We start from the raw sequence: 144,179 nt of genomic DNA on the forward strand, positions 1-144,179 counted from the left end.
TTGGTGCACAAACACAAGCCACAGGAAGGCTACAAATTCTGACAAGTTAAATGTACGTCCCAAGAAGAGAAACGCATAAATAGAGATCATGTGTGCGCCATGTTCTATCAAAAACAGCAAAATAATATTTATTTTTTAGTTTGTGAAGTACTGCAGAATATCTAACGTCTGATTGATCCGTGACATTGAGATTGAAAGCTGACTCCTTGCAACTAAAATATTGTTTTTTTATCCGCATACTACGTACATTCTTCTTTTGTGGAGCACGGATTCCTTGTTTCATCAGAACCATGATATAAAATATTTTTCTCTATTCTATCGAGTACTCTCTCAATTCCATGAATCAAAGGCCCCGATAGATAAATGAGAAATCACTTGTGTCGATGAGTTGAAACTCAATCCATCATTGTAATATTGAATAAGGTAGTCCAACACCATAAAGTGCAGCATGTGATATTTCAAGAATAGTTTTGAACACAAAGTACAGCTAAAGATTTGATTCGTTAATTCCTTACCATAATACGAAAGAGTTAAGGAATTTTGGTACTTGATCAATCACATTAGATTTTACTTAAAAAAACCGCTAAGCATCGTTAGACTCGAAAGATGCCGCAACTATTATTCAAGGTCTTAAAGAGAATATCCATGTCAGTTGTTTCTTGGCCAGAATCCATGTATGGCCGTAGCCGTAATGTTCTTTTGATCAGAAAAAAATGATGCAACCAAGACCAAAAACCCTAAGTTTGGTTCCACAGATCAAGTTGCTGATTTCTAGGTATGAAAAAAATAAGAGCACAAACAGGAAACTCGCGCCACACAAAAAGGATTTATGTGGTTCGGTCTAACGAGACCTACTTAAGGTGTAAGGGACAATCTCCCTCTCTCTCATTGAGAGGAGACGGTGATTTGATCTTTCATTAATATTGCTCTCAATTACAAGTTTTCTAAAACATGCCCAACGATTTTTTTTTATATTTACACGAAGAAACCACCCCATAAACAAAGGCCTAGCCATGCTGGCTCTCTCCATGTGCCATACTTATAGTCTAACATCCTTTCTAAATGGGAAGCATTGTTAACCTAGACTCCTAAGGTGAGCATCATTATCTTTATCAACTTCTTTTGTATGCAAGTCTTGCATGCACATGACATTTCTATTCAATGTCCCTTGAGACGCAAGATTTATCCTGCAAAATCAAACACAGAAAGGTGTGCGAGTGCAAGTGCTCGATGTTCTCCTCAGTCGATCGACGCCCATGATGAGCCCAAGCCTTAAGTCGACGATAAGCAAGACCCTATACCACGTAAACCTTATGTGAAATTTGGGTATGCTAATAGCTATGAATCTCTCATCATTTTCATGGCAGTCTACCCCCTTATATAATGGAAGAAAGAGGCAGTTACGTGAATGTGATCTCTCTCCACATTCATGTAACTTCATAGCCACTAACTCCCCATTATGTGGCTCACTAAGTGGCTCGTTAATGGTGTCAAACCGGGTCACCCAATAAGTTGGACCCAGATTCGTTATGTTCAACATTCTTTTACTTGACCTATTGACACCAAAAGTGCACTAAATCGAAGTTTATACCATTATTTTGATTTAATTCTTCATGTGGGTTCACATGCTACCCTTTATCACAAGAATCAATCATATGAGTTATGGAGATGAACACTCCTCTATGAAATGTCATATTTCTATGTATTATACCATAATTCACCTTCAGTGCTTTAGCATGTTGAAATTACTTTTATTAATAGGTTGGTCTCTTACCTATTATATTGGTTCTTTAATATTATTATTTTGTTATTCTCTCTAACCCATATGAGAGATCCTTTATGCAAAATCAACAACACACAAAGTCATAGAGAATCAAATTCATATGCACAAATGTGATCATATAATGTATTGTCAAACATCAGAAAAAATAAAAAAGACTCATCTCCTTTGCATGTTTGGAATACAATCCCGGTACTAGCCCTTTAGTAAGAGGATTCACATTCATTTTCTTCATCTCAATTGTATCAATACATACCAGATGATTCTCAGTCCTTTCTTTAACAACAAAGTATTTTAACTCCATGTATCGACACAAGGTTGAGCTCTTGTTGTTATTTGAAAAAGACACGGCTGCTTCATTATCATAAAAATCTTTAGTGGTCTCTCAATAGAGTCCACAATATCAAGACTTATAATAAAGTTTCTTATCCAAATGGCTTGTGATGAAGTCTCGTATAGAGCAATAAATTTTACCTCCATGGTATAAGCAGCAATGGTAGACTGTTTTTACTTCTCCATGAGACAACACCACCCACTAGTAAGAAAATATATCAAGTAGTGAATTTTCTACTGTTAATACACCCTCCTAAGTCTGCATCAGAGTATCCAATGACCTCTAGGTGGTCAACTTTACTTTAGGTCAACATATAGTCTTTTCATTCCTTATAATGACCTTCTTCGCTACCTTCTAGTGTGCAATGCCTAAATTTAATTGATATCTACCAAGCATTTCCTCAGCAAACACTATATTAGCTCGAGTGCAGGTCTGCATGTACTATAAACTCCTAATTGTCAAAGCATATGGGACAGTTATCATTTGAGTCTTTGTAATATCATCCCGAGGACAATCTTTTAAGCTCAATTTATCTCTTTTCACTATGGGTGCCAAACTAAGAGAACAATCCTCCATCCCATATCTTTTAAGAACCTTAATGATATAGGATTTCTAAGATAGGCCAAGGACATCCTTAGTTCTATTACGACGAATCTCAATTGCAAGGACATAATTGGTCTCACCCATGTCCTTCATATCGAAATAGGAGGAGAGAAAATCTTTTGTTTTATGTAGTAGACTAAAATAATTAGTTGCAGGAAGAATATCGTCAACATATAAAACCAAAATTATGAACTTACTCCCACTAATCTTAATGTAAATGCATTGATCAATAATATTTTCAGTGAATCCAAAGTTCATAATTACCTGATTGAACTTTTTATACCACTGGTGGGAGGCCTGTTTAAGTCCATAAAATAACTTCTTCGATTTGCAAACTAAATTATTTGAGTGATCTATATTGAAACTAGAAGGTTGTTGCATGTATACCTTCTTATCCAGACCCATTCAGGAAAGCAATTTTCACATCAATCTGATGTAGCTCTAAATCAAAATAAACTACAAACGACATGATTATTCTCAACGATTCTTAGTTAAGACAAGAGAAAAAGTCTCATTACAATCAATGCCCTCTATCTGTGTGAAACCTTTTGTAACAAGCTCAGCTTTATACCTCTCCACATGACCTTTAGAGTTTGTTTTGGTCTTATAGATTCATTTACAACCAACAGGTTTGACTCCATCTGTAACGCCCCAAAATCCCAACTTGTAGAATCCTTAGATTTTTAGAGAATTTTTTTTTTTTTAAAACATTATACAAGCGAAAAAACCCATAAAGAAAATCAGTTGGAAAATTTGAGCGAGTTATAGGATGAACAACAAAAAGAAACATTTTATTCCACATTTAATTTACAAAATGAGACCAAGGATATATATACATCACTCATTTACAAAAGGGTCTCTCAAAAACCAAAAATAAGGATTTCTCAAAACAACTGTCAAGATCGCGTAAGTCCAAAATGTGGGTCCCAAGCCTCTGTCGTGAAATCGTTGCGATCGCACCCTAACAGCCATCACTTGTATCCCCATAAAACAGGGTAAGTACTCTTGCGAGTTGGTGAGATAATCAATCAAGATATACCATTCTTAGGAAAACGTAAGGCGTGATAGCAGTTATGACATGAATCAAAAGTAAACAGCAGAACTACGGCTAACACGATAGAATAGTTAACAATATGTAACCAAAGTAAAAGTGCATGTGAGCATATATATGTATAACATTCAACAGTGCAAAAACTAGCACAAATGACAATATAAAGCTACGTGGATCAAGATGAGACAGTTAGAAACATACATCTAAGGTAAAGCAACTTGATTCTTAGCCATAGAGTCCAACTCTTCTTTCATGGCTTTTATCCAGTGCAAAGATTGTTTGCTTTCAACACCTTCCATAAAAGTCAATGGGTCATCATCTATATCTATGAAATCATCAAGGTCCTGAAGGTATACCACATAATCAGGATGTATGACAGATTTTCTAACTCTTATGGATCTCTAAACAGGTTGTTCTTCTAGCTCAGATTGAACATGTTCATCCTGTTCGTGCTCTTCTGCATTGTCCACAATAGGTTCATTTTGGATTTGTGCATCAACAACCATATGATCAACCATATCATCATTAGAGATAACAATATGGTATCTCTCGATGTTTTTCTTAACAGGTGGTGGGACTGGATCCTGTATTTTCTAAAAACCAAGGTTTTAAAGTGCATTTAATCCTACTGAACCATTTTCAGCCTTATCTGTTTTAACAATCTGTGGTGAATAAGATGGGCAGTAAAACATGTATCCTTTTGATCTCTCTGGATAGTCAATGAAATATCTACTGGTTGTTCTTAGATCAAAGGCTTTAATGTAGGGGCTATAGAACTTAGCCTATTTAGGACATCCACATATGTACATATAAGACAATGATGGTTTCTTACATGTCCACAACTCGCAGAAAGTTTTAGGCACAGATTTTGTAGGAACCTTATTCAAAATATTCACAACAGTCCTTAAGGCTTTACCCCACAACTTCATGGGAAGTGTTGAGTAATTCAACAGGGTTCTGACCATTTCTTTAAGCGTACAATTTCTCCTTTCAGCTACACCATTCTGGTAGGCACTACCAGGCATAGTATATTGAGGCATAATGCTTTCCTCTTTAAGAAATCCTGCTAATGGTCCTTCCCTTTGCCTCAACTCAGTAAATCTACCATAATATTTGTCACCTCTATCAGACCTGACTATCTTAATAACTTTATCGATTTATTTTTCTACTTTCTTTCTTAAAATCTTTAAACATCTGAAAAACATATAATTTTTTATAAATCAAGTAGAGATATATATACCGAGAATAGTCATCAATAAAGATGACAAAATATTTTTCGCCTGTGTAATAGGGGTAAATGGTTCACATACATCCGTATGGACTATTTCCAATATCTCACTACTACGTTTAATACCCTCTTTATATGTGTTTGTATGCTTAGCCTTTATATAATCAATACACGGGTCATTATTAGTAAAATATAGAGATTTCAATATCACTTTATTTACAAGTCTCTTTATTCTCTTTTCAGAGATATGACCCAATATTTGATGCCAAAGCATGTAGGATTTATCATTAATTATGTTATGTTTATTCTCAACCAATGCGTATTCAAAAGTCAAAGACTCTTGAGTTTGGATCTTCACATCCAATTTATATAAACCATTATAAACTGATGCAGAACCAATTTCAATAAAATTTCTGTAAATGAACAATTTGAAATTTTCAAACTTAAGACAATATACAAATTTATCTAATCTTGAAATTGAAATTAAATTTCTGCTATATGATGAAACATAAAAGACATCATGAAGATCCAAATCTACGCCTATATTTAAAGTGATCCTGTAGGTCCCAACACCCTTCATATGAGAACGTATCTTGTTCCCTGAATAGATGCTCTTCTCATGCATTGATGGTTTCTTTTTATTTAGGAACGATTGTAGGTAGTTGGAAATATGAACAATAGCACCAAAGTCAATCCACCAGCTATTTTCAGAAATTTATAATAAATTACATTCATGAGAAAAAAATGACAAATTGTCTTTCTTTTTCAACTACTTCTTATACTTTATGCAATATGCCTTCTTATGTCTCTTCTTCTTGCAAAAGAAGCACTTTATGAGAGCACAATCAGATTTCTTGCCTTGGGATGACTTATCTCTTGCTGACTTCTTTCTAGCATTTTTTTAATGTATTCTTCTTTGGTCCTACCTTGGAGCTATGAGATGCCATATATGCACTTTGCACCTTCTCTCCTTTTAATCTCTCTTCCTCTTCAACATACTTAGACATAAGTTTATTGAATGTTCATTCATCATTATGTGTGTTGTAAGAGATTTTGAAAGGTCCGTACTCCAAGGGTAAGGATGCTAGAATTAAATGCATTAGAAAAGAATCAGAAATTGTCAGCTTTATGTCATTAAGCTGAGATGTTATATTTCTCATTTTTAAAATGTGCTGGTGAATATTCTCTTTTCTAGTATATTTCATAGATATAAGCTTTGACATCAGAGTGTTGGCTCTGGCCTTATTTGAACTCATGAATTGTGCTTCAATAGCACTAAAAAATTCTCATTGTCCTGCATTGTGGAATAACACTACGAATATTCTTAGTCACCTTAGATTGCAGAAGCAATAGGTTAAGCCTATTCAAGCGCTCCCACTTCTCAAAAGCACTCTTTTATTCAACAGTGCTTTGATCAGTCAGGGCAGCGGGTTCATCTATCCTTAGGGCCAAGTCTAAATCCATATACCCTAATATAAAAAGAACAGTTTCTTTTCAATCAATAAAATTAGATCCATCAAGAAAAGGTATAGAACATGAGTCATCTAAAATCACAGAACTAGAAACTATATGACAAAAGATGTGTATCAAAAGAAAGTATATATGAGACAAGCTTAATAGAAAAAGTAATAAATAAAAGGTCCTGAATATGCTTATTTCCGGACGAGTATAGGAGGCCATCAGAGTCATACTTTGGTAAGAGCTCTTACACGCGTACTCACTACGCTTACCGACTATAGTTGGTAAAACTGAGGCTCATGTGAAGCTAAACCATCAACATATGGTATCTTTGGATACACATGTGCAATGTATCTCAATACATTTGCTTCATTTTACCCTACCTAAATTTCAAACACGATAAAACTACCTTTGGGTCATTTATCATTTCATGAATCTAAGTACAACAATAATATTGGCTAAATCTATATGATAGTAAAAAAATTTTGACAATATATGTGTATTCAGTCACTTTGGTGACATGAATTCACTAAGTCATCTAGCTAACTATCCTTGATGCCAATGTTATATATTCATTTATGAATACATAATTACAAATAAATGCATGAACAATAACGAAATTCAAGCTTAAATGGGTAAAACTTTGGGTCCTTAAGCAGAAACCGGTCTGAAAGCACTTTGAACCGGTCTGAAATAACTCTGAATCGATCATCCAAGGGTCTGAACCGGTTCTGAACCTTATGAATCGGTGTCAAGTATGAACAAAAGTTCATAAAAACCCTATAACCGTTTGCCAAAATCCATGTATCTTCTTATATTTATGAAAACAGAGGCACTGCAAAACAGAAGGAAGGTGTACCTGAGGCTGCCATTGAAGAACTGGATGGCTGATGTTCGACGTTGGTGGCTGGAGCAGGATGAGCTTCGCTCTTCAGTTGGACTGCTGCCCTCCAATGAGCGCAGGCTCCTTCAGCAGTCGGTGAGCAGGATCCCTCTTCCCTCTTTAGTGGAAAAACTCAAAAAAGGGTAAATTACTCCCTTAACCCTTTTATGGTTTTTTCTCTGCATACGGGTTTCTCATTGACACCCGTTTATATAGCATATAGCAGAGGAATCGGTTAGCATAATCATTCCCTCCCTAATCTTTTGTATGTTTATCAGAAGGAATACAAAAGAGGAAAGTTGCCAAATTGTGGGTAACTGCCACGATGTGTGGCTTATCCCAACAATGAGAGGAAAGAGAGGGAAGAAAAGTGTGAGAGAGAAGGAGAGAGATTATCGATAGAGAGAGGGAGAGAGTTATAGAAAGAAATAGAGAGTTTAGGGCGTGTGAGGCTAGGGCCTCACATGAGATTTGGAAAGAGAGAGAGAGGTGCCACCTCCTTTCCTTTTTAGTGTTCTCTACTCAAAAGGTAAGTGGCATTCTCTTTTAACTTTCTTTCTTTTTATTTTTTTCTATTTTACTTTTTTTATTTAATCTCCTAACTACAGAGAGAAGGGGGGTCCATCCTCCCTTCTTAGGTTAGGTGGGTCCCACAAGGGGGGGGGGGAGACGACCAACACTTACCTTGTTCATTTGATTATTGTTTCTTAATTGTCATTTTCAGCGTTTAGGTAAGTATTTAAACCTAGTTTGTGTTTTAGGAATTTCTTTTAGTAGTTATTTAATTTAAGATTTAGATAATTTTTATCATGGTAGGTGGGTCCCACAAGGAGGCCGAGCCACCCTATTTTATTGTTATTTAATTCAAAAATTCTAATTAAATACTAACATCGCTTTCCTTTTTTGTTCAGGATTTAGGTTGGATCTGATTCCTTTGGTTTATGTACCAATCCATATCCAATCCCAGAATGAATTTTGGACCATCCTAATATCCACATCCAAATATCAAATCCAACCACTTTCTCTAATGGATTTCATATTTACTCGAGATCCAAATCCAAATTAATTTGGTTGGATTCAAAACCCAATTGAATTAAATTCTAAATTGTCTTTGAATTTTAATTTTTTGTGAAATTCAAATTCAAGTTTAAATTCCTTGAAACCTTTAAATTCATTCAAATTTACATTTTGAATTCTCATTTGTTTTTTTATTAAATTAAATAAGAATTAAAATTCAAAAATTGAAATAAAATCCCCTTTTATTTATTTAAAAACATTTACAGGCTCCCCCATCTCACGCTCTTTTCAGGCGTATGTCACCACCGCAGGCGGATATGCAGGATGCTCCTTTTCTCCAGTCTAAGATCCTTGAGGCAATCGGGGGTGTTTCATGCCTAAAATCCCTTGGTATAGACGGGTTCTCCCAGTAGACTTTTTTTTCTATGGTTTTTGGGAAGCAGTCAAGGCAGATTTGCAATTGATGTTCGTTGATTTCAATCACTATGCCAATCTGCTTAAGGTGTTTGGGTGATCAAAGACTATTCTTGTACCAAAAGTGGATAACATGCTAGATAATCTTCTTTTAGGCCCATTTCTATTTTGGGGGCTCCTTACTGCTCCATTTCAAAGGTATTGGCGAACAGGATGCAAGGTGTGTTATCTGCGCACAGCAGTGGGCTTTTATCAAAACCCTAAGTCATTGTTTTCGGTCTTTTCCCATGTCAAGATGTAGCCCGTGAAATGTGAATGCATCCCTAAACCTTGGACCAATGCTGTTAAAATGGATCTGAATGGGGCCCTTTCGTTGAAACTGTACCGGGCCGGGTCCTATTCGACCTAGAAAAAAACCTTTGGTAGCGGGGCCCACCGTACGCCAGTGGCAGTGCGTCCTTGCGGGAGTGTTGAAAGCGGAGTCCCACACGTGCGGAGACTCACCGGCCCCTGTCTCGTGGGAGCACATGGGGCTCCTCGTTTCCCGCGTAAAGTTGGTCGAAAATAACCCTCTACTTGTACTATATGACGCATGTATCCTCTTTCCCTTTACGGACGTGGATCCGGTAGCCCTTGCTATTTTGCCTTCGCTTCGACAGCAAGTTGATCGGGCGAGCCCAGTTGCACTTGTGTAATTGAGAACCCAAATGCAGGTCCGGTCTAAGATCAAACAAGATTAAGCATGATTGGCCCGGCTCCTGTTTCTGACACACCTACGAACTGGTCTGGTCAACAGTCATGTTCTCAATGGTTGGCCCGGGCTTGCCAAGACTCGAACCAAGGCCATCTCGGATGCTCTCCCAAGTCCCGATCCCTGAACCTTTAGGTCAAATTTCGCTACGGCACGTGGGACGACAAGCTGTGGGGCCCTCGGGCGCCGACTCCCTCGTAAGCCCGCTTTCTTCTGGAACGGAGGGAGAGAAAACGTATTTGGCATTCCAAGTCTGACGCGAACCACAAGGTATTTACCGTTTTGTCCCTACCATCTTTAATCAAAGCCCAACAACTGGCTGGTTTCCCTTTTTCTGTTGGTGGATAATCTAGTCCTGATCCCATCTACAAGAGCTTCCCTCATCATGTATGAAAGGAACCTCTTATCTTAAAATTCAAAAATTTGTATTGATGACTGATTTGACCACTATTGACTCTTCTTGTTTTGGAGTTGTATAATTTGGAGCTGAGGTATGGATTATCTATACATTGCTTTTTATGCAATATATGTTCATGTAATCTAAATGTTTGATGATTTGGGATTGAGTTACGGAGCCTTTCTGCAGTACTTGACTAAACTTCAATATGTTCATCTAGAGGAATGATATGCTTATGCACATATTGTTAAGCGTGCATGGTTATGATAGGCAGCTAAATTATTAAATAGAATAGGTATTTGTAATCATGCTCTCACCACGTAAGTTAGTCCAGAAAATGTAGACCGTACTTTGGATTCTTGTGTACTGTATTAGTGAGCTTGCTGCTAAACATGTCTGATTGGTACAGTTGTGTGCACTTCTAAAATTTATTGTTGTCAAGTCATTTGCCATGGTTATGAAGCAACATAATTTCTGTAGATATGTTCTCTAACCCTTTCTTGCTTCATGTGCTGTTATTTTTATGATAATCACAGAACAAGAAAAATATTTGAGTTCTCCCTCTCGCTCACTCTTATAAACATGGCTGCCATAATGGAGCGGGCTGATGAGAATCTTCTTCCATCTGTTTACAAAGAAGTCATTGTTGTTTTCAATGCTGGCCCTACTGATCTAGGATATCTCACATTCATACGTAACTTTGTACAGGCATTAGCATCTCCAGTTGCAGGTGTATTAGTCCTTCACTATGATCGCCCCACTGTTCTTGCGATGGGCACTTTATGTTGGGCTTTATCAACAGCTGCAGTAGCTTTGCGTTTTAACAAAGTATCTATTTTTTCTTGCACAAGTACACACACTAGCAGCCATGCTTCTGTACCTTTCTTTTATGAGCCACCTGTATTGCACCAGTCATACCTGTTTCAGAATCCATATGGCATAGCATATTTTATGATGTGGAACCTTTGAATGTAGGTTTTATCATCTTTTTGGGTGAGAAGGTAAAGATATGAAAAACGACTTGTAAGGACAACAAATCTAGTGACAGGTAAATCTTCCAAAGACCTAACATGGAATTAGATTGATATTTAGAATGAAAATCATCTTTACAGATAGAGATGTAAAGAAGTGTCAAAGTGCAGATCTACTGAGCTTGTTTTGCTCACATGTCAAGTGTATAGGTGAATGTGCTGTGTTCTGAATTGATATGCATTAACCAATTTTCTTATTGAGGATGTACATTGAAACCTGCACTTGAAGTTGTAGAAGGCTGCAATTGAATACAAATTATGGAATAAAGAGATTGATGAAATGTTATGTTGCTCTCTCTTCTCCCTGTTGCTCAACTATATTTTACATGACATTTGTGTGACTGACAAGAGCAAGAGTTACTACCTTTATTCATCTGAATTTCTTAACCAATACAATATGAATGTTTTTAATTTAAGATCCCCTTTATGCAACTCCACAAAGTACGCTACCACTGTCAAAATATTATAATTTCAGCAAAATTTAAGTCAAGAAAATGGCGAAATCTCATTTCATCAGTGTTACAGCAGTTGTCTGATAGTTTCTTTGGGGTGGTTTCATAAGACATTTAAAACTGAAACAAAGGGATATGTCCTAACAGCCAACTGGACTTCTTAGGATTCGTATACAAGTTCAAGTTTCTTTGAGCTAGTTAGAGTTGCATATTTTTCAGCTAAATAATATTTTTACTGGCAATGTTATAGTTATTTTGGAGTACACAGCTTCTCATGACATCCAACTCTTCACCACACACGATTTAATTGAAAAGGCAACTACAGCTTCCTCCTCCCTATGGCATGATTCATGGATAGCCATGAAAACTGTTGTGAAGGCGCAAACTTTTCAAGCAATAGTCATGCATGGCATTGTCGGTTCATTACCATGGACAGCAATGGTGTTCTTCACAATGTGGTTTGAGCTAATTGGTGAGTATTGTAATCTGTGTCAAAGAAGTTGATATAGTACTTGTGGATGTCAGTAGCTCCTAAAAGTTTAAAATATTTACACTACAAGAAAAATGTTAATTAGCGACGGAAATTTGCGAGAGATTTTTTCCGCCGCAAATTAGCGACGGATTAGCTAGAGAAAACTTTCTTCATGAATCCGTCGCTAAGTAGCGACGGATTAGCGATGAAAGTTTTCTCTAGCTAATTTGTCGCTAATTAGCGACGGATTAACGACAACAATTTTTTTGTCGCTAATTCTCAATACAAGAAAATTATTTTAGCGAGGGAATTTTTTTGTCGCTAATCCGTTGCTAATTAGCGACGGATTAGCAACGAAAAAATTCTCTCGCTAAATCCCTCGCTAATTTTCGATTTAAACCGAGCACGAAATTTTCCCTCTCCCCGTTCGAAATTTAAATCGATTGCGCTCGATTTAAACTGACTTCTTCGAAGAACGACGACGTCGGAGAGCGTGTTGGAGAGTGGAGGACGGCGATGTCGGAGGACGGTCAGCGATCGCTGGAGGACGTCAGCGCCGGTTCACGGAGGACGACGACGCCGGTTCACGGAGGACGGTGATGCTGGTTCACGGAGGATGACGGCGACGCCGGTTCACGGAAGATGACGGTGTCAGTTCACGGAGGACGGTTCACGAAGGACGGCGACGCCGGAGGACGGTCGGCGATCGCTGGAGGACGTCGGCGTCGGTTCACGGAGGACAACGACGCCGATTCACGGAGTACGACGACGTTGGTTCACGAAAGATGACGGCGACGCTGGTTCACGGAAGATGATGGTGTCAGTTCATGGAGGACGGCGCCGGAGAGCATCGGTTCACGGAGGACGGTTCACGAAGGACGGCGACGCCGGTTCACGGAGGACGACGACGCCGGTTCACGAAGGACGGCGATGCCGGAGAGCACCAGTTCACGGAGGACGATACAAGTCCAGCATCGAGGCAGAGCGATCATTCTGTGCAATGTCTGTCGGGTGCGGTATAAGTCTGGCTTATTGCTGTCGGAATACCGCCCGACAGGGATCATTTTTTTTTTTTAATTTAGCGATGGATTAGCGACGGATAATGTCCGTCGCAAATTAGCGATGGAATTAACGACAGATAGTTTTTCCACTAATTAGCGAGCAAAAATTCGCGATAGCCTCTATCCATCGCTAATCCGTCGCTAATCTATCGCTAAACAGTTTAGCGACGACTTAGCGATAGATTAACGATGGATATAAGTCGTCGCTAATCCACGATTTTCTTATAGTGTTACTGAATTTTAGTGGAAATAGGCAATTTATTAACTATGCTGCTAGAGTTGACTGATGCGATATCGGCTTTTTCAACAGATATAGTTTTTTCCAGAAACATAAAAATGCATGTTGCTTTTTTCAGAAGCATGATGTGCATGTTGGTGCATTCTGGAATGTGATGTGCAACCCCTGTTAAGCTAGATGCCATATTAGATTCCCAGAAACTTGATGTAACTGTTATTTTTTTGGCAATGAGAAAATACAATTTGGTTTCGTCATTGTTAATCATATGGTACACTGATGGACTCGAGCACTATTTGAGTATTGAGAAAGATATCTGTGATAGACTCTATGTAAAACCCAAGATTTTTCTCGATGATTAAAATGAATAAATGATGGAGTATTGATGTGATTATGACTATAATGGTACTTTCTTGATTTCTTGATCTTCTTAAAATTCGTGATATTCTTGATTTTTTTTTTAGTTTCTCGTTTTTTTTTTTTTTGACTAATTATAAATCTATGTCTCAAGTTATGAATGATATTTCAAGAATAATAATAAAAAATTATAAAGATTTTATGAGTTTAGATTGATTTGTATCTTAACTTCGGTTCTTGATCCAAAATCTTTATTTGGATCCAAGTTGGATATGAGGTGCAGTTTGGTTTAGATTCAATATAAAATATTATTTGGATCCAACAAATATGTTTTGGACCCTCATAGGAGACATCCAATGTAGATCTCCATTTAGATCCAAGAGTCCATATGGATTAAATTATTCTCTAGTTTTAAATTAAAAATAATAATTAAACAAAATAAAAAAAAGATAATTAAGACTTTTAATTTAAACATTTTTAAAGTAATAAATAAAGGAAACGTCCTACACCTCTAGAAGAGTCCACACAAGTTGGATGAGCTGGAGTTAGTTGTTGAAAAGTCAAACCTAATTATCTTACTAAAGTAAAATTAGAAAAAAAATCAATATAGTTAAAGAATTAGGAGTTTAGAAGTTAGGGTTTTATCTAGAATGGGCTTCTCTCTCCCTCCACACGATGTTGGAGAGGGAGGATCCAGATTAGATCAGCCTAGAGTTGAGAAGGGGATATAAATTCCCCTCTTTCACACGTCCCTCACATCTTTTGAGAAAAAAAATCTCTTCTCTCTTTCTTCTTCTTTTTCTCTTTTTTCCTCCTTTGTGTTTTTTTGTTCCTTTCTCCTCGAAAATGTTTAGGAGGTCTAGAGAAGACTTGTGCACCCATTAAACCTACACTTATCTCGTTGGTGGTGGTGATGTAGAAGTTGAATTATCCGATTATCTTTATTAAAAATGGCTAAAATAGAAAAGTGACTTGTATCCTAATGCCTTTATTTGATCGTTGGATGAACTGCATTGCTGATATTGCCCTCAAAAAATAAATGGTGAACAACCAATCATCTTACTGTGAAAATTAGATAGGTTCTATCTATGGTCATTAAAGGCCTCCTAAAAGGATCGACTAAATTCATTGAGTAAGAATTGCAAATGTTGGATGTTGTAGAGCTTTCAGAAAACCTGATGTAGCATGTCAGTTTTTCACTAAATTTAGAATTGCAAAGCTTCTGATGTGATTTCATGTGCTTAATAAAGTATGTGAGATAATATTTTGTTTAGAATATTATCATAATATGCAATGCATTATTTCGTTTATGTGGGAGGACAAGTAGATTTTAATCAATTTGCAAACAGGTAACTTGCATGTTATGTCCATGGTGTATGATATGTGAAGATGACTTCCAAAAAAGTTCAGTTTCTATAGTTTTTATTGTTGGGGATAAAATAGTGGACAAACATAGAACAGACGGATCGAGTCTTCCCCACAAGTGTGAATCGATGAAAACAACACAACAATGACAGTGAAAGAAAAATAAAACACCAACAACGGAAACGAAACAACACACAACGATTTACGTGGTTTCCTCTCAACTGAGGTACGCCCACGGTGACCAATAGGTGAGCAACTTCCACTATCTTCTTATAAAGATTACAAAGTGGCAAAAAAGTATAAGCTTTACAAACACACAAGGTGTACCGAAATAAACAAGAGGATATACCTAACTATGGAACAAAGAACGAATGATCTAAAGAACCAACTTGATGAAGTTATCCTGAAAGAAGTGTCACAACACTTCTAGCTTTGTTCTCATCGCACCCTTTTGGTGCCCTAAAAGTGTTTCTCACACCCTTTCTCTAATGTTTTGCCTTTTTCGCTTTCTCCCGCTGCTTTTGCTTCATGCATCTCTTAAATAGAGGATGAGACTTGTATTAAATGTGAAAGACTAAACATCTTGCATAACTTACGATGCGCCTGAAACGCCTTATCACAAATCGCTATCCAACGATAACCACAAATCGTCATCCGGCTGAAGCACATAACACTAACCACAAATCGCTATGCAGCTGAAGGCACTCACCACAAATCGTCATCAACAAATCGCTGAGCTTCAAACTCTAAACAACTGAATCGTCATTCAGCTGAGAGGACTTCTATAAATCGCTATCCAGCGAATATTCCAAATCATCCTCAAGAAGATCTGGTGTCGTGCTTGGAATTCTGAAGCGATACTGAATGTGCATCGAACTAATGGATCCCACAAAGGAAGGAAACCCAACAATTCTCCCCCTTCTCGACTTATATGGAAGCTTCTTTCATTCCTGCTAGGAATCGACACTTTTCATGCTTGTCCTTGGGCAATGACTTGGTCAGCATATCTAATGTATTGTCATCAGTATGCAGTTTTAATAGTTGCAGCAATTTTTTATTCAAGACATCTTGAATCCAATGGTATCGAACATCAATATGTTTCGATCTTGAATGAAATGAGGAATTCTTACTCAAATGAATAGCACTCTGGCTATCACAGTGAAGAACATATTCTTCGTGCTTCAAACCCAACTCTTGCAAGAATTTCTTTACCCACAACAATTCCTTACTAGCTTCTGTAATGGCGATGAACTCAACTTCTATAGTGGAGAGAGCTACATATTTCTGTAATTTCGATTGTCATGCAACTGCTCCCCCTGCAAAAGTAATCAAATACCCAGAAGTAGACTTTTTACTATCTACATCAGCAGTCATATCAGAATCTGTGAACCCTTCAAGAATAGGTTCACCCTTTCCAAAGCAGACTCATCTTCGAAGTGTCGTGAAGATACTTGAGAATCCATTTTACTGCTGCCCAATGTTCTTTTTTTGGATTTGACAGAAATCGACTAACAACTCCAACAACATGAGCTATGTCTAGTCGAGTACAGACCATAGCATACATCAACAAACCTACTGTTGAAGCGTAGAAAATTTTCTGCATCTCAATTCCTTCATCATTTGCAAGACATTGTCTTGAGCTAAGTTTGAAATGGCCTGCAAGTGGACAATTAACAGACTTTGCTTTGTCCATGTTGAACCTCTCAAGAACCTTTCTAATATACTTCTCTTGAGATAACCAGATCAGTTCATGTGATCTATCATGAACGATTCTCATCCCAAGAATCTGCTTTGTTGAACCTAAATCCTTCATGGCAAAGGTCTCACTTAGCTCCAACTTCAACTTGCTAATCTTGCTGATGTCTTGGCTCACAATCAACATATCATCCACATAAAGCAAGAGAATGATAAAAATTACCATCTGAAAATTTCTTCGCAAACACACAATGGTCTGTGAAGGTTCTTGAGTATCCATGCTCAGTCATAAAGGAATCGAATTTTTTATATCACTATCTTGGTGCTTGTTTCAATCCATACAAGCTCTTCTTCAGCTTGCAGACTAGGTGCTTTTTACCTTTGTTAATGAAGCCCTTAGGTTGCTCCATATAAATTTCGTCTTCTAAGTCACCATGCAGAAATACAGTCTTCACATCAAGCTGCTCAACTTTCAAATTCATGCTTGCAGCTATACCGAGCACAGTTTGGATGAAAGACATCTTCACAACTGGTGAGAAGATCTCATCAAAGTCAACTCTTTTCTTCTGAGCAAAACCTTTCACAACAAGACATGTCTTGTATCTAGGTTGAGAGTTGTTCCCATCAGTCTTCTGCTTGAAGACCCATTTGTTCTTTAACACCTTCTTCCCTTTAGATGTCTTTACTAGATCAAAAGTGTGATTCTCATGCAATAAATCTATTTCTTCTTTCATTGCCTTAAATCACTCAGACTTGTTTTCAGCTTTGTCTCGTTTACCCAAACCAAACCCAGATATCCAGGTATAGGCATTGGCCTGAATGTTATCTGGGTTGACCCAAACTAACCACAGTAACATGTAGTTTGGGTTTGGGCTATATTTTTGTCAGATAACTGACCTGACACATCTGACTAAGGTGTTTTCCTTTTTTATTTGAAAGGCAAGCTGGGGTTAGTCTGACCCCTCTCAACAGCCCCATGTGTTCGAGGGATTCGAACCAGGGCCTTCAACTTGGCAGCTTGGCACAGGACACATCTGACTAAGGTGTTTTCTTGTTTCTATATAAAAGAATCCTAAATACTCTCTAAATTATGTGAGCCATGTTTCGGATTCCATTTTCTTGACCCGACCTCATCCGAACTCCAACCAAAATTGTGCTTGGGTGGGTTTCAGTGCACCCTGATGGTTTAAATACTGGGTCCCTTGACAACCTTAGTTTTTTTTTTTAAAGGCAAGCTAGGTTAGGCAGACCCCCACCAATTATTATTCAATGTACCAATGGGTTTTAAACCTGCAACGTCCACCACAAGGAGATGTACACTGATAGCTCTTACCAACCACGAGGAGCCCCTGTTGGTCTTGACAGCCTTAGTTGGGAAGGAATAAGGATGAATGATATATTCAAGTCAAAGAACAATTCCACCTCTCAGGATGTAACGTAGGGATGGCAGTGGGGTGGGGCGGGGGACAAGGTCTCCACCCCCGCCCCACCTCAATATTTTATCCTCCACCCCCGGCGAGGAATGGATTTTATCCTCCATCCCCGCCTTCATCCCCGTTTCATGTCCTCCATCCCCGGTTCAAACAGGGTGAGGCGGGGCGGGGCGGGGATATTGCGGGGAAAAGTGGTCGGGGCGGGGCGGGGAAAAGTGCACGTCCATCCCCGCCTCCACCCCGGACGGGGATGGATTTTAACCTTCGTCCCCGCCTCCATCCCCGTTTCATACCCTTCATCCCCGGTCCAAACGGGGCGAGGCAGGGCGGGGCCCTGCTTTCCCCCGGTCCACTGCCATCCCTACTGTAATGGGACCACAATGCTGGTTTCTCTTCCCTATAAAAGAAAACGTCTCTCTTCTTTTTTTTTTGGTTTTTATGATGAGAAACCTTCGCCGAGGATAAGCTATGATCATCCTGCCTTACCTGGCCCACCTCTGAAGCTATAAAAGAAAATGTCAAAGATCAATACAAAACTATGCAAAATTGTGATGCGAATACAGCACATTTGAATCTAGGTTAAAATAGGCTGCAATGAAAAACCAGCAGTTAATGACTCGGTTTTCGATGAGGGTTCCTTCGTCACGAAAAAAAAAAAAGTATAAGGTCCCATGCTTTGAGTGGGGCTGGCTCGTTGAATTGCTCAAATTGCTTGCTTAAGAGACACCAGACTGTCACCTGTTGTCCATAGCGAGTCACCTTAGTTGCGAGCATGTTGACATTTAAACTATGATGGTACTGCTGCCATTACAACCCCACAAAATCTTAACTTGTAATTTTTCTGTTTTAGCTAAGCAAGGAAACACCTGGTTCTCATCAGCCACGATAAAAATAGAATGTAAACCCAGCCGGTCCTAGTGCAGACCTGCACCGATAAAAGATCTTAGGCTGTGTTTGTGTGCCACGGAAACAATGCACGAAGCACAAAGCTTTTTCTTCCGGCCCTTCCTGACAATGCAAAAAGCGGACTCTCTTTTCTCACAGAAAGACAACCCCAAAATCAACGGGAACCCCCTTTCAGCAGAATCAACAGCGGGGGCCGCTTTGTCCCCGCAGATTCAAACGCACCCCTTAGGCTTCGGCCTTGTGGCAAAGGACGCGTACCTAAAGTATGGAACTCGTGACCTCGTTCAACTTGTACATTTTTAAGCCGTTCCCATCTAGACAGGTTTACCGAACCCTTGGGGCTAAATCCGAAACTATATTTGCTTAATTAAGGTCATGATCTGGTTCAGATATTTCAGGCTGATTCCACCATACAGATGCATATTTTTGAAAAAAAAAAAAGATGAGGAATAATGACAGGGTAACCGAGAGTCGAACCTAAAAATCAATCCTCACTTTAGGTCTGTTTGCAAGGTGATGTTTGAGAAAATTTGAAGGAAATAAGGAAATGACATGGAAGGAACTCAAAAGAAATGGATACAGGAAAGAAAGCAAAAAGGGACGAATCCCGATCTAGCAATTATCACATGTTTATGAATGATATCCAGTCAAGGATTTGGAAGAATTGGGAGTAATGTGTTCATTTCCTATTTTCAGGATTCCACCAACTCCTTTGCCTCAAACAAGCAAACATGGGAATTGGAAACCTTCATTCTTTATAACTATACTGTGTTCCCTGATACTTGGTGATAAATTTTATTTAGCAGAAAGGGCCTCAGATATCTGGAGTGACAATTCGGATTTAGGCCTCATTTTTCAAACCCAAAATTTGGCCTCGTATACAAACACAGCAGAAGGTGGGAAAAAGAACACAACAAGGAATCAATGCTTGTGAATCAAACACAAGATCCAAATAAGAAGAGAAAAAAGAAATGCCATTGAGGAGCTGGATCTTCATTGGTTCTCCTGCTTCTGCTTCTGCTTCTGCTTCTTCTTCTTCTGAGGGGGAGCGAACCGTTGGCTGAAATCAGGGAAGTGGGCTCCACCTTCCCCCTCGAAATTGAAAGCGTAGCTCCGAGGGTCGTACCGAAACTGTGTGATCTTGGTTAGCCCGGAGTGAGCCCTTCCTCTGCCACTGAACTGCCTGGTGAAGGCCTTTCTCCACGTCATGAGGCCTTCCGAGCCCACCTTGGCCTTCTTCACCTGATTGCTTGACCACCACTCCGCTTCTTCGGTGCTATGATCTCCATGATGGTGCCGGTAGTGGAGGAGCGACTTCTCGACGACGCTGTATCTGTGGGAGCGGAAAGCGGACCACTCCAGACAAGAGACGCTAGATTGGTATTCTTCTTCTTTCACTACTTCCTCCTCTTCTATTTCTGGGGTTGCGCTGTAGAAGACTTGGCTTTGCGATCCTGCCATTTGTGATCGCATATCGCTGCAGAGGTCGGAGATGTAGATAAAAATGACGGTTGGTGGAACGGTGCCTAGAGAGAGAGAGAGGTCTAACGGGCATATATATCTTCCCTCAAAAAAAAAAAGGGCACATATATCGTGCTATGGTCTATTTTGGATCGTGGGATTACGACATGTATTGTTGGTTTTTCAAATGTTTAAAAAATCCTGGCTCCCAATATGCAAAAATTTTACACTTCCGAAATTTGTGCTTGTATTTTGTAAAAACATGGTTCAATGTATTCAATGCATAATTTCTAGCAGACAGACCTTGTTGAAAGTTTACATAAAGTCAAATTGATTTGATACAGCTTGCATTGGACGGTCATGGCACCATGATTATATATATATATAGAGAGAGAGAGAGATGAAAGCATGATAAATGAGTTTTTTTTCAGATTTTTTATTTTATTTATAAATTTTGACTATACAGATGTGATATATACGCTTGATTTTATGGGGATCAGCTGTTGGAACATTTAATTCCAACAAATGAGTACTTTTTCAAGGTTTTAAAAACCATGGCGCAAAATCGTTGTAAAATTTTGAGGCTTCAGATATCGATTTTTTCATTAAAAAAAAAAACATAATCTAGCTCCTCACCGAGGATGCCAAGTGCGGAGCTAGCCCTTGTGAGCAGACATTTCAACTGTTGAGCAACAGGGAGAAACCACCCTCAATATCATATATTTATTGGTATGAGCTAATTAGATGGCCGACTGAAGCTGCGTTTGTTGTAACAGTTGATTATTGGTATGCTCTCATCGTCTGTCTTGTGACATCTCCTCTCCATCCATTTGAACTGTCTTAATAAATTTTTTATTTATGAAAAGAAAGATGCAAAACCCCATAGGGGTTTGGTGTAGTGGAACGAGACATAGGCAGTCAATCAAATCTTATGATCGTCACCTTTTGTGCAACCCGAAGCGTGGTAACTTTCTTCCAGCAAGGGGGTAAGCCCATAGAGTTTTTACGTTGTCAGGACAGCGATAAGTATAGCAAGGAAATCCAATGCAGTTAAGTACAAGGTTGTTAAATGCGATGAGGGGAAGCGAGGCCCATGTTATGAAGCGAAGCGTAAGCCTTGAGGCGTTGAAGCCTAAGCTTCATGATCAAAATAATAAAATATATAATATTAATAAAATAACACTGGTAAATGGGTTTTTAATATAAATATACATATATGAGTTTGTTTGATGGTTGATTTAGTAAATATAAGGTTTTTGAAGGACTTGAAAAATAAATAGCTCCCAATTTTTTAAATTATAACCTTGAATTTGTTTCCATCAAAAACGGCCTAAACAAAAAAAAATCTTAGTGATGCATATAAATATTTTTTTCTTGGACATATCAAATGCATACATGCAATAGAACTATCATGAAACTATAGTTTTTCAGCAATGCACTTTTGCGCACATCTCTTACTTATATACAGGTATATGTAAATTTAAGTTAGTTATACTAATGCAAGATTTTTAGTGGTTTACCACCAGGCAATTAATCGGGAGCTATTAATGCTATTGAAACTTGCATCAAACATTTACCTGAAATCATAGTGAGGGCAATCCAAATAGTGTTATATTTGAAATTATTTTAGATAATTATGTATTCAAAGCAATTCCAGAACGCTTCAGGTACTGAGTGTGCGCCTCAGTACCTTGAGCGTGCGCCTCGCCTATGAGGCGTACGCTTCAAGTACTGAGGAGTATGCCTCTCACAACACTGGTTAAGTATATGATATTGAGGGTGGTTTCTCCGTTTAAATATCAAAAAAAAAAAAAAAGATGCAAAAATCTTTGTCAGCATCTGGTGATTGCCGTTGACTGAGGACTTGGAAATTATTTGGGCTTGTGAAATGCAACCGTAGCAAACAAAAGAATCACACCCTTCCAAAAAAAAAAGCAATCAAAAGGATCACACTCAAAAGTCTCCTTTGAAGGGGCATAATTTAGGCCTTTGATAGACATGTCTTTCTCTAAATAGCTATAATTGCGTCAAAAAACTCGTCGTCTTCATAGCTATAACCCTACAATGGCGTCCAAGTGAATTTTGGTCGCAGAGGCATTTTCACATTTTAGAAGTTATCCGGAGAGAAAAAGTCGGATGCCATGTAGAGCCCATGTGTTAAGCGGGGTCCTGTGCCAAGCTGAACGCCCAGGTTGAAATCCCTCCGCCGCATGGGGCTTAAGACATATCTGGTAGTGGTCTGCCTAACCCTAGCTTGCCTTTCAAACAAAAAAAGTAAAGTCCGATGCCCCCTCCCTTCACCTTTTTTCTATCCACTTTTTTGAGGAGATTAACTCCTCCAAAAGCGGAAAGAGTGGTGAAATACTTCCATGTTTGACACGTGTGCGGGTCCTCTCCTGTAAATGGGGTTAGTCCACGGCGTTTGTTACGCCTCACTCAAAGCATCTTTGCTTTGAAAGGGTTACTTTAATTTGGTGGGAAAGTTCTTTCCCATGGGGGGGGGGGGAGGAGGTATGAACCCTTTTTGACAGGAAAGCCGTGTTTTTTGCCCTTTCTAAAAAGATGCTCTATTTTCTATAAAAGAAAGTCTCTCTCTCATAACAAAGGGCATGAAACAGACCCCCTAAAATTTGTTTGACACCCTTGACACAAGGGTCTAGGACAACTTATAATATTATTTCTGATTTTTTTCATTCTTTAATGTTTTGCATATCATTTTTATATGTTTTAATTCTTAGATGTGCCAAAATTTTCTTGAGATTGTCGGGAGAACAGTTTTTAAATTTATCCCAAGATTTTCCTCATTGAGGTTTTCTCGACAATGAGGCTTGTGGTCCGACCCTTTGTGTCAGGTTTGACCAAAGAATATAAATGATTTCAGCTGCTTTTACATGCAAAAGTAAATTGAGCCTTTGTAACGGAAACAATCCAATTCAAAATATGTTTTGAGTCAGCAAGCCAATGAAACAATCCAATTCAAAATATGTTTTGAGTCAGCAAGCCATAATAAGCACATCTACACGGCCCAGTAAAAAAACACCTGAGACTATGGCTTTTTAAGATGGTCTAAATCAGACGAACACTATATATGTATGGAAACCTACAAAATGGGCACAAATGCTAAATGAAACATGCTAATGAATTTCCAGTTTTCTTTTTTTTTTGAAATTCTGACCCATAGTTGTGTTCAGCATGATTGATTTACCAAAAATTAACACTTAGATCATGCATTTTGGATGAAAATTTGGTATTTAAAGCCTACAAAATTTATGCAAATTGTAGGCCATTGATTTTTGAAACCCTATAAAAACCTATCCATGCATCAAAATTGAATGTTCCAAGAAGTGATTTAAATAAAAACAAGCACATAGATCACATATGGTCATAATGTCTAAAAAAACACAAAAAATTCAATAGCGTGTTTCGTGCCATTATATATATATATATATATATATATATATATATATATATATATATATAGTACTCGTGCTGTAAATTATGATCAATGATTATTCTATCAATGGACATCAATTTCAAAGATACCTTCTGAAGCATTTTTCAAATATAAGAGTTCAATATCTTCTCATGAATTAGTGAATTAGATAGGATGTTTTTGTGCAGAATAACAAAACAAATGTTACAGTGGATCAATCTTCATAAATTTCCATGTTATTGTAAAATACTCATACAAATTTGTAGGGTCGTTCATCTACTTGGCTAGTTAAACATGAGCTAGTTCATATATATCTTTGAGCTTTGATTACCAAGGAATAGAAGCTTTACAAATAATGTTTGAGGATTGGTACTCCATTGTTGTCATTTCATGCATATATCAGTTCTCATTGCCAACTTATCTTGGCATCTACTCAACTTTGTTTGGTAGCCAAGATGTGGTGGCTTGAATTACAGAAGAACTGTGAGAGCAAAGGAATGGACATAGATTTTACATGAGTCAAGATGAAAAAATTGGGTCGGGTTCATGGATCAACTACACCTCACTTTTAGCCGGAAAGATACCCAAACTCAATTAGATAACACTTTGTTAGGGCCTACTTCAAAATGGTCATTTAAGTCCATTCTAGACCTATATGAAGTCTCAAACCCAATTGAAGATGATTTGTATTTAAAATCTCTTCATAAATCCAAACCTTTCTTAGCGGATTCGCTTGAACCCACCTTAGTTCCCAAAGATCCAACTCTAGACCCACTTGATCTAATCCAAATTAACCTCCAACAAACCCTACCAATATCTAAATATATTCAAAATCCAAACCCTAATAACAAGATCCAAAAATGTCCTATATATATTTCGCAACTCAAACACATTTAAAACCTTGGAATTGCTCAAATTGGATCAGTATGGGCTCCCACAAGCAGTTATGGATGAGATTCTTTTAGAGTGGATTCAAATTTAATCTCAGTCATCTATTCCAGATTCATTTGACCTGTTTTACAGTGAAGGCATCTCGAGTGACATTGGTTGGTTTGGAAAGAATGTTCTTGGCTTCAGTATGTATGTTGAGGTAGATCCTGTTGGGTTCATTCAATTTATAGACCAACGTTGAGATACAATTTCATATTGTGGGTCCATAACCCACAAAATATAAAGGAATTGAAAAAAGAGCAGGCGAGATTCAAGCTTGAGGGCAAGTCTTCTCCAACCTGGATAGAATGATCAAGAAGCGAAGCAGAAGAACCAGGTCCATAAAAGATCCAGTTGGATCCATCTTTCACTTTTTTTATTTCCATCTTTCATTTTTTTATTTTTCTAGACTGTATTTTGGATATTGGATCTATATAAGATCCATATCTAATTAGGAAGTTAGTTAAGATAGGAAACTCATCTTAATTAGAGTTTATTTGTAATGCCTCAAAATTTTATCCAAATTTTTAAGAATTTTTTTTAAAGTATGCAGTGAAAATAATTGATTGAAGTTGAAAAAAACTTGGGGAATCACAGATCAGTGCATCTTGGATCAAGTTACTAAAAATAAAAATCACTCCATCAAGTTTTCAATAATTATTACATCACAGAGTTTCAAATTCAAATAAAATCATTAAATTAAATGTAGGTGGATCCCAGATCGGCAAAGAAGAGGCGAACACCATGACTTTGGTTCCAGTACCTCTCAACAACTCCCAATTCATTCACCCTAACCTGTAAATTGGTAATATTGGGGGTCAAAAACCACAAACCCTAGGAAATCTCTTCCCAAGGCACTCAAGTAATGTGATAGCACATAAGAGCATAATGGAGTTTTAAACAAGCCAGAAATACAATGGATATCAAGAGAACAATATTTAAACAAGGCATAGCATCAACATTCAAGTAAGCATTGACATAAGCAAAATGTAAAACTATGCAGTAATGATTATGTTTCACTTGATTAACCCCTTGTAGGTGCATGCATTTCGAATACATCGATACAGATGTGATCAATTGGAGGTCTATTATTTTTTAAGTGATTTAATACATCAATTGACTATTTGGATCAAATTCTAAAAGGGGTGGTACGATTTGAGGGCCAAACACCCAAGTATGCTCAATTACACAATTGATCAATATTATAGAGTTCGTATGTCACACATAAAAGAAATCACCAATGCTCGTGTGGCAGTGTGATGGTTCTGTGGAACCTCAAGCTCATTTTGAGTATTAGCATGATCCTGCAAATAATCATTGCAATGCAACACAGATAGTCATGCATTCAATAGTACAGGGTTTGTGAATGAGACTCGATTACTCCAACTAATTTTTGAAGTATTTGAACTAAACATCACAGTTCTCATATTATATATTTCGAAAAATAATTCATCCATTTGAGCATCAAACAGTAAATGAAACAAACTTTGCAAAAATACTTTTGCATTACTTAATTCACAAAATATAACTGTCAAAACTATCATTTTTTCACCTTTCTTTGTGTCAATGTCAAGAACCAATATTTCTAATATGCATGTACTTGAATGCACACATATTTGCCCATTAGCATTTACTTTCGACAAGTAAACCACCATTGTTTGCAATATTTTGGAACTTGTTATTTGAGATCGATAAACCTATATATATATATATAGAGAGAGAGAGAGTTATGCATATTGTGCATTTTTTAGCATTTCTATATGTGCACAAATATATATAATTCATTTTGAATATACATATATAATCTATATATTTTCTCCATTTCCACCATGTATATATTTTTCTCTTTTGAAGGAATTGCTACATTGTGGCTGTTGTCATGGTCTGACTACATCTGGGCAGCAGCGACTGCCACTCTGCCGAGCATAGCAGACTTAGTCTGTTGTGTTTAGTAGGGTTCGACATACTTCGAGTCCCTTGAACATAGGCAATCGGCTGAGCTCGAGCAGCCCCAATCGACCTGCCATTGTACGCCATTTTTTTTTTCCTTTAGATGGTAAACTGTGGTTAGGCAGACCCTACCAGTTATATAACTATATCATTGTGTTTTGAACCTGCAACGTCCCAATACAAGGTGACATGCACTTGAGATTGTTGCACATCTTCTAAAATTCACCTAATCCATATAGCTTGACAAATTGTTACGGAAGCTGCAATATATTCAACTTCAGATGATGATAATATTATAGAAGATTGTTTCTTTGAGCTCCATGATATAGCACCTGAATCGAGATTGAAAACATACCCGCTTGTGCTTTTCTTGTCGTGTACAAAACTAGCTCAATCAATGTCAATAAAACCAACTAAATTAAAAATAGGAACTAATTTATACTGATTTTATAGTTGTTGGTTATACAAATATAGCAAAGAATATGCTTGGCTGCTTCAAGATGATGCTTTGAAGGATCATGCATGAGTCTTGAGACCAAGCTAACAAAAAATATGATATCTAAATGGGATAGAGTTAAATACATTAACCCACCAACAATGCTTCTGAACAATCTTAGATATACACGTGTTGTTTCATCATTTGATGAAAACTTATTATTCGTGTTCATTGGAGTACAACTCTCCTTGCAATTTGACATATTGTGCCTTTTAAGAAGATCAAGTGAATATTTCTCTTGAGAGATGAAAATATCATCAACTATTTGATGAATTTGATGTCTAAGGAAGTAATGCGAGAGCCTCAGATCAATTATGTCAAAGTTTTATATCATACTGCTCTTGATTTTTTTAGTGAGAAGAATTGAAGAACTGGTGTAAATAATATCATCCACATAAACACAAACAATGAGAACATCATTTTCTTCACTTTAACAAAAATTATTTTGTTGAAAGTATGAACCAAGCCGCTCATGCCATGCTCTTAGTGCCTGCTTAAGAACATATAGAATCTTCAACTTGTAAACTTTCTTCACTTTTTCATCAACAACAAATCCTTGTGGTTGCAACATACACATCTTCTTCTAAAAACACATTTAAAAGACATACTTGACATCAAATTGAAAAACTTTTCATTTCATCTAAGCTGAGTCTAATGGATTCAATTTGAGCAACGGGAGAGCAAGTTTCAAAAAATTCTATACAAGGTTTTTGTGCATACCCCTTTATAACTAACTTTGTTTTGTATTTGTTCACACTTTTATTAGAGTCACACTTCTTCTTGTAGACCCATTTCACACCTATTGCATATTTTTCAGGTGGCAAGTTTATAAGCTCCCACATGTTATTCTTCTCAATGGCGATAATCTCTTCTCTTATTGACTCTTTTCACTCTTCTTTTCTACATGCTTCTTCATAACATGTAGGCTCTGCATCGATAAGAGCAAAATTACATGATTCATAAATTTCACGTAAGGATCATACCTTATGTGAAGAAGTGTTGTTGTCTGGGTCACTCAAATCACTAGATGATGTCCGTGAAGAGGAAGGAGATAAAACCCCACGGGATGACATATTTTCATTTGATGGAATAGACTTAAGTTCATCCTCCAAAAATGTTAAATGTTGACATGATTCTTCATTCCAATCCCAACAACTATTTTCATCAAAAACAATATCTCTTTGAGTAATCAACTTTTTAATAGTAGGATTAAAGAATTGATAACCCTTTGTTTCATTATTGTACCCAACAAATATGCATTTTTTACTTTTCTTATCTATTTTGGCATAATCATCAGAATGAATCAAAGCATAAGCAATATAACCAAAGATTCTCATAAAGCTTATATTAGGTTTTTGTTTCTACCAAGCTTCATATGGGGTCCTGTTGTGCACTGCCTTAGTTGGTGATATGTTTAGAAGATGAATTGATGTTGCCACTGCTTTAGCTTAAAAATTATTTGAGAGTCTCTTCTCACTTAGCATACTTCGAGCAATTTTTATAATTGTTTAATTTTTTTGCTCAATAACACCATGTTGCTTCGGTGTTTTTTTTACAGTCAATTGCCTGTGTATATCATTTTTCTTGCAAAAAAAACCAAACTCATCAAATAAAAATGTTTTACCTTGTTATCATTGCAAAATTTTACTTTTGTAAGTCAAACTAACATTTGAAAAAGATTTTGAAAATAACTCACCTCCGTTTTAAAATGCAGGATAATTCTGAAGAATGAGACTCGTCTGTCAGTACGAGGTTCAACCGTTTCAAGTACATTTACCAGGGGTAATTGAACCAAGGATCAAAAGTGTGCTTAGCTTTGCTCAACTTGTCTAAATTATGTTCCATTTCCTAAATGCACAAAGAATCAGGCATATGCTATGAATTTTCTGAAAATGCAGATTTGAAAAACATGATGTTTGCTTTGAATATTTGAAATACTTGAAAAATTCTTGGAAAATATAACACTTTAAAAATCATGAATCATGATTGGGAGAGAGTTTCTGAAGAAATGCAAGTGCTTTGTGAAAATTGATTTTTGAGGAATTTCAAATAACTTTGGAAAAACTTGATTTCTTTGAATTCAGACTTTGAAATTTAAGATATTATGACTTGGAAAATCGTGATTTGAAGTTGAGAAATACTTGAAATGTCACTTGAAAGCTCAGAGTTTTGAGAAAATCAATTTCTGAGTAAGACTTAGAAAAATTTAAGAAAATCAATTTCTCTGAATTAAAATTGGAATTTGAATTAAGAAAATGATACAAATTGAATAAATGGATATGGATTTGAAAGATATTTCTTTAAGAAATTGAGAAAATCCTTTCGAGTTTTGAAAAATGTAGTGCATTTTGAAGTTAGCCTATGAGTGTAGGCTGAATGTGGCTAATATGACGATCACAAATCTGGGTCTCATTCGTATTCTAACTATGGCCATAAATACGAATTCCACCGAGTTTGTCAACTCCCTAAGAGCTAGTGCACGTGCCATTCATATAGACTATGGTGGATTTGTAGAAATATGCATATGAATGACAAGTATAACAGTTATATATCAAAGTTCAAACTCTATGCAATACAAATCCTAATCTAAGCATAAATTGAAATTCTTATTCCAAAGTTTACATTTAATTTACATCACTAATTGTATTTAAATGAAAAAAATCAAAGAAAAGTAAAGTCTTCAATATCTCTGCAAAACTAAAAAATTTGTTAGTGAAAATATGTTGGTTTTTCTAGATTTATCTAGTAATATCTAGAAATTACTGGATTTTACTAGATAAAAGCCTTTTTTCATGATTCCCTGAGATAACATAATGAAATAGGAAATAAAATTAAAGAAATATGAAGATGAGATTTGAAAATTCAAAACTAGGGTTAAAATGACCAAAATAGCCCTGATAGCAAGACTATGGCCTTGAAACTAGGGTTTTTCATAAATATATTTTGTAAAAATGAGGTTTTGGAATTCAAATAAAAATAAATCAAACATAAGGTGATGTGGTATGATTTATAATAAGAAAATTCAAGTTAGGAATTTCAAAAATGAGGTCAAATGACCAAAATGCCCCTGATAGCAAGACTATGGCCTTGAAATCAGGGGTTTCAGAAAATATTTTGGTAAAAACTTTGGGTTTAGGATTTAAATAAAATCAAATAACAAGCAAATCAACCATGAAGTGTCCTAACATGATTCTAAACATGAAAAAAACCCTAAAAACATGAACTTATACACAAAAATTCAAAAATATAATGAAAAACATGATTTTGGCAGTGTTTCGGGATCCTACGAGCACCCTGTTTTGCAATTTAATCCATTCAAGCATCAAATGAGATCCAAAATTGAAAAAATCGACATGTATTGTAACCCTAAAATTAGATTGGAATCAGAAAAAGGTATTTTTGACATTATTCTAATTCAAAAATTACATTAAAACACTAAAATATGCTATTTTTACCTGCGAGCACATACCAGTTTCAGTTTCAGACCTGAATCAGGGGTCAATCTACCATGGAGATTCATAACATTTTACAGAGCCATAATAAACATAAAAACAAAGAATATCTTTTTTACAGATCGAAAAAATCATCTTTGATTAGGGAGATATCATTTCGGCAATCTGGACTTAAATTTAATGAATATAAAATTGATTAAACAGTCACTTCTAATTGCAAATACAAGAAAAAATAGCAGACTTCATAAAAAATTTCTGATATTTCAGTAGTGAATAGTAGACATATAAATAATGAACTTCTTTTTTTATAGATCATGAATCAGATCTACGATTAAGGGTCTATGATCAATACAAGTTGAATTAGGGTTTTAGTAAATCATAACGAGTTTTAAAACATGGATCTGACTTTCTGACAGAGGAAAAATATCAAACAGTAACAAAAGATTATTAAAATTTTACAATAAATATCTGACATTAACACAAAGCCACTGCAATTTATGGATCTCAAATTGGATATCGGATGAAAGAAATATCACATCTACAAGTTATACTTGAATTTGAACAACGATTTTAATCAACAAAAATTCTGATTCGACTTTATATTTTTCTAACAAAGTTCTTGAATCCCAAAACCTTTGATTGTTTTACAGGGACTCACTGACACATCTGTGGACTACATATAAAAAAATCAATAATTTCTAACAAAGATTTAAATGCAAAATAACATGCTTTTAATAAATCTAGAATCAAAACACTCAAAAACCTAATAAAGCATTAAAAACTATGATCTAAACATGGAAAATAACAAAAAAAACTCATAAACAGCGTAACAAAAATAAATTTAATATTGGAATTTATGAAATAAACATTAATACCATAAGAAAATAAAAAAATACAGGGAATCCATGGCTGAAATTGATTTTACCTTCGAAAACATGGATTTAACCCATTTAACCAGTAAATTTCATCTTTCGTTGGTTAAGAATGTAGAAAACAACAACTTGAATGATTCTAATGAATTAAAATTCTGAAAATCACCCTCCAATTGAGTTAGATCATCTTCTTGGGTCGATTTTGGAGTTCTTGGAAGAAATTCGTGGTTGAAATCCATGAACAAAGGGCGATAATTGTTAAATCCATGACAAAAAAACATAAAACATTTAATAAAAACATGAAAGAAAATATAAAAATCTTACCTTGGGTGGCTGTAGCTTCAATGGAAGAAGGAGAGGTGCTGGAGAGAGGAGAGAGACCACGAAAATTTGAGAGAGAAAAGAGCCTTTTTTGACCTCTTGAAGTCCCTCTTTTATAGGTTTTCAAAAAGTCACTTAATTAGGGTTAATTAAGAGGTTTTTCTTTTTTTTAGAACTCTTTCTAATAAATCCACTAAGGAGCAACGATTTTCCTAGAGGATTCTAACCTAACGATAACCCTAATTGACTCTTAATTAGACTCTAAAAAAATCCTAAAAAAAAAATCCAAATGTGGCGACACTTGGCGTTTTTCAGAAAACCCTAATTTAAAACTTTAAAATCTAGGTTAAAATCTAAAGTAAAAAAATATGACTTTTAAAATCAAGTTTGTACTCTTCTAGATTCCTAACCTAAGTAGGACATTCACTAACCCTAGTCTAACCCTGACTTTATCAAATATGGCGCCACCTCGAGTGGGCCCCACTTGAATTAAAAAAAGATGATTTTAAAACTTAAAAACAAACAGCTTTTCAAAAGAGTTTCAAAAGTAAACTTGGAATTGAAAGTTTTGAAATGGCACAGAGTCCTGACTGAGTCAGAACTCTTCCAGATATGGCGCCAACTGAGTGGGCCCCACATCAAAGTTTTGAAATTTTGAAATAAAGACTGAAAATAGCCCTGAAAAGGGGTTAAAATAAATAAATAAAATTCAAAGGCTTGAAAATAGAGTCCTAATTGAACTGGAACTTCAGGCTAGCGTTCTAAAATTTTAGGACTCTGAGATTTTAGGATTTTGAAGACCAGATGAAAAAGGTTTTTGAAAGATTTTATCAAACTGGTAAAATAAGTCAGAAAACGCAGTCAAAGTTAGAGTCCTAACTCAATAAGAACTCTGAAATAGAGTTCTGAATCAACCAGAACTTTGCAAAATGACCTAATTTTTGAAAAGCAAATAGAAAGGAATGAAAACAAAAGTAAAACAAACTTAATAATAGACTCCTGACTGGATTAGGACTCTGGGACAATGTCCTGATCGGACTGAAACTCTAGATTTTTTTTGGTATTTTCTAAAAAAATAGATGAAAGAACTTGTGAAAACAGTGAAAATAATGACAAGTATTGAAATCAAAACAGAGTTTTGATCCAACTGGGACTCTTGGGACAGAGTCTTAATTGAACTAGGACTCTTAGAATTTTGGATTTTCTGAGAAAACAAATGAGAGGATTTTGAAAAACAAGTGAAAACAAGATAAAATTGAAGTTCGGTTCAGAGTCCTGATCTGACTAGGACTCTGAAGAAGAGTCCTAATTCAACTAGAATTCTAAAAAATTTTGGTTTTCTAATAAACAAATGCTAAGATTTAAATAAAGCTTTTGAAAACTAGTGAAAATGAAGTGAGAAAACAAACTTTGGATAGAATCCCGATTCGATCAGGACTCTAGGATAAAATCTCAGAATTTTGAAATTTCATGATAAAGGTATAACAATTTTGATTCCTGAAGAGATAAATAGAAGGATTTTTGAAAGATTCACTCAAAATTGAAATCAGGGTCAGAGTCCTGATCCAATTGGGACTCTTCAAACAGAGTCCTGGTTCAACTAAAACTCTGAGTTTTTGACCTATTTTGAAAGATTTTAAAAAGATTTGATTAAAAGTTGGCAGAATACCAATGAAAGATAAAGTCCTGATTCGATTAGGAATCCGAGAAAGAGTCCTAATCCGGTTAGAACTCTGGAATTTTGGCTAAAATGAAAGATTTTGAAAATCAGATGAGAAGGTTTTGAAAACAAGTGAAGAACAAGAGTGACAGATGAAATTGGGATAGAATTCTAATTCAATTAGGACTCTGAGAAAGAGTCTTAATTCGACTGGAACTCTAAAATTTTGGCAAAAAAAAAGGATTTTGATAGGTTTTCTCAAAAACAGGTAAAAATGATAGTAAAAGGTAGAGTTCTGATCCGACTAGAACTCTGAAAAAAGAGTCTTGATCCAACTAGGATTCTGGAAAAAGAGTCTTGATTGGACTGAGATTCTAAAATTTTGGCCAAAAATGACAAGAATGGGCAAGGGATATGACTACATTTGGTTTAAAATTAGAATGGAGTTTTGAAAATGTTCAAAAATATGAAAATACAGAGTCCTGATCAAACTAGAACTCTGAAATTTTTGAGATTTTGGATAAATAAAGGAATCCAGAAGAGACACCACCTAATTGGGTCTCATCTGAGAATTGAAATTGAGTTTAAAATGAATTCAGATTGTTTTTTGAGAAAAACACTTCAAAATATAAGATCTTGAAGGTTGACAAATGGTAGAATGTTGATTCAAAACCTAGGTTTTGAAATTGACTTTGAAAGAAAAGTTTAAAAAAACTCGAATAATATTTTGAAAACGGGAATTCTGGATTTCGATAATGAGATGAAATGACATGCAATGCAATGAAATGATATGCCAAATGCATACAGTGACCTGCAGTGACACATGAAATGTAAACACTGGATGAGGGTGAAATTTTGGGGTATTTACATCCCTCTATCAATGCAAAGAGTTTTTATAATATGTTCACTTTTTTTTTTCAACAATGGCTTTAAATTCCTAAAAAATTTTAAACACCTCTGACTTTTGAGTAAGAAAGAACATCTAACTCATACAAAAAAATTATCAGTAAATAATAGAAAATATTTACTCTTGTTCAAAGATGGAGTTTGTATCGATCCACATATATTAGTACGAACCAGTTCAATACTTTTTTTGGCTCTTCAAGCTTTTACATTAGAAAACGATCATTTATACTGCTTGCTATAAACACAACCATCACACACATTATCAACAGAAACAATAGACGACCAACCATATACCATCTATTTTTTACTTAACAACTTCAAATCATTGAAGTGCAAATGACCAAAACGTAGATGGCACAACCAAGAGTCATTCTTTATATTAGCAATAAAAAGACACTCATCAAGATGTGAGATATCAAGAAGAAACATCTTGTTGTCCACCATGTGAATCTTAATATATGAAATATAAGATTTTCTACTTATAATTTCACATATATTATCATGAAATATTATTGAATAGCCTTTTTAAATCAACTCACTCACACTAATCAAGTTATGAGTTAAGCCAGGAATATAATAGACATCACCAATTTATTTTGCCACCTGATTTAGTCTTAACTGTGATTGTACATTTTTCTTCAATTTTACACATTTGTCATTTTCAAACATAATTTGCAACTTCACCAATTCATCCATGTAGAAGAACAAATCTTGTTTGCCTGTTATGTGGTTACTACATCCACTATCTAAAAACCACACATCACAATTTCTTTCATTTGGATTTAAGCAAGTGGGAAATAAACTACCTTCTTCTTGCCTTTCTTCAATAAAGTTTATTTTTTGCTTTGCTTTATTCCAACAACATGACTCAATATGACTTATCTTTTTTACAAAACCTGCATTGTTCTCTTGTGACTTTGCTTTTTATCTCCTTTCTCACTACTTTTTTATTTTTGTTGCATGGTGTAGGGTATCCTTCGTCATTGATCACGACCACGATAGCGAGTTGTTCTTTTGCCTCTGCCTGCATACTTTTGATCAGACAAATTTTTGTCAATTTTCTCTTTATCAGAAATCTCCACCTTAGACTAAAATGCATATTCAACATTCATATCAATCGATCTATTCATTCTTACTTTATGAGCCAATAACCCATTAGTTTATTAAAAAGTAAGTTGACTAGTCCTTAGATTCCTCGATAGCATTGACAATATGATCAAATTTTGAAGGTAACTCCTCAAAACTTTTTCAATAATCTTTTAATTGGTAATATTTTCTCTAAAAGATCACATTTGATTAATAATAATAAAAATTTTAGAAAAAAAATCTTGTAAAGATTCACTATATTTCATAAACAATGTCTTAGATTCTCTACATAGAGTTTGGAGTTTTACAGTGAATGTGGCGATGAAAACACGTCATTTATTTATTTTGGAAATGCATATTGTTTCGAATGTTGCTTTGGCTTCAGATCACATAAATTCCCATGATCAGTGAGAATCAATGTATAAAATCACCATCATTTTTCAAATTACATATGCACATAAAGTTGGTTTTTAATGTGTTAACTTTTGGCCCTGCTAGTTAAAACTTCCCCACATAACACACATATGCACATAAAGTTTTACAAGAGTTTTAGTATTCGTAGATATGCCATCTTTAAGATTGATAATCAAGCTGAACGAACTGAATTCTTGTGGTGAGCTGAGCTTGAGCTGGTTCATGAGTAAAACAATACATTTTTTAAAACTAAAATAATAAAAATTGGATTGTAAACATACTGAACCAAAATCAAGTGGATCATTTACAAAATAAATACATTGTTTAAAAGATTTAAAATAATAGGATTCCAATTTTAAACTTATTGCTTGCAACCTAACACTTCGACCATCTACACTTTATGATATAAAATATTTGTTGGGCTTTGTTTATTCTATTTCACAAGTTGGAACGTACTCATCATTAGGGGTGTCAATGGATTGGGCATGACCCGAATCCAACCCAAACCAGATCTTATTGGGTTAGGGTTTAATTACAAAGAAGGGGATCCGTTTAACTAGCCTGGTTGGACCCATGAGGTCCAATTATTAAATGAATCGAGTATGATTTATGAAATTTTATAGCAAAACCGAGTCCAGGCTGAGTTGAATACCGCGTTCTTTCAATGTAAAATACTTAAAAAATATTATTTTACCGGGTATGGACATGGACTGTAATTCTTATCTGATCAAGGTATATATAGTTTTCCTTATAAAAAATCTGGTCAGACCTAAATCCAAATTCGATACTTGCATCACTTAGTCGGATTCGGGTTTGAATCATCACCTAAGACATGAGTGACATTTCTCAACCCTGCCTATCTCGTGTTTCTCAAATAATTGAAAAGGAAAACCATCTTTTTCTTTTGTATTTTATTTCATATCAAGACTATATAATCCATCAACATTGGACTGACGGAGAAGACCAGTGATTCATGGGCCCAATGCGGACTGAGTCCGTATCAGGTTAGAGCGACATCTGATAGGTTACCATCGGATGTCACCTTGATGTCGTTCATCCATGACATGTTCAGTCGTTCATTTTGCAAACTGTAGATGGCTAGATGTTGTTCATCTAAGGCATCAACGACCGTGAAAAAAATGTGAAACCCAACTAGGAGATGATGAGTCCAACCATGGCATTTTGGAAGCCATTCATTGCATGAAGTGACATCTGTCAAATGAAACTCTGAATCAATTGCCAACATCCACTTGTGATTAAGGGTGTCCACTAGTTGGGTTTATCCGGACCCGATCCGTATGAAACCCTATAAGGTTCGGGTATGGTGATAAATAAGAAAACCTGATTAAGACTCGAATATGAACCCGCAGTTCTGATTAATACATAGAGCCGGGTATAGTTTGTGAAATTTTATACCAGACCGTTATCATTGCAAAATTTTACTTTTGCAAGTCAAACTGACCTTTGAAAAAGATTTTGAAAATAACTCGCCTTAGTATTACAATGCAAGCTAATTTCGAAGAATGGGACTCGCCTGTCGGTACGAGGTTCAACCATTCCTGGCACCATAACCAAAAGTAATCGAACCAAGGATCAATCTGGTGCTTTGCTCAACTTGTCTAAATTGATGTTCTATTCCTAAATGCACAAAGAATCAGGCATATGCTATGACTTAGAGAAATTTTTGATTGAAAAATATGATGTATGCTCGAAATATTTGGAAATATTTGTAAATAAAGACATCTTGAAAATCGTGAATCAGGTTGAGAAAACATTTTGATGTGTTGTGAAAATCGATTTCTGAGGAAAATCTAGCAACTTTGAGAAAATCGATTTCTCTAAGATGAATTGGTGAAGTAAATCAGAAGAAGGGGCTTGTGGCCTTATGAAATATTTTCATGATGCAATCTAACCTAGATGAATGAATAAATGCAATTTGAGAAAGTATTTTCTGAAGAATTTGAGAAAATCATTTGAAAAAAAAATTTGTGCCTTATAGAATTTCAATGGAATAAATTTGCCTCATATCCCTGACTATGACCACATATATGAATTAAATATAACCCATTTGATTCTAAAATAAGAAAAATGTTTATAAAAGATTGAAATATGCAATGGTTTTTTAAAATAGCCTAAGAGTGTAGGTTGATTGTGGCTTAAAAGAAGATGATAAATCTGGATTTTGTCTGTATTCTGACTATGGCCATAAATACGAACTCAATCGAGTTTATCAACTCCCTAGAAGCTAGTGCACATGTCATTCATATAGACCAAGGAGAATTTGAATATGCATGAATCATCATCCATAACACAATTAACATTTATTAAAAAAATTAAACTATATGCACATTCAAACCCTAATCTAAGAAGGAAATTAAACTCTTATTCAAAATTTATTTATAATTTACATCAATTAACTGAAAAGAAATAAAGAAAAATAAACAAAATATGGTCTTGGATATCTCTGCAAAACTAGTAAACTTGTTAGTGGCAAAAATGTCGGCTTTTCTGGATTTATCTAACAATATCTAGAAATTAATGGATTTATTCGAATATAAGCTTTTTCAAAGCTTTCTTAAATGAAAAGTTATGAAATAAAGTATTGAGTGCATGTATGATTGAATAAGGCATGAAAAAAAACTTTATTTGAAAGATTGAATTTCGAAATTGGGGCAAAATGATCAAAATACCCCTGAAAACAAGACCATAGCCTTGAAATGAGGGTTTTTTAAAATAAATTTGAGATATCTCTAATTTGGGTATTCCAAAATTGATAAATTTGATTGTGGAGGCTATCGACATGTTTTATAACATGTTTAAAGCATTGAAATATTACCCAAAATTAGAAATATTAAGTGAAAATGACAATTTTACTTTTATTTTAGGGTTTTCAAAAAAATAATATTGATAAAACATATGAATGACATGCAAATCTATTTTAGAAAAATCTAAAAATTGGTTTGAAGACTCCTAATATTCCTAGAAACATCCTAGAATCTAAAAATTAGGAAGACTTTTGGGAAAATCTAAAAAAATAAGATATTTTATAAAATAATTGAAATTTTGATAAAAACAAAGAAAGGAGAAAAACTGGTTTCGGTATTTTCGCCAAAAAGGGTTCAAAAAGAGCTCAATTCGAGCTAAAATTATAGCTAAAAATCCTAGACATTCTCAGAAATCAGATGGAATTTACAGAGGTGAAAAACAATTTATAAAAATTAATTTATGACTAAAACATTAAAGATGAAAAGTTTTCAAAATAGCAAACAAGTTTTTTGAACAAACTTCAGTATTTTTAATGTTTTAGAGGCTAAAGTTCTACAATATTTTTCTAAATTTTGGAAAAAGATTCTAGACATCTCAATGAATTTATAAAGACTTAAAACATTGAAAAAAACTTTGGGGTTAGGGCTGAGTGACTTCGGGAAGTCTGAGTTTTATTTTTGAAAACAGACCTGTTATAGAACTTGGGATCTGTACTAGTCTTGGTATTAAATCCAAAATAGGGTTGAAAAAGACTCTAAAAATTATGAAACATTCAGGGTAAATACTAGACATGTAGACAAAGAACTTTGGTTTTTGTGGTTTGTGAAAAACAATTTCCGTTTGGGAGCTATAACAGGGACAAGTCGACCCTGATTCTATATCCAGTTTGATAGCCTGTACAGATAGGCTCTCAACTTTTATTTTTTTTAACAAAGTTAATGAAATTAAAAAACTCAAATTTTTTATTGAAAATAGAAGACAAACGGATGGTTCTAACATAAAAAGAACAGATTTTTATGATGAGCATAAATAGATGAAATAAATAGATAAACAAACGACTAGAAATCTAGACTAAGCAACAAGATAGCATAGCATGAAATAACTTGATTTAAGCATAATAAATAAATAAAAAAATCAATCTAAGGCTATTAGGCATGCTTCAACGTATTAAACAATAAAAATATGCATGCATATGCTTGAATGAATAAAAAAAATACAGGAAGCATGAAATAACTTTTGATCTAGCACTTGAAAGAGGGATTCAATTCATAAAAGGGTAGACTCTCATCTTTTCTTTGGCATAAATATAAAAAATATTAATCTAATCTATTCTCATGGATTAAAAACATGAAAGGAAGCATGATACATCATTAGATCAAATTTTTTTATTTATTTCATGGTTCTTGAATGAAAAACATGCTTGAATCCAACACAAAAGGGGAGGCAATGGCTAAATCAATGAAATAAAGCAATAAAATTTTTTAAAATAACAAAATAAATTAAATAAAACCTTAGCTTTGGGGCTGCAACAATGGAGGAAGGAGAGGAGGAGCTTGTTGAGAGAGAGGGAACCACGAAATTGGAGAGAGGGAGAGGAGAGAGCACAAGATGGATGACCTCTTTTTAGACCCCCTTTTTATAGTTTTTGAAAACCTAGTAATTAAGGCTAATTAAATGTTATTTTGACTTTTCAAAATCCTATCAAATGAAGATATCTAAGGGGAGGACGATTTATGGTGGAATCCTAACCCTAAATGGACTTTAACTAACCCTAATTAAACTTCTAAATGTTTTAGGAAACTTCTCAAATATGGCACCATATTTGGTTTTTAAAACCCTAATTTTTAAAACTTTGAAAACCTAGGTTAAAATCCAAAGTGAAAATGAAATTTTAAAATCAATTTTGACTCTTCCAGACTCCTAACCTAATTCGAACACGTACTAACCCTACACTAACTCTAACTCTTTCAAATGTGACGCCACCCAGAGTGGGCCCCACTTGATTTAAGCGAACTGAAATTCTAGGCTAGAGTCCTAAACCAACTAAAACTCTGAGTTTTAGGTTTTTGAAAGCCAAATTAAAAGGTTTTTGAAAGATTTTCTCAGAACTGTTGAAAATAAGTCAGAAAATGTCGTCAGGGTTAGAGTCCTAAATCAACCAAAACTCTGAAATAGAGTCCTAAATCAACTGAAACTCTTCAAGATGGACTAATTTTTGAAGGACGAATGAAAGATTTTCTAAACAAATAGAATTGAAAGTGAAAATAAGATTCAAAATAAAAGCCTAACCCGATTAGGACTCTGGGACACAGTCCTTAAATTTTGAAACTCTTTATTTTTATTTTTATTTTTTTTGAAGAAAAATAAATAAAATAAAGGTAGCAGATGAAATCATGGTAGAGTTCTGAACTGATTGGGACTCTGAGACAGAGTCCTGATTCGACTGAAACTCTAGAATTTTACTTCTTTTGGAAAATAGATGAAAGAATTTTAAAAAACAAGCAAAAATAGCAACAAACAGTGAAATCAGAATAGAGTTCTGACCCGACCGAAACTATTTGACTAAAACTCTAGGATTTTGCTATTTTTGAAAGATGAATAAAAGAGTTTTTAAAAGGTTTTCTCAGAATTTGATAAAATGAGCTAAAAAATGAAGTTAAGGTCAGAGTCTTGACCAAATTGGAACTCTGGGATAGAGTCCTAATTTGACTAAAACTCTCAAAATTTTGAACAAACAAAGAGGTTTTAGAAGCTTTTTTCGTAAAAATAAATGAAAACAAGATGGAAACTGAAATCAGAATTAGAGTCCTGATCCAACTGGGACTCTAGGACAACATCCTAATTTGACTAAAACTCTTAAAATTTAGAGTTTTCTAGAAAATAAACAAGAGGGTTTTGGAAAATAGGTGAAAATAAGATAAAAATTAAAGTCAGATTCAGAGTCCTTATCCGACTAGGACTCTAGGAAAGAGTCCTAATTCGACTAGAACTCTGAAAATTTTTTGTTTTCTGAAAAGCAAATGACGAGATTTTAAAAAGGACTTTTGAAAATAAGTGAAAAGGAAATAAGAAAATGAAATCAGGATAAAGTTCTGATTCGATTAGGACTCTAGGGCATGAAATTCCACTAGAGGGGGGGTGAATAGTGAAATACGATGCAGATCGATAAGATAAAAAATAAGGCAATAAGGCACAACATAATAAACACAAGATTTATACTGGTTCGGCCGAGTTACTGACCTACATCCAGTCCCTAAGTAAAACACTTGAGCCTTCCACTATAACATCCGAGTCACCGGATAAATAGTACAACACCCTCTTCCTCAGAGGTCTACTTCTCTCAACAGAGAAGGGAAACACCCTCTTCCTCAGAGGTCTACTTCTCTCAACAGAGAAGGGAAAACACCCTCTTCCTCAGAGGTCTACTTCTCTCAACAGAGAAGGAAAAACACCATCTTCCACAGAGGTCTACTTCTCTCAACAGAGAAGGGATACAGCAGAGATCAGAAAGTTACAACACTTTCCTATAGAACCTTTAGAATGATATGCAGAGTATGAATGCACGTATGAAGATTCTCAGAATGATCTTTTTCTTTTCTTACACACTCCTGTATTTTTCTGAGAGCTTTTCTTGACTTTTTCTCTTTCTTTTTCTCTTTCTTTTTCTAAGCTCTTTTCTCAGAGTGTCAAGCAGAAATTTTTCTCGTTGAAAGCTTGCTTATATTTTCACACTGTTCTGTTTGTATATGTAGTCTTTAGAAAACTAGTCGTTGTCTTTTTGAAATGATTGTCCTTTTGGGATATGAGAAGTCAGGTCATTTCAAAAACAACTTAGTGTGAAAAGATAAGTGTACTATATTGCTTTTTCAAAAAGTCTTCTTTCCATACGAAGCATTTTTGGAGTACACTATTCGTTGGTGTATTTTAAAATGAGTTATTCGTTGTATTAGGTCTTTTCTCATAATAAATGTTCTGTAGTATTTTTGAACGTTGAAGTGTAGTTTATCATGTAGTTTTGTCTTTATTCTAATTAATGATTTGAGGTACATAAGTACTTCTTTACTTTAAATGAGTGTAAGTACAATAAATGCTTTGAGATATTTATTTGTACATAGTCATGTCAAGAGTTTTCTTTATGTTGTGTTTTTCAAAGTCTACAGAGAGAATAAAGACTTTAAACAAGTCGACATTCTTGAGAAGGATATCAACAAGGATTTCTTACAGGAGGTATTTAATGCTATACAAAGAGAATGATGACTTCAAGTAGGTCGACATTCTATGGTTTTGTAAAAAGGTAACTAGAGTCTTTTCAAAACATATTATATTTGTATTTTATGTTTATGAGTAAGTCGACATTCTATGGGTTTGTAAAAAAGTAACTAAAGTCTTTTCAACATATATTATATTTGTATTTAATGTTTATGAGTAAGTCGACATTCTTGAGTGTGGGTTTTATTTATAAATAAATAGTCATTTCTCAAATGCTTTTTGAGGTGGCATTTAATGCTTAAAGAAATAAATGGTCATTTCTTATTTTAATAAAATAATATTTATTTTCTCAAATCGTCAATTCTAAAATGAATGGTTGTGAAGTACATTAAATGCTTGAGTAATACTTATATTACAAATAGTCATTTCTCAAATAAATGCTTGTGTATTATCTTTTTATAATTTGTCTTTTCTTACATAAATGTTTATGTATTATGAACCAAAATTTCTTACGTAAATGTTTGTGTATTATGAACTAATGCATTTTGTCTTTTCTTACATAAATGCTTATGTTTTATGAACCAATACATCTTTTCACATTTTATCTTTTCTTACATAAATGCTTATGTATTATGAACCAATACATCTTTTCACATTTTGTCTTTTCTTACATAAATGCTTATGTATTATGAACCAAAATTTCTTACGTAAATGTTTGTGTATTATGAATTAATTCATTTTATCTTTTTCTTTCATATTTGAAATCATTAGCTTTTATAGCTTTTCAAGTTGTCTTTTTCATAAATGCATGTTAGAAGGTACAAATAATGCTTTTGAAATCATAAGATATTATATCTTGTCAAAATGTCTTTTTCATAAATGCTTGTAAAAAAGTACAATTAATGCTTTTGAAATCATGAGCTATTATATCTTGTCAAAATGTTTTTTTCATAAATGCTTGTAGGAAGTACAATGATTTGTTTCAAAAAGGTGTTTTTGAAATGCTACAATATACATAACGTATCCTTTTATGAAAGCTTAACTTTTTGTAAATAAATGGCTTGTATGATTTCAAAGCATATAGTCTAATATGAAATATGCATGCTTCTGAAGGTTCTGTTACATATGACTCTAAAGAAGAAAAAAGTCTTCATCTTGAGGAAGCCGGTCTTCTTGGATAATCTTTATGAATGTATGGCCCATCAAGCTTTTTCTTCAAAGTAGTATGATTGCATCAAATAGTTGCACTTGATCAAGTTGTCTTCACTCTTCTTAAGTGAAATAACCTTGCATCAAATACTCGTTAAATACATAGCACATCATATCCAGTCATAATATAACATATTCAGTTTCACATATGAAAGCATATCATATTTATCATATCTCATGAAAGCATATCATGTATTTATCATGTATCATATATATGCATCATGAAAGCATATCATATTTATCATGTATCATCAAAACATAGTTTCTCAACAGGGCAGAGTCCTAGTCCAACTAAAACTCTAAAATTTTGGCCAAAATAAAAGGTTTTCTCGAAAAGAGATAAAAATAGAAGTAAATGGTAGAATCCTGATCCGATTGAAACTCTAAAAAAGAGTTCTAATCCGACTGAAACTCTTAGATTTTGGCCAAAATGACAGGAATGAACAAGGGATAAGACTACCTCTGATTTAAAACCAAAATAGAATTTTGAAAAAGGTTTAAAAAGTAAAAAGATAAAGTCCTGATCCGACTAGGCCTTTGAAAATTTAAGAAATTTGAGGAATGAATGAATCCAGAAGCGACACCACCTAGATGGGTCTCATCTGAGAACTGAGATCAGTTAAAAATTAATTTTAAAATGAATCCAGATCATTTTGTAAAGAAAATATTTTGAAATAAAAGAATATAAGATCTTGAAGGTTAACGAATGACAAAATGTCGATTTAAAACCCAAATATTTGGAATTGATTTGAAAGAACAATTTTAAAATCGAATCTGGATTGATTATTTTGAAAGACTAGAGTGTTGGATCTCGAGAATGAGATGCAATGCAATGCAATGCAATGAAATTACATGCAATGACATACAATGATGTGAGATGATATTAAATGATATGCAAAAGGCAAACCCTGGATGAGGGATTTGAAATCCCGAACCTCTAGCAGAGATAAGAATTTGAACATTTCTATTCGAAGGCAAAAATTGATGAGTGAAATATGAGCCAAAAAAGAGATTGACTTTTAGAATATTTGAATTTGGGGCAAAATTTGGGCTCTGAATGGCTCCGTCTCAAATATCGATCAACTTGTTCCATAAAGGATTTAGAAAGTGGGTCCCAGTGGCAAGAGGAAAGGGTTTGTGAGCGAAGATGAAAAATTTGGGGTGTTTACACAAACCTAGACCTGGCTTGAGTTTCAATTAAGACCTGCGAATTTTCAATGTAAAAATAATAAACATATATTATTTTACCAGGTCTGGATCGTATAGTTCTTATCGGGTCCAAATATAGTTTCTCTTATGATGGATCCAATTAAACCTAGCACTACAAGAAAACCGTAGATTAGCGACAGATGTTATCCATCACTAATCTGTCGCTAATCGATTGCTAAACTATTTAGCGATGGATTGACGATGAATTAGCGGTGGATAGCGTCCATCATAAATTTTTGGTCGTTAATTAGCGACAAAACTGATCTGTCGCTACTTCCATCGCTAATTTGAGACAAACATGATCCGCCGCGAGTTCGTTACTAAATAAACACCGATTTGGTTTTGCGGTGGACATGATTCATCGCTAATCCATTGCTAATTTAGCGACGGATATTATCTGTCGCTAATTTAGTGACGAATAATATCCATTGCTAATCTATCGGCAAATTTTAAAAAATTTTAAAACAAATTTTTTGCTCCCTATTGGGCAGTATTTCGGCAGCAACAGGCCGAACTTGTATCGCACCCCACAGGCATTGCATAAGGTCTTAGAACCAAGCGATCCGACCTGCCACTGCGGGGTCTTCTACACAAGGCAGTGGTTGTACCTCCGAACCAGCACGCTCTCCGGTGCCGTCCTGACCTGGTTCCCTGCTTGTTCGGCCCTGCCCGCCACTGCAGGGTCTTCTGCACATGGTAGTCGTTGCACCTTTGAACCAGTGCGCTCTTCGGTGCCCTCCCAACCTGGTTTCCTCACTTGTTCGTCGACTTGAAACCAGAACCCCACCAGAATCGTTAGGCCCAAAAAATAGAGGCTGAGAATGGAAAGCCATGCTCGGAAAAGAAAACCACTTATCGGGACGGAAAGCTCGTTGTCGTCAAGAACGTCAGCGAAACTGGCGAAAGAAGAGCTGTTCGAGACCGGAGAGGTCAGGCCGGCCTGGTCCTTCAGCGTCGACGACTCTGACTCCTCTTCTTCCTCATGTTCTTCCACCACGAAGTCGTCCTTGTTCGAACGTCCTGCCAAAAACCGGTTTAAATCAAACAACTTTTGGATCAATTTAAAATTTGCACGGGGAGAGAGAAAAAAGTTTTCACCCTAGATGGGTCGGTTTAAATCGAAAAGTAGCGACAAAATTTTTCCGTCGCGAATTAGAGACGAAAAAGTTCTGTCGCTAATTAGTGACAAATTCGTGACAGAAAAATTATGTCGCTCATCTGTCGTGAAGTTGCGACAGAAGTTTTTCATCGTATTTTTTTGTCGCTAATTAATGTTTTTCTTGTATTGAGAATTAGCGACGAAAAAATGCCATCGCTAATCTGTCACTAATTAGAGACGGATTCACGATGAAAAACTTTTCGGCGCTAAGTTGCGATGGAGTTTGAGATATAATTTTTCCGTAGCTAAGTAACGATGAAAGTTTTTTCGTCCTGAATCCATCGCTAATTAGCGACAGATTTATAACAGAATTTTTTTCGTCGCTAATTCTACAAATCATTCGAATGTTAGCCACAGATAATTTTCTCTAGTTAATCCATCGTAAATTTCGACGGAAAAAATCTATCATAAATTTTCGTCGCTAATTAGCATTTTTCTTATAATGTAGATCCGATGAAATATCCAAAAATCAATTAGATTGCTTGACAACAAGACGAGTTGGCATTTGATTACAGCTTATTCTTTGGCTCTTAATGATGGTGGTGAGTCGTGTGACTCGTGACACAGCACCTTTGCCATTACCCTTTTCTTTTTATCTTTTTCCCGTCACAGGAAGACCCATCAAACAAATGGAACAACTTGATGTCGCCTGTCTATATATTGCAATTTGCAACCAAAAATAAAAAAAAGGGAGAATTCCAAATAAGGGCCATACTTTTTTGAAATTTGAGATACAGGCCAAACTTTTCTTGAAAACAGTTCAATACGGAGCTCATCTCACGTCTCAACCTCCCTCTATCATCTTGAAAAACATTATTCATTTTTGGTTTTTGTATTTCCCCATGAAAATTGAAAAGTACTCATTCAAACTCATATAAGGAGAAAAAAGCAAGCCGTTTAACCTTAGTTAAAGGACAATAATAAATACAGACTCTTATTTGAAAGTCTTCAGGAAAACAATGGCAACATTTAAAGTTTCAGAAACATGAGGCCCATATTTCAAATTAAGGGCAAAAGGTTGCCCCCTGAATAAAATTTTCCCAATTAAAAACGATATGCAACGAGGCTACTAGCATCCATTATTCACAGTTGCCACTGTAACGGGTCAGATCCAATTAGATCCAGGTTCAATCCAGGTTTTGATAGTCTGAAAAACTGTCAACGTAAAACCCCATGAAAGATAGGCCGTGATCCAACCCTATGTCACAAATATTGGTGGCACGTTGAAAAAAAATCACGACCTTGATGTTTGATGTGATGCTTTTGAAAGCTTGTATGATCTATAAAAATTGCAATACTTTTTAAATATCACTTGTTTTGAAAATAGCAAGTTTTTATGATGGCATTCACGTGACAAAACAAAAAACCTTTTAATGTGGTTTATACGTTTTTCATTTTGTATAGTTTTCATATAAGTTTCATAATTATTTTAATTTTTATATGTGCAAATAGTTGCCTAGGATTTTTTCAAGAGTTTTAATTTATCGTGAAATTTTCGTCACTGAGATTTTCTCGAGAATGAGATTTGTGGTCGAGCCGGGCCTATTTTTACCACTCGAAGGAGTTTGTATACGAGCCGAGATAGAGTACACTGCTTACTGATTGTGTTATATTATATATTACATTTTTACCATTCAAACCATGAGCGTTTTATTTCATTTCTCAGCCCTATTTATGACAATGTTGGGTAAGATACTTGAATACACTGCTTACTGATTGTGTTATATTATATATTAGTAATGATAGGGTGCTCCCCGAACACCTATTCTCACCTAATAAAAGCTTCAAAAATTCAAAAAAAAAAAGAGAGTGGAAAACAATCATTCTTTAGTGGAAAACAAGTATGATTACGATATACATACAGGTTTTTAGGTTTTTATGATCTTCAAAAATCAATGGCTGACACTGTACAAAATCTTATTTTTATGTAAAAAAAAAACACATGCATGATCCAAAACATGATTCTTATCGAACAAACTATGCTAGTTGGGTAAAAATTCTTAATGGCATTCAGTTTGACTCAAACCTCATAAAATCTAATTGAAAGGAACAAGTGAGGGAAATCAATGAAGGTCTTGACTGGTTGCTGAAATAACATATCATTCACTAGCAATAATAGGTACTATCGATTATGACATGATTTGAGCCCTGACTGCTTTGTAAGTTTTGTAATCTTTTTCTGCTTTCAATAGACAGAAACAGGCAACCAAAGCTTTCTCCTTCCAAAAAAAAAAAAAAAAGTATATCCTGATTTTTTAGTAGGTGCTTTTGGAGCACGGTAGTATTACTAGTTTATATATATTATAAATTGTTAGAAAGGACAAGACGAAATGATGGCAGACGTCAAAGACAGTCTCTCTCCAACACACCAACCAACCAAAAGAGTAAAACAATTAAAACAACTCGTAGCTCTCCTGGAAAATTGTCATTACCCAAAGAAACAAGTGTAGCGGAATAATCTCCAGCTTGGACTCGGTCAAACTTTGACTTGGTCCATGGGGCTAATGTGGACAGTCAGGGATTAGTTTTAAGGTTGTTATTTTTTTTTTTAACTTTTTGCAAGGTAGTCCAAGTTGGCACGGGCCCACCCAATCTATCGTTATCTCAGATCAATACATTGTTACAAATCTCCATATCTGGAAAACCTACCAATAATGCGTCGTTTGGAAAAATCTGGATAAAATATCATCCTATATAAGATTCAAAATTTACGAAAATAAAAAAGTAATGTGCAAATTTTTTTTTTGATATATCAGAATAAGCTTGGACTTTGTTACGCTTAATAATAAAAGAAACACACCACCGTGGGGGTGGCTCACATGGCCGGAGGGTGGCTGTGAAGGCTTTGAGATGAGGACACGAGATTAAATCTCATTGGCACACAGTGGGTCACATAAGGCAGAGTGGTTTTTTCTTGCTTAGGCAAGGGTTCTTCATCACAAAAAAAAAACACATATGAACTAGTTGTTACATTAAATTTATAGTAAAAATATTAAATATGATCATTAAAATTTATCAATAATTATTTCTTTATCCCTTAAGGTTGGATCTCTCCTTTCTAATTAAGTTGAGCCTGTTTGTCGTGGCATGGGTAGGGCTGGTAATCTAGCCGAACGATAGAGCATGTTCTCGGCTCGTTTACTAGTAGAGCATGTTTGTGACTCGGCTCCTGTTTGTGTTTAGCAGCTCGGCTCATCCCTGAATGAGAATGAGCCGACTCATGTAAAACACCCGTTGTTATTTATACATGGAATGTACATAATTTTTTATATATTACACTTAATGGTTCAGATTTTGTGTATATTTTTTCATGCATTTTTATATTTGTATACATGTTTTTTTTGCATTTTTTTTTATATTACACTTAAAATATGCACACACACAAGCTCTCCTAAGCAGAGCTGACCACCTTGTGTTGGAGCTCGACATTGAAGATAAATGAGCTGCTCATGGTTCGGCTTGCCAGCTATACAAACTGATCATAAACAAGTTTGTGAGTAGTGGAACCAAGGCGAACTGATCAATTTATTTAACAGCCCTAAGCATGGGGACGCAGATTATCCAAACATTGATATATTCTAAGGTTAAAGTTGTATTTGGGTGAGGGGGGCCATCATGGTTGTGGTAATTTCCATGTGTTAAAGTTGACTAAAAAAATATGTTATATATCATTTTTAAACCACCTTTATCTTCATGAATTGTGAGTCATTGATTTTTCACCATCTTAAGAATGAATTTTATAGCATATTTATATTAGACATGATAAAACCTCGTAACATATTAAATAAAACATGCTAAATACATATGTATGATTATATTCACTATTTGATGGTTAGAGTGTGTTAGCACGTAGGGATGATAGTGGACCCGGGAAAAACTGGGCCCCACGGCGTATCACCTCGTTTGGACTGGGGATGGAGGACATGAAACGGAGATGGTGGTTAAAATCAAAACCCATGTGGGGATCAAGGGGAAGATGGACTTACGCGTTTCTCGCTCCTTCCCGCCCCGTCTCTTATCTCCATTAGTAAAATAATTAAAATACCCTTCAACGGTTTGACCTCCTTTAGGGATGGCAGTGGACCGGAGAAAAATGAGCCCCATCTCCCCTTGCCCCCTTTGGACCGAGGATGGAGGACATGAAATGGGGATGAAGGCATGGATGGAGGTTAAAATCAAAACCGGTGCTGGGGATGGAGGACAAAATTTTGAGACGGAGTGAGGCTGGATACCTTGTCTCCCACATTCACCCCGGTCCAGTGTGTTCCCAGTGTCATGGTACAGAACCACCATATATTTTATTTTTTAATGTAAAAGGTTTTTTCTTGTTTTATTTAACAGAACTTCAGCACTTTTGAATTTTTTCCAAAAAGTTAAGTGCATTTTTTAATTATACTCAAAATTTAAGTGACATTTTTAAAAATTACCTAAAAAAGTAAAATAAGTTTATAATGCGATATTATCGTCATATTTTTAGAGCATTGACATGCTAAGGTTATTGCTTCTTCAACAAAAAAAAAAAACTATGACCGCTGCCTTACCATTATCCACTAACTCAGGTTAAGTTTACATTAGATAAAGTCGAGTGACAATAGCAACCTTCCCTAAATATGCATTGTTGAGTTCCAAACAACAGTATTGGAAACTAAAAAAATAACAAGTCCCCAAGAAAATGGATATCAACATGCTATTTTTTACCCAATCCGACACCAGACGCCCACACAAACACATATGAATATCATTTTAGTATTTTAAATAATATTATTATGGATAAAGATAATGTTAAAAATACAATTTTAAGTATTAAACATATCAAACAATATCTTTTTATTGATTAGATGTCAAAAATCTGTACCCTCGTGTTTTTTCTGAAAAAGAAGTTACATGGTTAACTTGAGGTTTTTATTTGGCAGTTTTTAAAAAAGATGTCGCGTATATCAGAATATTCAGAGACTTGAGATCATTCTTGGAGTTAATGGCAAAAATGTTAGTCCCTAATGCAATTTTCCAAATCCAAAACAAGGGACTGCTGAGTCGGTCGTGCGCAGGCCACGAAGGTGAGACAGAGAGAGATTAAAAAATAATAAAAATTCAATGCTATACCAATTACAAAATCTGCCATGGACAAACACATGCTCTGATCCACACTCCACACATAATCAACGTCGTCAAAACAACCCTGACCGCCACCTAAAAAGATCAGGTGCAATATGATTGCACAAATATTTGTGCACTAAACACCCTGTCAACCTTGATCTTGTGGACAGACCTGTCAGTTGTGGGGCCAAGGCCTGATGGAGGGCAATAAAGTACTTAATGCACAAATTTTGTGCCATATGATTGTACTCCACCGCTACCGAACTGAGATCAAGTTACCTCACATGGCACATTTGGAATGTGCCTCTGCACCTAGCAGCCCTCCATCTGCTGTTGAACCCCTCGGGGGCATACCCACCTCACCTAATTCATGTCACATACGTGTGGGTCAGCTTACGTGGCTACTGGACACTCATCTACGTGGCCTCCTCCGCTCCCTTTCACCCAGGACCCAAAAATATAAAATACATATAAAAAAATGTACTTTTACTACACATTTAGGTAAAAGATTTGAAAAAACAAGCTTTTTAAAGTGATTTTAACACAATAATAATACGTTTAAAATATGATTTGCCCCTGAAGATATAGCGCTTAATTCGCTAGTACTCGGCGATATTTGTGAATATGGTCCAAGACTCAAGTGAATGCTATCAAGGGCGCTTAAAGCAAATTGCTTGCAATATGTGGAGCTTTGTGGGAGCAAATTTACACTCGGCGGAAGAAAGTAAAGCGACTCCTTATTACTGAAAACAGCAACAGTACAAGCCAAAACCACTCTAAAAAAAGAATGAAAACAGCTCTAATTAAATACCAAAATGCTAGTCTCAGGCCATTAATTTCTCCATCATTTTTATTTTTCTCGCATCTTAAGTTGCCAGAGATAAGTGACTAAAATCTCAGTATCTAGTGAAAAATAACATTTAGAGACAAGCGAATATATATATATATATATATATATATGAGTGAGAGAGAGAGAGAGAGAGAGAGAGGAAATCAATAAAAATAATTATAATAACTTGATGGATAACAAAGCATAAAATATAAATGCGAACCAAGAAAGTCCCTTTCTAGTTATCATTGTAAACTATTACTAACGAATATAACTAAAACAATAGAATAGAGATATGGAGAGAGAAATAGACAGAGAGAGTTAAGAGAGAGAGAGAGAGGAGTCGATTGCTAGTCGCGGGGTTTCTGTATGGAGCAGCGAAGCGAAGCCCTTCTTGGTGGGTTGGGAGTTGAGAGTTGACACAAGAGCGACTCCATCGCTTCCCTTTTTACACATTACCGGCGGCTCTTCAGCAGGACGGCCATTTTCTTCCCCCCTTTGATGGTACTCCTCCTCTTCCCTTACTTTCTCTCTCTTCTTTCTTCGTTCTGTGCCTTCTTTTCCTCTCTTCTTCGTGTTTCTTTACGGTTGATTGGATCCTTTCGCTTGCTTAGCGATCGCTTTCTCTGCATTTCTTTTTCTTCTTCCTCTTTGGCGGTGTGCCCTCTTCTTTGATTATCTTGCTCGTTCTTGTAGTTTTTTTCTGAGCAGCTTTTGCTCTTGGTGGTGGCAACCTTAGCTGGGTTTTGGCAGATTACTGAATTTAGGGTTTTCTTGGGTTTGCTTTCTAGTTTCTAGTGTTCTAATGGCGGTTGATCAGAACTCTTTATCGAAAGACCTCAAGCCATTGAATTTCGGTCGAAAGATCGTCGATGATTCCCGTATGGCTTCGGTTCATGATGTGGTTGCGGGCGGCGGCTGCGTTGGTGTTGCTAGTTGTAGCCCAAGATCTAGTTTGGGGTTTGATAGGGATGCTTCTTCTCTCTGGGGTTGTGATTCGTTCGGAGCCCACGCTGCTGCGGTTCATGGCGGCAGCGGCGGCGGCACGGAGTTGAGGATGGTTTGGAATGGGCAGGTGATGCCACCTCCTCTGTCCGGAGGCGTGGATATTCCGGTGAATTGGATGGGGGGCACTGCGGTGCCTGAACCCTCGGCAGGAGAATCGATCCAGCGTCGGCCTAATGAGGGTTCGACAAGTAAGCGTGGTGGTGATGATGGTTCCAATGGTGGGTCTAGACACCATGCCGATGCCGCGAATTCAGGTCATGATTCGGGGAATGCCGAGGGGGGTGATGATACTGGGGCGAAGAAAGTGAAGTTTCTTTGTAGTTTTGGAGGTAAGATCCTGCCGAGGCCAAGCGATGGGATGCTCAGATATGTGGGCGGGCAGACTAGGATTATCAGCACTAGGAAGGGTGTTAGCTATCAAGAACTGATGCAGAAGATGCAAGAGGCTTACGGGCAGTCGGTCATTATCAAATACCAACTCCCCAATGAGGATCTCGATGCCTTGGTGTCGGTTTCTTGCGACGAAGATGTGGAGAACATGATGGAAGAGTACGATAGGTTGTTGGAAGGGTCGGTGGAGGGTTTGTCTTCTTCAAAGCTTAGGGTGTTCCTTTTCTCCGTGGATGAGATTGATCAATCTGGAATCATGCAGTTTAGAGATGATCAAGATTCAGGGCAGAGGTATGTGGAGGCCGTGAATGGGATAATGTCCGAGAATGCAATAAAAGGAAAGGACAGTGTGTCTACACAGACCTCGGATAGTCCTCCAGGTGGTGTTGATGTTGCAGATGCCGTTATGAAAGTTCAGGTAGATGCAGAGGGTATGGTCCCTCCATCCCCATCTTTGATATCGCTTAGTCCAGTCTCTCCTGACGCTGCAAATGTGCCATATGTGCACTCTAATCCATTGGAGTTTGTGGAAGTGCCTGATCCACCGAGCTTGCCTTCTGCAATTTTAACGGGTGCCTCTCAGTCCATGACTGCAGCATCTCGGCCCATTCTTAATAGAATTGGTCCTCCCGATCCTTTTGCTTTGCCTGAAGCAGAGAAACCTGTGCCCTTAATGGGTCTGGTGCAACCAGGACAATGCCCCATAGCTCCACCGGTAAGACATCAGGATGGTGTGCAAGCCACCAAACCGCTGAATGCTCCCATCACATTAGCTCCTAGGCCTGAACTGGTACCCTTTGAATTGCAGCCTATACAGAACACAGGGTATATGAGCACATATAAAGGTGGCTACGAGGACTTTTATGGCAGACCAGATTACAGGTGCTATCCAAACCCTGATATTCTCCCACTTGGGTTCATTCCTCAACCGGCTCCTCAAATTGGTCATCTGAATTCCCAAGTGGTGGGCAATGGGGCCCCTGTTTATAGACTGCCTGACCATCTGTGGCAGCAGCCAGATGACATTGTTGGTATTCCTCCAAATCCGTTCCATCATGTTCTGCAGCCGGGGTATGTGGTGGCAGGCACTACTACATCTTCACAGCACTTGGTATCTAATCCTTCATCTCCTCAAACAAACGTAAAGCAGAATGGATGTCAGCAGTTTGTTCCGTTGGGGCAAATTCAGACTGAGCAATTTCCACAAGAAAGTTTAGCTGGAAGTAGGGTTCAACCTCAAGGCAATCTGGTTAATAAAGCACCTCAAGCTCAGGCTGCTGCCCAGTTATCAGGGCCACCTTCTAAGCAGCAGCATGCAAGGCATCAGTTTCCACCACCAGGTCACTTAGTCTACCCAGAAGAATGGGTTAGTCAACAGTCAGGAGTCTTGCCTGAGAAAGCTGCAAAGTTGGGGGATTGCTATATGTGTCAGAAAGCTTTGCCACATGCTCACTCAGATACTCTGTTACAGGAGAATGGAAATAATATGAAAACTGTTCACGAGTCCAATCCTGCTATTCACTCTTGTTGTTCAGAGGGATGCATGAAACTCAGAACTCCACTTCGGGCACCTAGACCATTTCTGGAGGCTATGGTTGAGCATCAAGACAAGCCTAGCCTTGGAGTTGATGGCACCAATTTAGGCTATCAAGCAGCTGGAAATTGGCAAAGGACTGTAGGACATAATGATCGGTTAAATGCTTATGAAATTCCTCCACAATGTCCACATATGTGTGGACCTTATAGGCTCTCTCAGATGCCTGGAGAGCAATATGATCTTGAGATGATTCTTCAACCAAAAATTGAGAGGCATGATGATCCTGGATTGTTGCTTCCTCAGGATCCAGGTCTCACGTTGGATCCACCAAGCAAGAATGGAGAAGCTCATAGATATGTGCCAGCACCAGCAGGTTCTACTGAATCTGTGGCCAACAGGCTTGCAGCGGTTTTACCATCTGATGCAGAGACGTCTCATGCCTTATTGCTTAATAATCCTTCTCAGACTCATCAGGATGCGATCCTTCAATCTTTTGTGCCATCTGGTTCTCATGTTAAACAAGACTTTACAATGGATGGATTGGTCGGTGTTGATACATTTTCATTAACAGGTGTATCCTTTCCAATGTGGGAAACCTTTGGTCAGGCCTCTCTTGCAGAATTTCCTGCAGGATATCATGCTGTTTCATCACATGAAGGTGTGAAGGCAGAATCTTGTGCCCCTTACACTCACATTAGAGCCATTGGGGGGATGACAGAAGCATTTTGCGTGAAAGTCTCCGTGGAAAATGATCAGGCTAATCTACCTCTTGATCTCAGTTCAGTATCTCCTAAGGAAGAAAGCACAACGTGCACATTGTTGAATGCAGAATCAGGATTGCATGCTACAAAAGCTTGTACAGCTGTATATATGAATGCCATTATCGCAAATGAAAAGATAATGAAGGAGCGGCCAGATGCCTCAGTGAATGGTATGCATAAGACTGCAATTATTCTTGATGAGAATTACATCAAGCCCATCCATCCCCTGGCATGTAGCCCTACAGAAATTGCATTGATTCAGAGTGCTCGGCCCCAAGTGTCAAGCAAAACATCACATCTACAAGGGCATCCTGGGTCATTTCCAGATTTGAATATCCATTGTGAGCCTACTGTGTCTGGTGACCTATGGAATGCTTTGTCTTCTTCACAGTGTATAAGTTCTACTTACAATACCATAAAAGAAATAAATGGCGTTCATGTTTTGGAACAAGATTCTCTCGGAATTCAATCAAGTGGTGCTTTTAACAACCTCACCATTCCTTTGGGTGGTGTCCCATTTCCACTGGATAGCTCCAGTAGCAACTCTAGATGGGAAGAAGAGTGTCTGGACCCTGCAGCTTCAAAGTTGCCTCCGAACACATGCATATCAGATCCTTGGGATTTAGTACAAGATGTGACTGCACACCTTATGCAAGCCACAAAACCTGCCACTTCTGAAGTCTTGGTTCCAACAGATGCATATAAACACAGTTTTTCAGAGATATGTGGCAGTTTAAACCCTGCATTGGGAGTTGAAAAATTAAGTTGGAGCCAGCCATTGAATGTAGGCAATGAAGCAAGAGCAAACAATGATTTGTGCTTAGAACACTTTTCAGGCCCTAAAGGTAAGGGGTTTCTTTCTGGTGGCTCCTCTTCCCTGTTTCATTTATTTCCACAAAGGTATTTCTTCAAGTTTTAAGTTAAAATATATTTCATTTTTGGTTTAACTGAAACCCTCATTTTCTTGAGTATTAGATGCCTCTGTAGATGAACATGTCAAGCAGGAACTTCGAGCTGTTGCTGAGGATGTGGCTACATCAGTTCTCCAGACTTCACTGCCTCAAGTTCCCACTATATATGTTTCTGAAATGAAATCAACTCTTTTTGACTCCAATGCGGATGGGGAAGAAGGGAATTATGATGTCCCATCAGATACTGCACATGCATCATTTGATTTCATAGCTGAGGTTATTCTAACTCTTTGCTTCATCCTCTCTAAATCTACAATTGTTTCATCAGTTGATTGATAAACACAACTTCCAATCAGAGTTTTAGTGCCAAAATTGTGGAGATTTCCAATTCTGGTTTAGCATCTACTGAGGATATTGGCCGCTTACAGGTTTGTGACTGGATCCTGCAGTATCTCATGGATTATGCTTTTGATGTCTTTTATTTTATCTTATTATTAATTTGTTTATCAAATCTGGCAGATAATAAAAAACAGTGATCTTGAGGAGTTGAGGGAATTAGGTTCCGGAACATTTGGAACTGTGTATCATGGAAAATGGAGGGGCTCTGATGTGGCAATAAAGCGAATCAATGACAGGTGTTTCTCCGGGAAGCCATCAGAGCAGCATCGCATGGTTAGAACCTACGAAAATAATTACTTATCCCTTTCCACAGTATTTTCATTTTCTGTTCTTTCTCATTGTTTGTCTTTACTATCTTGTGGTTATGAATTGTATGTCTCCAGAGAATTGATTTCTGGAATGAGGCATGTAAACTTGCTGATCTGCACCATCCAAATGTTGTTGCTTTTTATGGAGTTGTTCTTGATGGCCCTGGTGGGACAGTGGCCACAGTTACCGAGTATATGGTCAATGGTTCTCTCAGGCAAGCCTTGCACAAAAATGAAAGGTATTTCCAACCTTTTTTTTCTTGTTCATTGTTATGTATCCATGGTACTGCTGCTGTTGGTGCCATTGGTGTTGGTGTTGGTTAACCTTTCATGAGGGAAGTGAGCTTACTTGAAACTTGCGTATTGGCTGTTAGCAGGATACTTGATAAGCACAAATGTATCTACATTGCAATGGATGTGGCTTTTGGAATGGAATACTTGCATGGAAAGAATATAGTACACTTTGATTTAAAAAGTGACAATTTACTTGTCAATCTGCGGGACCCTCAGCGTCCTATATGCAAGGTAAGATGTCACATCTAGCTCTTGGTCAACTTTTGGTTTTCTTCTGTTATATGATCAGTACCATGACAATGAGCATGCATAATAGGGGTTCTGATTTTATTCATGTTTTTGGAATGACTTGCTGAATAATATTTTCTTACAGTTCTTCACTGATTGTTGTAATTGTTATAGGCCTTTTGAATGCTCTCTTACCCTATTTTATTGTTGTTTATACGTAATGATGCGACTTTTTTCTTAAAAGTATTTTTTCAAAAGGTATTTTCAATAAAAATGGTCAGTGTAAATTGTGCATCAAATTATAAATAACCGGTTCACACTAGTGGTGAAGTCCGTGTCGAACTCAAGGAATGAGTTAAAATCTCGTACACTAAACAAAACAATCTTTATTGCCTTAAAAGTAACAAAGCGCAATTAAACCTATTACAAGTGTCCGAGTGAAAATAAAATTATTATAACCCAGATTAATTAAATGGCTTAATGCCCTAAAAAAAAATGAAAATCGCAGGTCTTCGTTTGCTCGCAATCTAGCTACTGTTATCCGTGCATGTACGACTCTGGTATGCTTATCGCTGTCGCGTTTCAATAGAAATCAAGAAGCTCACGCCCACCTGCAAAACTCAAAACCACACAAGAACAAAAGCAACTAGACTACCTGTTCTAGTTACGATTAGTTGTAATAAACTAATAATTGAATTGAATTTAAAAACAAAAATCTATATGTATCTAAATCTAAGGAAAGGAAAGGTCTAAACTAAATTTTTTTATTTAGCATACGGTTTGCCAAATTGCGATCTCCAAAACCAGATATTTTTTTTATTTGTAACTCAATATGCAGCGGAACCGTGAGCTACTATGCTAATCTAATACCGGAAAATTAATAAACTACTAATCTATCACTACAACAACAACAACAACAACAACTACGCCTTCATCCCAAAACAATTGGGGTCAGCGATATGAACCAAAAAAGAAATTCATTTTGGGTCTTCCACATGAATCCTTTTCCTCCAATCATTTCTATCCAACGCCATGTCCTCGGTGAGGTTCAAAGCATTCATATCCTTTCCTATCATCTCCATCCAAGTCTTCCTAGGCCTACCCCGACCTCTTTTAACTAATATATTTTCCCATTTCTCCAACCTTCTAACTGGAGCATCATTAGGCCTTCGCCGAATATGTCCAAACCACCGTAAACGATTCTCTCGCATCTTATTTTCAATGGGTGCAACACCTACCTTCTTACGTATCTCTTCGTTCCGAATCTTATCTTTTATTGTATTTCCACACATCCATCTAAGCATCCGCATCTCAGCTACACTCATTTTTTGAATATGATGTCTCTTGGCAGCCCAACATTCCGTACCATATAGTAAAGCGGGTCTAATAGTCGTCCTATAAAACTTTCCCTTCAACCGCAATGGCATTCTACGATCGCACAGCACTCCAGTAGCACTTTTCCATTTCATCCACCCAACCTTTATCCTATGATTTACATCTCCATCAATTTCTCCATACTTTTGAATGATGGATCCCAAATATTTGAAATAATCATTCACCGGTATATCTTGCTCACCAAGCTTCACTACACTCCCATCACTACTTCGTTGCTTACTAAACCGACATTCCATATATTCAGTCTTACTCTTACTCAACTTAAAACCTCTAGCTTCCAATGTCTGTCTCCATAATTCTAACTTAGCATTAACCCCAGCTCTAGACTCATCAATCAAAACAATATCATCAGCAAACAACATACACCACGGTACATTTTCTTGAATTGATCTCGTAAGCTCATCCATCACTATCGCAAATAGGAAAGGGCTTAAAGCAGATCCTTGATGTAACCCAACCGTTATCGGAAAATTGGTTGTCACCCCTCCACAAGTGCGGACATTGGTTACTACTCCTTCATACATATCTTTAATTATACTAATGTACTTGAGAGAAACACCTTTCTTCATCATTGTCCACCAGAGAACGTCCCTAGGTACTCTATCGTATGCCTTCTCTAAATCAATAAAAACCATATGCAAATCTTTGTTCCTCTCTCTATATCTTTCAATAAGTTGTCTAAGAAGATGTATAGCTTCCATAGTTGATCTTCCAGGCATAAAACCAAATTGATTCTCCGATATCATGACAACCTTCCTCAACCTAGACTCAATCACCCTCTCCCAAAGTTTCATAGTATGACTCATGAGTTTTATACCACGATAGTTTGTGCAATCTTGTATATCACCCTTATTCTTATATAAAGGCACCAAAGTACTCTTCCTCCACTCATTAGGCATCTTATTTGTTCGCCAAATCAAGTTAAAAAGATTTGTCAACCATTCTAAACCTTTCTCTCCCAAGCATTTCCAAGCCTCGATAGGTATACCATCTGGGCCAACTGCCCTTCTTGATTTCATTTTCTTCAAAGCCTCTGCAATTTCTTTCTTTTGAATCTTGCGCATGAAGTCACGATTTATCTCATGAAAAGGAATGGAGAAGTCTCCAAGATCTTGAGCATGACTATCATTAAATAGCTTATCAAAATCATCTTTCCATCTCTCCTTAATCTCCTCATCTTTGACTAAAACCCTTTGCGTTTCATCTTTGATACATCTAACCATACCCAAATCCTTCGATTTCCTATCTCTCATCTTTGCAAGCCTATAAATATCCTTCTCGCCTTCTTTGGTATCCAACTTGTCATAAACCTCCTTATATACCTTAGCCCTCGCGTTTCGAACAACTTTTTTAGCTTCCTTCTTTGCTATCATATACTTCTCCAAATTCTCATTATCACGACTCTTACTTAGATTTCTATAACACTCTCTTTTAACCTTAATAGCTAATTTGACATCCTCGTTCCACCATGATGTATCCTTACCTAGTGGTGCACCGCCTTTAGACTCACCCAATACCTCCTTAGCTACTTTTCTCATACCACCCGCTATCTTATTCCACATTGATTCTGAATCCTCCTCGAGACACCAATCAACTTCCTTAACTACCTGCGCTACAAACATTCCTTGTTTAGCTCCTTTCAGTGCCCACCACTTAATTCTAGGATCTATCCTATGTCTATCCCTTTTGCGGCATTGTCTAATTCTAAGATCTAAAATTAAGACTCTATGTTGTGTAGCTACACTTTCTCCTGGTATAACCTTACAATCGATGCAACAACCCCTATCTCTCTTTCTAAGTAGGAAAAAATCTATCTGACTCGTATTAACCCCACTTTTAAATGTTACTAGGTGAGACTCCCTCTTCCTAAACCAAGTGTTTGCTAAGATCATATCATAGGACAAACAAAAATCTAAAATCCTTTCTCCACTTTCATTTCTTTCTCCTATACCATAGCCTCCATGGATATTCTCAAATCCATCCCTACTAATGCCTACATGTCCATTAAGGTCACCGCCGATGAAAAGCTTTTCTCCATAAGATGTCTCTTGTACTACTCCATCTAAATCTTCCCAAAATTGATGCTTAATGGAATCATCTAAACCTACTTGAGGTGCATAAACACTAATAATATTAATAATATCCGTACCTAATACTAATTTAATAAGTAAAATTCTATCACCCTTCCTACGGACCTCAACTACATTATCTATAAACTGACGACTCATAGCAATCCCTACTCCATTCCTATTCCTATTTATTCCTGTATACCAAATCTTATATCCCCAAGGTTCTATCACTTTAGCTTTCTCACCTACCCATTTGGTCTCTTGAAGACATAAAATATCAATCTTTCTCCTACACATAACATCTACTAACTCTACCAACTTACCAGTTAAAGACCCTATGTTCCAAGTGGCTAACCTAATTTTATGGTCTTGGACTAACTTCTTTACCCCCACCCGTCCAACAAAGTGAGGGAACCCTTGCCTATTTGACACCACACCCGGGCGCCGGTGTGACGCGTCGCTTCTGGGCGACGACCTAGCAACCCTTGCACATTTATCACTGCCTCCGGGCCTAGAGAGTACAGCGCGTCGCTCAGTAGGGAACGCCCCAACGAAATTCTCATATTGGTTCATTTTCATAGGATATGACAAAGTTTTTATGCTGGCTGTCACAGGCCTACCGCAACCCTCCTCCTTTATCCGGGCTTGGGACCGGCAGTGTATAACTACACAGGCGGAGTTCTACTAATCTATCACTAACTAACAAAAAATAATTAATTTTTTTTTTAAAGCACACAAATCAGGTTCGGTCGTTGCCCTGCTAAAGGATGACCTGTAGATCAGTCGGCAACTCAGAATGGGCAATCAGGCCTGTAGATCAGTCAACTGATCAAGCTGCATATCGGCAGCCTGATCAGGCTGGACGTCGGCTGGCCTGGTTTGCTGACAGATCTGATCGACCAATCTGGTCTGGCCTGATTGGTTTTGCTGATCGATGGCAAACCTACTGGCCTGATCTGGTTGGCAGATCTGTGTGACAGATTTGGTCGACCAATCTGATCAGAAGATATGGTCGTCAGATATGATATAAAAAGAATAAACAAGTAAAAAAAAACTAAATTATAACATGAAAACAATCTAATCAGAAAAACTAACCTATGCAGCAAACTAACAAAAAAAAAGACAAACTAATGCGTGCGGAAATTAAAGAAAACTAATATATATGCAGCAAACTACAATAAATAAAAATATAAAGAAAAGTGGGAGAAGAGACTCACCTTGGGTCCGACGGACTGGGGAGAGAAAGTGCGGCCTTCCCTCTTCTTTGAAATGTGGCACGCACCTCCGGAGATGTGCTTCAATCCAAAAGAGGAGAAGGAAGAAGAAGAAAAAAGAGGAGAGAGAGAGGCAAGAAAGAGAAGGGGAGGGGGGCGTGAATTCCAAGGAGGGAAAGACACCCCCCCTTTCTCTAAAAATCCTTTTTATAACTTGGGTTAGGGTTAGAAGGGTTTTTTTAGAAACTTTTACAAAAAAACTCTTAATTTCAATGATTTGCAAAATGCCTCAATTTAAGATATTATTTCTAAAAACATGTTAAAAGCTAAGATATTTCTCAAACACAAGTGGGTCAAATCTGGACTTTAAAAATTATTTTACTTTATCCGTTTATCGGGCTCGATCCACAAGTCTTTCATTTGCTCCAATTTGCTCATTTTTGCTCTAAATTCGATGAAATTCAACACAAAGCTGTCCTGTACGACAACACATCAAAATCGACTAAACACGGGCTTTTAAATCTTGTATATGCGCAAGATCATGCATTAAAATATATAAAATAATGAATAAAATATACATGATCAAATTTCCCCATGCTTATCGTTTGCTAGTCTTCAAGCAAACTTTATTCCTAAACTAAGCGAAAGCAGAACAAAGCATGCAAATCAATAACCTAAATGCAAAAATTAGTATGCAACACCTCATTAGCCTAACTCACTTTCGTAGGAATAACGGTTGCATTTAGCATATGCAACAAGCCCTTTAAACCCCTGGGTTACCCCCGTGGACAAGTGAGGTCTGGTGAGAGTTTGTGCTACCCACAAACATCTCTGTCATGTATACATAAGAATTCTTCAAAAGACATTAAACAATTAAGAAATTAGTTTAAACTTAAGTCACACGGACTCGGCTAAAAGGTCGCGTCGACACGCTCCAACACGGGTGCAGACACGGACACGGGGCAAACACGATCAACTAAGTGTCGGACTCGGTCAATGCACCGGGGCCGAGTTCGTCCACATTTTGGACTCGGTCAACTTTGATCGAGTCTATTTTTGTCCATTTATGATAAGTGTTGTTGTTATCACACTCACAAGCTTCTTTATGTGTTATATGTTGTTACTTCAATAGAATTACTTTTTTATTTTTGCTTTAAAATTTACAATCTTATTATATATATATATAGCTGTGTCTCCGTGTTCAAAATTTTTGAAATTGCTCTGCACCTGTGTCGCACCCGTACCCGCACCCATGTGACATAGGTTTAAACAAATATTTCATACTATTACATTCTCATAACATATTTAGAGTTTTAACGTACCTCCACTGAAGTAAAACTTTTCCTTTCACTTTTCTAAAATTTACAATTATCTATGCTTTTTTCTCAGAAAATCAAGTACAATCATGCTATTGTCCATTTATCATCACTTGTATGTTTTCTGAACAGTTTTTCACAATTATTTCTAAGCAATAAATTTTTCATCAAGCTCTTGTTATTTTTTTTTTCAATTTTTCACATTTTCTCCTTTTTTCTTCTTTAGTTGAGCACTATTTTAATGTTTAGGTTTTTGTGACCCGTGTAGCGAGCTTTCGGTCAGTGACTCCCAGGCCAGACGACCTTAGGGCACTAGATACAAAGTATCCCTTAGACTTAATTGCTCGTCACTAGACCTTAGACTTTTTATAGTTACGTATAGTCCTCTTCCTATCTATGTAACGGGCTTTCAGGCCGGTGGCTCCCAAATTAGATGACTTTAGGGCACCAGGTGTAAAACACTCCTCAAGCCCTACTTGCTCGAACCAAATAGGCCACAAATGTCAACTAGACAAGGAACTTATTTCCTCAGTTGTCCTTTCTAACACAAGAAGCAAACACTTCAGCTCGTGTCTCAACCCAGTTGCTAGGAAACAACTAAGACATCTATAGTTTTAACAAAATTTTTTCTCATGGGGCTTAAAAATCTCTAAAATGTAAAACATTTATATATGCTAAATTTGTTTCTCAAAAGCCTAATTTTATGAGTTTTTATAAAAAACAGATGCATGGAAAGAAAAAAAAATTGGGTATGCACGCTATACCCCCCATGCTTGAATGACAGTGACACTCCCATGCTTATATGCAAACTGAATGAATGCACACTAGGGAAATAAAATAAACATAAGAGAAATGATAGATACCACTTGATGTATGCGATGGAACCCCGCGTTCGTTGATTTATGCCTCACCAGTACACCACCACGCACACACAGATAGGGGTGGCAATTTCTGACACGACCCGCCAACCCGCCTCTTAGGCGGGTTCGGGTTGGGCTTAAGCCACCCCGTTTAATAAACGGGTCGACCCGCGTAACCCGTTTATTAAACAGGTCGGGTTCGGGTTGGGGGTATGCCAACCCGCCAACCCGGCTGACCCGTTTAATAAACGGGTTAGGCGGGTGGGTCAACCCGCCAACCCGTCTGCCAACCCGCCAACCCGTCGACCCGCCAACCCGACCCGTCAACCCATCAACCCGACCCGTCAACCCATCAACCCGACCCGTCAACCTGAGAACCCGTTTATCCGACCCAACCCATTTATTAAATGGGTTGGCGGGTCGTGTCGGGTTACCCGTTTATTAAACGGGTCGGGTTCGTGTTTGCCACAGCCGACCCGCTTAATAAACGGGTCGGGTTCGGGTTGAGGTATGCTGACCCGCCAACCCGACACGATTGCCACCCCTACACACAGATGCATGATTTCCTGTCGAGTTGGTTCTGTAGTTGCTCTTGGAGGGGCTCCAAGCCGTCATGTGCTCTGTAACTCATAAATACTAATACATGATATGTTATTCATGCTTATAGAACAAAAATAAAAAATATGCAGAAAGAACTACTTGGCTACCAAATATGCACCCTAATCCTAACATAATATACAAGTGCGCGCTACTCTATACATCAATGAGGTCAACAACCTCGATGTCCTGGTTCATTGAGACATTTTAAATACAGGGCTTCAACCTTTGCCCATTGACCTTCAATCTCTCCCCCGTTCTAGGGTCCAGGATATCAACTATGCCGTGCGGAAATACCTCCTGAACTACAAACAGGCCATCCCATCTTAACTTAAGCTTTCCTGGCAAAAGTTGGAGTCACGAATTAAATAGCCAAACTTTCTGTCAAGGCTCGAACTGCTTCCTTAAGATATGCTTGTCATGAAAGTTCTTGGTTCGAGCTTTATAAAATTTGGCACTCTCTTACACATCATTACACAATTCCTCGAGCTCACTCAACTGAAGCTTGCGTTTTTTGTCAGCTTGAGCCATGTCGAAATTGAAATTCTTTATAGCCCAATAAGCCCTATGTTCCAACTCAATCGGGAGGTGGCATGGCTTCTCGAATACCAATCGGTATGGGGACATGCTAATTGCTGTTTTGAATGCAGTCCTGTACGCCCATAACATTGTGAAAAGTATTACACACATTCAAGTTTCCAAATAACATGATATTCAAAACATATGCCAACACAAAATAGCATAAAAAAGCTTCACATCACAAAAGAGAACAAGTGCGTCAAATGCATTGTGTCATTAATATGAGGGGATAAAACCCCTTCTTGAATTCACTATTAGAATGGTCTCATTGCCCTTATTTATAATGCATTACACCTTGAAAGAGTCGTTGGGCTATTTCCAATGGCTCTAATTAGAGTTGTTGGGAATCAACCCAACGACCTGACTAGGGATGGCAGTGGACCGGGGGAAAGTGGGGCCCCGCTCCGCCTCGCTCCGTTTGGACCGGGGATGAAGTGTATGAAACGGGGATGGAGGCGGGGACGAAGGTTAAAATCCATCCCCGTTCGGGGATGGAGGCGGGGATGGACTTACACTTTCCCCTGCCCCGCCCCATCCCTGCCCCATCTCGGTTAAAAAAATTACTAAGTTACTAACCCTAAATCGTGTGCAGCAGCAGCACCACGTTCGTTTGCCCTCAGCCCTCTCTCTTTGTCCACCATCGGCGACCATCATGGTCGGAGTTCGTCGAGGGACGGGGGAAGCGATGTCGGACGGTAGCAAGAAGGCGTTGCTTCTGAGGATAGAGGACGATCGCGACTGCGAGGAGTTGCCGACTTCCACCCCGTCCGTCGACGGTGGCAATGACCACCGATCACCATGTCCTGAAACGAGCGCCACCATTCTAGAGATTCGTTCTTGGGCGTTTCGATCGTGGCCCGGCGATGCGAGCTCCAGTGAAAATCACCCTGCTTCGACGACATCTGCGACGACACCTCTCGGCAAATCCTACCCACCGGCACCCGGTAAAAGGGAAACTAAAAAAGGGTAATCTCTATTTTTTTTAATATTAGAAACAAAAATACAAACGGGACGGGATGGGGACGGGGGCAGGGCGGGGACAGGGATAATTTGTTTGAGATGGGGCGGGGGTGGAGGTCCAAAGTCCCCTCCCGCCACGGGGATGGACCGGGGATGGAGGTTAGCTTTTTGAGACGGGGTGGGGGTGGAGACCTTGTCCCCCATCCCCGCCCCGGTCCATTGCCATCCCTAGACCCGACTGTTGTACATTGTACTGACTGTGTACAGAAAGGGTACAAAAAGTGAAAAAGAAAAATAAATAAAATGAGAAATTACAGAAATAAATAAATAAATAATACAAGAATATACGTATATACTTTAAATATGTATTTATATAAATATACTTATACATATACATACTCTTGTATTACAAAGAGTATGTATATATATATATATATCTAAGTATATGCATATATGTATTATTTTCTGATAGTTTCCCTCAAACTTATGGTGAAATCACCGAAAGTTTGTCAAGTAAAAAGTTGAATCTTGGTGAACACAATGCCTTGGTGAAAAAATTCGCAAATTGATATCCTGATGTCACGTAGGGAAGATCAATAGTCTTCTTTAAATATTCTTCACGAACAAAATGACAATCTATCTCTATATGCTTAGTTCTTTCATGAAACGTATGATTTCGAGTAATGTATATGAAGCTCTTGTTGTCACGGCATAATCTTGTAGGGTTCTGAAGATGAATTCCCATATCTGAAATTAGTTGTTGGAGCCACACGATTTTCATGGCAGTAGTTGTCATTGCTCTATATTTAGCTTCAGTAGATGATAGTGACACCTTCTGTTGTTTCTCGCACCTCCATGAAATCAAGAATTCACCTAGAAATACACAAAAATCAGTTGTTGATCGCCTATTATTTGCATCCCCTCCCCAATCAGCATCATAATATGCAATAAAATCTAAGAAGGAAGAAGAGGATAGAAAAGCTCCCTTATTTATTATGCCTCTAATGTATTTGATAATTCTCATCACTGCACTCATATGAGCTGATGTTGAAGCGTGTTGAAATTGACTGGCTATATGTACAACATGAGTTATGTCTGGTCTTGTAATACTCAAATACATAAGAGATCCCATGAGCTGTCTGAAGAGAGTTGGATTGTCTAAGAGAACTCCATCATCGGCTCATATCTTCATTCCAATAGTCTCTAGTGTGTCAACAACTTTATTATCTGATAGTCCTTACCTGTCAATAATATCTGAAGCAAACTTTGTTTGTGACAATATGTACCCTCAATTAGAGTATGATACTTCTATACCAATAAAGTATCTTAGGAACCCAAGATCTGTCATTTCAAAAGATTTTTTTTTAAATTGTTTTACTTTCTTGATTCTTTCTTTGTCACTCCCTATAATCAATATAACATCAACATATAAAAGTAAAAATATAATACCTGCAAAAGAATTCTTGATAAATAAAGTTGTATCAATATAGCATGGTTTAAAACCATATCTTGTAATAACATTATTAAAAGTATCAAACCAAGCTTTAGGTGCTTGTTTGAGACCATACAATGCCTTTTTTAATTTAAGCACTTTACCTAAAGGAATTATCAATCCAGGTGGAACATCCATGTATACTTCCTCGTTAAGATTCCCATTTAAAAAAGGCATTTTTAACATCTATTTGAAATATATTTCAATTTTAATAGCTGAAATAACTACAAGCATTCGAACAATGGTCATCCTGGCAATAGGAGCAAAAGTTTCTTCATAATCTACTTCATATTCTTGAGAATATCCTTTGGCAACTAGCTTGGCTTTATGCCTTTCCAATGATCCATCACTTTTGGTTTTTACTTTAAAAACCCATCTACATCTTATGGTCTTCTTTCGAATGGATAAATTTAGAAATTTTCAAGTGTTAGTTTTTTTAAGAGCGTCTAATTCTATATGCATAGTTTTTATCCATTCGGGTAAATTTTTTGCTTTATTGTAACATGATGACTCAAAATATGAATGAATAGCTATAAGACATGCTTTATGTCCAGGGAAGAATGAGTCATAAGACACAAATTTATTTGCAATTCTTGAGGTTCGTTCAGATCTACGAATGGTTGTTTGTTCTGAAGGAATTTCTAATGCTTCATTGTTACTTTGATTTACACTTTCATTGGTTGCATTTTGATTTCTTCTAGTGTATACTATTGGTTCAACTGTTATTCTGTCTTTAATAAGAGATTCTACATAACTATTTTCATCATTAGACAACAGTTTAAACAAGAAAGAATAATCAGAGTTTATGTCTTGTGACGTGTTTCCTTCAAATCCACTTTTATTTTCAACAAAGTTAACATTTCTTGAGACAAGAAGTTCATCATTTTTGATATCGTAGCATTTAAATCCTTTTTGTGTTTCAGAGTAACCAATGAACGCACAAGGGATAGCCTCAGAGGATAGTTTATCTCCTTTATCATTTAAAACATAACATTTAAAACCAAAGATTCTCAGTCTTTGATAGTCAGGTTGATAATTGAATAATTTTTTAAAGAAAATTTCATTTGACAAAGTTTTTGAAGACATCGTGTTTATGATATATACTGTTGTTAATGCAGCTTTAGCTGAAAGATTTTTAGGAACATTTCTAGCAATAAGAAGGGTTCTTGTAGTTTTCATAATATGTTTGTGTTTTCTTTCTAAAATTCCGTTTTGTTATGGGGTTCTAGGACATGATTTTTGATATAAAAATCCTTCGTTTTCTAAAATTTGTTTAATCTCATTTGATAAATATTCTCCTTCAGATTCAGTTATGAGAATTTTGAGCTTACTTTCAAATTGTTTTTTAATCATGTTATGGAATGTTTTGAAGGTTGCAAATACATCTGATTTAAACTTAAGAAAATAAATCCAACAATATGTAGTGAAGTCATCGATAAACACAACGTAGTAGGAGAATCCTCCTTTAGAAGCAACAGGAGCAAGACTCCACACATCCAAATGAACTAATTCAAAAGGCATTTAAGAGTAAAAAGTTCTTTGACCATAAGGCAAGGCTGTCATTTTACCAAGTAAACATTCTTTACATTCAAAATTATCTTTACAAAGATTCTTGGTAATCTGTGCAAAATTTAATTTCCTTATTTTTGGATGCCCAAGTTTATGATGCCAAGGCCGTATATCTTTTGTTTGGGCAGTGTTGCAAAATGATTCCTTTGGAATACAAAGAAAATACATATAATAAAGATCTCCTTGCCTAAAACCTTCCCCAATCACTTTCTCAGACTGGCGATCCTGCACCCAACATTTACTTGATGAGAAAATGACATCATATCCATGATTCGAGATTTGAGAAACTAAAAGTAGGTTAAGATGAAGTTTTGGTATAAGTCTTATTTTTGAATGAAAAATTTGTTATGTTTTGACAAATCATTTTTACAAGTTTCAACACCCTATATTTCCAAGGCAGTGCCATCGGCAGTGGAAACAAAAGATGCATTCGAATTAGGTTGACATTCGGATAATATAAACTTATGTGGGGTCATATGAAAAGGAACTCTTGATTATCAAGAAGCCAATAGCACATACCAAGAATAGAAGATGATGCAATGGCCGTTCCTGAGGTAGATCCTTTGAGTAATAGTTGCAATGCTTATGTTAGTTGAGATAATGATTTGGTGAGGTATTTGAGATTTAGAGTATCTTCATCTTGTTTTGATGGTGTAGCGACAACACGTTTTTCTTGATGCCTATATTTGTATCTAGGACATTGAGGCCTAATATGACCAAGCTCGTTACAACTATGGCAAATGTTTTTTTATTCTCCTCTATTCTTGGTAAAATGAGGATGTTTATATTGCTTGATATGATGCCCTGGTTTTGATGCGGCAAGTGTGCAATCCTCTTCTTGGCCATTGCTAGAAGTGGCAAGCACATTAACATTTTTACTCATATTTAGTCTAGTTAATTCTCCGTTAAGCTTTGTGAGAATATCATGAATAGGAGGAGGAGACGAAGATGGTAGCAAGGAGGCCTTTGTTTGTTCAAACTCGGGTCTCACACCATAGAAAAAAGCGAAGAATCTATCTTCTTCAACTTGAACTCTTCGCATTTCTATACACTTACCTTCTCATTTGGGTTCAAATTGGGTAAGTTGGGTCCATATGGAAGATAACTCTATAAAGTAATCTCTTACATTTTTATCTCCTTGTTTGATATTTCTAACTTTTTCTTGGAGATAATACTTGTGGGCCATATCTTTTTCGGTAAACATACCTCTAAGATATTCCCATGCTTTATTTTCCTTTTTGTAGCATAATAGGTTTGAGACAATTTTTGTCTCAACTCCACTTAGCATCCATGAAATAATTTTTGCGTTTTTCATTTCTCATTCATTCAATTTCTTGTAGTATTCTTCCATGGCTTTGTTTCTTTTGTCAAGACTAGTTTTAATCTCATTTTTACCTAATCTAATTTTGGGAGTAGGTTCAAGAATAGTACCTCTTACAAATCCCCACAAACCTTGACTCTTGATGAATGTCTCCAAGTGTTCCACCCAAATGTTATAGTTGCTTCCTTCAAGTTTGAATAGCGGAATAAAGTTGGAGTTGCTTGTATTGTGTGGAAAAATTCACCCATAGTGAATTAGAAGAGAAAAACTAATCACCACCACGAAGGAGAATATGCACGTTTTTGAGGCAACCCACCAATGCACGGTTGATCATGCACCAAGCTCTGATACCCATGTGAAAAGTCTTACACATGAGTTTCCAAATAACTTGATATTCAATACATATGCCAACACAAAATAACATAAAAAAGCTTCACATCACAAAAGAGAACAAGTGAGTCATTAATACTAGGGGATAAAACCCCTTCTTGAATTCACTATTACAATGGGCTCATTGCCCTTATCTATAATGCATTACACCTTGAAAGAGTCGTTGGGCTATTCCCAACGGCTCTACAAAAGAGAACAAGTGAGTCATTAATACGAAGGGATAAAACCCCTTCTTGAATTCACTATTACAATGAGCTCATTGCCCTTATTTATAATGCATTACACCTTGAAAGAGTCGTTGGGCTATTCCTAACGACTCTAATTAGAGTTGTTGGGAATCAACCCAACAACTCTTATTTGACAGACACTGGACACAGTCAGTGGCTGACTGTTGTACACTGTGTATAGGAAGGGTACAAAATGTGAAAAACAAAAAGAAATAAAATGAGAAATTACAGAAATAAGTAAATAAATAATGCAAGAATATACGTATATACTTTAAATATTTATTTATATAAATATACTTATACATATGCATACTCTTGTATTACGAAGAGTATGTATATATATATATATTCAAGTATATACATATATGTATTATTTTCTAACACGTCATCTAAGTGTTGAGACCAATCCTTGCGGTCTGGTCTGACCAAAGTTACCAGAAGCTTCTTAGGTAGTTGGGAAGCTCGCTTTGGAAGCGCGATACTCTTCGCTTCCGAAGCTTCATGGGAATCTCGATTCCCCCACGCTTCTTCTATGCTTCTCACACACATGGTCTATGCTTTCTATATGCTTTTCTCACGTTTCTTTTTATGTTTTTCATGTATTTTCTCTCACACTTTTATTCACTTTCCATGTACTTTCTTTAAATTAGTAACCATCTTTGTTAGATTTTAACAAAAATTTAACTCTTTTACTGAAAAATCATGAAATACAAGAATGATCAATTTTATTTTAGTTTTTATTTGGTTCTTGTTTGATTCCTATTCAATTACCATATTGCTTCATTTTTTTTAATATTTTGCTTTTAAATTGATACTTCGCTTTCCGCTTCCTATAAATTTTAAAATGCTTCGCTTTCGCTTCCCGTATCGTTTCCCGCTTTCGCTTCCTAGTTTGGCAACCTTGGGTCTGACTGTCTTTTCCAAAATCCGCTTGATCTCTCTGTTAGACACCTCGACCTGGCCACTGGTTTGTGAATGGTATGGTGTAGCAATTCGATGGTGCACTGAGTTATTCCTAAGTAGGGAAGCGACTTGTACATTCTTAAAATTCTTACCCCCATCACTAATTACCGCTCTAGAAACTTCGAACTTGCTAAAAATATTATGCTTAATGAACTTAAACACCTCTTTATGATCGTTGGTCCGAGTGGCTACAACCTCGACCAGTTTGGACACAATCAACAACCACCAAAATGTAAACATACTCGAATGGTGGTAGGAAGGGACCTATAAAATCAATTCCCTAAACATTAAAAATCCCAACAACCAAGATGGGGAGCACGGTCATCATGTTTCTCTTGGAGATGTTCCTGGTTTGCTGGCATCGCAAGCATCGCTTGCAAAAGTCATGCGAGTGTCTATGCAGTGTAGGCTACCAAAATTCATATTTGAGGACCTTGGCTGCGGTCTTTTAACTGAAAAAATATCCTCCATAAGCTAGGGAATGGCAACAGGCAAAGACTGACTCACTCTCCTCTTCTGGGACACACCTACGAATCATCTGGTCAGCGTATAACTTGAATAAATCTGGGTCCTCCCAGAAATAGTGCTTTACTTGTGCCAAAAACTGATCATTCTCATTTTTACTCCACTGAGCAGGGAACTTTTCGGTCACCAAATAGTTAATAATGTCAGCGAACCAGGGAAGAAGCTTAACGTGCAAGATCTGTTTATCCGGGAACGAGTCATCTATCTATCCCTCATCAGTGGATGACTCCATTGTCAGTCTGGACAAATGAATTGCTATCAGATTTTCGCATTCACTCTTATCTCGAATCTCGAGATCAAATTTTTGCAATAGCAGAATCCATCGGATGAGCCGCGATTTTGTATCCTTTTTACTCATTAGGTACCATAGGGCGGCATGAGCTGAGTAAACAACGACCTTAGAGCCCAATAAATAGGATCGAAACTTCTCCAACACAAACACCACAACCAACAGTTCCTTTTATATAGTAGTATAATTCATCGGGGCATTAGAGAGGGTTCTATTGGTATAGTAAATAACATATGGCTTTCGATCGACATTTTGTCCTAAAATGGCTCCTACCGCATAGTCTAGAGTACATGATCTCGAAGGGTAATGACCAGTCAGGAGATCTCAAAATGGGTGATGTGGTTAGGGCTTCCTTGAGAGTAAGAAATGTCTTCTTACAAGCATCATCGACTTTGAATGGCTGATTCTTTGCTAACAAGTTACAGAGCGGTCGTGAAATCTTGCTAAAATCTTTTATAAATCGCATGTAAAAGCCCGCAGTTCCGAGAAACGATCTAACCTGTCGCACTGAGGTCGGTAGGGCAAGTTTGACAATGGACTTCACTTTCGCTTTGTCGACCTCAATCCCCTTGTTAAGACAATCCCTTGCTTAACGGTGAAATGACTTTTTTCTCAACTAAGCACAAGATTAGTCTCCATGCATCGTTTGAGCATTCTAAATAGCTTTTGGAGACAATCATCAAAAGACGAGCCATACACCGAGAAGGCATCCACAAAAATCTCTAGGACGTCGTCCACTATCTCTGAAAAGATAGCCATCATGCATATCTGAAAAGTTGTCGGGGCATTACAGAGCCCGAACGGCATATGCTTGAAAGCGAAAGTGTCGTATGAACAGGTGAACATAGTCTTCTCCTGGTCCTTAGGGTGAACGACTACTTGATTGTATCATTAATATCTATCCAGGAAACAAAAATATCTCTGACCTATGAGGCATTCTAAAATTTGATCGATGAACGGCAACGGGAAATGATCATTTCGCATTGCATTGTTTAACTTCCTGTAATCAATGCACACTCGCCACCCTGTTGTAGTCCTCGTGGGGACACTTTCTCCTTTGTTATTAATGGTCACAGTGAGCCAAGATTTCTTAGGAACGACCTGAGTTGGACTCACCCACTGACTGTCAAAGATATGATATATGATCCCAGCATCTAACCACTTGATTACTTCCTTCTTCACCACCTCCTTCATGTAGGGGTTTAACCTCTTTTGCAACTCCTTAGAGGGTTTAACACCTTCTTCCATGATAATCTGATGCATGCAAAAGGAATGATCTATCCCCTTAAGGTCTGCCACAGACCATCATATTGTCTCTTTGTGCTCTTGCAAGACCTACAGAAGTTGACACTCTTGAGTGCTCGTCAGGTTTGCCGCAATAATAACAAGCAAGGTCTGTTCTTTTCCTAAAAATGCATACTTGAGAGAAGCTGGTAAAGGCTTCAAATCAAGCTTGAGCGGATTCTCAATTGAGGGTTTGTTAGGTTGCTCTGCCAAATCCGAGAGGCTCGAAGTTTCAGGTCCAATTTAGCTCACCTGAAAGTCTATCTATTAATCCCAAGCTATCCTCTTTGAATGATTCATCTTTCTCATCCTGAGGTGGATCACTCAACGTCCAAAGAGGCTCTACTTCTCTTAGGTCCTGAACCAAATCGACCTGGAAGCAAGCATCCTCGCCAGCAGGGGCCCATGGCATCATGCCTCATCTTTCTGTTGCAAAACGACACGTCCATGGCCCTCGTGTGGCAATTGATTCACACATTGGTTGTAGCCAAGAAGGTTCGTCCCAAGATGATGGGCGTCTGCTTGACGTGGCCAACTCCCTCCATGTCCAGAATAATAAAGTCAACAGGAAAATAAAAATTCTTCACTTTGACCAACACATATTCAAGAATCTCTCGCGGGACCTTGATTGATTTATCTGCTAACTGTAGGGTCATAGGTGTGTGTTTTATATCCTTTAACTCAAATGCGTCATAAAAGAAACCCGGCAAGATGTTCACACTTGCCTCAAGGTCGAACAAGACATGCTCAACAATAATGTCTCCTATGACGCATGAGATAATAGGAGCCCTTGGGTCCTTGAGCTTGTGTGGAGTTTGGTGTTGCAACACCGCACTTACTTGCTCAGTCAAGTATACCTTTTTGGGTACATTGGACCTCAACTTCCTTTTCTATGTGCAAAGTTCTTTCAAGAACTTCGCATATACAAGGATCTGCTGAATGACATCCAACAAGGTGAGGTTTATTTGTACGTGCTTGAATATTTCAAGCATCTCTTGCATTTTCACCTCCTTGCTTGCCAAAAGACTTTGATTTCTCAAGTGCTTCAGGAAAGGGGGCTTTGGGTATGTACGATCTAGAAGGCTTAGGTTGTAAAGTCCTCCTACTTTCCTGAGGTGAATCTAAGGTGACCGAATGATCACTCTTCTGTCTTTGAAACTATTCAGTTGTCTCCTTGGTATCATGATATTTCTTCCCATTCCTAAGGGTAATGATAGACTTAGCCTGCTCTTGGTGTGAATCAGTCATATGCAGGTCATGTATAGGTTCTTTTCTCTTGGGATTGATCATAGGTTTACTAGGCAACGTCCCCTCGCTACGCCTACTTAACGTCTCGGCTAACTGTTCCATTTGAGTCTTTAGTTTTGCTATTGATTGTGCGTGAGAGTTCAGATTTGCCTTTATGTCTGTAAAGGCCTGAAGCATTTTCTCTTCAAAGGTTTGACTTGATGTAGGCTCTTGAGAAGGAGGCTGGCTAAACATAGACTGACATTGAGTAAAATTGGGTCTCTGGTAGCTTGGTTGATAGCTACCTGGCCTAACCTGGGTCTTGGGAGGAGTGGGGGGTTGTCGTAGATTTCTCTATGAGAAGTTGGGGTGATTTTGCCAGCCAGGGTTATAAGGGTTAAAAAATGGGTTATTCGCGGGCTTGGCGAAACCTTGCGCCACTTGAACTTGTTCTTGCATAAATTTAGGGTACTGTGACGCGGCAGGATAATCTATAACATGGTGTGCTGGACTAGCACACAACGTACACACCTGCATGGTTGGGGTGGGGTTTGACAACAACTGATCCAATTTTTGGGTCAGAAGGTCAACCTTGTTTTGCAACTCAAGGTTTGTTCCCACTTCGTACATACCAGCTTTTTTAGCTCCCCCAGTGGAAGGTGTTGCCCTTTCTGCTCTTGAGGCTAAAGCATGATGCATAGAATTCTCACTCACAGTCTTGAAGAAGGCTTATGCTTCATCTTCATTCTTGAGCATAAATGTGCCCCCCACAGGCTGCGTCAACTATTTGCTTGCCTTTCTTGGTCAGCTCGTTGTAAAAGTATTGCAGCAGTTGCCATTTGGGCAGCTGGTGGTAGGGGCACTTTCTGAGAAGATCTTTCATCCTCTCCTATGTCTCATAGAACTGTTCTCCCTCTATTCAAGTGAAACTGGTGACAACCTTGCAAAATTGGCTCGTCTTATCAATTGAAAATTATTTTTTTTTTTAATTTTTTTTTGCATCATCTCAAGTAGTAATTTGAACCATATTCAAAGACTTCAGCCAGTGCTTGGCTTGTCTTTGAGGGAGAACGGAAACAAGGTTAACCTAAGTGTGTCATCTCTAAAATTGTTGATCCTAATAGTAGAACAAATCTTTAGAAACTCATCGAGATGACAATAGAGATCCTCATTACTAAGGTCATAGAAGGATGATAACATTTGAATGACACTAGCCTTAATTTCATATTGGGGGGCTCCTACATTTGGTCTCACTATACAGGAAACAAGATTGTACTCGGTAGGAATGAAGTACTCCCTCAAAGGATGGACTTGGACAAGATCTTTCGCCATGGGTATGACTCTACGGGATCTCCTGAGGATTAATTCAGGGTTATTGACAGGATTTACAAGTTCAGGGCCTGAAGAGCGTCGTCCTTGCCTACACCGTTAGGTTGAGACCCGATGCACTACTCATCCTATGGGCTTTTTACTTAAACTAGTGTGCAATCACACTCAAGCCATAACACTAAGCAAGCAAGAAAATACTGAAATAAACAACCACCACCCAAATGCAAGTATAGAGTTTGAAAACAAACTACATGTTCGGTCACCTAAAATGGTACCCTAGTAGGTAGGTCGGGCAAAAAAATTAAGCTGGCTCTATGGTTTGCACTCAACTTGGTTCTAACAATCCTAATTAATAAACCAAAGCAAACTAAGCAATCCTAGATATCAACATAAAATAAACTAGGCAATCCTAAATAAAATGCGAAAGAAAACTAGCAGTCCTAAATATACGTGAAATAAAGGCAATAAAGTGAGTACTTAGTCTTAAATCGCCATTCTTCGGTAACTGCCAAAAATTTGATGCAACTTTTTTCTTAAAAGTATTTTTCAAAAGGTATTTTCAATAAAAATTGTCAGTGTAAACCGTGCATCAAATTATAAATAACCAGTTCACACTGGTGGTAAGTCCGGGTCGAACTCATGGAATGGGTTAAAACTTCGTACTTCAAACAAAACAATCTTTATTGCCTTAAAAGTAATAAAACACAATTAAACTTATTATAAGTGTTCGAGCGAAAATAAAATTATTACAACCCAGATTAATTAAATGGCTTAATGCCCTAAAAAATAAAAAAAAAGAAAATGAAAATCGCAGGTCCTCGTTTGCTCGCAATCTAACTACTATTATCCGTGAAATTCCACTAGAGGGGAGAGGGGGGGGGGGTGAATAGTGAAATACGATATAGATCGATAAAATAAAAAATAAAAAATAAGGCAATAAGGCACAACAGAATAAACACAGGACTTATACTGGTTCGACCGAGTTACTGACCTACATCCAGTCTCCAAGTAAAACACTTAAGCCTTTCACTATAAAATCCGTGTTACGGGATAAATAATACAACTCCTTCTTCCTCAGAGGTCTACTTCTCTCAATAGAGAAGGGAAACACCCTCTTCCTCAGAGGTCTACTTCTCTCAACAGAGAAGGGAAACACCCTCTTCTTCAACAGAGAAGAGAAATCAGAAAGTTACAACACTTTCCTATAGAACCTTTAGAATGATATGCAGAGTATGAATGCACGTATGAAGATTCTCAGAATGTTCTCTCTTTTGAAAATAGGCAGAATAATCTCTCAGGAGAACATAATGTTCTTTTTCTTTTTCTTCACACTTGATTCTTTTGTTAGAGAGCTTTTCTTGACTTTTTCTCTTTCTTTTTCTCTTTTTTTTTCTAAGCTCTTTTTCAGTGTGTCGAGTAGGAATATTTCTCTTTGAAAGCTCACATGTGTGTCTTCTTTGAAATGTTATTTTGTCTCTATATATAGGTCTTAAAAATAATCGTAGCTTTTTCAAATGCTTTTGAAATAATTGTCCTTTTGTGATGTGAGATGTCAGGTTATCTCAAAAACAACTTTCTATGAGAAAAGGTGTGAAATGATATGTGTAGTATATGTTGCTTTTTCAAAAAGTCGTCATTCCATGAATTTAAATAATTGTTAAGTAATAAATGTTTGGTGTATTTAAATAATGATAAATTCTTCAAGTCGTCATTTCTAAATTAAATAGTTTGATGTACAATATACGTTGATGTATTTAAAAATGAGATTTAATTTGTAATGGGCCTTTTCTCAAATAAATGTTTTGTAGTACACTGAACGTTGAAGTATTTAGAAATGTAATTTATATTGTAATTTGTCTTTACTCAATTTAATGATTTGTAGTATGTTAATTGTTTTATTACAAATCGTCACTTCTTTGTTTAAATGTATGTAAGTACAATAAATGCTTGTTTAGTACTTTATTTTACAAATGGTCATTTCTTGAGTAATTGCTTTTGAAGTACCATTTAATACTTACTAAAAGAATGATGACTTCAAGTATAAGTCGTCACTTTTTTAGTGAGTGTTTTTAAAATTATATTTAATGCTTAAAGAAATAAATGATCATTTTTTATTTTAATAAAATAATATTTATTTTCTCAAATCGTCAATTTTAAAATGAATGATTGTGAAGTACACTAAATGCTTGCGTAATACTTATATTACAAATAGTCATTTCTCAAATAAATGCTTGTGTATTATGAACCAATATATCTTTTCATAATTTGTCTTTTCTCACATGAATGTTTATGTATTATGAACCAAAATTTCTTACATAAATGTTTGTGTATTATGAACCAATGCATTTTGTCTTTTGTTACATAAATGCTTTTGAAATCATGAGTTTTTATATCTTTTCAAGTTGCCTTTTTCATAAATACTTGTAGGAAATACAATTAATGCTTTTGAAATCATGAGCTATTATATCTTATCAAAAATGTCTTTTTCATAAATGCTTGTAGGAAGTATAATGTTTTGTTTCAAAAAGGTGTTTTTGAAATGCTATAATATACATAACGTATCTTTTTATGAAAGCTTAACTTTTTGTAAATAAATGACTTGTATGATTTCAAAGCATATAGTCTAATATGAAATATGCATGCTTCTGAAGGTTCTGTTACATATGACACTAAAGAAGAAAAAAATCTTCAACTTGAAGTAGCCGATCTTCTTGGATAATCTTTAATGCATCTCTTTGGCTCATCAAGCTTTTTCTTTAGAGAAGTATGATTGCATCACATTGTTGCACTTGATCAAGTTGTCTTCACTCTCTTCAAGTGAAATAACATTGCATCAAATACACGTTAAATACATAGCACATCATATCCAGTCATAATATAACATATCCAGTTTCAAATTGAAAAACATATCATATTTATCATATCTCATGAAAGCATATCATATATTTATCATGTATCATATATATATGCATCATGAAAGCATATCATATTTATCATGTATCATCAAAACATAGTTTCTTAACATTCTCCCCCTTTTTTATGATGACAATATATGCTCTCCCTGTCAATAAGCCATATATATATTGTTTTAAATATGATATCAAATATGAAAGATGCATTTTTAAAAAAATAGCAGTCATAAAAGAAAGCAAAATACTAAACAATGTGTGTATCGTTTTTCTCCTACATAGGAGAGTTAGATTTTCTCTCCCCCTTTGTTATTGACAAAAATGAGGGATCAGAATAGGAAAGTTAATATTACAGATAAAAAAAAACAAAGCATTCAGAATTGGACGAGGAATGAAGTTGTTGAAGGAGAGCATCTTGGCCAATCTTCAAAGAGTGAAAGACTTGTTGCAAAGAAGCTTGATTCTTCAACAGAAGATCCTGCGTGTTTTGGACATCCACTAGAGCAGAGAATATATCAAATTCAGATGTCTGAGCAGAATCTGCCTCACCTGAGCCTTCGTCGTCAGTATGTTGTGGGAGTAACCCTTCTTCGGAGAAGTAGGTATCATTAAAGATATGTGTAGAATAGCAGACAACCTCCTTATGAAGTGACACATTGAAATATTTAAGAATGAGAGTTATAAAACACCCAAACGGAAGTAAACGAAAAACTCAAAAATTTATCATGTTGTTAAGAATGATGCTCGACCAGTTAATGGGAAAAGAATAGAAAATCGCATAGATTAAGAGAGAGATCTCGTTTGACACGAATCCCTTGAAAAGTGGCTTGGGAAAGATATTGTGCGATATGATTTGTGACACAAGTTGAGCATGTGGTTTCAAATTGCTCATGTGCCATGGAAAGTGGGTAGATCTTGTGGAGTGAAGTACCTTTTTAAACACAGTACGATCAATAAGTACTATGCTGGGTAGATCAATGCCATTGGAAGGAAGGTTCAGAATGCGTCATAAAGTAGGAGCATCAAACAAAATAATTTTTCCACGAATCATGGTAAAAACAGCGGTTTGGTCATGATCAGTATTTAGGTTGGTATAGAACAGTCAGATAAGATCTGGATGGTAGGAGGCTTGGTTTGATGACCCTAGAATGTGAATAAAGTCAGAAAGAGAAGTCTCGAGGTCGAACGAGATGAAGTCCTCGAACTGTACTAACCTTCTCGTTTGGATGGGTAGTGAATTTACATAGTTGTAGTGGTGAATGAGATCTGGATATCGCAGATTTAAATATTCAATCATGTCGGAGTCAGTAGAGAAGGAGTCAGAAGCGGAGGCCATGGAGAGTAACTAAGAAGATAAATAATAAACTTGGAGAGGATGCAAGGAGACAAACTTTCGAGTGTGTGATGGATAAGTGATGAATGCACGAGTTCATTAAATAGAAGAATGATGTATATTTTAATAATAACTTGATGTTTTGTGAATGACAATTGAAATGAATAAGATTTGGAATTTAGCTGGGTTCATTATTTGTGAATGTCTATTCATGAAAAGTGAATTGTATATTTTAAGAGACTCGTGAATGTATGATCAAGTCACTCTTTGAAAGAGTGCGTGGATATGGACATAAGGGTGAGTCATGTTATCATGTCATGTTAGATATGAGACATAAAGAGTGGATTGAATTCTTGTGTGTGAATATATAAAAAACATAGTTTCGAACATTATTTTTTACCATAAAGTAAATTCGATATGGGAGAGAAGACATGGTTTGAGAATAGGATCCTATTTAGGACAAGCCTTTTATGTGTGATTGATACGGATAAACAAGATAGAAAGGAAGGATCAATAGAGACAAAGAAATGTATAGCATAATGTTTAAAAAAAATGACCCACGGATTTTGAACAATCCAGTCATAGAAGTGATGAGACATAATGAGTTTTGAAATGAGGAAGATTAAAAAAAAATGACGTGAGAAGAAATGAATCTACGAATGATATAATGTGATATGATAGTGTGAAATAAAAAGTTCAATAATGGCCTAATAAAACAAACAACAAGTTGGTATATAAATCATGGGTTAAAATATTTGATTTAATTAAAAGAGATAGGCTCAATTTTCGTAAGGAAGGTTTTGAGAAAAAGACAAGAGAGAGTTATGAGATGAATGACATGAAGGAATGTCATGATAACTTATTTAATGTATAAATGGTTAGGCGTGAAAGGGATAGGACAAGGGGTGATCATGTGATGTGTGCTTGAAAGATGTCAAGTTTGAAGGATATGAGTGACAAAAAAATATTTATATCTTTTATACCCATACGTGAATATGAGGATACACTTTGACTTTGAATAGTGGTAAGTGAGATGATGAGATAAAAAAGAGAAAGAGTCAAAAATGTATTCGAGAGTTTCGAAAAAAAATGATAAGAATAGATAAAGTAAACTTTGATAAATAACTTTTTAAAAAATGTAATATGTATGAATGATAAACTAAACAATAGTATAAACTAATGAAAAAATCATATGATATTGCAAAGTTTTATCTGAGTAAAAATACAATTAAGTGTGATTAATTATAAGTCACTTAGTTTACAGATTCCTAATTCTCTTTTAATTCGTATAAAGTCTTCATGTTTTAAAGGTTTAGTGAAAATATCTGCTAATTGTTGATTAGTGGGTATAAATTCAAGTTTAATTATGTTGTTTAAAACTTGTTCTCTTAAAAAGTGGTGTCGAATTTGTATGTGCTTTGTACGTGAGTGAAGAATAGGATTTTTAGATAAATTAATTGCACTTGTATTATCACATAAAATAGTTGTATTTTCAAATTTTAAACTAAAATCTTTTAATGTTTGTTTCATCCAGATGACTTGTGTACATGTCAGGCTTGCAACAACATATTCAGCTTCAGTAGTTGATAATGATACACAATTTTGTTTCTTACTGAACCATGAAACTAGTGAGTGCCCAAGCATGTGACATGTTCCACTTGTGTTTTTTCTATTAGATTTACTACCAGCAAAATCAACATCACTGTACGAGATTAAATCAAATATAAATGATTTTGAATAAAATAACCAAAAATCAACAATTCCTTTTAGATATCTCATTATTCTTTTTACAACTTCAAGATGTGATTTTTTTGGATTTGATTGAAATCTAGCACACAAGCAAACACTGAACATAATATCTGGACGACTAACAGTTAAATATAATAGTGATCCTATCATATCTCTGAATAATTTTGTATCAACAGTCTTACCATCTTCATCTTTGTCCAATGCAGTGGTTGTGCTCATAGGTGTATTTTTGAAGCAGTTGAGTTCATGTTGAACCTCTTTAGAAGTTCATGAGCATATTTTGACTGATTGATGAAGACTTCATCCTTGGTTTGCTTAATATGCAGTCCAAGAAAGTAGGTGAGTTCTCCCATCATACTCATTTCAAATTCTTTCTTCATAGACTTAGAATTTTTTTGACAAAGACCATTGTTAGTAGATCCAAAGATGATATCGTCCACATATATTTGAACGATTAAGGTATGAGCATCCACTATTTTTATAAATAAAGTTGAGTCTGCTTTGCCTACCAAAAATCCGTTTTTTAATAAAAAATTTTAAGTCTATCGTACCAAGCACGAGGTGCTTATTTTAATCCATATAAAACACATTTTAGTTTAAAAACATGATCAGAAAATTGTTCATTTTCAAAACCTGGAGGTTGTTTTACATATACTTCTTCATTTATAAAAACCATTTAGAAAAGCACTTTTAACATCCATTTGATATAGTTTAAAATCCATGTAACTTGCATATGCCAAAAACATTCTTATGGATTCAAGTCTAGCAACATGAGCAAATGTTTCATCAAAGTCAATACCTTCCTCCTGATTGTATCCTTGAGCCACTAGCCTTGCCTTGTTTCTTACAACATTACCTGATTCATCCAGCTTGTTTCTGAAGATCTATCTTGTCCCAATGATTTGATGATCTTTTGGTTTTGGTACAAGATCCCACACATCATTTCTTTGGAAATGGTTAAGTTCTTCAGTCATTGCTAGCATCCAGAACTCGTCTATGATGACTTCATCAATCTTTTTAGGTTCAAGTTGAGAAATGAAAGCCATATTTGCAATACGTTTCAATTGAGCTCTTGTTTGAACCCCCTTGGTCAGGTCTCCCAAAATCTGCTTTTGAGGATGATCTCTGATTTCAGCAAATGTTCTTTGATGATCATCTTCATTTGATACAACTGTATTATCTATAAGAAAATCTGTACTTTCAAGGTCATCATCATTAGAGTTATTTTGTACAGTTTGACCAATAGATTCATCAAATCTAAAATACATAGATTCTTCAATAGTATTAGAATTCTTATTGAATACTCTGTATGCTTTACTATGACTTGAATATCCTAAGAATATGCCTTCAACAGATTTAGCATCAAATTTATCAAGACTATCTTTAGTATTCAGGATGAAGCATTTACAACCAAAGACTTTAAAGTAGTCTATTCTTGAAGTTCTGCCATAGAATAATTCATAGGGAGTTTTATTTAATAAAGGCCTAATAAGAACTCTATTTGAGATATAACATGCAATATTTACAGCTTTAGCCCAGAAATATTTTGCAATCTTATAATAATAGAGCATTGTTCTGGCAGATTCTTGAAGAGTTCGGTTCTTTCTTTCTACTACACCATTTTGGGGTGCAGCTCTAAGAAAGACAAAGTTATGTGAAATACCATGCAAGTTAAAAAAAAATTACAAAAAGATCATTATCAAATTCTCCTTTATGGTCACTACGAATTTTAACAATTGTAGAGGATTTTTCATTTTATAATTTTTTACATAAAATTTCAAATTCACAAAACGTATCACTTTTGTTTTTCAAAAATATTACCCAAGTGAATCTTGATTTATCATCAACAATGACAAAAGCATATTTATTATGATTAAGACTAGCTACCCTAGAAGGACCAAAAAGATCCAGGTGGAGAAGCTCTAAAGGTCTTTTACTTGACACAATATTCTTTGCTTTGAAAGATGATTTTGACAATTTTCCTAATTGATAAGCATCACAAAAATATTCTTTTTTAAATGATATTTTAGGTAATCCATGTACCAAATTATTTTTAGCCAGTTTAGAAATATATTTAGAATTAACATGTCCCATTCTCATATGCCATAAATTTTGAGTCATTATTTGCTATATGACAATGTTCATCAATATTTTCTAGGTATAATTGATATACATTATTTTTCCTTATACCTTTCAAAATAATATTTTCGTTTGTGTCTACTATGAGGCATGCATCATGTTTGAAACTTATATTATATCCTATGTCACACATTTGACTGATACTTAAGAGGTTATGTTTTAAACCTTTAACAAGGAGAACGTCTTTAATAAGAGGTTTATCGATATTACCAATCCCAATTATTAAACCTTTGTTGTTATCTCCAAAGGTGATAGTTCCTCCTTCTTTATGATGAAGAACAACAAAAAGATCTGGATGTCCTGTCATATGCTTTGAACATCCACTGTCTAATATCCATCTGTTCTTATTTTTCAGTGCCTGCAATAGATTAAGTAAAAATTCTTTTTGGTACCCGATCGAGTCCCTTTTCGTTAGATTTTGGAACCCATACCCATTTTTATTTGGGTTTATCTATAATCTTAGAGGAGTGCATGGAATAAAAATTGGAATCATAGTACTCCTGATTAGGTTTAGCAGTACCTTTGACAAACGTGGTCTTTTGAATCGTACAAGAAGGGTTACTGAAATGAGAGTAACCAATACCATTCTTGTAAAAAAAGAATCTTTGAGAGGATAGGAGTTTATCTAGGTTCTCTTTTCCTTTGGTAAACTTAAAACCCGTTTTCATAAGGTTTTCAGTTTTATTTTTTAATTCTGAAATTTCTACTTGAAGATTTTTAGTCTTGGAGCTAGAAGAAGTGATTTCAGAAGTAAGCATAAATTTTTTTCTTTTTCAACTCAGAATTTTCAATATTGAGTTTTTGATTTTTCTGAAATAGCTCTAAATTCACGAATTTTAAAACTTTGTTTTTGAGAATCATTTTTCTAGATTTTTCAAAAAGTTCTTGAAATGCATTTAGAAGTTTTTCAAAAGAAAAGTCAGAAGTTTCACTTATAGAGCTTTCTTCTGTCATGAAGCACATGTTTGCAGTTTCGACTTCATCATCACTTGACTCTTCACTGGTGGATGGTTCTGAATCATCCCATTGAGCATGTGCCTTTTTCTTGAAGAACCTTTTCTTTGGTTCCTCGATTTTGAATCTTCTTTTTAGGAGAGGATAGTCACGTCTTACGTGACCTGACTTATTGCATTGATAGCACATGGTATCTTCTTTAGAATCTTTCTTTTCTTTGTGCTTATTTGACAACCTGTTCTTTCTCATGAAGCGCTGAAATCTCCGAGTAAGTAGCGCAATTTCAGATTCTTTTTTTGAGTTCTCATTCTTAGAAATGGCTGGGAAGGCTAGATTTTTCTTTAGAGGTTGTTCGTCTTCCCTTTTTTCTTTCATATGGACTTCATAAGCCATAAGATTACCTATTAAGTAATCCAGAGTGAGCTTGGAAAGATCTTGGGCTTCTTCAATAGTTGTGGTCTTTCTCTCCCAATCAGATGTAAGGGATCTAAAGATCTTTTTCACCTTATCGGTCTGGGAATAGGTTTCTCTCAGGGATTTAAGATCATTGGTGATATTGGTGAATCTGGTAAACATCTCTGTGATGAATTCATCTTTATTCATTTTGAATAGCTCGTATTTTCGAACTAGAGATGAGATCTTTGCTTCTTTTACTCTGTTAGTTCTTTCATGGATAACCTCCAGAGAATATCATATATCATATGCAGATTCACAGACTGATATTCTGTTAAACTCATTTTGATCAATGGCGCAATATAATGCATTCATAACTTTTGCATTTAGGTTTGCCATCTTCTTTTCTTCATCAAACCATAAAGTATAGTATGAAGTTGGAGATGTGTATGGACATTCTACAATTTTCCATACAGCAAAGTCTATAGACTTTAGGAATATGACCATCCTGCATTTTCAATATCTATAGAGCATGCCATTGAAAAAAGGAGGGCGAGACGAGTGTTGACCTTCGATGTCACGAGCATAAGAGGTTGATGTCATTTGTGCTGGAAGACTTGTTATGTCGAAACCAGCAGAACCTGCTCTGATACCAAATGAAATTCCACTAGGAGGGGGGATGAATAGTGAAATACGATGCAGATCGATAAAATAAAAAATAAAAAATAAGGCAATAAGGCACAACAGAATAAACACAGGATTTATACTGGTTCGACCGAGTTACTGACCTACATCCAGTCCCCAAGTAAAACACTTGAGTCTTTCACTATAAAATCCGTGTTACGGGATAAATAATACAACTCCTTCTTCCTCAAAGGTCTACTTCTCTCAATAGAGAAGAGAAACACCCTCTTCCTCAGAGGTCTACTTCTCTCAACAGAGAAGGGAAACACCCTCTTCCTCAACAGAGAAGGGAAATCAGAAAGTTACAACACTTTCCTATAGAACCTTTAGAATGATATGCAGAGTATGAATGCACGTATGAAGATTCTCAGAATGTTCTCTCTTTTGAAAATAGGCAGAATAATCTCTCAGGAGAACATAATGTTCTTTTTCTTTTTCTTCACACTTGATTCTTTTGTTAGAGAGCTTTTCTTGACTTTTTCTCTTTCTTTTTCTCTTTTTTTTTCTAAGCTCTTTTTCAGTGTGTCGAGTAGGAATATTTCTCTTTGAAAGCTCACATGTGTGTCTTCTTTGAAATGTTATTTTGTCTCTATATATAGGTCTTAAAAATAATCGTTGCTTTTTCAAATGCTTTTGAAATAATTGTCCTTTTGTGATGTGAGATGTCAGGTTATCTCAACAACAACTTTCTATGAGAAAAGGTGTGAAATGATATGTGTAGTATATGTTGCTTTTTCAAAAAGTCGTCATTCCATGAATTTAAATAATTGTTAAGTAATAAATGTTTGGTGTATTTAAATAATGATAGTTTCTTCAAGTCGTCATTTCTAAATTAAATAGTTTGATGTACAATATACGTTGGTGTATTTAAAAATGAGATTTAATTTGTAATGGGCCTTTTCTCAAATAAATGTTTTGTAGTACATTGAACGTTGAAATATTTAGAAATGTAATTTATATTGTAATTTGTCTTTACTCAATTTAATGATTTGTAGTACGTTAATTGTTTTATTACAAATCGTCGCTTCTTTGTTTAAATGTATGTAAGTATAATAAATGCTTGTTTAGTACTTTATTTTACAAATGGTCATTTTTTGAGTAATTGCTTTTGAAGTACCATTTAATACTTACTAAAAGAATGATGACTTCAAGTATAAGTCATCACTTTTTGAGTGAGTGTTTTTGAAATTATATTTAATGCTTAAAGAAATAAATGATCATTTCTTATTTTAATAAAATAATATTTATTTTCTCAAATCGTCAATTCTAAAATGAATGGTTGTGAACTACACTGAATGCTTGCATAATACGTATATTACAAATAGTCATTTCTCAAATAAATGCTTGTGTATTATGAACCAATATATCTTTTCATAATTTGTCTTTTCTCACATGAATGTTTATGTATTGTGAACCAAAATTTCTTACGTAAATGTTTGTGTATTATGAACCAATGCATTTTGTCTTTGGTTACATAAATGCTTTTGAAATCATGAGCTTTTATATCTTTTCAAGTTGCCTTTTTCATAAATACTTGTAGGAAATACAATTAATGCTTTTGAAATCATAAGCTATTATATCTTATCAAAAATGTCTTTTTCATAAATGTTTGTAGGAAGTATAATGTTTTGTTTCAAAAAGGTGTTTTTGAAATGCTATAATATACATAACGTATCTTTTTATGAAAGCTTAACTTTTTGTAAATAAATGACTTGTATGATTTCAAAGCATATAGTCTAATATGAAATATGCATGCTTCTGAAGGTTCTGTTACATATGACACTAAAGAAGAAAAAAATCTTCAACTTGAAGTAGCCGATCTTCTTGGATAATCTTTAATGCATCTCTTTGGCTCATCAAGCTTTTTCTTTAGAGAAGTATGATTGCATCACATTGTTGCACTTGATCAAGTTGTCTTCACTCTCTTCAAGTGAAATAACCTTGCATCAAATACGCGTTAAATGCATATTACATCATATCCAGTCATAATATAACATATCCAGTTTCAAATTTGAAAGCATATCATATTTATCATATATTTATTATGTATCATATATATACATAGGGTCTTTAACTGGTAAGTTGGTAGAGTTAGTAGATGTTATGTGTAGGAGAAAGATTGATATTTTATGTCTTCAAGAGACCAAATGGGTAGGTGAGAAAGCTAAAGTGGTAGAACCGTGGGGATATAAGATTTGGTATACAAGAATAAATAGGAATAGGAATGGAGTAGGGATTGTTATGAGTCATCAGTTTATAGATAATGTAGTTGAGGTCCGTAGGAAGGGTGATAGAATTTTACTTATTAAATTAGTATTAGGTACAGATATTATTAATATTATTAGTGTTTATGCACCTCAAGTAGGTTTAGATGATTCCATTAAGCAACAATTTTGGGAAGATTTAGATGGAGTAGTACAAGGGATATCTTATGGAGAAAAGCTTTTCATCGGCGGTGACCTTAATGGACATGTAGGCATTAGTAGGGATGGATTTGAGAGTATCCATGGAGGCTATGGTATAGGAGAAAGAAATGATAGTGGAGAAAGGATTTTAGATTTTTGTTTGTCCTATGATATGATCTTAGCAAACACTTGGTTTAGGAAGAGGGAGTCTCACCTAGTAACATTTAAAAATGGGGTTAATACGAGTCAGATAGTTTTTTTCTACTTAGAAAGAGAGATAGGGGTTGCATCGATTGTAAGGTTATACCGGGAGAAAGTGTAGCTACACAACATAGAGTCTTAATTTTAGATCTTAGAATTAGACAATGCCGCAAAAGGGATAAACATAGGATAGATCCTAGAATTAAGTGGTGGGCACTGAAAGGAGCTAAACAAGGAATGTTTGTAAAGCAGGTAGTTAAGGAAGCTGATTGGTGTCTCGAGGAGGATTCAGAATCAATGTGGAATAAGATAGCGGGTGGCATGAGAAAAGTGGCTAAGGAGGTATTGGGTGAGTCTAAAGGCGGTGCACCACTAGGTAAGGATACATCATGGTGGAACGAGGATGTCAAATTAGCTATTAAGGTTAAAAGAGAGTGTTATAGAAATCTAAGTAAGAGTTGTGATAATGAGAATTTGGAAAAGTATATGATAGCAAAGAAGGAAGCTAAAAAAGTTGTTCGAAACGCGAGGGCTAAAGTATATAAGGAGGTTTATGACAAGTTGGATACCAAAGAAGGCGAGAAGGATATTTATAGGCTTGCAAAGATAAGAGATAGGAAATCGAAGGATTTGGGTATGGTTAGATGTATCAAAGATGAAACGCAAAGGGTTTTAGTCAAAGATGAGGAGATTAAGGAGAGATGGAAAGATTATTATGATAAGCTATTTAATGATAGTCATGCTCAAAATCTTGGAGACTTCTCCATTCCTTTTCACGAGATAAATCGTGACTTCATGCGCAAGATTCAAAAGAAAGAAATTGCAGAGGCTTTGAAGAAAATGTAATCAAGAAGGGCAGTTGGCCCAGATGGTATACCTATCGAGGCTTGAAAATGCTTGGGAGAGAAAGGTTTAGAATGGTTGACAAATCTTTTTAACTTGATTTGGCGAACAAATAAGATGCCTAATGAGTGGAGGAAGAGTACTTTGGTGCCTTTATATAAGAATAAGGGTGATATACAAGATTGCACAAACTATCGTGGTATAAAACTCATGAGTCATACTATGAAACTTTGGGAGAGGGTGATTGACTCTAGGTTGAGGAAGGTTGTCATGATATCGGAGAATCAATTTGGTTTTATGCCTGGAAGATCAACTATGAAAGCTATACATCTTCTTAGACAACTTATTGAAAGATATAGAGAGAGGAACAAAGATTTGCATATGTTTTTTATTGATTTAGAGAAGGCATACGATAGAGTACCTAGGGACGTTCTCTGGTGGACAATGATGAGGAAAGGTATTTCTCTCAAGTACATTAGTATAATTAAAGATATGTATGAAGGAGTAGTAACCAATGTCCGCACTTGTGGAGGGGTGACAACCAATTTTCCGATAACGGTTGGGTTACATCAAGGATTTGCTTTAAGCCCTTTCCTATTTGCGATAGTGATGGATGAGCTTACGAGATCAATTCAAGAAAATGTACCGTGGTGTATGTTGTTTGCTGATGATATTGTTTTGATTGATGAGTCTAGAGCTGGGGTTAATGCTAAGTTAAAATTATGGAGACAGACATTGGAAGCTAGAGGTTTTAAGTTGAGTAAGAGTAAGACTGAATATATGGAATGTCGGTTTAGTAAGCAACGAAGTAGTGATGGGAGTGTAGTGAAGCTTGGTGAGCAAGAAATACCGGTGAATGATTATTTCAAATATTTGGGATCCATCATTCAAAAGTATGGAGAAATTGACAGAGATGTAAATCATAGGATAAAGGTTAGGTGGATGAAATGAAAAAGTGCAACTGGAGTGCTATGCGATCGTAGAATGCCATTGCGGTTGAAGGGAAAGTTTTATAGGACGACTATTAGACCCGCTTTACTATATGGTACGGAATGTTGGGCTGCCAAGAGACATCATATTCAAAAAATGAGTGTAGCTGAGATGCGGATGCTTAGATGGATGTGTGGAAATACAATAAAAGATAAGATTCGGAACGAGGAGATACGTAAGAAGGTAGGTGTTGCACCCATTGAAAATAAGATGCGAGAGAATCGTTTACGGTGGTTTGGACATATTCGGCGAAGGCCTAATGATGCTCCAGTTAGAAGGTTGGAGAAATGGGAAAATATATTAGTTAAAAGAGGTCGGGGTAGGCCTAGGAAGACTTGGATGGAGATGATAGGAAAGGATATGAATGCTTTGAACCTCACCGAGGACATGGCATTGGATAGAAATGATTGGAGGAAAAGGATTCATGAGGAAGACCCAAAATGAATTTCTTTTTTGGTTCATATCGCTGACCTCAATTGTTTTGGGATGAAGGCGTAGTTGTTGTTGTTGTTGTATCATATATATATGCATCATGAAAGCATATCATATTTATCATATATCATCAAAACATTGTTTCTCAATAATCCGTGCATATACGACACTGGTATGCTTATCGCTGTCGCGTTCCAATAAAAATTAAGAAGCTCACGCCTACCTGCAAAACTCAAAACCACACAAGAGCAAAAGCAACTAGACTACCTATTCTAGTTACGGTTAGTTGCAATAAGCTAATAATTGAATTGAATCTAAAAACAAAAATCTATATGTATCTAAATCTAAATAAAGGAAAGGTCTAAGCCATGGTTGCCAGTCGAGGAAGCAGGAGCGAGAAGCGATACGAGAAGCGAGGCACTTTCAAAATTTTAGAAAGCGGGAAGCGTGTGATGACTTAAAAGCGAATCAGGAATCGTCTCAGAAGCAAACCGGAAGCAACCTAGGAAGTGAGAGAGAAGCAAAAAAAGAGAAATAAAAATAAAATACAAAAAAAATGGAAAAAGGGAGGAAGCGAGGGGGAAGCACATTTCCCATAAAGGGAAACACGTTTCCCAAAAAAAATTGGCGCTTCCCAGCGCGTTTTAGAAGCGCGCGCTTCCGAAACGCGCTTTCGGGGAAGCGCGCTTCCCCACTAGGCTAGGTGCTTTTGGTAACTCTGGTCTACACTAAAAAAATTTATTTAGCACATGGTTTGCCAAATTGCGATCTCTAAAACCAGTTTTTTTTATTTGAACTCAATATACAATAGAACCGTGAGCTACTATGCTAATCTAATACCGAAAAAATAATAAACTACTAATCTATCACTAACTAACAAAAAATAAAAAATAAAAATTTAAAGCACACAAATCAGGTTCAGCCATTGCCCTGCTAAAGGATGACCTGCAGATCAATCGGCAACTAATTATGGGCAATCAGGCCGCCAAATCAGTCAACTGATCAAGCTGCAGATCGGCAGCTTGATCAGCTGGACGTCGGTTGGCCTGGTCTGCTGACAGATCTGATCAGCAGATCTGGTCAACCAATCTGATCAGCAGATTTGGTCGACAGATTTGTGAAACAGATCTGATCTGGTCTGATTGGTTCTGCTGATGGATGGCAAACCTGCTGGCCTGATCTGGTTGGCAGATCTGTTTTACAGATCTGGTCGATCAATCTGATCAGCAGATCTGGTTGTCAGATCTGATATAAAAAGAATAAACAAGTAAAAAAAATTAAACTATAATGTGAAAATAATCTAATCAGAAAAACTAGCCTATGCAACAAACTAACAAATAAAAAGACAAACTAATGCATCCAGAAATTAAAGAAAACTAATTTATATGCAGCAAACTACAATAAATATAAATATAAAAAAGGGGGAGAAGAGACTCACCTTGGGTTCTTCTCCGACGGATGGGGGAGAGAAAGAGCGGCCTTCCCTCTTCTCTAAAATGTGGCACGCACCTCCGGAGATGAGCTTCAATCCAAGAGAGAGAGAGAGAGAGAGAGAGAGAGAGAGAGAATTCCAAGGATGGAAAGACACCCCTCCCCCTTTCTCTAAAAATCCTTTTTATAACATGGGTTAGGGTTAGAAGGGTTTTTTTAGAAACTTTCTCAAAAAGACTCTTAATTTCAACGATTTTCAAAATGCCTCAATTTAAGATATTATTTCTAAAAACATGTTAAAAACTAAGATATTTCTCAAACACAAGTGGGTCAAATCTGGAGTTTTAAAATTTTACCCGATCCGTTTATCGGGTTCGATCCAGAAGTCTTCCATTTGCTCCAATTTGCTCATTTTTACTCCAAATTCGATGGAATTCGACACAAAGTTGTCTTGTACGACAACACATCAAAATCGACTAAACATGGGTTTTTAAGCCTTGAATATGCGCAAGATCATGCATAGAAATATGTAAAAATATGAATAAAATATGCATGATCACGTAATACATACAAATTTACTATTGATAGGAATTATCTTGTTGAGATCCTATGAATCAATTGAAACCTCATATTCCTACGAGAACCCCAATGATTCAACAAAGAACTAAACCTAACCAAAAAGCTCTCTGAGTTGGAACTCTTTTGTTGAACAAATATAATAACTAAGAATTCATAGAAATGTTTGTCTTGTCCCTCGCTCAACTCAAATTGAGCATGATTTTGAAGGAAAAAGGTGGTTCGGTTTATGAAATACCTCATTAAAAAGTTAGTTGAAAATAATTGGAGGCCGGTCACGAGGTATGAATAGTAGTAGGTAGGTATGAATCATAGTTCAAATAGTTCTTGATCTATTCCATATAGTCGTGCTCCAGGTACTAAACTGACTATCTGATGAGCTAGAACCATCAACCTTGACGAGATGACAGACTTATTCTCAGTACTATCAATATGTATAACAACACACTCATTCTGGAAATAACGAAACAAAAGAATTCCATGGTCGAACTACGAAACAGAATGAGATGACCTAGAAATACAAATCTAGTAAGGTACAAAGATCAATTATTTTTATGAGCCTGTTTACCAATAAGTTACTAAGCACTTGTGATTAAAAAAAAGGTTGTGCATAGTAAAATCTATTAAGCATGATGAGCATGGTCACCACTATATTAAAGGATGATTTTTTTTTTTAACAATTAGAGGACTAAAATGCTTTCGCTTTAGCAAGCAATCCAAAAAAAGCACAGAATAATAAGGTAAATTTGGTAAATCATATACACCGTTAATTTTGTCTTCACACACGTGCACTGTATTCCATATTCTCAAAAAACAAATTGTTCTGTTTTTGTATTCTCAAAGTTTTATTAAGAAATGTTCTAAATGGAGTTCTGCTAACCATGATGATAAGTTAAGTTTGAAATTTTAATTTAAGAATGATAATATAGGACATATTTCTTGTCCTGGCCATGGTTGAGAACGTGTTACATGAATTAATCATAGGTTGGTCAAGCTGATTTGAGTGATTATGGTAGCAGTATTGGTGGTATAGTCACCTGTATTATTCAAGGTAATTTCTTGGAAAGGTTTTTGCTTGGTGATATTTTCAAAAAGTGATTTTTCTGGGGAAAATATCGAAAGCTTTAAAAATTGAAAAAAATAAAAGTAATTACAAGAATGATGGGAAAATAATAGGTTTTTTGTTATTTTTCTTGCCAAAAAAGATAAGGGTACCCATGTCGACAGTAATGCTTGTGATAATGATGGTATAGTTGTAGTCTCACAACCTGGATTCCACATGTGGGTGGTGGCAAGACATGATAATGATGATGATGAATGATCATCACATTCTAGTTGTTAACTTATTATTATGAACATGCGTGATGTAGTACGGATGATCCTACAGATAGCATCAAGATGGTGGTAGAACATCATGTTAATGATGATGATGACACCTGAATTGTCGATTTAATGGGATGGTGTTGTTGGTGGTAGGGCCTCTGCCCTTTCTTGAATAAAAAAAAAGGCATCAACATTACCTAGGAGGGCATTGCATTCTTGGAAGCCAAACAAAAAGGGATAAAAGAAAAGAAAGACCATATGATATAAGCTAACAGCCCCTCTTTTCCGTCAGTCACCATCTTGCCATAAAATCTTTGTCATGAAACTCTCTGCCAGCATAATATAATTACACAAGAAAACGTTGGAAAATGATCACAGAAACAACCATTGCTGAAATCTACCTCATATATCATTTTTCTTTTTTCTCTTCATTTGCTCTAATGTTTATTATTCGGGAATTTATTGGAAGCAAGTAACATTTAGCTTACTGCTACCTTCTCATAATGGAGATTATAATGTGTATAACAATTTATCACCAGAACACCTTGGAAGAAAGTCACTGATTCTCTACTGTTAATTCCGTTTCTCACCTGAACCTTTGCTGAATGAGATGGTCAAGGAGTCAAGTTGCCTAGGTCTTTAAGCAATCGTTTATTTTAATTGCCCAAATGCATAATTCATGATAACTTTAGGCTACTGATTCTTGTGATAAAATCCTATTCTTTATGAAGGGTTCTTGGAAACATAAAAATTGCTGGACTGGAGTATGGGGAGATTGTAACTAGTAATGGATGTCCTTAATGTATGAGAGCCAGATCTCTACCGCATCTTTATGAGTTGCATTATGTGCTTTCTTTAGGGTGTGCTATGCTTTCTAAGTTTAATTACAAATGAACACTAAAAGTTGAACAATGGTGCTTCCTTTTAGCCTTTCCAGAAAGCACTGGAGAGCTCTACTGGCTACTTAATGTGGCACAACAAGACGTTACTTGTACAAGGAGACTAATTTATTTTACTTAGCTGGATTGATCCAACTTGCATGGGTAACTCAATTGGGTCTTTCTCCATAAACTGGTAGTTTTGATTGACTTTCCAATTCAACTGAACATTCTGATGTATATTTTTGTTTTAATTTCCTTCTCTCTCTGATATGTAATCATCAGTATCTCCTTGTACTCTGGTAGGGGTCTGCCTAACCCCAGCTTGCCAATAAAAAAGAAGAAGAATAAAAGAGCTACTAAGGGCATCCTGCCAACTCTTGAGTATTTTTCGTTAATTGATATCCTTGAAAAAATTAGTATCATTTCATTGTTTGTTAAATGAAAAGAATTCATGTTGACATGCAATTAGTTTTGTATGAAATAATAGGTGATCTATACGAAAATCTATTGGCAGCTTTCTATATTATTAGATTTTTAATATGGAATATGCCTTACCAAAACAGAAGAAACGATGTGCATGTCCCTTTTTATGGGAGAAGCTGCATATTTGAAAGATGGTGTCAGGAGTGTCATGCATGACAACTGGAGAGCATAATGCTTACGGGCATTAATAGCTACTGGTCCTTCAGGATAAATAATTACACGTGTTTATTCTTCATGCATGTTTTGTTTGTATGAAGATTTTTTCCATCTCTTTTCCTCGTTGATCATTGCTTTCCTGGGTTGATTGTGTTTATCTGATACTCGTGGTTGATTCCTCTTTGTCCACTTGGAAGAGCTTGAATGGTTGATAGGGTTGGTTTCAACCCTTTCAGCTTGAGTTTGATAACTCAAGATGATAAACTTGGCCCAGGGTCTCCATAACGAAAAAAGGGTAGGGTTAGTGTTACCTATGTTTTCAGTGTGGAATGTTTTTGTCCTCTTGTTTATTTTTCACTCTTGCTGTTAGGTAGGAGATTTGGGTTTGTCAAAGGTAAAATGTCAGACGCTAATTTCTGGTGGTGTGCGGGGAACACTTCCATGGATGGCTCCAGAGCTTCTAAATGGCAGCAACACCTTGGTCTCTGAAAAGGTAAATACTCAAGTTTATATGCTCCACATTTATATTGGATTGTTGCACTTTATATTTAACTATTCATAATGATATTTCCATGCACATGTTCTTATGCATCAGATTTCCCTGCCTGAAAACAGGTTGATGTGTTCTCCTTTGGGATTGTGATGTGGGAGCTTCTCACTGGAGAAGAGCCTTACGCTGACTTGCACTATGGAGCCATCATAGGTAGCACATCTTTCAATTGCAGAATTGACAAAGTTGTGGATATGTTTTGCTTATTTTGTTTCTTCGGTTTTGTCAATGGGCAGGTGGTATTGTCAATAATACATTGCGTCCCCCGGTCCCTGATAACTGCAACCTCGAGTGGAGGTCTCTTATGGAGAAATGCTGGTCATCAGATCCATCTGAGAGACCAAGTTTCACGGAGGTATCTAGCACCCTGCGCTCAATGGCCGCTGCTCTGCAACCAAAAGCACCAACTTCTCAGCCTCAGGTTAAAAAATGAGCATTCTTTTGTCAGTTTTGGTTCGGTGCTGGCGTTTGTTCAGTGGTGAGGTTCCAAGTTGTAAGGCGGGGGCACCCAGCTTATAATTTAACCACCCAAGAAAATCATTTTGATGGAAGTGAACGTGTTCCTAGCATCAGCCTGTTGCATTTGTAAAAAGAACGGACGGTTGGTTTAGAAACTGAGTTGAAGTTTATATTTGTTTTAGGTGATGGTGATGACATTTCCCTATACATAATAATGCTTGTGAAAATTTTACTGCAGTACGTCACATATACAACCCTCCCCCCCCTCTCCAAAAAAAAAAAAAGAGAATTAAATTGCATTTCTGTAATCTTTAGTTTGTCTTCGTCTCTTTCTCTGGTTTACATTTCTTGCATCGGCCCAAGCTGAAGCTTTTGCATCGCTATGACGCACAAAATTGTGCGTTCATTTACGTGATTTTGCTGGCGATTGCATGTCATTTCTGACTAAATTAGAGGGCTATATGAATAATAAAACTTCTATGCTCTCCCCTAATGTGATCATGCTAATTTTCACTGAAAGCCGTTGCTCTTCAAGTGTTTGATTTTTGTGACTTCTCATTTGAAGATTGGGATACTGTACCAGATCAAAATTTTATTTTTAGGCTACCTCAAAACCTTGGATTGGCTTTCCAAAATATTCTCTAATTATTGGTTTTGAACCTTCACCTAAATATACTGTAAATTGAAGTATGCGCTTTAATAAACAACCACGAGTTGATGTATACCATCAACAGGAAGGGGTGAACAAAAAGCTGAGGTTTTCATGAGAAGCCTGCGCTTGAATTGGGGAAAAAATTAAATTCCTCTCATTTGTTGCATAGGCAAGCTTAACAACATCTCAATCTCAGGCTTCTTGAGCTTGACCTTTGGCTCATTAAGAGCTCAAAAAACTTGTTTAGAAATTACTAAAAGAATTTTAAAGCATGCAGGTTACGGGTGTCAATGGGTCGGGTTTGATCTGGACTTGACCCGTACCAAACCCAATAGGGTCAGGATTTGGTGATAAAAATTGGGGTTTGATTAGAATCTGGGTCGGACCCAAAGGGTCCCATTAGTATACGGAGAGGGATATTAGTTTGTAAAATTGCATGCCAGATCCATTCCCGATTCGAGTTCCTATTAAGACCCATGATGGGTCCCATTAGTATATGGAGAGGGATATAGTTTGTGAAATTGCATAGCAGACCCGTGCCCGATTCGAGTTCCGATTAAGACCCGTGATTTTTCAATGTAAAAAAAGACATTATTATTTTACCGGGTATGAACAGGTTCTGGTTCATGTAATCTTTATAGAACCCAGGTATGGTTTTTCGTATGGCAGACCCGATTGGACCCAGGTATTAACCCAGTACCAGCACATCTAAGTCAGGTCCAGGTTCAGACCCACCTGAGTCTGAACCAGCTCTGACCCGTTGACACCGCTGGTGACCCTATCAGACCCTCTACTGGTTATGACCCGATCCTACCCGACTATTGACACCCCTTACCGATAAGTTCGTCCAACTAGTGGGTCCTGGTTTGTGACTTTGTGCTCACTGGATCGGGCCTCAACAGCATTACTCTAAGACTCCAAAGTCTAGCATTCATAAAGTTTTGATAGAAAATATCCACCTACGCGAAGGGGCCACCGGCCACAAGAGGGTGGGTTTCCTTCTCTCTGCGCCACACCACCATGCTCTCTCCTCATCACCACCACCATCATCCAAGCCTAGAAAAAGAAGAAGAAGAAGAACCATGCCATCCATGGCTTCTGTCTTATCCTCCGCTTCCCCACCTTCACCTCCCCAACTCCACCCACCACCACCCACAAGACTCCACCTCCCCAACCTCCCACGTCGCCCCTTCCTATTTCTCACCGCCTCCTCCTCCCTCTCCCTCCACCCCACCCTCCTCTCTCGTGCAGAAGAAGCCCAACCACCATCACTACCCACCTTCCCTTCTCCCCCCGCCTTAGACACCACCGTCACCGATCGTGTCTTCATGGACTTCACCGTCTGCCCCACCTATTTCAAGCCGGAGAGAACTGTGGGCAACGAGTTCTCCTCCTGCACCGACGGAGAGCTCCTCGGAAGGGTCGTTCTCGGCCTCTACGGCAAGTTGGTGCCGCTCACAGTGGATAATTTCAAGGTCATGTGCACGTCTTCTTCTCCTTCTTCTTACAAGGGGACGCTCGTGCACAAGGTCTTCCCCGGGCAGTATCTCATGGCCGGGAAGCAGGGTCGGAAGGATAAAGGAGAGGTGCAGCGCCCTCTGGATCTCCAGAGGAACACGGAAACCGTCGACCCTCTCGCCTTCCAGCTCCAGCACGTCCGCCCCGGTACATTGTCGCTCTGCTTATCGGAGAACGATGACGACGATGATCGGAAGCTCGATCCTGGGTACCGGAATGTCGAATTCCTCATTACCACTGGCCCTGGCCCGTGCCCTGATCTTGACAATCGGAATGTCGTCTTTGGAACTGTGCTCGAAGGTGAATTGACTTCTTTTCGGTTCCATTGTGATTTTGTTTGGTGGTAGATTTTCACTGAGTAACGGTATGAATTAGGTTCTTCCTTGTTCATGTGTACTTGGTCTTTTCAATTTTTTTTTAATTACTGTTGGGCGGTTGTTCCATTGAAGCTCTTTTATAGTTGGCTTTGGCGAGTATACATGTGTGGTTGATTTCGTGTGAAACAGTAGTTGTTTTGCTTCATCTTTTATATGTAGATAGATTTGATAATTACATAAGAGGGGTGACGTAATGTATATTATTTCTTGAGGTCTTCGACGATTCTTGTAGTTCTGATGACATTGGTTGGGCCACTCTGTTGGAGAAATGCAATTTGCTAAAATTGGGTTTCTTTAGAATTTATTTCTTGGTGGCTAGTCTATCTTTTTAGAAGGCGTTCTTGAGCGTCCCCGACATATAGGTCATCTATTAAATCTGTTGTCGGTAACATGAGTTATGTAGTTAAAATTAACCAGCTGCCAAAGATATGATGGTCAGGGGTGGCTGTGGTGTCTAACGAGCTCGATTTAAAGTGTAGTTAGGAATTGCTGCAAGATATCTCTTTTTGGTTCTGAAACTGCTGAAAGAAGTACTTGGGAAATCCATCCTGTACCAATGCTTTATCTTTGGCCAAGGAGGGTAGAGCTCTTCATTTCAACATGTTGTGGTAGTGGTGGTATCACCAAATTCAGTCCCTTTAGCACCACAGGTCAATTGTGGTTCATAAATTATCGTCAGTGTATTATTGAGTGGCAACCTCTAGCATAAGCTCACCTTCATGAAAATGCGATTCTTGTTTGCCTTGCCTTTTCTAACCCAAAACTGCATTTCCCCCGCCCCCACTTTACCTTTCCATGACTTCTCCAATCAAAGATGTTAGCAAGGAGGGGGGGGTTCCTCTTAGATGCACTTCCAGTTAATTTTTCAATCAATCCCTGTTATCCTGCTGCTTAATAATTTTCAATATCATGATCTTCATTTCTTCACAATAGGACTCAGAAGTTATGCTGAGAGCTTAGTTTCAGCCCATGTCCCTCCCAATTAAGCCTTGCCTAATTGTGCTTAGCTTGTGCAGTACACGGTAGCCTTTACTTCCATCTTCAATGTGTTGTTCAAGATGGTGTGGTTATCTTTAGCACTGTACATTCTGTCTGAATGGGGCTGTGATAAGCAGCACTGGAGGAGTGGAGAGTAACTTTTCTGTGTGCCTTCTTGTCATCTCCAGAAGTCCAGGAGTGCTATCTGACCATAGATGTAGGGGACATCTTATGTTTTGGATTTCATTGCAAAACTGGCCCCTTTCTTCTTTGCAACATGAGGCCACCTGATCCATATGATGCATAAAACATAAGCACTAGTTAATGTATCATGTTTTGAAAGAAAACTATCACATGAGAAAATACCATGTATATACACTCCGGTGTTAGCTTTTTGTTCGGTATAAGCAAGACTACCAAACAACCCAACTGGATGCCTGCAGTAGTTTTGCAATCTGAGGGTCTTTCTGACCTTGTCTTGTCTCAATATCTCCATTTTGATCTGGACAAGAAACATCCATACTCCTTTTTGAAGAAAATCACCATGAAAAGGCCCTTTCTTGTCTTGGTGGTTCATGGATAATCCAAACAAGATCATTAGTCCTCTTTGAAATATTTAATCTCTGAGTTCCTAGTGCAGACCCTTGTGCTAGGTGGTCTGGTAAACAGAATCCCAAAAGATGTGGCTTTCAGCTTCCAAGACCCAGCTGTGCATTCGATCGCCAGTGACAAGTGTGGCGTGTATCTTACATAAATGGTACTTAAACTGTAACTGCATATGATAGCAATCAGCTTCATAGCAGTCGGCAGGGGCCCATTGCCGTTATGATCTAGTGCTGTTAACCCCTTCAGCATTCTCATTTGCTTGATTGCTTCATGAAATGTTTGTTGGTTCTTTATCTTTTGTATGCTTTTATATGTATGCTTGGGAGTTCGGAGTTGAAGGTGGCATGTGATATGAATATTATGCCTTGGGAACTCAAGGACTCATTCCTGGACACTTCACTGTGTTTCATTCAAAAACTGTAGTAATGTGAGGGGGGGCTGCATGGACGTGTATTTGTGCTGCTCCCTTGATGGAATCTGATTTATTATTAACTGGACGATTTATATTAGATATCATGAATGAGGTCTCTCTCTCTCTCTCTCATAGTTACATGTATATTGACCTCTGTTGAGGTAAATGCTTATTCTGCAGGGTTGGACGTTGTGACCAGAATATCTGCCATTCCTACATATAAGCCAGGCAAACGGATACGCCAGTTCAATGATCTTGCAAAGTTCCTTGGTGATGAGAGAGCCCAAATTGCCCGAAACATTTGGAACCGCCCATTGAAGGCAGTCTACATCAGCGACTGTGGGGAGCTTAAGGTAGCAAAACCTTCATTATCTCCTAGCCTACCCTAGTACCCTGAACTTTTCTCCCTGCTGTATTCCAAATATTAATAAAATCAATCCTCTAGTTGTGCTGTTATATAAATGGTCCAAAATCCTAATGGATCGCTGAGCTTATTGAGATGGGTTGGCTCACCGTTATATGTAGTTGTGGGAATAGGGTTTAACATCTACCAAAAGATAACAAAGAAAATGTTAAGAAAGGTTGGATGATGCAGAAGATTGTTTCGTCACTGTCACTCTAAATCACCTGATTTTTGTTAAGTCATCGCTAACTCAATATCATGACTCTCAATCGGTTATGTAGACCTCAATATCCAAAATTTCCAATCTAGCTACAACATAAGTTAGTCAACAATTTCTCGTTCGTGCCTTAAACGTGTTTGTCTGTTGGCACCTATTGTACAAGAGTTTGATATCAATAAATCAATAGGAGCTGAGCTGTAGAAATATTTTGTAGTCATATAACTGAGCAAAATTATAATCTGAATACATTTCCAGCAACCGCTTGGAAAATCTCGAGTGGGTAGCATTATGGGATAGGAACTCTCCGATAGATTTGGTAGGTTGACTTAATCTGGGCATCGAGTTGGACTGGACCATTTTAAATGTGTGGCATGTCTGGCTCCAGGTCCAGTCTATCGATTGTATTGCACCAATGGTCTTCAAGAGAAGTTTCGTGAGTTTAGCTTCAAATCTTGAAACCAAGCTTTGATGGATCTTACTATTGAAGTTCTGCTCACCATGGAGTACACCCTGCTTCGACCTTTCAGCATGGGATTGCCTTCCTGGGTTTCAACTTGTGGCATCCCATTAATTTGATGATGTTCAAATGTTGCCCTACCAGATGAGTGGAGCCCTTGTGGGCAGATCATACTTGTGTAGGCCCATCACCGACCACATGTTGGCAGTCCTTCCAATTGGTACTTGAAGTTCTGCTCGCCATGGAGTACACCCTGCTATGACCTTTCCTCGTGGGATTTCCTTCCTGGGTTTCAAACCTGTGTGACATTCCATTAATTTGGAGAGCGGATTGATGATGTTCAAATGTTGCCCTACCAGATGAGTGGAGCCCTTGTGGGCAGAGTGTGATCCTTTTGAATGCTAAGGTTGCATATTATAACTAACTCCTCAATCAAATGACAATCACCTGGTTCTGTCAATTTTTTGTTATGCTAAAGTGGACTGTGAACTAGGCATTTCTGATGCTTTTTTTTGCAAATCCAAATCTGCATATATGTTTCATCATGCTTTTCAGATATAAAAAAATATGATTTTGAATAATTGAATTCAAGCCTTAAAAAATTTTGCTTGTGTATTGCAATTGAATAATTCATATACCCAAAAAATGAACTGTTACAAGAGATCTAGCTTACGTTGGCCTTGCTAATTAATATTTGAAAAGAAAAACTATTGTGGATTTTTAACCATAATACCATATGATGGTAGTAAATCACATCTGTACGGTCAGATTTAAGCAAAAAACCAAAAAACCCATAAAAATCTCGGTTCACACTCTAGTTCTCATATTCTAGGAAGAAAGCATATATACCCAAGAAATGAACTGTTACAACAGATCTAGCTTACGTTGGCCTTGCTAATTAATATTTGAAAAGAAAACTAATGTGGATTTTGAACCATAATACCATATGATGGTAGTAAATCACATCTGTACGGTCAGATTTAAGCAAAAAACCAAAAAACCTATAAAAATCTCGGTTCACACTCTAGTTCTCATATTCTAGTGGCCTGCTACAGTGATTACTATTTTTTTTTAAGAAATACATTTTTTATTAAAACGGTTCAAATAGAAGGAAACGACATGCCACACAAAATAGAGGAAGAAAGCATATACCCAAGAAATGAATTGTTACAACAGATCCAGCTTACGTTGACCTTGCTAATTAATATTTGAAAAGAAAAACTGTTGTGGTTTTGAATCATGACCATATGATGGTAACGCCCCCTTTTTTACATGCATGATCCACTAAATGCATGTAGATGCGTATAGCATAGGTTATTATTTATTATATAATTTAGTTTGGTCATCATCTACAATTTTTCATAAGATCTAATTTTCAATATAATGAAGATGATGATGGAAGAAAATCCCAAAGCATCATATTTTGGAGTTAAAATAATAAATAGACCATACTAAAAGCATGATCCAAAGACAAATATGTAAATCTAAGTGTACCACCATAATTTATAACCCATATTTGAATTACCTCATTAGACATACAGCCAAATAGTTTGCCCACAAGGGCCCTGAACACCTACCTAAGTAGGTTGGCTTAAGGTGTTTATATCATGTCCCTTTACTGCAAGACGAAGCAACAAGCTTCCTGTTAGGATGAGGGGCACACGGCTGGGCGTCATTCTCTGTAAACAGAAATGCATCGACACTAAAGTCTAAAACACATGTAAACACACCTTTCAGGATAGAAGAGTCCCCATGAGGCACCGTGGTTGGTAGGAGCTGTCACAGTGCACGCTTGTGGTGGGACGTTGCAGGTTCGAAACCCAGTGGGACGTTGAACAATAACTGGTGGGGGGGGGGGGGGGTTGCCTAACCCAAGCTTGCCTTTCAAAGAAAAAGAAAGAAATACAGGACAAGGTTTTCTCATATTGCAATCTCAAACACACCCTACGTGTGATTACATATAATATATAAACAATAAACTATAATTACATAATCATTTTATCGTACATGACAAGAAGCCAAATATAAATAAATCTCACAATCAGCGGAAAGACAAAGAAATACAGGACAGTTTTCTCACATTGCAATCTTAAACACACCCTATGTGTGATTACAGATATAAACAATAAACTATAATTGCATAATCCTTTTATTGTACATGACAAGAAGCCAAGTATAAATAAATCTCACACAATCAGACAAAGAAAGGATTGTTGGTACACAATCAGCCGAATTAGTGAGCATCCTCCTCATCGAAGAAAGGATTGTTGGCATACCATTCCTTGCCTTCATAACCATCATTCTGGAAACCTTGCTTTGTGCAACTTGAATTCCTAGCTGCAATTGTAGTGGGAGATTCCTTCTTACAGAAAATGTTCTCGTAAAACTATATGCCACATTTGGGGAACAATTCTCATCATTCTCTCCAAACACGTTTTTCCATGTTTTACTCTGGTTCTCTTTTGCTGCATTCCTCAGACTCTCCATCGCGTGATATTTGAACTCCTTCTTAACTACGTCTCAAACACACCCTACGTGTGATTACATATATAAACAATAAACTATAATTACATAATCATTTTATCGTACATGACAAGAAGCCAAATATAAATAAATCTCACAATCAGCGGAAAGACAAAGAAATACAGGACAGTTTTCTCACATTGCAATCTTAAACACACCCTATGTGTGATTACAGATATAAACAATAAACTATAATTGCATAATCCTTTTATTGTACATGACAAAGAAAGGATTGTTGGTACACAATCAGCCGAATTAGTGAGCATCCTCCTCATCGAAGAAAGGATTGTTGGCATACCATTCCTTGCCTTCATAACCATCATTCTGGAAACCTTGCTTTGTGCAACTTGAATTCCTAGCTGCAATTGTAGTGGGAGATTCCTTCTTACAGAAAATGTTCTCGTAAAACTATATGCCACATTTGGGGAACAATTCTCATCATTCTCTCCAAACACGTTTTTCCATGTTTTACTCTGGTTCTCTTTTGCTGCATTCCTCACTCTCCATCGCGTGATATTTGAACTCCTTCTTAACTACGTCTCAAACACACCCTACGTGTGATTACATATATAAACAATAAACTATAATTACATAATCATTTTATCGTACATGACAAGAAGCCAAATATAAATAAATCTCACAATCAGCGGAAAGACAAAGAAATACAGGACAGTTTTCTCACATTGCAATCTTAAACACACCCTATGTGTGATTACAGATATAAACAATAAACTATAATTGCATAATCCTTTTATTGTACATGACAAGAAGCCAAGTATAAATAAATCTCACACAATCAGACAAAGAAAGGATTGTTGGTACACAATCAGCCGAATTAGTGAGCATCCTCCTCATCGAAGAAAGGATTGTTGGCATACCATTCCTTGCCTTCATAACCATCATTCTGGAAACCTTGCTTTGTGCAACTTGAATTCCTAGCTGCAATTGTAGTGGGAGATTCCTTCTTACAGAAAATGTTCTCGTAACTATATGCCACATTTGGGGAACAATTCTCATCATTCTCTCCAAACACGTTTTTCCATGTTTTACTCTGGTTCTCTTTTGCTGCATTCCTCAGACTCTCCATCTCGCTCACGTGATATTTGAACTCCTTCTTAACCACGTCCAGCACAATGTCACCGTAGTTGTCACACCAAGATCTGTGTACCAAAAACAATCAAAATGTGAGAGAGAGAGAGAGAGAGAGAGAGAGAGAGAGAGAGAGAGAGAGAGAGAGAGAGAGAGAGAGAGAGAGAGAGAGAGAGAGAGCATATTACTTGGGGAAGAACTTGTTCAAGTCGCTCTTATCAACGGGTAGCCTTGTGGAGATTGCCTCGATCTGTTCATTGCTGCGCAGTTGCAAGAAAACCAATTTCGTTTAGTCATCTGTTGTGAAAGAACGTAAGAAACTGAATTTTGAAAGAGTAAGATATAGAAGCTATTACCTGAAGTTGAGGTTGGGATTCTTGGCGCACAACTCCGATTGGATGCGTGATAATTCCTTTTTGATGTTCTCCCCTAAGACCTTCACATACAGCAAATAATTAAAATAAATAGTAGAATATGGAACTACATTATGAAGTGGGTGCAAGGGGCGTTGAGCTAGTAGTAGCGCGTCTGAAATATTTGGGAATCAAGAGGAGCAAGAACCAATAATGAAAGAGAGGAGGATGTAACACACCAAAAAAAAAAGATAAGACTTGTATTTTTTACCTAAATTCATGCTTATTTAAGACTTGCTCAAAAGTGCCCATTATTGGTGTAAATTTTTTAAAAGAAAACAAGATTCTTCTAACATAAAAGGTGCATTTGCAACATGAGTGAAAGTTCGGTCATAAAAGAAGTGCGCGGTTTCAGGCTTCCATTGCATTCTTTTAAAATTTTCAGAAGCTTGCAGCAAACCGTACTAAAACACAAGGCAGCCAATCTGCCCTCTGAAGATGTCATCAGAGGAACATGGCCCTTGATCACTAAATTTTCTTCATGTAGAAGATACAGGAATGTCATGCATACCCTGTCAATGAAGAAATCAGAAGCAGATCCGTCTGAATGAATTTTTTTCTTGATCACTTTAGTGTCTGGGCCCTCACCAACTGGTTTAGATACAAGCACGCAAGGAGCGACACTATTAGACACAACATCATCCGATCTCTCTCCTGGTGGAAGATAAGGGGTTGTGGAATCATCTTCCAAACTTCTCTTCCTCCACATCTTTAGTCCCCATGATTTCTTTCCTTGTCTGGATGACGAATTCTCATCGTTGGTGGAAGTCCTCGGTGGGGAGCATTTGGGCATGGGAAGCGAACTCTGAGCATCAGAAAAACAGTTCTCTTTGAAATGTGGCCCTGTTTTCCCTCTGTTTTTCCCAGATTTTTGGGTGGAGGAAAAACTGGTTATCTTTGACATTGCCCCTTTCAACTGCTTCATGGGTGACCTGTGTTTCGGCTTGTTCTTCGAATTATCCCTGTCCATCGAGGTGTTGTCGTCCCTGAGCTCAACAACCGACCACACGGAGTCATCATCGACGTTCAATTGCTGAGCTGATGAAACGACCACATCTCTGCAATTGATCTCCTCTCCTTGAACAGCAAGACTCATCAGGAGAGGCCTCTTTGAGGCGTGGTACTCTTCCTCAGAGATGCATTTTGCATAAAACAATTCCTAAAAGCAGCGGAAAAAGATTGAACTTAATGAAAATGCAAGTATTTGGAAGGTTTTACCAATATGATTGATCGATGCTGATTAACTCACCTGTAGAAACAGCAATTTGTCTCTGATGAGCTGGGGTGCTTCTTGATTGGCCGGAGAGGCTATGAGGGTGTCGAGGAGGTTCGCCCGGAAGCTCAATACCTGGGATTCTGGCAAGATCCCCTCCTTGTTTAGGCCGATCATATTCAGCATTTTGTGGAACATGTCCTGCTGCCACTTGAGGTTCTCTGTCTGCTGCTTAGCAACGGATTGCTCGTAGCTCTGGGAAGCGAGGCGTTTGGTGGAGGAGCTCTTGAGAGAGAAAGGGAGGATGGTTTTGCAGAAGGAGGTGATAGTGTCCTGAAACGAAGAGTAATAGGTAGGTGTGTATGTGTAAACCATTTTTCTCTATGGCGGTGGTGATGGTTTTCTTCTTATTCTTATTCCTGGATCAACAGAAGCACAGGGTATCCTTTTCAAGTTTTCCTCTCTTTCTTCTTTCGTCTTCGGCTCTTCCTTTCTTGAATGAAAATTTTGGGGGAGGAAGCTCTTCTTTTTCCTTTCTTAAACAGAAGAAAACGAGGAGCTCCCCTTTGTTTCTCTGGTCGGCGTCCTCTAACGGTAACTTTTAAAAACTAGCCGTTAGCCCCAGTGCCGTTGGTCCAACATTCATTTTCTCGCTCCCCTTCGCCTTTATTTTCTTCGGAAGAGCTGGCTGTTGGTTGTGAAATAACCACTTTACCCCTCAAACCCTGTAGCACAAATATCACCGATATTACGAAAATATATCTCAATATTTTCAAGATATGATTCCGGAAAAAAGTTTGTTTTTTTCAAAATGACAAATTTTGAAAACGTCATGCTTTTATCACGATACCTCTGCGATAAGCAAACTTTTTAATGTTTTTTACATTTTTAAGTTTATTATTTTGTGGTCTTGTATATTTTTAATATTTTTATACATGCCAAAAAATTTCTGAGTTTGATTTTTTTTCTTTATTTATCGTGGGATTTTCCTTTCTAAGATTTTTCCGTTAATGATTTTTTTTAACATTGCTTCAAATTGGACTTGGAAGTCTTGAGCCTGTTCAATGAGAAAAATGGCTTTGAATAGCAGACCACCACCTAGCCTAGCGCGCCCTGGAACCTGCTTGAGCAGGTCCTTTGGACCAGGTGTTTCCAAGAGAGCTGGTGCCGGTGCCCATTTGGTAAGCGAAGCCCCAAGTCTCTTTTTTTTTTTTGAAAGGCAAGCTTGGGTTATGCAGACCCCCACCAGTTATTATTCAACTTACCACTCGGGTTTGAACCTGCAACGTCCCACCACAAAAAAACATGCACTGACAGCTCCTACTCCTACCAACCATGAGGTTGCAAAGCCAAGTCATTAACTTTCTCTATCCATCAATAGGGGTGTTTGATCTGAAAATATGATTTCCTGAACTAAAATCTTAGTCACCTTTTTGGCTAAAAAAAAAATTCTACTAATTTTTCAGCAAAACCAGGTACTTAATTTTTGGGATGTGGTCTTGCTCATGTTACTTTTCTTTTGTTCCCTGACATATTTGCACTCCTTTGTATGGACATGAATTCTAGAGCAGATCAGGTGATCAGTAAGTGATTTGATATCTTCACCGTCCATTGTTTCATCCCACGAAGACCCCACAGATTTTATGCAATTTGTGGACGGTGAGGATGCCAAATCCTGATCTGCTCTCAACAGAATTCACCACCATTACTGGGAGCACAACTATTGTGGTCTAGGTCATGGTATGAACTAAGGATGTAAAGATTCCGATTGGATGTGGCTGACACCATGGGTGTTGGCTAAACGGATTTGGACTTGGATTATGAAAGCCATTTTTTACATGTAAATGGATCTGGATATCCATCAAATTTGGATATTTGTCGGATTTGGTAGCAAAAAATCAAAACCATATCTACATCCGATTATAATCGGGTATGGTTTTGGCTTACCAAATGCAAAAACAGCAGATAAAGTCTGATTCATTGACATCCCTAGGTATGAACAATTAGACACACACTTGTGCAAACGCATGTAGACTATTATAGCGCATTGGATTTTGTAAAAATCACAAAAATGAAAAGTGCCGCCTAAGGTTTTTGGTGGCAATTTGGGACGTTTCACAAAGGCTTAATAAGAGCAGCCTGATCTTTTCAAACGGACAGTTTTTTTTGGTCTGTTTTTTCATATGTATTAATAGTTGGTTCATAGTTATTCTTAGCTAGGGCTGTCAATTGTCCAGGTTTGTATCCAGTACCTCAACCTGACCCGTACCTGAATTTTCATACATGGGCATAAAAATTGGCGACCCAAATATTATTCGGGTTGAACCAAAACCGACCTGAGCAATATGAAGTTCGGGTCTGGATTATGATTTTTGCCAGATATCCAACCCTATCTTTTATATGTATTTTTAGTAAAAAGTAAGCTTTTGAAATTCTATGGGTCTAGGTTTAAGATTTCATTTTCTTTTAGTTTTTTTGTTTTGAAAGGCAAACTGGGGTTAGACAGACCCCTAGGCTACTTGTTAGCATTTAATGTACCACTGGGGTTTGAACCTGGGACGTCCCACAACAAGGAGACGTGCACTACCAACCACGCGGAGCCCGTTCGCGTTGTTGATTTCATTTCGTTTTTTTTTTTAACCCGAACATAGGATGATTTAAATTCATGGACGATTAAAGGATCTGGTAAACATAATTTGACATGGCCAAGTTAAATAGGATCTTTCCAGCCGTTGCACGACCGAGTGTTTTTGGTCAAGTCCATCTGAGCCAAGTGCCATCGTAAATGAGGATGCTTGACTGAAGAACGTTAGTGCATTCAGAGTTGACTCAATTGAATCAAAAGTCTGTATTAGTTGACGTGAACCAAGTCAACTTTCATGAACGCTTTTACCAAGTGTAATATTCCGTAATTTGTTAAGATTTTGTAGAACTTTTCTTTTTTTCAAGGAGTGGACCGAGCCCAAATGAACTTCGAATCTAGGGAACCCTATAACAGCTAGTTGGGTGTGCCCATTAATGCATCCCTCAAGCAATACGATCCCTCGGTAGGCATGGGCAGCCCCTAGATTGATCTCAATAAGGATGCTTGGGACAATGATGGATACAGGTTCATTTGAACGTACTTGCAGTACACGAACCATTATGCTTCACAAACCAAACAGGCATTTTTGGTATTTGAAGTTGTTTTCCGGTCATGAAGAAATTATAGCTACTACCCTACCAACCGGGGGAGGGGCGCTCCGCTTGTCTGGTAGGATCAATTAGTGCACGTCACATTGTGATGGGACGTTGCAAGTTCAAAACCCAATGATACAGTTGTATAACTTGTGTGGGGTCTGCCTAATCCCAGCTTTGCCTTTGAAAAAAAAAGAAGAAGAAATTATAGCCACCAAGAACTGCATTATTAGAAAGCGCAATAATGTTTGATTTTTTTTACAGCATTGGCATCATTTTCAAACACAACCAATAATTCTAATATCGATTCGTATATAATATAATAAATGTCAATAATTTCAAAATGCCGTGGTTTTAAGGTATCAATGATATTATTCAACACTGACAAAATCCCAAAAATATCACCTAAAAATAACATTGTATTATCTAAATTTTACATGATAAAAGCCAGACTTTTATTTTTTTAATTTTCATATTATTTATATCTTTGATATTATATATATGTCATATTTTCCTCAATATTGATTATCCAAAAAATATGTTCCCAATATTTTCTAGAAAAAACAAAAGGTTTGATTTATCGCTCTATTTTCCCTCACCAAGAAATTTCTGATGATGAAATTTGCAACATTGGTTTGGTTCCATATGTTAATTAAGATAATAAAGATTGTGACGTAAATCCGAGAGTGGACTTACGTAGGAAAACTATCAAACTATGTCTACTACTATGATTTGTCCAAAATTTTCTAACATTATCTAGAAAAGCAGGAAAATGCATGAAATAAAGAGAAATTTAAAGGAATTGGAATTTATCTCATCTTCAATTCTAATTTGACATCTAGATCTCTCATCCTTTTAAAGATGAAGTTTTTTTTTTTAATTCTAATAATAACCTTCTAAAAACATGAAACCTATCTTAAAATGTGGATCTGATACAGTGATCCAAATACAAGAAAGACCAAAATCACAAACAGAAATCCAAAATTCAAATAAACCCTTATGGACCTGGTTCTTCTGGTCTGCTCTTGCATCAGATTGCTTTCAATTTTTTGTGTTAAAATTGTATTTGCATGACAATTTTGTTTAAAGCAAAATGTTGTTTTTGTATATTTCTAATTTCTTCATATATTCCGTGTGTTGCTTTACCATTTCCCTGGTGTTTAAAATTAAAAGAAAAAAAAATCCATTTCCTTTCTTTTGTTTTGCTTAATTATCAGTGGCGTGGTTGGATTAGTTGAATGTTGGATGAAGGAATCACAATCCAACTCTGCTCAGAAACTGAAATTGGAAATGGAATTGGCCATTTCTGTTTTTCAAGCAAATTCTATTTAGCACCATCCATTATCTAAATGCCAAACCAAATAGGACTAAGTTTAGAATCAAACACTTTGAAATGCAATGTGGGTCATCTACTCCCTTTCATTTTGCGCCCGGCTTACCTGCTTCATGGGGCATTTGACCAAACCATTCATTCCAAAAAGTAACTAAGTTTCCAACGGACATGCCACCCCAAACATTCACTTGATTTCGTACCAATAACAAGGAGCATGATGTGATGGAATATTGACTCTTTTCTTGTTTTATTGTCTTATTGTGGTGAAGGTATTATCATCACTTTTCTCCAGTCCTACCCAATGTTCAGTATCGGTGTGTACCGGCCAATACTTATCGTATCGGCAGCAAATCGATATGATCACCCCTGAATCGATTATTTTTTAATGAATGTAAAAAAAACTGAAAATATTTTTTAATATTATTTTAATGGTTTTTAAGACGTGTCATGTTTTGATTGACACATAATGTTTTTTATTATTTTTTGGCTGATACAGAACGATTTACTTGAGTAGGTCGATACAGCTGAATCATTGGCCAAATGATTCAGGGGCTGATACCGATACTGACAACATTGGTCCTATTTACCTCTTTTTCATAATAAAAAAAGGCCATTTTTTTTATGCAGCAGCTCCACTACTGCTGACCATCCATCTCAACATTTGTTGAGATGGAAACCACATCCATCTTGAGAAATTAATGCCAAGATGGATGGCTATCAGGCAGGTTGGTGCATGCCCACCATGCAAAGAAAAACTCTCGTTCACCCAATTCATTGGCATTAAACCTTTGGTCGTCATTGTGACCTTGCCCCATCAATGAGCGAGTAGGCTTCAGTTTTGTGGCAAAATGATATGCCCACCAGGGTTTCAAACTTATGGCGTCTGATTAACTTGGTGACATTCCAAGTTAATTTTGAAACCCATGGGTGGCGTCCCTTGCAGCAAGGTTGAAGCTGGGTGTCCTCAGCTATGGTAGTAAACATTAATTTATCATTTATCCAGCATTAAAGTTGAAGGACATGAGTAACGAATAATAGAACCGAAAAGTCAAGCCAGCTGCATCATATATAGTGTTGTATTCGCAAAGATCAAGAGGTAGAAAAAATGAAGGATAGCTTGAGAAAAAGCGTACATACCTTTGGACAACAGGCAAACTGGTGGGATTTACGTTTTGCCTATAATTCTAAAAAGAGATCTCGCTTTTCAGAATTTCTTCAACCCAAGTTTTTCTCACAATTGTCAAATAAGAAATAAGAATTTGTTGTGACATATCATTACTATCACCACTTAATCCTGTTGGAAGTGTATAAACTCGTTTTGTGTTGGGAGTCAAACCCCAGTATGAAATATTTGTCATGTAATTAAGAGTTACAAGTAGTTTTGTCAATGTTGGGGTGAGAGTAGAAATTTCATGAGCAAAGTTGGCATTTGGATAATGTAATATAAACAACATGAACATAAAAAAAAAAGTGTTAAATGTGAATTTATTATGTAGGTTTATCCATTACCATAGTGGGAAATTCTTAAGTCATAAGATGGATGCAGTGGGACATGTGCCATAAAGCTGACATGTTAGGAGTGTAAAGGAAAGTCATGCGAGTAGTGGTCACAGTAGGGCATGTCATTAAGTCTTGGAATTGAGGCTCACGAAAAGGTCAAAAGTTATCATTTATGCATGATAAGTGCGTAGAAAGGAGCCTAAACTATATATATATATATATATATATATATATATATATGTATATATATATATATACATATATATATATATACATATGCTATGTCTTTTGAGTATAGGTGAAGATTATTATCTAATAAAAGTCATGTTTTTGAGTGCTTATCATTCTTGAGCCTTTCTTTTTGTGAGATTGATAGCCCTTCTAATATTTTGGCTTTCAAACCCATCATGTGTTTAAAAAATAAATGTGTTCTTAGTAAAGGTAAATAAGAACTCTACAACATGTTTATTTTAGTCGTAGGTATAAAATTAAAGCTCCAGAAAGCAGTAGAGGAGAAAGGAGAATCTATAATTGGTGGTCACAAAAGACATGTTTGCTTTAGTCATAGGCGGTGATGAACAAGTGAAACCTATGATTGTTGGTCATGAGGTCAATCTTGTGACCAACTTTTACAAGATTCAAAGCCAAAACAATTGCGGCAATCACAATAACAAATTGTATGAGAAAATGTTGTGATTGTGATTTACAATCGAAAACTCGAGAATAACAGACTTTGGTACTTTGTAAACTTCCCAAACCCTCCTGAATATTGGACGTTAAGAATCTCAAGATATATAGCTAACTCCTTTCTCAAGGAATCTATCTGGAACTCTCCTCATTAGGTGTCGTTGAGGTCTCCTTAGGAACTGGATCTCTTGCTTTAGTGATATCTGAAACCTGTCTCAACAACATTGACAGAAAAAAATTGCAATTATGCATAAAGTTGTTACCATTTGTTCAGAAGTTACTTTATCTTCTTTGATTTGATTAATACACTGGTAGGGGTCTACCTAACCCCAAGTTGCATATGGGTAAGAGAAACGTCATGATAATGACACAGTAATGAGAGTGTAAAATTGATTCACTTCATTATTCCAAGGAGACGTGCTAATTCCTACAAAAGTGAAAAAGGTTATAACTGTGAAAAAGTTACAACAATGAAAGAGATGATCCCGGGATAAGGTTATCTTGATGATCAAAGGATAATGGCACTTGCACGATAACTGGAATTTGTTGCGAAGATAACCCGATAATGGGTCGCATGATAATCGATAATGGATATCGGATAACACGAAAATGGATGAACAAATGTAGCAACTGCCCATGGAGATCGATCCTGTGAGGATAACGATGATGTGGTTTAACATTTTTCATGGTTCCACGAAGTTTTAGTTTTGTGGCATACAAATGCACCCTAGGAAAAATCAAGCGGTTTCTGCAGATTTCCGTGGACCCTGCCACGGTAATGCAAGAGGGGCATGATCCCTTTCCTCTAGGAAAGGGAATTTCGTTTTTTATTGGGACATCCCCACATGACACTTCTTAGCCCGTAACAAGGACATCCAAAACATCAGTGGGTTCTCCCCATGAACCAAAAAAATGTACAGGAAGAAAGTGTGCCCAAATTTGGGCACCAGTGACACAGTTCACGACCTTATTTCTTCAATCCTCTCTCTCTCTCTCTCTGAAATAATTGCTTCTGTTAAGCAGTAGCAAGCAATCTAACGACCAAGATTTTTAAAGGTATGAGGTGTAATGAGGCGTTTTTGAAAATAATGAGCAAGGCGTATGCCTCGATATCTTTGAACATCTAAAGCCTAAATCATCAAAAAAATTAAATAATTAAATAATATTTCCTTTTTATAAGACAAATAAATAACAATACATATGAGTAACTGGTCGGGGTCGGCCTAACCCCAACTTGCTAATCCAAAAAACAAACAAACTATAAGCTTTGTTTTATAATGTTTTACAAAATCCAAATAGTAGTAAAAACTAAATTGCTCAAATTTCTTGTATCAACATAATCATTAAATATTAGTATACATTATTATTCATTTTGAAAGAAATAGTTACACAAAAAAGTTAACTCATTATTAGTTATTTCTATAAGTTTTATAAAAACAACCATGCAAAAGTGAGATTAGCATTGCCAAGTGCATGGTGGAAACTTTTTCATTGTTTATCAATTATGCACTTTTTGCATATTGATTCTCATTTTTTCTATTTTTGGTGTGTTTTTTACTTTTTGAGTCTTTTAATTCTTTAAAGTCATGAAGCTTTTATATAGTCTTGGTGGAAATGCTAAGAAATAATATCTTTTGCCAGTAAATAATACTTAATATGAAATAATATTGTCCTTTGCTTAATTACTTTATTTTAGTCTAGCTAATTCATTGTGGCTATGCATCTTAATTTCTTATATAATGGAGGATATCAATCATTGTAAGAGCTATCTACTGAAATGGAGCCTAAATCCAAATTCTTTACTTAAATTAATGTATAAAGTTATTTTTTATCAACACAAATGTGTGCTTATGTCAAGGCTATTTATTTTCTAAATGACTTTATTTTAATTAAAAAGAAAACTTTAAAAGTAACTAAACTGTACAATGACTTTTTAATGAACGACTCTTTTTTAAGAGGTATAAAAGCTTAAGACTACTCTTTACATAAGATCAGGCTAAGCCTCCTTATGCACCAATGAGGCCTAAGCCTCTGAGGCAGATAGACCCATGAGGCGTAAACCCGTAAAGCCTCAAATATAGCCTCCAAAAACCATGCTAAGGGCATGTTATCTTAAGGGACCAAGCTTGGTGAATACTCAATATCCCTTATTTCTCAAGAATGCATCGTTGCCACAAATGCATCTGCTAGTCATCCTATCCCTCTTGTTTCCATACTGCTGGACGCCTTTGTAAGCTACAGTAATTCCTAATTTGGAAGATGAAGCGCCATTGCATGTTGTATAAAATACTAAATTCACTGTTGCTAGGTCAAGAGCATGTATTTGCACAGCCCTTGACGTAGTGCTTGTTTTAAAGATACCATCAAGAAAACCAACATACTTGAGGCGTAATGCATTTTGGCTGTAAAGCTTCAGAAAAGGATGAGCTAATATTGGTTATGGTGTCTTATGCTCCTCCTTTGATAAGTATATAGCTGCACAATTTAATTGACGTTTTTTTTTAATAAACTTAAAACCTTCTTGATTGCAGAGTTAACAATGTTTTCCTTAATTCTTTTCTCCCCTCTTTTTAGTTTTTGTTTGTTTGTGCCGACACCAAATGGTAGATTATGAGAGTGGACTTGGGAATGGAATTTAGATAATTGGAGAGTAGATAAGAATCCATAGTAGAGTGGATCAAGTCAACCAATTAACTAGAAGCTCTATACTTGATCCAGACAAGATTCAAATTCCAACTTTGACCAAGCTTCATTGTAGAAACACCTGGCAAGTGATGCCGAAAAGCCCAATAGTTTTGGAGGGAGGCAACCCATGGTTTTGTTAACTTGAAAAAGAAAAAAGATCTTGACTAGTGGGAAGCAAGAGTGGTCGGGGCAACAACCCATGATTGTCACCAAGCTGAAGGGAAGTCATGAGTTCGAAATTCATGGATGTGCATCTCTTGCCATTAGGCCACAGCCTGGTGTGCAAGGGAAATCTGAGGATTTTACACCAATGAACTCTTAAATAAGTGAGGTGGTTTTTCCTCGCTTTCGGGTGAAAAAAAAAGAGCCTCGTTTGATTGTAGAGAACTACTGCATAGGCAAGTAATTTGGGCTGTCATTTTTTTTTTGTTCAAGTAAACGACTTTGGGCTGTCATTTTGTTATGCACGGAACTCACGTGCACCTGAAAGCCAAGAAACGAAAGGAAAACACAAACGGGAACAATATTGCCCAGGCATGAAATTGACTTAGATTCTGACCCATCGACTACGATTTGCTAGGTCATGCTTGAAGGTTTCAATTGTCAACAGTCTTACCTCAGTTGATTATTTTTAACTAGTGAAACCAAGTGCATATCGAACCAGTGGCTGCGAGAGCACCATGTCAATGCATAATGGGTGAACTATCAACTAGATTATCATGCCTGTCGGTGCGAAATTGACCACTGGACCCCATCCTCTCTCTCTCTCTCTCTCACTCTCACAATGGATATTCAAATCTGGAAATGACCCAGGATGCCCTTGTAGATTTGATATTTTGCTTGACACTTGGGGCCGAGCACTCTGAATCAATGCAAATTCTGTAGGGCTACATGCCAGGGGATCGATGGGCTTGATGTAATTCTCATCAAGAATAATTGCAGTCTTATGCATACCATTCACTGAGGCATCTGTCCGCTCCTTCATTATCTTTTCATTTGCGATAATGGCATTCGTATATACAGCTGTACAAGCTTTTGTAGCATGCAATCCTGATTCTGCATCCAACAATGTGCACGTTGTGCTTTCTCCTTAGGAGATACTGAACTGAGATCAAGAGGTAGATTAGTCTGATCATTTTCCACTATTCGGTTGGATGTATTTTGGTAATGTTGAATGATAAATATTCTCTCTCTCTCTCTCTCTCTCTCTACATAAGAGTGTTGTGTTGAGATTTACCAAACACATTAATTTATCTTTCTTTTTTTAGTGAAAACACATTAATTTAGAGTTACCACTGACCGTAATCCATGTCACGAGGCATCCAAAATACCATGGTTGGACTCAGCATCTCCTAGATGGGTCCCATTTCTTTTTTTTTTTCAGAACAAACGATGCCCTAGATGAACAGGCAAAATGAACGGCTGAAAACACAGTTCAGCTATGGTATTTGGGACAATGAACGGCATTAGGGTGAACCGTCAGAGGTAGCTCTGACCAGATAGGCACTCGTTAATTTGTGTTGGTTGTACAACTGTAAAGCACATAAACTTGTCTTAAATTTCGAAACAAAATATCGCTTAGGCCAGCACAAGCAAAACGCATGAAATACGGTAATTGCATATTTCCACTTGCGGTCGGATCTACTCATGCTTTCTAGCTTAAACTGGAATTGTACCATCCGGATTCTCCCAGGCACCATGTCAGCTATGCAGGGCTCCCTTCATCTAATTCACAAATGCCTGAACCCCCCTCCCCTCCCTTAGGGCTGAAGAGGTGGAATCACATTACACACTTTGAGTATGCCGCTGCACCTGATTGCCCTCCATCTCTAAGGTACAACATCAGCTGTGGGGCACAACACAAGATGGAGGGCAGATAAGGTGCACAGCACACTAAAGTGTACAATGTGATTGCACCTGATTTGCCACCCCCTTCTCTTATATATTCTTTTGTAGATCGGACCTTAGAGACATAATATGCATATGTTTGTTAGTAGAAACAACTTTTCAATCATGAAAATTTGACATATGTGCAGGTTTTTCAAACACATGAAAATAACAACCCACAATGTACCAAAATTTAACTATTTAGAAGTCTTATTGTTTTTTCAAAAAGTTATGACCAAAGTGCAATCCCTAGCAAACAAATCATGTACTGATGGCATCGCTTGGGCTATATTGAGTCAAGACAGCCTGAACCTGTGATTTTGTAACTCGATATTGCATACAGTCAACTGTGTAATACACACACATTAGGGTGTATTTATTGTAGTATTTGAACCACCATAACTTATGGTGATACACTCTTGATTTGAGCATATCTAATCTTCAAAAACAAAATATAACCATTGCATTATGTTTTAGCATGTTGAAGTTATTGCTTTCATGTGTGTTACATTTAACTCCAACAGTTGAGTCGTTTTCACATCTTTATCTTCATGAATTGTGGATATTTCACCATCTTAGAGATTAAACCTTATGATATATTTTTCCCCTATGAAGGATGGGGAAATCACCCTGGGGATCAGATGAACTAGTGCTGTACTTAAGATTGCTGTCTTGACCGTGTAAACCCATGGCGCACCCCTTGCCCCAGGGAGTTGCCAAGCTTGGGCTAAGCAAGGGCTTCTCTCTTAACCTCATTAATGCAAGGGGATGACGTTCATGGGAATGAAACCCTGACCACCATCCTAGTGGCCAAGGCCCCCTCCACTGAGCCAACCCCTTGGGGCTAAACCTTATGTTATAGTGAATATGATTAAGCTTACTAAGATAGTCAATAAAGCCTGTTAAAACATCTAGTGTGTGTGATAATAAAAAAGGAGAAGAGAGAAAAGAAAACAAGTATGAAAGCCAGAAACATCAACCTTCACCTATCACCATCACCACAAGCGATGGACCAGACAATACATGGACGCATATACGCAGTATGCACGCAATAAACAGTAGAGATATCACACAATATACTTAGACATAGAGCCCCCGTTACTAGCACATTCTGCTTTATTTCTATGACAGACGAAACGAGGTAAATAGATGCATGGATTCATCCACAACTTTCTCTCTCTCTCTCTCTCGCTAGATGCCATCGAAGCATTCTTGGGGAGGGACGGGGTAGCGAGATCTATCTGTACAGTAATCGTAAGTGACGTGGTTGACTCTCACCCACCTGTAGAGTCTTGCCTGGTTTGCATCGAGTGCCTGGTAAGCAGGGCTCTCCCACCAGTTGGCTGTGTTGCTGGGGCAGAATGCTGGTCCAGGCACCGGACACCCCTCTATGTCAAAGTCTTTGTAGTATGCGTAAAACGGTGCCTTGCTCCAATCGATCTTCTCAAGCCCCCCTCTGGTCGCCCAATCATCTGCCTCCCATAGTGTTGAGTATATTCCCATTGGTTGGAATTTTGGGTATGGGACACCTCTTGCCTCATTGTTCTTGTATAACCTAATTGGCACCTCATCCACAGAAAACCTATATCCAAACAGAAACACCCTAGTGTTATCTTAAGAACCTAATATGATATACAAATATAGGGGTGAGATATTCCACAGCGTGTGTGTGTGTGTGGCCCAGCGTAGGTATCAGCAGGACTAGGAGATATTATGTTTTGAGTATAAATTGATAACAGTAAGCCTACTATGTGCTAGCTGACTATTACAGAGTAAGTGAAAGATCCTTTATTAATGAAACTAGAGTGAGCCCAGGAAGATAAAATGAAGAACTTACACTACATGATGGCGGTTCCACAGTATGGAGTACGTGTGAAATTCGGCTGCAGGGTCGAACCAGAGATTGACCCTCTGCTCCCTGTCGCCCTTCCCATGGGCGTACACGTTCGTCTGAACGGTGTAAGGTTGGCCTGATCTGTTCCCCAGGAACTCAAAGTCCAGCTCGTCGCGTATGGTGTCGGTATTGGAGTTCATCTGTGGAATATCATCAAAGATTGAAGAGAATGAGAAGCAGGAATTAATATGACGAGAAATATCAGGTGCTAAGTTTGGCTGGTTGTACATAGAAGGCTGTGACAGTCCCTGCAGAGTCCCCCGGAACGAGCTTTATTTTCATGCTAACTTTGCCGTACAAGTATTGGTATTTTGAAGCAAACCCACAACCTGCATGTAAATATAAAAAGAAAATTCAAATAAAGATTCATGCTCTGGAGTAGTGACTAGTGATTACTTTTTTCATAACTTTTTAGTAATTCACATATTAAATCACATTTCTGCTTTTGGTAGAACCAGAGTGAGACACACACACACACACATATATATATATATATATAGAGAGAGAGAGAGAGAGAGAGAGACCAGAAGATTGGTCAAGGGTGAGTTGAATGGCAGCTCCTCCTTGGATTTGTTTGATATGGCTATCGGCCCAAGTGATACGAAAGTCTTGGAGAAAGGTAGCAGGTCGACTCCATACCAAGACAAAGCACAGTTTGATGTAAAGAAAGGCAATAAGAAGAAGGTAGGAGGAAGCCATATGGGAAAGGAGGGATTGCAGGCGGGGGGACGAGATTGAAGTTAAACGTTGGGATACGTATATATACACCGCTAGAGAGAGAGAGAGAGAGAGAGAGAGAGAGAGAGAGAGAGAGAGAGAGAGAGAGAGAGGTGTTGCATCAGTGCATTCAAAACGAAGGCGACCCCATCGTAGGATTGTGACAGCTTTGAAACGATTAGACCTTCCACATGCACAGCTCCAAAGCAAGGCTCACAATTCATGAAAATAAGGGCGGTTTAGACATCATATTGGTGACAACTTTAATACATGAAAATACTAAATAGAATAGTTAAACATGATCCAACGATAAGATTTAATTTGCTTTTAGGGCTTAGATCTATATAAATGAATTGTGTACAGTACCACCGTAGAAGCGCACTTCTAAAAACACCTAACAATCAAATCAAATAGTTTGTGAATCGACCACATTTTACCATTAGATGCCTATCAAAAAAAAAAATTTTACCATTAGATGGACACATGTTATTAAAGAATTAAAATAAACAATTTTTACCTCTTAAAAATGTTTAAAAAAGAATTGAAATAACACATGACTTGGTGCCTCTTGAATGGCTAAGGAACGATTCGAACTGTACCGGTCGATTCAGACCGATTTTAACTACATTGGACTTCAACTGGCTTTGAAGGACAGCAAACTACAAGAGGATCGTTTCTAAGACTTGCAGATTTGACCAATCTTGTCAGTATCGTTGCAACCAATTAGCATCGTATCAGCCCAAATTCGATATGAAACCGGGTTGTTGCAGCTTATTTTTCAATAATATTTAAAAATCGTTAAAATTATTTTTTAATCTTTTAACGTTGTTTTAATATTATTACTGACACGTGTCCTGCATCAGAGACCTATACTTCGTTCTTCTTCTTCTTAGCATCCAGCTAGGCAACGGATGATGCTATTTATCCTCTTATATTTCAAAAAATTCTGTTTGATTGATCTTCCTCACGTTGAATTTGAATGTTTATTGCCATAGAGAATCGCTTATGGCATCACCCGTCAAGGATTATTTTCCCTATTTCTGTCCATCTTTATAGTACAAGGAATGAAAGTAACAATGTTCATATCTAAAGATCCGGTAGGTTTTGTTTATTTTAGGGACTAGTGTCCTTTCTGGGGGGAAAAAGTATAAGATTAACTTAAAACTTTTTCGGCCATGACTTGATCTTTTTGGCTTCCAATTTTTATAGTGTCCATTAAGTCTCCATAAAATTTGGAATTTTTTTATCTTAAAAGTGTTTGTTTGATTTTGTTAATTTATGTGCATTTATAAATCTTCTGGAAGCCATAAAAGTTTCCTTGAATTTTTTCTTTTTTCTTTTATTTTTGCCGTTTCTGGATGTCAAAATTAACCAATAACTTTCAGATTATTCAAGATCTTATTTTACTACTGTTGGGGACTGCAAATTCTAGGAAATCCATTATTTTGGCCACCTGCCAACAGTAGACATCAGAAATTTTTCTTAATTTCTTTTATTTCACAGAATAGCAGCAAGCTGCAGGCAATAAAAGGGAGGTGGGGAAAATAAAGGAAAAGGGCATAATGCATTTGCAGTGACACTTCATCTCAGGTTATCTGAAAGGTCACAAATTGCACGGGTTCAGCAAGAAATTCAGCAAACTCTTCACAGAGTACTGAATCAGGTCATTTTATCCTTCATGAACAGGGGGAAAATGTATGTTGGTACCCTGAAAATTACTAAGAAGGTGAACCTGCGTGCATAATTGAGGTCTAGTTAAGTTGGTTAGGCCCAGCAGCACCGACGCTCTTCAATCCTTGGTGGGGGGTCAGGCAGAAAAAGAAAACAATGAAACGTGGCAGGCTTTCATTACTTGAAGATGTGGATAACACGTACAACATATTATGTGTATTGAGGGTGACTTCAGGGGCTTCTAAATGCACTGGCCCCTGTGATTTTGGCACTTGGGAGTTAAGGTTGGAGCTAACATTCATCTATTTTTCTAATCTATCATGTCATTCCATCCGTTGTAGATCAGCTTGGATCAAAACAATTCACGCCATGAAGATCCAGAAGTGTCTGTACGTAACGGCGCCAACATTCTTACTGCCAAGAACTACAAATAGGTCCAGTGCTTCTTGTTGAATGGTATATAGGTAAGGCATAATTATGTACCAAAGGCAACAGAAGGTTCCCTGGCGCCCGCAGAGTTTTACCCCACTGAAATGGGGACTATAGACACGGAAGCCTAAGACCAGCACAACCAAAGTTTCTAATCCTGGGTGCGGTTTCTGCCTGTAATAAAATAAACAAATTCATAAAAATGATCATGATAAATCTAGAATTTCTTCTGCTTTATGTACTGTAAAAAGAAAAGGACAAAAAGGACAAGGTAGATTGATTCAAGTAATTACATAAATGCATCTCACTGTACTTTGTCTTCTAGGAGTCGGTTTAAACTCTTGCCAGACATCTTGAAGGATATTTTGGCGCCACATGGAATGTGATAAAGTGCGTGACTAACGACCCAACATATCCATTAGTACAAGCCTCACACTTCATGAACTTGGTCATGCTTATCCTGATGCCAGTACACACCCAAATCTACAAGTACCCAAGTACCACGTATATTACCAATAGTTCTTATGTTTATAAGGTGATTCATATTTTCCATGATGAAAATCATTTATGCAATAGTACTGGAATTACATGGTAACTTCAGAAGAAACGGATGACAGTAAAATCTAAGTTACCAATTAAGAAGATTATCAAATCTTTTCATATCAAGAAGGAAAGGAGAAGATGAGATTTTATCTATCAAGAAGGAAAGGAGAAGATGAGATTTTCTGATTTATTGTAACTTTCATTTAGCTTCATTAGATTTGTTTTAATTTTTTTTTTGTAACTCTTTTTCTTGATCCCACGTTTCATGGGAATGCATTTTGAAATTTTGGAGGAAGGGACCCGCTTGGCCAGCATTGCACCTTCTTCTCTTGAGGAGATAAAAAAAGAAGTGCGGAGTTTGCTTAAAATGTCGGGGTTGGATGGCTTTCCCATTGAATTTTTTAAGAAGTCTTGGGACTTTATCAAGGATGATACTTTACAACTTATGTTTGAATTTCATTCTAATGCTAAGGTTCCTCATGCTCTAGCCAAATCCTTGCTCATCTTTATCCCGAAGGACACATAGGCCAATGATATTGACAGATCTAGGCCTATCTAATTGGTGGGCTCTGTGTTCATGATCATCTCTAAGCTCCTCTCCTCGCGCATTAAGTTATTTATTGATCCGCTTATCTCTCAATTCCAAAGCGCCTTCATCTCGGGTAGGAGGTTGCATGAATCATGTGTGGTGGCACACGAAGCCTTATATTTCATCAGAGCTTCAGGAAGGAAAGCTTTCATTTTAAAAATCAACCTTGAAAAAGCATTTGACTCGCTAGATTGGTAGTTTCTATTGAATTGTATGCAACACATTGTTGAGGAGAAATACTCAATTCAAATGACAGCAAAAACACTTAGAATATAGAAGATCTGAAGTTAACATGATTCAGCATATTTGCCTACATCTACGGACGAAAAACACACTGCTCTCTCTTTTATTTGTTATGTCTCACGAATAAGAGTACAGGTTAATATATAGACTTTCCAGTCAATGAAGATATAAACAAATCAACCAAAAAAACGGAAGTTACCTAAGGTAACTATGGTAGATAAGGATGATGATACGATAGAGGAAATCTCCTTGATTCAAGGACTCGTATCTCATCCAACTATCAACAATCTCCCCCTCAAGTTGGTTGGCAGATATCAATCTGCCCCAACTTGCATAAAATATCACAATGTTTTTCTTTTCCCAAGGCTTTAGTAAATATGTCGGCAAGTTGATCTTGGCTTTTGACATGCGGAGTTTTAATGACTCATGCCTGGATTTTTTCATGAACAAAATGACAATCAAGTTAAATGTGTTTTGTCCGTTCATGGAACACATGATTAGCTCCAATATAGATGGCAGCTTCATTATCACACCTCAACTCCATTGGTTCATCAACTTTGATTCCCATATCCGACAAGATAGACTTGGTCCATATGAGCTCACAAGTTCCAAGGGCCATAGCGCGATACTCAGCTTTTGCACTTGATCGAGCAACAACATTATGCTTCTTATTGAGCCAAGATACCAAATTATCTCCAATGAAAACACAATAACCAGATGTGGATCTATGATCATTTGGGTCACCAGCCCAATCGGCATCAGTGTACCCAACAATATTCAAGTTATCACTTCTTTTCATCAATATTCCCGTGCCAGAAGATCCTTTTAGGTACCTGAGAATTTTGTAGGCAGCTTCGAGATGTGGCTCTTTAGGTTCATGCATTAACTGACTTATCAGATTAACTGTAGATGTTATATCTGGCTGGGTGACTGTTAGATAAATAAGACGACCAACAAGTCTTTGGAACCCACCAACATCATCCACTGGTTTACCATCTTCCTTTCTTAATTTGCTGCTCAAATCAACAGGAGTGTCTATGGGTTTGGCGTTGAGCATCCCAGTGTCTATGAGAAGGTCGAGGATGTACTTCCTTTGACAGATGAAAAATTCTTTGCTTGAATAAGCGACTTCTAAGCCAAGGAAATATTTGAGAGTTACCAGATCTTTGATTTCAAATTTTTGATGAAGTTTCCTTTTAACTTGTTCTATTAAAACTTCATTGTTTCTTGTTATGACTATGTCATCAACATATATAAGAATAATAACGATCTTTGATCTCTGAATGAAAACAAACATAGAATGATCAACAAAACTTTTTTTAAAACTCATTTCAACCAAAGCCATACTTAATTTGGGCAACCAGGCTCGAGGAGACTTCTTAAGCCCGTATATAGCCTTTTTTAATTTGCAAGCTACATTCTCATGATTTTGGACATGATAGCCCAGGGGGAGTCCCATATATATTTCTTCCTCAAGATCTCCGTAAAGAAAGTCATTTTTGACATCAGATTGGTACATTTTCCATTTTTTGTTCGTGGCTACAGATATCAAGATTCTTATGGAATTCATCTTTGCTACATGAGCGAAGGTTTCATTATAGTCTATCTCTTCTATTTAAGTGTCACTACAAGAAAATACGTTGTTAGCGACGGACTTTAGCGATTGAATATTTCCGTCGCTAGTTAGCGACAAATTAACGAGCAAAAAACATCCGTCGCTATAATGAACGAAGCTTACAAAAATAGCGACGGAATATAGTCTATCGCTAATTAGCGACGACTTTTGCGACATATTGTTTTGTCGTTACGGCCGCACCATTTGGCGACGACGTTTGCGACAAAAGTTGTTCCGTCGCTAATTAGCGACGAACTTGGCGACGGAATATAGTTCGTCGCTCGTTTCATAAATTTGATTTACGTTGGCTTAGCAACAGAATTAATTTGTCGCTAAGCCGTCGCTAATTTTTGAATAACCCTAATCCCAGACAGCTTTTCCTTTTCTTCTTTCGCTGCTCTCGTCGTTCGTCGCTCTCGCCGTTCGCCCACTCTCACCGTTTGCCGCTCCCGCCGTTCGCCCACTCCCGCCGTTCGCTGTTCGCCGGTCCCACTCCCGCCATTCGCCGGTCCCACTCCCGCCATTCGCCGGTCCCACTCCCGCCATTCGCCGGTCCCACCGTCCCCAATCCCCGCCGCCCGGAGACATGTAAACGACACCCCCCCTGTGTTTTCCGGCAGGGGGTCGACCCCTTGCCGGAAATGCAGGGGGTCGACCCCCTACCGGAAATGCAGGGGGTTAACCCCCTGTCTTTTCGGCAGGGGTTAACCCCCTGCAGGAACAGGAGGGGGTTAACCCTCTATCTTTTCGGCAGGGGTTAACCCCCTGCAGGAACAGGCAGGGGGTTAACCCTCTGTCTTTTTGGCAGGGGTTAACCCCCAGCAGGAACAGGCAGGGGGTTAACCCCCTGCAGGAACAGGCAGGGGGTTAACCCTCTGTCTTTTTGGCAGGGGTTAACCCCCAGCAGGAACAGGCAGGGGGTTAACCCTCTGCCTTTCCGGCAGGGGTTAACTCTTTGTTGGAACAGGCAGAAGGTCGACCCCGGCAGGGGGTTAACCCCCTGCCTTTCCGGCAGGGTGTTAACCCCCTGCCTTTCCGGCAGGGTGTTAACCCCCTGCCTTTCCGGCAGGGGGTTAATCCCTTGCCGGAACAACAGGGGGTTAACCCCTGCCTGTTCCGGCAAGGGGTCGACCTCGGCAGGGGGTCGACCCCGGCAGGGGGTCGACCCTCTGCCTTTTCGGTAGGGGGTCGACTCACTGATGGAAAGGCTGGGGGTCGACCCCCTGCCCGAACAGGGGGTCACTTAACCCCTATGTTCTGTAAGGGGGTTATCCCCCTATGTTCCGTAAGAGGGTCGACCCCCTGCCGGAACAACAGAGGAGTCGACCCCTTGCCGGAACAATTTCTTTTTTTTTGTAGTGACTTCATTTTAAAACAACATTTTTTGTGCAGATTTTTCAACGGAACCAGCTCGTGCTCAACCACCTATGGTAAGTAAGTGACAAAAATAATGCAAATCGGGTAAATACTCGTGATGAGTAAGTGATGCAAGCATATCACATGTTATTTAATTTATTAGATGTAACACTTTATTGTTCACACACTCACTTAGTTGTTGATATTTAGGGTTGCTTTGTTGGAGTTTGAAGATCATGCTAAGCATGATTTTAATGTATGAATATGTAAGTGTTCTTATTTTTGGAGTACGGAGTTTATGCTAGGCATGGTAGTAGTTAGTGAGATATTGAAGTGTGTTTGCTGTAGGTACATGTTTGCCATTTGTTTGATATGAATGATTACAATGTATTGCAATGTTTGATGTAATTGTATCCATGCTTGCATGTAGTTACTTTCAATTTGATTATGACTTCCATGTGAAATTGTATAATGAAAGCATGCTTCAAATGATTGTATCATGTCATTAATAGTTTGCACATGAAAATATTAAGTTATCAATGCATGCATCAAAATTCTTGCTATTGTATGACATCATATATTGCATGATAAATTTGATATTTTCTTCATCGTAACATTCTGATTGTTCTCTTTTAATTCATTAGGCTATTATTCGTAACATCATAAGAAAATAACTGCAAACCGTGAATGAATGTACCGTAGGAGAGTAGACAATGAGTTATCGCATGAATATATGGATGGTGTTGAAAGTTTTATTGAATTTGCAATGACAAGTGTCAGTACAGTGGATCCCACAGGTCAGGTGTCCCTGCAAAATTTGTAAGAATAATCGATTTATAGAACCTCATAGCGTTAGACATCACCTATACAGGAAGGGTTTTGTGAGTGATTATCAGAACTGGATGTTTCATGGAGAAGAATTTAGAAACGATTTTGATGCATGGGTGAATGTGGTGCACGATAATCCATATACGGATTTGATATTTGATGCCGCAGGAACCGAACTGGGTTCTGCTATGAGTTCTAGTGATATAAGAATTGTCATAGATGAAGAATCACCAAACAATGCAGCTAATAGATTTTATGATTTACTTAGAGATGCTGATGAGCCACTTTGAAACGGTTGCGAGAGTCACACTATCTTGTCTGCAGTTCTTCAACTAATGAATTTGAAGTTCGAGTATAATTTGAGTTAATCATGTTTTGACCGTTTGTGCATGATTGTGAAGAGTATGTTGCCCAAAGATGAGAAATTGTCACAAAATTTCTATCGTGCGAAAGTTATGGTCAACGCTCTAGGTATGGGTTACGAAAAGATTGATGTTTGTTCAAATCACTGCATGTTGTATTTCAAGGAGCAGGAGAACAACATATCATGCTCGTCATGTGGGCATCCTCGGTTCAAGCCAAAGACAAGAAGCAATGGAAGCAAGAGATCAAAGGAAGTTTCATACAAGTCGCTCCGCTACTTTCCTGTCACTCCTAGATTGCAGCGATTGTATATGTCTTCAAGGACAGCTAAACACATGAGATGTCATGCAAATAAAGTTTGACACGATGAAAACAAGATCACGCATCCTGTTGACGCTGAAGCTTGGAAGCACTTTGATCGTACTCATCAAAACTTCATAATGGAAGTGCGAAATGTTAGACTCAGTCTATGTACAAATGGATTTAATCCATTTGGCGGCAGATCAACTCCATACTCATGGTGGCCAGTATTTGTAACTCCATACAACCTTCCACAAAGCTTGTGTATTAAACGTCCAAATCTTTTCTTGTCTCTGTTGATCCCTGGTCTGACCTTACCTGGCCAAAATCTTGATGTATATTTAAGGCCATTGATTGATGAACTAAAAGTATTGTGGGATGACGGTATTACCACATATGATGCCCACAAAAAACAAAATTTCAACATGAAGGTTGTTGTTCTATGAACAATCAGTGACTTCCCTGTATATGGTATGCTATCTGGTTGGAGCACACATGAGAGGTTGGCATGTCTGTACTGCATGTAGGATTCCGAAGCTTTTTGATTAAGGCATGGAAGGAAGCCTTGCTGGTTTGAGTGCCATCGTCGATTTCTACCCAGCGTCCATCCGTTTCGACGATAAAAGAATGTGTTTAAAGCAAGCACAACTGAAACGGAAGGTCCATCCTCAAGATTGTCTGGCATAGAGATTCTAAGAAGATTGCGATACTTTCCAGATGTATTAACAGATGCCTGCAGTTCTACACCTTTCCATGGATTTGGGAAGGATCACAATTGGACGAAGAAATCTATTTTTTGGGAACTACTGTATTGGCTGACCCTATTGATACGACATAATTTGGATGTGATGCATGTGGAGAAAAATGTGTTTGATAATGTGTTCAATACAGTAATGAATGTTAAAGGAAAAACGAAGGCTAATCCGAAGGTCCGTATGGATTTAAAATTAATATGTAAAAGACCAAAATTGGAACTCAAAGAGTATAATGACAAAGTACTGAAACCAAAGGCAAAGTACGTGCTCAGACCTCATCAAATAAAACATGTATGTCAATGGTTGAGACAATTGAGATTTCCAGATGGATATGTCTCTAACATTGCTTGGGCTGTGAAGATTGACGATGAACAATTATATGGGTTGAAGAGCCATGATTGTCCTATCTTTATGCAACGATTGATACCCCTAGCATTCCATGATATGTTAGACAAACCTATATGAGGGTATTGTCTGAGTTGAGCAGATTTTTCAGAACATTGTGCACATCGGAGGTCGTAGTATCAGATGTAAAGAATCTCGAGGACTCTGTCATCACCACTGTTTGTCTGCTAGAAAAGATATTTCTGCCAGCATTTTTCGATATTATGAAACATTTGATCATACATTTGCCATATTAACTAAGGGTTGGTGGCCCTGTGCAATATCAATGGATGTACCCATTTGAAAGGTATATATTTTTTTATATTTGTCTCTTTAATGATATATATTTAAAATTTGAAATGTATATTTTGCCAGATGCATGCTCGACCTCAAAAAAAAAAGGTTCGTAATAAAGCAAGAGTAGAAGGCTCTATTTGTGAGACGTACACTTTAGAAGTGATTTCAAATTTCTCATCTATGTACTTCGAACCTCATATTCCAATATGTTACACATGCCCGCCCCGTAACGATGATGGAGAACAAGTAACTGTAGCTGACAAGTTGTCGATATTTCAACCACTTGGGCATGCATTTGGTAGTTGTTGATCAAGGCTCTTGACAGATCGAGAGCAAGACGCAACACATATCTATATTCTTTTTAATTGCTCAGCGATCGACCCATACATCGAGTAAGTATATGTAGACACAACACAATTATAAATCCTTTTATGTTCTATATGTGGATGCATGGCTCGGTAATATAAGTATTTGTGGTTTGCAGACGATTTGATCTGGAGTTGCAAAGAGAAGTTTCACATCTCACTGATGTAGAAGTACAAAAAGAACGTGAAACTAAGTTTGTGGAGTGGTTGAAACAGTTGGTAAAAAAGCTAACATAAATTTTGTACTTATAAACAACACTAAGTTACTTAATTGATCGCGATCACAATCATTGTTTATGTTTGTGCGTAGGTCCGTCATGGTGATGTTAAAGATCAAGGAATATGTGATTTAGAAAATGGTCTGACCAAAGTTGTGCAATGCTACAATGGGTACATCGTAAATGGTTATCGATTCCATACAAAAGATTACGGTATAAACAAATCAACAATGAATAGTGGCGTGTGTGTCAAGGGTAACAGCTATGGTGAAAATGAACATGATTACTATGGTGTTATAGAGGAAATAATGAAGTTGACTTACTTAGGCATAAATAACAGGGTAACTTTATTCAAGTGTCATTGGTTTGATCCAACTGCAACAAGACTCGACAAAGATTCAGGCATTGTGGAGGTGAATCATAAATCTAGGTTTGGAACATATGAACCATTCATATTAGCCTCACAAGCTCAACAAGTTTATTATACTTCATATCCGAGTATAAAAAAGTCAGATAGAAATGAATGGTGGGCAGTTTGTAAGGTGAAGTCCAAACTATACTCTGAGTATGATCAGTTACAGGAAGATGAGTTAGCTGAAGACAACAATTACTATCAATCAGATGATGTCTATGACTTCGCTTATGGTCACGATGTTGCGCATGCTATGCATGTCATATCTCCATTGGCTGATGAAACATTCATAGAGGAATGTGATCCAAATGATGTACCAAGTGGATGGGTAAACAATGAAGAAGAAGAAGAAGAAGAAGAAGAAGAAGAAGAAGAAGAAGAAAGTCAAACAAGTGACGAGGAAGAATTCTCAAGCTAGTGAGCAAAATCTTGTAATACACACCTCTATTTAAATGCATTGCAATACTTGATGTGAATGATTTGAATTATTTGAATGTATTGTAATACTTGATGCGAATGAATGAGTTGTATTGCAATACTTGATATGAATGATTAAAAATTTTATTTGAATGTAATGTAATACTTGATATGAATGATTCAAATGCATTGCAATACTTGATGTGAATGATTTAAATTATTTGAATGCATTGTAATACTTGATGTGAATGATTTGAATGTATTGTAATGCTTGATGTGAATGACTTGAATGCATTGCAGTACCTGATATGAATGATTTGAATGTATTGTAATACTTGTTGCGAATCATTTGAATGTATTGCAATACTTGATGCGAATGATTTGAATTATTGTAATACTTGATACGAATGACTTGAATGTATTGTAATACTTGATGTGAATTATTTGAATGTATTGTATGACATATGTTATTTGTTAAAATATGGTTCGTGGAGGTTATAGTGGTCGCTCATCCAGTAGTAGCCAGGCTCAACCTTCATCTTCACGGGCTCCTGTGATAGGTATATCATATAACTAATTAGATGCTTGATTAGTTCAAATGCACATTCTGAGAAATTCTAATGTATTTTTTTACAGATGATGTTGCGCCTGTACACGACCCACCTACACCAGTTGATCACACAAGTCAACAGCCAACACAGGAAACAGGGTCTTCTCAGGCTGGCACAAGAAGACTCATTCAAATAGTGTATATCGATAATCGACCGTAAGTATTTTGTTTTCAATTAATGCATATCTTTTAAATATTTTATATTGATATTTACTGTGTACCAATTCATGTGCAACACAAGGTTTGAGCCACAAGAAGTAGTACGGGAGTTTAGGAATTCACTTCTTCAACATCTACCAGGACCAGTTGCTCAATGGAAAGAGTACCCAAAGGAGGTGTTAGACAGATTGTGGTCCTCATTCATGGTATACAGTTGTTCCTCATAGTTAATGTGTTTCATATTTAATTTTTTTAAGTAATATCTACTAACTTTCTGAAAATATTTGTAGGCTTCGAATCACTTCACAACTATGGTGGAAGAAAAAGATGCATGGAAGGTGTGGCAGAAGGTGGCTGTCAATCGATTTGCAGACATGCTGCACAATATGAAGACTGCAGCAAAAAAACATTTGGCGTAATAGATGATCCACTACAGTGGAAGGGCCATGACCCTATTACTATCAGGAGAGATTATTGGGATGAAATATGCGATAAGTGGGCGAGAGATGCATTTCGAAATCGCTCTGCGAAGGCTGCACAAAATCGAGCGAAAATGTCCGAAGCCCTATCTACACACAGGTGGATCTAAGACATTTGGGAGCCACCTGAAGAAAATGGTAACTCATCAATATATAATATTAATTTTATAAGTATTGTTGCAAACTTGTGAACTAAATCTTTTATTCTTTAACTTCGCAGGAAGCAGAAAAATGAGGCATTGTTCCATATAAGGATGTGTTTGTTGAAACACATAAACAGAAAACCACGACAGTCTTTGTATCAGAGAAGGCGAGAATGACAACAATACATATTTATTCTATTAATAATCATTTCAATATGCAAGTTATCATAATGTTATCATTAATTATTAATGCATACTTTAAACATTATTTTGTAGGAGACATATGAGCAACAGATGGTAGAGCGATATGGCGATGCCGCTACTCAGCATCCATCATTTGATTCTGCAGCATGGGTGACTGCAGTAGGTGAAGCAAAAAAAGGTTGTGTGTTCGGGTTTGAGAGTAATATGAACATTTCACCAGTTATTGCTTCTTCCAGTTACGGCTCACAGACTTCTTCCGCCGACATAATCTCCAAGCAACAGCCTATTCTTTTCGGTGATGATGTACGCCAGATCATTAAGGACACACTGGATGATTACTTCCATGACACCGTCACCCCCTTTCTCCGAGATGAGATCAATAATCTTGTGCTGAACACGGGATTTTCGATTGCAGGTCCCTCTCAGGTATAATCACATATTCAGTTTTTTGTCTGCCTTAGAACACATATGAGCATAATCGAATCACATATATAACTTTTTGCCTGCCTTAGAGCACATATGAGCATGATAGAATCACATATAGAGTTTTTTGCCTGCCTTAGAGCACATATAAGCATGCTATAATCACATATAAGATTTTTTGCCTGCCTTAAAGTACATATGAGCATGATAGAATCACATATAAAGTTTTTTTGTCTGCCTTAGAACACATATGAGCATGCTATAATCACATATTCAGTTTTTTGACTGCCTGAGAACATATATGAGCATGTTATAATCACATATTCAGTTTTTTGACTACCTTAAAACACATATGAGCATGCCAAAATCACATATAGAGTTTTTTTACTGCCTTAGAACATATATCATTCATGATAGAATCACATATAAAGTTTTTTAATTTGCCTGCCTTAGAGCACATATGAGCATGATAGAATCACATATAGAGTTCTTTTGTCTGCCTTATAACACATATGAGCATGCTATAATCACATATTCAATTTTTTGACTGCCTTAGCACACATACGAGCATGATCAAATCACATATATAGTTTTTTTCCTGCCTTAAAGCACATATGAGCATGATAGAATCACATATAGAGTTTTTCTAGCTGCCTTAGAACTCATCTGAGCATGATATAATCGCATATAAATTTTTTTAATGCCTTAAAACACATATAATTCATGATAGAATCACATATAGAGTTTTTTGCCGGCCTTAGAGCACATATGAGTATGATAGAATCACATATAAAGTTTTTTTATTGCCTTAGAACACATATGAGCACATGATATAATCACATATAGTGTGTAATTTATTTCATTATATTTTGTTTATCAATACTGAATGTTCTTTTCTTGTGTAGGCTGCTAGCGATAATCAGCATAGCGGAGCTGAAGGGACAGATAAAGGCAATGAACAAGAAGACACATAAAATCTTGGCGATGATTAGAGAACTGTGTTGAAGAAGTTCTATTTTTTTTTGTTTCCTAATTGTAATTGTTGAATTGTAAATAATTAAACTTGTTAATTTTAAGGTGGAACAATTAACTGTTGTAGATTCCTTTTATATGGAATTTTTTGTGTAGTTTGTTTTTTATTTACAGGAAATATAAATTGTACAAGAAATATAAATTGTACAGAAAATATAAATTGTATCATTCTCGGTATTTAGTTTTCAAATAAATTTTTTTTATTTTTTTCATGTTTGCGACGAAAACATCTGTCGCTATGCATATAAAGCTAGCGACGGCTTAGCGACGGACGTAAATCCGTCGCCAAGCCGAGGTCGTCGTTTAGTACCGGCGGATTGGCGACGGAATACATCGCTCGTTATTCCGTCGCAATTAGCGACGGACCTGGCGACAAATTTATTTTGTCGCCAGTTAGCATCGAAAAGTTCGCGACGTAAGCATACCGTTGCCTCGTCGTTGCTAATCCATCGCTAAGTCGGTTAGCGACGGAATGTGGTCGTCGCTAATCCACTGCTTTGTTGTGGTGTGTAGCCTTTTACAACCAATCTTGCTTTATATCTTTCAATGAAGCCATTGCTATTATACTTGATTTTGTAAATCCATCGACAACCTACTAGTTTTTTTCCTTCAGGTCATGAGACAATTTGTCAAGTACCATTTTTTTGAGAGCCTGAATCTCTTCAGCCATTGCTTTCCTCCACTGTGGGTCAAGGTTGGCTTCTTGGAAGGTGTTGGGTTCATGGTGAGAATAAACACTAAGAGCATAGGAAATGTAGGAAGATGAGAGGCCGTTAAAGGACACATAATCTTGGATAGGATGTGAAGTGGAAGACTAAGATGAGGATGAAGCCAAATGTGTAAAAATCATTCAAGCATTCAGGTTGTCTTGTAATGCAGGTCAATCTTCTAATAGGAGTAGCAATGACTTCATTGTGAACAAAATCTTGTTTTGACTCCATTTGAGTGATAGGAGGTGGGATAAGAGATGTCATATGGGTCTCATCAAAGTTTTGAACATTAGGTAGAACCATTTTTTGTCCCATCTTGATCTCCCCTTGTTGATGAACCTCATCAAAGGACGTGACAGGTTCATGAAAGAAGCACTCTTGAAATATAGAATTTTGTGTGTTGAGGATCAAAACATCGATATCCCTTTTTTGCAATAGACTACCCCAAAAAAACACATTTTACTGGCCTGAGCTCTAGTTTGTCTTTGTTTTTTTCTTGAAGATGGACAAAAACCTTGCATCCAAAAACACGTAAGTGACAAATAGACATGGGCTTGTCATATATAATTTTAAGAGGCACACGTCCTTTAAGAGACTAACTAGGAAGCCGATTAGAAAGCTAGCATGCGGTTCCAATGGCCTCAGGCCAGTATTCTTTGGAACATTTTTTTAAACATAATGGCCCTGGCAATATTAAGTAATTGTTGATTTTTTCTCTCAGTAACTCCATTTTATTGCAGGGTCCCAACACATGAGTTTTGAGGAAAGATCCCATGAATGGCAAAAAAAATCTCTCAAGTTCTCGTTAACAAATTCACCCCCATTGTCAGACCTTAAAATTTTGATTTTCTTATCAAACTAAGTGAGAACAAGTTGATAAAATTCTTGAAACATTCTTGAAACTTCACCTTTATTTTTAAGAAAACAAATCCAAGTCGCTCTTGAACAATCATCAATAAAGGTAACAAAGTAGTTGAATCCAAAAAGAAATGTTACTGGGGCGGGTCCCTAGACATCGAAGTAAATCAATTGAAAATTAACATCCGGTCTACTATGAGAATTAGAAAATGGCAGACGTGTTGCTTTGGCATATTCACAAGCATCACACACATTTGAAACATACGATAAGTGCAACAATAGCTTGTTTTGAATCTTTTGTGAGGGATGACCTAATCTTGTATGCCACAACATGCTTAACTCTTTCGAGTTGTAGGCAACAAGGGCTTTAGCACCTTGGCTTATTATTCTCTATATTCTCAGTTTTCACACTAGCTTGTTATTCATTAGCTGCATTACCAAAAGCCATGACTGCTTAGTTATTTTCTCAGCTGACAATGTGATTTTTTTGGATTGAAAGACTCAAAAAGTGATTGGTAGAGGACACCTCCTCTTTTTATTATTGTGATAGAGGCCCTTTCGACTATGCTCTCTTCCCATCATAACCTTGGTGTGTTTCAAGGATATGTGATATCTTGATTAGTCGCTATCTCACACCTTTTTGTGGACAACCTACTGATTTTTAGTGATGCCACATAGCACAATATGTGGTCTCTTTGGTTGATTCTAAGTTGTTTTGCCGAGATCTCGGGGCTGCACATGAATGAGGGTAAGACTCGTGATGGTGTTGAACGACTCCAATGGCGAGTTACAAACACTTGCCACCAATATTTTTAATTGTGAAGGAGGTACCCTCCGGCCCGTTGAAGTACCTTGGCCACTTGGGGGTGTTTAGGAGAGGGTTGTGTATGTTCTCCCCCGATGATTCACTGAATCCCACGTCTGTGTTCGGGGCTTTGAATGAGCACCACGTATACAAGCACATGGGGCTCGTATTCCCGTGTATGTTGACATAACTTTACATCGGACTCTGGTGTTGTTGCAAAGACTTAAGTACCCTTTATTGCTATTCTTCTCATAAAGTGATGGTTTGAGAAAATGACAAAAATGCCTTTCATTCAAAAAAGAAAAAACAAATAGTTCAAAAAAAGGACAAACATGTCCTTCATCCAGAAAGTCGAGGATGATGTCGACTCTTCAAAGTCTTTTTCTTTTTCTGTTCAAAAAAAGGACAAACATGTTTTCTTCTTCTTTCTCCGTAAAACACTGTAAAACCCTTTCTCTCTGTAGAGAAGAAATCAAGAGAGGTAAAGGGTTCCTCCTGGAGAAGGCCATGAACACCAACCCTCTCACTCTCTCTCCCTTCTCTCTCTACTTGTGTGCCTGATTTAGAGTTTTTTTCCTTACAGGAGGGGGGTCCGGGGGCTCCCCCCCGGTGCGGATCCCGCTGCGCGGTCAGCGGGCGGGGGTCCAGGGGGGGCAGCGCCCTCCAGACCAAATTTTTTTTGGGCCTTCCAACAATGATTTGTAGTATTATCGGGCTTTCCTACAGCAATTTGTAGCATTTGTAGTATTATCGGGCTTTCCTAATTTGTGGAAGACACTACAAATCGCTATAGCGTTTTGCGGAAGACACTACAAATCGCTATAGCGATTTGCGGAAGACACTACAAATCGCTATAGCGATTTGCGGAAGACACTACAAATCGCGGATTTGGAATATGACCTCCGGTTAGGGAGATATGACTCTGACAAGTTGGTCCTAATTTGCGGAAGACACTACAAATCGCTATAGCGATTTGCGGAAGACACTACAAATCGCTATAGCGATTTGCGTAAGACACTACAAATCGCTATAGCGATTTGTGAATCGCTATAGCGATTTGCGGAAGACACTACAAATCGCTATAGCGTTTCGCGATTTACGGAAGACACTACAAATGCTACAAATTGCTGTAGGAAAGCCCGATAATACTACAAATCATTGTTGGAAGGCCCAAAAAATTTTTGGTCCGGAGGGCGCTGCCCCCCGCCAGGGGCGGCCCCCCCTGGACCCCCGCCTGCTGACCGCGCAGCGGGATCCGCGCCGGAGGGGAGCCCCCGGACCCCCCTCCTGTAAGGGCAAAAACTCTAAATCATGCACACAAGTAGAGAGAGAAGGGAGAGAGAGTGAGAGGGTTGGTGTTCATGGCCTTCTCAAGGAGGAACCCTTTACCTCTCTTGATTTCTTCTCTACAGAGAGAGAGGGGTTTACAGTGTTTTACGAAGAAGGAAGAAGAAGAAGATGACGATGCAACAATGTAGGATCGTCTGTTGGATGTGCACAGAAGTAGAGAGAGAAGGGAGAGAGAGTGAGAGGGTTGATGTTCATGGCCTTCTCCAGGAAGAACTCTTTGTTTCCCTTGATTTCTTCTCTAGAGAGAGAAAGGGTTTTACAGTGTTTTACGGAGAAAGAAGAAGAAAACATGTTTGTCCTTTTTTTGAACAGAAAAAGAAGAAGACTTTGAAGAGTCAACATCATCCTCGACTTTCTGGATGGAGGACATGTTTGTCCTTTTTTTGAACTATTTGTTTTTTCTTTTTTGAATGAAAGGCATTTTTGTCATTTTCTCAAACTATCACTTTATGAGAAGAATAGCAATAAAGGGTACTTAAGTCTTTGCAACAACACCAGAGTCCGATGCAAAGTTATGTCAACATACACGGGAATACGAGCCCCATGTGCTTGTATACGTGGTGCTCATTCAAAGCCCCGAACACAGACGTGGGATTCAGTGAATCATCGGGGGGGGGAACATATAACCTGCTTTGGGTGTTTAGGGAGTTGCACTGAAGTGGTGTGGAGGATAGGGTCACGAGGAAGGTGAAAGCTTGCGCAGCTCGTACGCTATTTAACTTGTGACACATCAACATGGTAAAATACAACATCATACTTGTGGTTCTTGATTTTTTGTAACTTTTTAGGTTACCAAAAAAGGTAAAAAAAACGTTTGGTGGTCACTCTACAATATGCTTTATTTGGTCAGATAAGGCGGAAGGTAAGAGCTCACCTTTGGTTGCTTGGTCCCTAATGGCTAGGCCACTTAAGTGGGTTGGGAATCCATAACCTAAACCACTTTAATAAGGCACTTCTAGCAAAGTGGTTATGAATTATTTGCACCAAAGAAGGGTTTGATCACCGTGCTTGACGATTTTCTGTCAAGCAGTTAGAGTGAAGGTTGGCGATGGTAGAACAACCCTGTTTTGGAAAGATCGTTGGCTAGGCGATGATCGACTTCGTGATGCTTTCCCCAACCTATACAGGGCAACTAGAGGGAAATTCCTTAAGATGCAGCCGGTCTGGTCGATTAGTCAGGGTGTATGGAAGTTCGTGTTAAGGAGGCACCTCGCCTAGAGTGGAGCTGCAGCACCTTCATTTATTGGACATCTTGCCTGGTCAGCCCTGCTGGAACCGGCACGACGCCCTTGTGTGTGTACTGACTAGGGATGGGGTCTTCACTGCATCCTCGTTCTACCGTGCTTTGGGCGAACACGGCCCGCAGTGGCTCCCGAAAAAGGCATTGTGGGGTGGAGGTCTTCGGGGCAGAGGATCTCCAATGTGGCAGATCATGCTTGGCAGGGTGAACACAAAATCGAGGCTCAAGCACAGAGGATTTCAACTGGCCATTTCATGTGTTCTCTATGCGGCTACAATGAAGAGACTCTCGTATCTTTTCTGGGACTGTCCATACATGGGCAACTTGTTGCACTTGGGTTGGGGTGACCTCCTTCATGATTTGAACGACATCGTGTTTCCCAGGGGAGTATTTATTGCAGCTCACCTTAATGTGCTGGGTAAGCAGTGGGAATTCATCTGGAGGGTGTGGATCCTCTCTGCGTGGAAGCTGCTCTGGGACGAGAGGAACAATCGCATCTTTCGGGCATAGCAAACACACTTTACTGCTTGCATTGATGTGCTGCGAGGCGAGGTAACACACAAGAAATGCATGAAATGGCATGCCGAGTCGACGGCCTGGATTGGCAGCAGACGCGTGTTTATCTGAGCCATAGCTTGAATGTGTTACAACAACCGTTTTTTTGCGCTGCTGGGTTTTTGGTTGTGTCGTCCTTTGTACTTTGTTTCTGAGGGTTGTATCGCCCTATTCATGTGTTCAGTTTCTGCTAGCAACCGGATGATATCTCATCATCTACGGTGTTGTGTCTTTTGATCGCTGAATCAATGAATTATCATTCCTTAAATATATATATATATATATATATATATATATATATATATATATATATATATATATATATATATATATATATATATATATATATATACCTTTTGAATATCACAAATAAGCTTTCCCATTCACCTATGTTTCTTTGTATTGTATCAGCATGCACAGCTGATCACCATCTTCCTTTTTTATCATCCTATCATGGCATCCTCTAATGCTAATGGAGATGGCATTAATAAATTCAGAAGGAGGTTAGTGATAACCTGTTCTATTCACATCATTTGGATAACCCGAGACAACCGTTGGTTTCAAGTCCTCTCACCGGTGACTGAGCCAAGCAATGTTGGTGGCACTGTCAACAAAGAACAGGATGGGTTTTGTCGATGGCTCTATTCTCAAGCCGAACCCTGCATCTCCAATGTATGTAGCATCAACACGCTGCAACGACATGGTCCTTTCATGGGTCTCAAAGAACCAACAATTTTCTCATGAAGTTCTCTAGAAGACTAAACCTCAATATGATCACTTGAGGTTTTTCAGGTGTCTATGCTACGCTCACAATGTTAATTTCAAGCATAAATTTGATAGTAGAGCCCAAAAATGCATTTTTGCTGGATATTTGTATGGTAAAAAACGATATAATGTTTTTTATCAAGTTTTCGGGTCTAAAAATGCCTTTCAAGTGCAAGCTAGGTCTAGGCAACACTAGCCTGGGCACTACCTAGGTTGCCTGGGCGACAACCTAAGTTGTCACCTATGCACGGGCAACAACCTAGGTTGTCCTTCAGACGAAATGGGCATGGATCCACTCCCTAGATGACAACTTGGCTTGCACGGGCCCCAACTGATCAACCTGAATATGATCTAAATCAAAATAGCACGGGCAATAACTTGAGTCAAGATCCATGTAGTATGGACAAAAATTGGGCTTGTTGTATGTGCAACAATATGGAATTGATCTAGATCCAGAATTAGATCGAAAAAGAATAAAAACCTTATTTTGGTCATAACTTTTGATCCTTATTTTGGTTTGAGGTGTTTTTTAATATGTTGGAAAGCTTATGATGTCCTCTTCAAATCCTCTATTGAATGCAAAGCTTGAAAACATTATTTTCTAG

At 37.2% G+C, this 144,179-nt stretch overlaps 3 protein-coding genes across 3 annotated transcripts; 2 read left to right on the forward strand and 1 right to left on the reverse strand.

The window, feature by feature from the left end:
- The first annotated feature begins 53,054 nt into the window (after positions 1 to 53,054).
- On the forward strand, positions 53,055 to 99,020 carry LOC149847648 (RAF-like serine/threonine-protein kinase PRAF). Its single transcript, XM_090001833.1, has 9 exons — positions 53,055 to 56,923; positions 57,054 to 57,265; positions 57,346 to 57,417; positions 57,509 to 57,661; positions 57,772 to 57,935; positions 58,074 to 58,221; positions 98,077 to 98,199; positions 98,322 to 98,409; positions 98,493 to 99,020. The coding sequence occupies exons 1-9, from the start codon at positions 53,188 to 53,190 to the stop codon at positions 98,687 to 98,689; spliced, it is 4,893 nt and encodes a 1,630-aa protein (XP_089857959.1). The 5' UTR covers positions 53,055 to 53,187; the 3' UTR covers positions 98,690 to 99,020.
- A 1,329-nt stretch (positions 99,021 to 100,349) lies between these two features.
- On the forward strand, positions 100,350 to 103,714 carry LOC149847649 (peptidyl-prolyl cis-trans isomerase CYP28, chloroplastic-like). Its single transcript, XM_089981801.1, has 2 exons — positions 100,350 to 101,185; positions 103,439 to 103,714. The coding sequence occupies exons 1-2, from the start codon at positions 100,450 to 100,452 to the stop codon at positions 103,645 to 103,647; spliced, it is 945 nt and encodes a 314-aa protein (XP_089837927.1). The 5' UTR covers positions 100,350 to 100,449; the 3' UTR covers positions 103,648 to 103,714.
- An 18,092-nt stretch (positions 103,715 to 121,806) lies between these two features.
- Positions 121,807 to 123,464, reverse strand: LOC149847650 (putative xyloglucan endotransglucosylase/hydrolase protein 6). Its single transcript, XM_090009040.1, has 4 exons — positions 123,264 to 123,464; positions 122,968 to 123,068; positions 122,683 to 122,879; positions 121,807 to 122,427 (listed from the first exon to the last, which is right to left on the reverse strand). The coding sequence occupies exons 1-4, from the start codon at positions 123,436 to 123,438 to the stop codon at positions 122,037 to 122,039; spliced, it is 864 nt and encodes a 287-aa protein (XP_089865166.1). The 5' UTR covers positions 123,439 to 123,464; the 3' UTR covers positions 121,807 to 122,036.
- Between the last annotated feature and the right edge of the window lie 20,715 nt (positions 123,465 to 144,179).

The sequence above is a fragment of the Nuphar pumila genome, chromosome 1 (genome assembly GCF_984573655.1).
Source record: "Nuphar pumila chromosome 1, dmNupPumi1.hap1.1, whole genome shotgun sequence".
Lineage (NCBI taxonomy): Eukaryota > Viridiplantae > Streptophyta > Magnoliopsida > Nymphaeales > Nymphaeaceae > Nuphar > Nuphar pumila.

Excerpts from the sequence above, each read along its gene's own strand:
- LOC149847648 (XM_090001833.1), top strand. The coding sequence starts at position 53,188 with ATGGCGGTTGATCAGAACTCTTTATCGAAAGACCTCAAGCCATTGAAT. Across the intron at positions 57,418-57,508 it reads AGGATATTGGCCGCTTACAG|ATAATAAAAAACAGTGATCT; the intron begins GTTTGTGACTGG and ends CAAATCTGGCAG. Across the intron at positions 98,200-98,321 it reads ACACCTTGGTCTCTGAAAAG|GTTGATGTGTTCTCCTTTGG; the intron begins GTAAATACTCAA and ends GCCTGAAAACAG.
- LOC149847649 (XM_089981801.1), top strand. The coding sequence starts at position 100,450 with ATGCCATCCATGGCTTCTGTCTTATCCTCCGCTTCCCCACCTTCACCT. Across the intron at positions 101,186-103,438 it reads CTTTGGAACTGTGCTCGAAG|GGTTGGACGTTGTGACCAGA; the intron begins GTGAATTGACTT and ends CTTATTCTGCAG.
- LOC149847650 (XM_090009040.1), bottom strand. The coding sequence starts at position 123,438 with ATGGCTTCCTCCTACCTTCTTCTTATTGCCTTTCTTTACATCAAACTG. Across the intron at positions 122,880-122,967 it reads GGACTGTCACAGCCTTCTAT|ATGAACTCCAATACCGACAC; the intron begins GTACAACCAGCC and ends GATATTCCACAG. Across the intron at positions 122,428-122,682 it reads TGGAACCGCCATCATGTAGT|GTTTTCTGTGGATGAGGTGC; the intron begins GTAAGTTCTTCA and ends GTTTGGATATAG.